The sequence below is a fragment of the Accipiter gentilis genome, chromosome 9 (genome assembly GCF_929443795.1).
Source record: "Accipiter gentilis chromosome 9, bAccGen1.1, whole genome shotgun sequence".
Classification (NCBI taxonomy): domain Eukaryota; kingdom Metazoa; phylum Chordata; class Aves; order Accipitriformes; family Accipitridae; genus Astur; species Astur gentilis.
The window spans coordinates 9,387,879-9,509,774 of NC_064888.1; the positions used below are offsets into that span (position 1 = coordinate 9,387,879).

At 39.9% G+C, this 121,896-nt stretch overlaps 1 protein-coding gene and 1 long non-coding RNA gene across 10 annotated transcripts; one reads left to right on the forward strand and one right to left on the reverse strand.

Moving 5' to 3' along the window:
* Positions 1-12,604: 12,604 nt before the first annotated feature.
* LOC126042732 (uncharacterized) lies at positions 12,605-52,761 on the reverse strand. Of its 7 annotated transcripts, none has more exons than XR_007507277.1 (7): positions 52,688-52,761; positions 31,989-32,045; positions 29,599-29,753; positions 29,444-29,500; positions 25,063-28,806; positions 22,381-22,444; positions 20,388-20,774 (listed from the first exon to the last, which is right to left on the reverse strand). It is a non-coding gene; the product is annotated as an uncharacterized LOC126042732 (long non-coding RNA). The 7 variants fall into 7 exon arrangements; XR_007507279.1 differs by having other exon boundaries at positions 25,063-26,046; positions 28,695-28,806; positions 29,444-29,753; XR_007507278.1 differs by having other exon boundaries at positions 25,063-27,629; positions 28,695-28,806; positions 29,444-29,753.
* Positions 52,762-55,128: 2,367 nt separating this feature from the next.
* Positions 55,129-110,331, forward strand: RHOBTB1 (Rho related BTB domain containing 1). Of its 3 annotated transcripts, none has more exons than XM_049810885.1 (11): positions 55,129-55,269; positions 59,907-60,001; positions 84,507-84,708; positions 85,070-85,173; positions 98,072-98,257; positions 100,001-100,968; positions 101,390-101,508; positions 103,896-104,046; positions 105,804-105,892; positions 107,399-107,504; positions 108,026-110,331. In XM_049810885.1, exons 3-11 carry the CDS (start codon positions 84,517-84,519, stop codon positions 108,193-108,195), a joined length of 2,085 nt encoding a protein of 694 aa, XP_049666842.1. In that variant the 5' UTR covers positions 55,129-55,269; positions 59,907-60,001; positions 84,507-84,516; the 3' UTR covers positions 108,196-110,331. The 3 variants fall into 3 exon arrangements, with proteins under 3 accessions (XP_049666842.1, XP_049666843.1, XP_049666844.1); XM_049810886.1 differs by lacking the exon at positions 55,129-55,269 and adding an exon at positions 55,681-55,709; XM_049810887.1 differs by lacking the exons at positions 55,129-55,269; positions 59,907-60,001 and adding an exon at positions 73,237-73,436.
* Positions 110,332-121,896: the final 11,565 nt, after the last annotated feature.

A 121,896-nucleotide genomic window follows, 5' to 3' on the forward strand; every position in this document is an offset into this window, starting at 1 on the left:
ACAACAAACAGCAGCGATAGGGTCCAGCAGCAAACCTGTAACTCAGCAGAGGCAATGATAGGCTGACAGAAGCAACCAGGAAAAAATGGGAGTCTGAAACTCATGTTTCTCTGCTTCCCAGTTCCTCTGAGTACACCCATGAATCATCTTGGCCACTGTTTTTCTTCATAGTTCCCATGATTAGCAGTGTCAGGACTCAGTTCAAACTGATGGCCTGATGCAGCTCGGATGTAGACAGCAGAAGACAGTGACAAAAGTAGAAAAGTTGGCATAGTTTGTTGTTTTTTTTAAAAAAACCTGTCCCCTTTTTTTTGTCTGGTTCTTGTTTCAGCTTTGACTAATAAGGAACCATATCAGTTCCCCAGTAGAGGGATCACTGAACTCTCTTAGTGGGCCAGCACCCTGTATAGTCAAGATTGTTGAGTGCTCCTGGTACAAACTGAGCAGGAATGATAGATATTTGCTTAGTACAGGTACAAATAGAGAGAAATGCTGCTGGACCAGTGCTCTTAGCACCTCAGATTCCAGGTTTAAGCAGTACTTTATTCCACTACCTCTTCCTTGCCCTGCTCCCACCAAATAAAATGGAAATTCAACCTTTATTCTCACTGTATGCAAAATCAGTCTTTCCATTTAACTGTGAATGTTATTCAACAAACTCTCTACCTACAGCCCCATTAACTTCAGTGGGGATCACACAGAGAATTCTTGCAATATAGGGTCTGTTACCAATCAGCAGTGCTGGCCAACATGGAGCAATTGCCCTCATTAAGACTGCAGCTCACAAAAGGAAAGTAACATCCTAAATTTCAAGAAGGTGAGGTATCACAGTGACGAGTGCAGAATAAGAGCAGAGAGAAGAAATCTCTTTGAACGGAGCCCTGCTGCAGCAATTACCCACCTGACAGGAATGTTACTTCATTAAGCAGGAAATACATCAAGGCTATTATCCTCTGAGTTCTACATCATAATTGAAATAGCTGCAGAGGTATTTCTCTCGCTATCTGATATATCTGCTTTTATATCCTGACAGGAATTCAGCTGGAATTAATAGCTGTAAATGTAGAATGTATAAAAGAAGCGTAGCTCCACACAGTGCGCTAATTTCTTCATTAGTCTTTGAGCACCTTAAGGATAAATGACATTGAACACTCAGATTCTGAAATGTGTTAAACATCCCTGTAACTCTTACAGGCATCACTGATTTCACTAATAACAAGTTATGCTAATTGGCCTGTGCACAATAAGGGCCAGATGTCTCAGTGCTGAAGGTTACAAACATTCAGTGGTACTAAGGCACCTCACTCACTCTGGACATACTGCTTCTCAAAATCTGGTTTTAGCCCATGGACTGCACCTCTCCAGGATGCCAGAGCCAAAAGTCATTATGAAGGCTGGATTTCATTTTGTTTTTATTAAAGCCATGTCAAAATAAGAACGAGCATTTATGTATATTTGTATATACTCAGAAAAGATTAGTGAAGATTTATCATATATAGCCAAAAAATCACTGCAAATTACATAAAAACCTTCTGCTTCTGCAGACAGATTATTTCTTTCTTCTCTTGATGTTAGTTGCTCACATGTTAAACCTCTCTGTTTTCTTCTTTCCTTCCCCCCAACTCTCCCTTTCCTCCCACAAATCATACTTTTGTTGCTCTTAAACATTTTTCTCTGCTGTCCTACATCTCAACGTATTGTTTGTTCCAGTCCACCAAAAGCTTAACCAGTATCTCAAGCTGGCCAAAACACACTGAAAAAAAAAATAATGAAAAATTATCTATGTTAAATAAAACATCCAGATCTATTGCATGTGTGTGCCTGTAAACAAGCAACTAAAATACATTCCATGAAATATGAACTATCATACAGTTAACTCTGAAATACTTGGAAATACAAATGTTTTCTAGGAACATAGCTGACTGTGAGAATATAAAAACATAGTAACCTCAAAGATTTTCAGCATCCACAAAAGACTTCCGTATGGCTTTTCTTCCTAATACAAAACATAGTACTTATTACGGTCCTCTATCAAAGAAAGTCTTGCATTCTGTAAAAGAGACTAGTTGTGCTCAGCGTCCATGAATCCTGCTACTCTCATAAGACCTGTAACCAGATTAAGATAATTATATGGAAAAATGAGTAGTTTTGATGAATTAGAAGTTGTCAGTGGTCACTATGGCTTTGGTATAAACGAGGGTCTGTCTGGAACAGAAGCACAGTCATTAAAGGGTCTCCTTGAAGAGCAGCTCTTCTTGGTGCATCATTGAGGAGAAAGTTCATATTCAAATGTGGGAATCCCATGTTTTATTTAAGAATTTGCATACATCAAACTATGGTTTCTCAGATCATTTCTAACAGATGATAAATGTTTAGAAAGGAAAATATGCTTGTAAGCACTCTGAGAAACAATATTGCAAGGCATAGCAGCACTTGAATGAATTGGGTTCTCACATGTACAATCCTCTGGGCTGAATTTTAATACCCTTACACAACACTTTAACTTCAATGATACCATTCATACATTCCAGTGATTTTAAGGATTGTCTTCCTCTGTGATGCACAGAATGAAGCATCTGTTCAGCTTCATCCTTGCAAAGCCTTATTCGCTGTATGTATTGTATAAATTCCAGTTACTGATACAAAAGGACAGACGAACCCTTTTTTAAAGACTTTTTCCCCCCTCCACTGAGAAAAGACAAGGTCTTCAGCCCAAGTTCCAGTGAGAACAATGAGAGATTTATTGTTCAACTTCCTTCTGGATAGGTGCCTATTAAAATGGGACTTTTTCCTTTAATTTCCTCTTTTTACTTCACTTCAGGAACTGCAAGTTCCATGAAACCTACATTTAGAAATAAAATAATTGTCTGTCAGCCCACCACGATTTTTAAAGAATTACTTTGTCCTATTCTTCTAAAAAGATTCATATTCTTAATGAGCAGAACATCTGGAACAATTTGCCTAAAACAGTGATGTAATCCCTAATGGCAACAACTCTCATCCCGAACAGTCTGATAAAGATCACTGTAATATTCTCACTAAGCTTGATTCTGCTCTCATTTAAAATTGTAAAAAGCAGCAGATACTGCAATGAAATGGTATTGTGGCACAGGCCACAAAATGGTTTTTTTTCTCAGGATAGTTTATAAATACTGTGAAAATGATTCAAATACAAATGTTTCCCAGATGAGTCAAGCAGGCAGAACAGCTGCCGCTTAACCTAGTGGGCAGTAGAGAAGACTTGGCTAATTCCTACACTACTCCACAAGTTTTTGGTTTTTTTTCAAAACTGTTACTGAAGTTTAGTTTGTTCTTCTCCTTTCATTCCTCTTTCACCTCCACCTTGGAACAGCTGTATGTAACAAATTAGTCCCTGAAAGACAGTAACACTGAAAATATGATGTAAAATAATTTCCCCTGGGAGTGTAAAGTATTTGTGTTAAATGAAATGAAAAATCAACTTAAGCATTCATATGAACGCCCAAGGAGAAATATTTAGCCACTCTGATAGTTTCTACCTTTTCCCTCCTGACCAAGGAACAGAATAACAGATTTCCATTAAAATAATGTTATGTATGAATTACATTTTGCCCATGGGGAACAGGGGAAATTACAGCTTTTATACTCTGTAATTTACAGGGACTTGACACTTGTTTTGGGATGCACTAGGCTTACTACAACAGTGCTGAGAACTAAGTGTTTCCAGAGTATAAAATATGCCATCTAGAGAAGGAGACCTGGACTGAACTCACAGGCACCATTCCAACTATTTCAAGGATTCTGCTCCTCAGCAATGTGCAGAAAATGCTGAGGCGTCTGTTTGCAGTGCAAGCACAAGTTCACAGGACTGGAGTCATTCCCATACCCTAAGATCTTCCTGAGCATTTGATAATACTTGGCTTCTGCAAGTCTGTTTAATGGTTCTTATCCAACAGTCAGAAATCCCATTAAAACCAATTCACATGGAAGCCACCTGGCCCAAAAGATTGACCACGAATCATGGAGTGGACAAAGAAATAAACCCTTCACATCTTGTACTCCATCACAAGGTACAGTCCTCAACTCCAGACGCAATAGCAGCCTCACATGGGCACATTGTCAGCTGTATTTAACTATTCCAAGGTATGGTCCCAAGTAGCCTTTATCAAGCCATGTTTCTTGGGCTGTTTAGCAAGTGAGACATCTCTGGACACTGTGGCTCCACAAAGCCAGCTGCAACAAGACTGGGAGCAAACTACTTGGGGTGTAGCATCAAAGGGAAAATTCACATTTCAGCATATTTAATTTTCTGGCTATTGTAATATGCACTGCACCTACTCAAAGTTCTTACAAAAGGCAGGGTTGTGATGGCATTGAGGTATCTTAAGCACAGAGAGACTAGGTGAGGTGGTATCAGATCTGTTACGCAGAGATACTCATAAACTCATTGGACCATATTTTGCCTGAAAGTTAGAGCAGTTTTCCAGCACAGAACTGCCCAGAGCTATATTAGTGTTTAAAAAGATTAGAAATTAGGTTTCACCAACTTTTATCAATATACTAATAAAACAATCTATATACTAACAAAATGAATTACTGATGAGATGCTATTTCTTGGGGTATCTTTGACGAAGGATTCTTACACTTTCTTTCGCTTATTAACAGTCCAGCAATTGCTGTATGAGGTGACTCTTTTTTATTATTTGCACAAGGTCCCTTCTCATGAAAAGAGACATTTTGGGCATTATTCTGGACCCTCTCAAAGACTGGTAGAGTACTGAATGCAAACTCTGTTCTATCCAAGTGAGACATAACATGGGAGCCTTTGGATAATATGCACATGTGTAACATGAAACACTTTCTGACATCTTACATATAACCTCCACCTGTCTTTGCAGTCCTACCTGTCCCAGGAAGGTCAGGGAACTTTTAGTCAAGACCGCTGAAGAAGCTGGTAAAAGCTTTAAGTTGCTCTTAAACCAAATCATTGTGCGTAATGCATTCAAAATGCATTTGTAAGTTCACCCAGTGTTTGCACAGAGCTCTCTTCATCACTATAGCTTTCAGGCAGTAGAAAGAATAAACAGTAATTATCATGCTTTGTAATGTTTAATGATGCCTCTGTGATTTTACTTCCAACTTTGTATGAAAGCACTGCAAAATGCTGCCTCAGTTTCCCCATCTCAAATGGTAATGACCTCACTTGTTATGTGGTCTGAAGGCTGCTTCTGGAAAGAGTTATTGAAGGGCTGGACATTTATCATTAAATGAGATTCAGTTTTTGTTATACCACATTTTTCCACATGGCTTCTGCCTCCTTGCATACACAAAATGAGGTGCCCTATCAATGAATCAGGGTTGTGTAGTGCTGAGGGTATCTGGAGACATGCAGGCTAGAGAGGAAAGACAGCTTCTCAACCCCAGAAACTCCTGTCCTGTCAGCAGGTCAGTGACTGGGAAAATTGCAAATTTCCTCTACCCCAAGCCTTCTGATGGACAGAATAAAGCTGTCTTGAAAGTTCATCTTGGCTGGAATTCACAAGGATGAAGAGAGATAATGGAATTTTTCCTGTATTTTCTCAGTATTGGTTCATAGCTGAGTTTTGTCTGCCTCCTATCTGGGCTTTCTTTTTTATCTTGAAAGTGCCTGTGGCCCACTTTTTAGCCTTCCTAGGGCAAGTGAGGTCTGTCCAGGTACTTTTCCATTAGTAAACAGAAACATTTGCTGTCTCCTAGGTGCTTAGCTTTGACAGCAAGAGGGGAGGGTAGAGCAGATGTGTACTTCTTCAATTCTATTAATAGCAATGTAGCCTGATTGTCATTCAATGGGGAAATCACCTTTCAGTAAAAGACTGCTGGGTTGATGCAAAGAAGTTAGAAATACAGATAAGCAAAATGTCTTTTATATGCCTCCAGCCGTGTCCAGTGTTAAATCAATTGTGGGTGGTTCTTGTTCAAGGTTAGAAACAATATCACACAGTCTGGGTTGTGTAAATCCCATTTTCAGGACTGTCCTCTGAACACAGCTTTCCTTCTTTCGGTCACGGTCCTCCAAACATAGTTTACCCAGTGATGCATAGGAATGCATATCTTCTTTTGGACGTGTGCCTTTTATAGTCCTGAGTAATCAACAGGGCTGTGAGCGTTGCGTCCTTGAGACTCACACTAGGTCAGGCTTTAGAACTGGTAGCAATTGGGGACCTTCAGGGGCAAAACTGGATGTTGAGACCTCTATTACTGAATTGGTGGGAACATCCAGCTAAAGTGATGTGGGCTTAAAGTGGGCTGCAGTATTCTTGTAGCACTGACCCACTTCAACTGCTTTTAGGCATCTTCTTGCCTCATACTTCTCCATGGATACAACTCTGTACCAAAGAACCCTGTTGTGGCCTGCTTCCTCAGTATAGCCACCACCCTAAAGAGCCCCTACTTGCATAAGAGCTATTCAGGATTAATGATTCTCTGTCATTCCTGATTTGGGAGCCATGGCTGGGAATACCTCACTCCTTACGCCTCTGTTTTCTCACACCTCCCTAGGGCTCACTCACTCTCCCCAAGGCTGGCAACTCTGCTCCAGATGATGGAATTTGCTCTGTGAGACATTTCACCTTTAACACTGGCATGAGACACTATTTGGGGAATGGGTACACTAGGTAATTATACAGGTTTACTTTATCAGCTGAGGATTATTTTGGATTTAGTCTTTTGTTGTGTTCAGGCTATTTCTATGTGAGGGGTTTGCTGGGTTTTGCAACCCTAAACATGCCAGAGAGACTCTGAATATGCTCCAGAGCCTTTTCTTACTTCTCATAGATGCTTATTTTCTACACAATTTTGCCAGCTGACTTGGTGTTATTGAAATGAAAAGCACATAAATGCTTCCTGAGAAATACTCATGATTTGTTTACTTCTCTTTAAAATTCTAATCCAAAAAGTTAACACTGACGTTATGCAAAATGCCACATTTACATTTAATAACAGCATCCTGAATAAATATTTAGAAAAACTGCAGTTTTTTTAATTAAACCTGTTGTGAATGAAAGAGCAGATAAATAACACATACAATAATAAACTTTCCTTAGTCAATCCACCCTTTTGGCAGCATATTTAGTATGTGATTTTATAAATATTTTTAAATAGGTAACATCTGAGCATGATCCTTCCTATTTTTCTGATTATTTGTTGACTGCATATATGTACACACAGGGTTCATCAGATCAGTTGATTCCCCCATCTGTTCATTTCTGCCTAGAAAGAGAGACTTAATATTTTATTAATCATGAGCAAACGATAACATAAACAGCACAAACCCAGATTCAGAGAGACCCAGCCTAGCAACAGAGCAGCATTCTAATTTCAGAGGACCTAGCAAAAGGACTCTGCCATTCTAACTCAGTGATCAAAATTTAATACTCCAGATGGGTGACATTTCTGATTTGATACCCCCCCCAAAAAAATATACCTAAACTCTTCTCTGTAACAACTCTAGTATAAACAATTCTTCTGTCTCACTGGCCAAATGAACTAAAACATTTACGCTCTTTTTCACACAGAAGAGTAGTTTAGACTGCTATTGGAGGCCCATTTTTATTTTTCTTCACTTGCTGACTGAAAGGTTGTGCTCTCATATCATCTGATCCAGACCTGGCTATACATAAGGGGCATTCCTGTCCACAAAGCATCCACTGAAGTTCTTCCTTCTACCCAGGAATAGGATCACCTGTCCTGGGGCTACAGTGTGAACTAGTATGGAACACAACAATTTCCTTCTTAAGCCACAGAGTATACTGCTACTTCGTCACTGATCTGATTTTCAGACTCGTGCCTCACGGATTAGAGAGCCATATTACTGAACTCTGCATACTTACAAGCCCTCTATGGCCCTGGCCTGCCATTCAGTGCACAAGTACAATGTCCAGCATCAGCTGTGTCCTGCCTGAACAAATAAACTGGAAAAGAGCAAGAGCCAGAAAGCAAGGAGAAAGAAGTGCTCAACATTCCCCTAAGAGGCAGCAAATATGTCAAGATCACACTGGCTGTGGCTGCATTGAGCTGTACAACTGTAGGGAACACCGAGCTGCAGGGGTGGCAACCGTAGGGAGCTTGAAGATAGAAGATATTCTGGGCATTGCAGTGACTCCCTAGCTCTGGCTATAGTAACTGAACACAAAACTCAGAACAATATTCACTCCAGAACCAGAGATACAAATGAGCAGTACTCCCATCCTGATTCCAACACAGTGCAAACCCAACTTCTCTGATCCACCTTTCCCTGCTTAATTTTCTACAGATTGCATAAACAAGAAGAAATGACTGACAATGTTTCAACTTGGGTAAAAATTATGCAGGCCCATGGCAATTGTGGTGAAATACCTTATATGATGAGTAAGTATATTTCCAGCAGAACTAGAGGTCCCAGTTTATGCACACACATGCACACACGCATACACGTACACAACTCCCTACACCCAGGAACAGACAAAAGAAAATCCCACTGAATGGGTTAACATTCATGAAATAGTCATAGTCTTTCACTGTCAGTTGTAATAGGAATACATTGTATTTTGCATTACTTTATTGCACAATGAAAAATTATGTGGCCCATAAGGAAATGATTTATAATATAAAATTCCTAGTACATAAAATTGGTGCAATGTTATCATTAAGCACCCTTAAAAAATAAAGGTCCAGTCCCAAGATTTCAGGACATTCTATTTCCTGAAGATTAATTTTTCTCCAGTAATTTTTTGAACTTGCTTTATCAAATCTCCACAAGAAAGTGCATACTTTTTGTAGAAGATGATCACTAGCTTTTTTCCCACCACCTAAAACTGGCTTTGGTACTTGTAAATTACACACATACTGGGAAAAGTTTTCCTTCTAGGTGGTCAGGGAATAGCCATTGTTCTGCTTGATGTGTGTCACCATACAGTGAACCATGATTGCACCAGCTCTACAGCTGTATACATTAGGTTTGTTGTTATAGATCAACCTCTATGCATTGGAGTTGTTTGAATCAGGTTATATTCCTGTGGAAACATAATTTCTTCTTTTTAGCAATTTTAGCATCTTTTTATAATTTCAAGGTAACAATCTAAATTTGTTTTCACCTTTTTCCTCTCCTCCTCATTCTTTTTTTCTGCTTTCTTCATTGCTTTTTTCCACTGAAGGCAGAGGAAGTTGTAGGGCAGAGGAGAAGAGTGTAAAGTGTAGAAAAGAGAAGTGAAGAATAAAATAAAAATGAAAATTTCTTGGAGTAGTGATTTTTCCCCCCTCTTTCTTTGGTGAAAATAAGATGCCAACAGCCTTAGTCAGGATTTCAATTCCTGTCATTGCCTTCAGCCTGACTCCCATTCATGAAGTGTTATACTAACTTCTCATGTTCTCTTAATTCTCTGGAGCTGGCATTACGTTATGAGGGCTTCAGCCTAATATAGTGATAGTTTGGTCCTGAGGGGGACCTCCTAGATGCTACAGTAAAAAAAAATAACAAATTATAACCACTGAGAATGTGTTTCAACATGAAGAACCTTATTAAGAGCAATTTCACTGCTTTTTGTTTTGTTTTGTTTTTATTGCAATACCTAAAGGATTGAGGTGGGGTATTAAGAAATCAAAAAAATAATTCTTCACACTTCAAATGCAATCCTCTAAAATTAAAGTCCTTAATGGCATATTTTCAGTGATGGAGGCACAAACCCAAAGAACCTCTCCCAAAGCTTCATTCTGACATATTTAAATCATGGTACAGCTGAAATCAGCTGCAAAACTTCCATTTACTTCAATGGGACTAAAAGTTCCCTCTGAGCATCTAATCAGTTTTCTTTATACTGTCATTTTTCCTGTTCCTATTATGAATACTACAGCAATTCATCTGCACAGCCTTCTCCACAGCTTTTCAGCTCCAAGAGCATTTCCTGATTCAATTTAGCTCATAAACAACTGTATTTTTTGTTCTTCAAATATATTTCAAAAATGGTACAATTTTCACAAATGGACCCCATCTCAGTTAAATTTGTTCCACCTAACATTAGTAAAAGCACACAGATTTTCCTCAGGATACAGTGTATAATACTTTTGTTTCATAGTTGATTATAGCTAGTGTTTTTCTGCATATAATTATAAAGATTGAAGGAGCGTCTTCAATACAGCTCACAAAATGAATTCAAATACTGAACCTACTCCTTTTTCTCCTAAAAATACTAATGCTCTTTTAAAAGTGTGGAGCTTTTTCACTCCCAGTTAATGTTGAAATTCACTCATTAATTCTGCCAAGAATAAGAAAGTATTAATAATAAAAAATAGTAGAATTACGTGGTAAATCTCAGATGCTTTGTTTATTATATGTCACAATGGGTTTAGCACATAGTATTTACTCATTATGCTGCAGAATGCTACATACAATCTCATCTAAAAACTGAACTTGCCTTTTGCAAGTTGTAACTTGTTTTGCAGTGTCTAGAATGACAGCACACCACGGACTTATTTGCTCATCAAGTCACTGGAGGGAGCTAAATAAACACTTACATCAATTATGGTGAAACAGAATTAGTAACAAGAGCACACAATAACAGATGCCAAAATATTTGTTCCAAACTACAGTCTAGAAAGACTACAAAGCCTTGAAATGTTTGATGAGTATGAAATAATACATAGTTAGTTTAAATATTTAGAAAGAAGAATACAGACAGTGCTGCTCACTGGTGGGACACTCCTTAGGTGAATCAACAGCTTGGAACAAATTCAACATGGTAGATGTTCAGCTGAGGAAAATCTGCTCACATTCATGCAATGACATTGTAAATCAGCTGGTTTCTCTGATGCGCATGTGTAACTGGTGTCTGCAACATAACCCCTGAAATTGCTGCCTGTTCATCTGACTTATAGATGAACTCTGTATTTATACTACTTGAAATTTTCTTTTTTCTTTTTTTTTTAAACCAACAAAATAACAGGAAAATCCATTAGCAATCTGAGCACTGCTTCAGCAGCATGTGAGAGGTTACTCCCAAGGGATCACATTACCATGGAAGAGAGGAAGCTAATGATGCCCCCTGTAGCAAGGGTGTTCATATTGACAAAGAGTAAGATCATCACTGCCTGACACAGGTTAATGCAATACAGTAAAGTGAGAGAATGCTGGACCACAAGGTGGTGAGTAGAGACAAAGAAATCTGAACTAGGAAAGACATTCTTAGGAGAAAACATATTTAACAGTTTGAAATAACATAGCTAAGTATGAACACACGTTATACCCTGTACACATAGTGTGCCATGCTGGTTTATACACTGTAAGAAATTGAGATTGTCCTGTGTGTTTTTATTGCATGTGAGAAGACAGCACTGATTACAAATGTCCACATCTTTTCTCCCATGAACAACACATAGATTAGCTTTTCCAGAAAAAGTCTCCCAGTTTCGACTTGATGCCCCCATGTCATGGTATTAGAGAAATATACAATCAGATGAACTGCTGGCATAAAAGAGTATAGTATGACTTTGATTTACACTAATTAAAAATCTGGCCCACTGCTACACTGGATAAAACTGTTACTGTTGAAAACACAGAATGTAAAACATCCTAGCAGAAGAGGCAATGTGCTATGCAAATTCAAAGGACCCAGGGCCAGTATGAACCTAAAGCAGTCGTCAATTGGCAAAAACTTTCTGCCACTGCTGATTTGACCTAAGTGAAAGCCTCTCCTAATCATTACTAATTTCCTGAGTCAGCAAGTTCCTTTAATGTCTGTCACTAATCACACAGATTTACAAATCATTACAATATTTGTGAACCAAAGGAAAACCCTCTGAGTTTTAAAGATTATTAAAGATTATTATCCCCAAACTGGAAAATAAGGAAAAAAACCCCAACAAATGAAAAACCCAACCCTATAAAGACAACAGTAAGCAATGGCAAGATTTTGACACTTGACTTTATCGCAAGATAAGAAGCATCTGATCTAAGGGAGGAAAACAATTACTTAGGGCTAGCTACGTGTATGGCAACATGTCCATTACCACTCCGCTAAATATCAAAGCTCCTGCAGTCTTTCCTCACTATCCCTGTAAGTTGGAAATCAGCTTTGCCATTTATAACACATGGCATTTCACCAAGGCACCCAATTGGGAGATATTTTTAGACTACAGAGGAGAGATTTGTTGGTTAATAACCTTGCAGCATTCCTGCATTATGTTGGTGGAAGAGTCACTGACAAAGTAACAGTTCGAACACTGGTTCTCTGTCATACCCTTGTTCTTTGTTGAATTCATCACCTTCAACCAATAGCTTCTAAACAGCTGAAAGCTCAGAAGTCTGTAAAAGTAAAATGTCTGTGTGCAATGTCTTGGATAAAATTCAGTCAAAGATCACAAGGTTAGGAACTGATGAAGCAAAAATTTCAACTGTGGGAACAGACAGTACCTAATTAGACATACAGATTTGACCTGTTATGTGTGTATACATTTAAAATCATTCTATTGTCTGCTGGTGCCCACTTTTATCTTGCTTCATTGACATTTTTGTAGTAAGAGGTTACTTACTATAATTAGTGGACTTTTTTTTTTAATAACATACACAAGGCATTAGCTCACATTACACTGTCACATAAGAACTACTCACATAACGAAATTCTTGTGGATAGGTTGGCAGGAGAGGGCCCACAGCTTTTGGAACATAAATTTACTTTGTTTTGTTCATTAATGTCTCCATGCTGCTGACCTAGAGAAGAGATAATTATTAGGTGTTTTCAACACCATTTCCCATTGAAATTAACTTGCCATACAAGGAGCAGGAAACAAGCACTGCAAACCAGGTACAGTCCCCATATCTTTCCACTGAAGCAGAGTGAGTACTACAGATTCAGCACATTTCTAATACTGGTTATATTGTTCATGCAATTTAGCTTTCACATTGTGTAGATATCTCATACCTCTTTCATTAGCTGAAGCAATTAAAGTACAGTCAGACATAAGATTTATATTTTCATATTCCCTCTTTGTGCGATTCATTTTGAGATAATTAAAATAATTTTTCAGTGAAGCTGTCACAGCATAATGAAAAATGTTATGGGAATATAAACAAGACTTGTAAACATTTTATGAGGTTTTTTTTTAAAGGGGGAGGGATCCACAACAGCTTTAAAAGATCAAAAAGGATTCCCAAGGTGAAGAAAGAACTATAACAGGATTTTTAGAAGTCAGCTTACAATTACTTGAAAATAATTACTTCCCCAGAAAACAAGTATATGACTAAAACATCAGCTGATTAAAATAATTCAGCATTTTTTCCTCTTATTTTCTCTGTACAGTTATTACTGTACCTGTCTAGATAAAAACAGAGCAGACAATGTGAAACAGTACACATCATTTCCTGCATTAGCTGCTTTAATCTGCTGTGATTGAGAATGTATTTCTGGACACAGTCCAGACAGGCTTCTGGCAATCAGAACAGTGAAGAGACCTGATGTACCTTGTTAATTCTCTTAAGGCTAAATCCCACAGCCCTTGCCCAGGCAAAACTCTCATTGAGAGTTTTATTTAGGTTAGATTTTGACCTATTAACCTTAACATCTTGAATTCATGGTTCTTTCATCCATACTTTTCCCTCTTTAAATAAAGTATCAGGTTTACTTAATATACTGATACAAAAAGATATTACTTGGTACATCTAATGTCATGTGTCGTCATGCCACTGGGGAACAGCACTGGAGAAAACCTTTCTGTGAGTTATGGTGTAGTTAAACTGATGTGAACATACTGAAATAGAAGATGGGCATTAGATCATTCACATCCCCATTTTGCAAGCTGATATGTACAGGAAAACCACTGAATTCACATACAGAACCAATTACATGACTAACTTCAGGGCTGAAGGAGTTCACTCCAGCACAATTTTTTTGAGTTTTGTCCCACTTCATTTACTGCCTATTCCTCTGGAGACTGATCTACATTTTAGTAGTTTTCCTTAAGTCATCCTTGTGTTCTTCAGCAGTCTGGAATTTTTTAACTCTTTGTGAGTACTCACAAGCCAATGTGAGTACTTTGGGGGTGACAGTCATTTAAAGAATATACCTCAATGGAAATCTTTCTTGTTCCTTCAAAATTTGGTTTTGGAACTTCTCCACTGCCATGCCAGTCTGCTTTGTCAACATCCCTAATACTTTTATTTACCTTTTTGATTTAAAATGGTAAAAAACCCTACCCAAATCAATTCTACAACAAAATCTATGTTTCTGCTCTTCTGGTGTCATTAACATCAAATCCACCATTCAAAATCATTCAAGGCTTATTTTCTCTTCAGTACATTCTCTCCCTTGACATTTGTAAAGTTCCCCCCTGTATCTCTGCCTGCAAGTTGTTACACGACCTGAATCACTACAATCTCCATATTCCTTATTTTTTATGGCTAGCATTAACACCTCTGTTTGTTTGCTGGACTTTTTGCCACAGCCCTGCTTCAGTCTTCACTATGTACTTTGCTAAGACCTGCAGGCCTTAAAAACATTCTATAGGATAATGCAACTGAGAGATACCTAAATGCCACCAGTTGGCTGCAACAAAGGCTGGATTTATTCCAGGGTTCACCATGTCCATTCTCTGTCTTCTTTGCTTTTATAGTTCCACTTACTTATGTGCCTTTACTTCTATTACTGCAGAGAAATATGCTTTCTGCTTGGAAATGCCTGCCATCAAAGACACAACGCAGATAAAGTTATCTGCATTAGCTTTGAGCTAGATGGTCCAAAGAGCAATGGTATTAGTGACCAAATAGCAGAAATTTCTACACATTAACAGCAAATCCATTGTACCCTACAGACATACCCTGAACAGTCACTTTTCATGGCAGACACTCCTGGACTCCAAGCCCTCCTTCCTTACGCATGACACTAGAAGAGTCCAAGAGATCACTAGTAAGCTAATGATTCACTTCACAGCAGCAAGTTCTCTAAAATCAGTTATTCTTAATTGTATGAAATTTCCATTACTTTCTTTATCATCTGTAACCAATACAAATTCCCCTGTTGAATATTGCTTACCTGGAACTAGCTACCAAAAGCACTTTGGTAACTATTCTAACAGGGTTTGATGCTGTGCAATTTTCTCTTTAAAAAACATCTTAAATCATCTACTGGTTTTCTGTTTTCATACTAATACCAAAGCTACCTGTGCAAGCAATGGTGTGAAGTTAAAAGTTGAAGGAAAAAATCCACACTTTGTACGTCTAACAGTTTTGCAGTAGGCAAGCACTTAAAAGGAACCAGACCACCCAGTTCACAGCACTGTTCTATTTGAAGTCCTTCTGATGTTGAAACTAATTATGCATCTGGCTAGGCAGGCTAGCATCAGAGCTAGAGAAACAGCTTGAAAACAAAATCAACAATTTCAGGTTTAAAGGATTAGATTCACACTCTAATGAGAAGCCACAAATAATCATGAACTCTCACTTTGTTTTATGAGCATTCATTGCTGTTCTGTTGGATAAGATATGGGCTATTTTTAGATAATAGTTCATAAAGAAAATGTCCTGTGTAGTAAATAATACAAAATGTTTCCTTTTCTTAAGAGTAGAACTAAAGTTCCAAGTTACAGCCATTGGTATTACTGTATGCAATAACAAAAAGCGTGACCCTCCTTTCCAAACTAACAAAAATTTTAAAGGAAGAAACTAAGCTGAGGGTGGAAGTGCTCAGAATATAAGTTAGCAGAGACACACCTTCTGCTGGAACGAGTGTTTTGGCCAGCATACTTTCCATCTGTTCCCTAAACAAAGTGAAAAACTGTATCACTAAAAGGAGCTTTCTACTGGTACAATCAAGTTCAGAGCTGGTATGTGCCAGCAGGAAAAATAAAGGCCATTCAGGGGATAAGAAGCTCTGTTCCCTCTCAGAAAAGAATGAGAGAAAAGAACAGAAAAGAACAGAAAAGGATAGAGAAAATAAAACCTGTGACAAGCAACTTTATCTCCTTTTTTCACTATCTTTCTAGCAAGAGCACTCTCACCTTACCTGTAGGTTCTCATTCATGCAGAGCTTCACTTTGAACCTCTCCCTTTCACACAAACATAATTGTTGCTCATATAGTTATAGGTCTTGCTTTCAAATGAAGAACAAGGTTGTGCAGAGTATCTACAGCCTCCAAGTGCCCACAGGGTAACTACTCTTCTCCTAACCACAACCCCTTGGCAACCCAGCCAAGCTACGATTTGAAAGACATGCATTATGAGTTAGGGTGTCATCCACCCTACCTCTCACTCACCCTTTAATCATCCACCACTGCACAGACACATATGTCCTAACAATTTCTTTTCTGTCATTTCCCCCCTTCTCATTTAGAGCTCTCACAGAACCTCATTTCTGCCAGGCATCTGCAAGGGCAAGCTAACCAAGGGCAAGCTCTCAGTAGAGCCATGGCACTTTAGCAAGAGATGCAGCAGAGCTGGGGAGCTAATAATGTAAGTGCTAGCAAGGACATTGATTTACATACATGGCATCAGGGTACATCAGTATAATTGGAACTGCAGAAGCAACACAAATATTAAATACATTTGAGAAACCAAAGTCCTTTGGTGAGATAATTCACATTTGTAGCATACTTTTTACTGTAAAAGGACGTTAAAGTTGTCCTTTGAAACTTCTTTAGAAGTGGGAAAAAATTAAGTATGGAAACCCAGATTTTTTAAAAATGTCCTCCTTTTTGTCCTAAAAATGCCATCTTTTATTTTAGGACACAACACCGCTTAAGAGTAAAAGACACTTAAAATTTCTGTTCCTATCAATTTTCTGTTAAGTGTCTGCTGTCCCAAACAATACTTCAGATATGTTATTTAACCTGGGAAAGCTAAAGCAACATTTGGATTTCTAAGCAAATATAAAATGTAATTTTAATGAAAATAATCCATCACCAATTCCCACTTTCTGTTTTCTGCCTATAGTTTAGACATGTAGGTATTTTTTGTATTTCTTTTTCTCCTGAGTCTAATCTGACATTTTCTTCCAACACACACAATTTAAGTCCTAAAGAAGGCCAGAAGCAAAATTTCTGGCTGGTAGAACTCCACTGAAGTCAAGGGGAATTTATCCCATGTGTATAAAGATCTGGGGGCATAGCAGCTGTAGCTTAAAAATAAAGCAGAAAAGTTGAAGCACTCTAGACACAAAAATGAGGTGTAGAAGCTTGCTTATATGGGTAAATTAATGAGCTTCAGTAAGTGATCCTGATTTACCACTCTGCAGCTGTCACCTGCCATATAGAATACCCTTACAGCCTTGTTCCTTTTATAGTTACAAAGGAGCTAACGTTAGTATAGCAGGATTTTAGCAAAAGAGAATTGAATCTACAAAACCCAAATATATTTATTTGAAAAATAAAAACCATCGTGTATCAAAAGATAAAAGCATATGCCTTCTGCACAAAAGACTTATGTGAACCTGACTACTGAGTCATTTCCTTCATGTAAAATTAGTTGTTGCATGAGTAGCATAACTAATGAAATGGTTTTCTTATAGATTTGTCCCCTACTGTCATGACCCAGTTCCTGCAGCAATATTTCCAGCTGCATCCTGCAAGAGACTGCTAGAAAGCAGAGTTATAACTAATCTGACAGTGCACAAATGCTAATTGGATGGTCAGGTACATTTTGACTGATTAGCTACAGCCAAATGTTACATATAATGTGTGAGTTCTCTAAGGAGGATCTTCATTTGTACAGTTCTCTTCTAGTCACAGGACAGTTCTCCCAAATTTTGTACCCAATTAGAGACATCTGTAAGTCCTACCTATTCCTCTCTCAGATTTCACTGAAATTAACCCCTGGGCTCAAAAGTAAATGGAGCTAGGGGCTGAACTGACAAAAGACACACCCATTACACGATGGAAGTGTTTTCCTTGGGTACCGGACTTACAAATAATAATAAAAAAATAACATCTGCAAATACCTGAGAATCCCTGTCACTATAACAAAACACTTCATTTAAACATCATAGAATTTCTTTCCTTAATCATACTTATACATAATGAGAGACAGCAAACATGTAACTAAAAAGCAGATGCTTGTGCTGTTATTGTGACCGTATGTCCTTTGCCTGAGGGCAAGCTGAGGTAACAGGCTAGCCTTGTCACTTCAGGAGTCAACCAGTTCTAAGGTTTGAAGGTCTTCATAGATTTAGAAATGGGGACTGCAGCAGGCTCAACTACCTCTCAGAGCAGAGTTGGTGGGGAATACAGTGAATGGTTTGGGGGGGGGGGGTTCCAAAGGAAAAGCCTTAAAGGGATGAAGGATTAGAGAGCAAACGACAACTGGGGGAGCTGTGAAGCAGCTGGGTCTTGTTAGTCTGTCAGAGCATTTTATAACATTGAAGGCCAAAACTAGATATTCTTCATCAGCAAGGCAACCACATGGAGAGAACTGTTGTCATGAGTTCTAACTGACATTTCTCTGAGCAGGCAGGATTTGGAGGTCTAGATTTCTTCCTTGCCACTGGGAAGGATTTCATAAAAGACTGTGGATGGATCCACCTGAAGTGCAGGACAGTTTCCTTACCAATTCCACCCTGGGAAGTGTGAGGGTCTCAAGAATTTTTGAAAATACAGGTCATCAAGTAGTTCTCATGAAGGCAGTCAATACTTTTTGTTTTCTTTCCTGAAACTGAAGTGTTTTGTTTGTGGAAATCTTTAGTTGATCCTAAGTCCAATACATTAGATTTTGTTCAAAGTCCGATAACCACAGTTTGGAAGAAGGCGGGGGGTAGGGGGGGGAGGGGAGAGTGGTGGTTTAGTTTTTATCTTGGACTGAAGACAGTACAGTGGCACTTGCCTTCCAATTAGCTTAAGTCCCTATTTCATCTGGCTAGGCAATGTGATCAGAACTCAAGGCTGCAGCTGCCACCGCAAAATAATACTGCAAAATAATTCAACATATTCAAATACTGAATGATATCTTTGAAAAGGCAATGTAGGAGTTGTGCCACCCAGTGGAATAACTAAGAAGAAAATATTGTATACAGAAAGTTCTACAGTGTTCAAGCTGCAGAGTACTTTCCATGGTATCATTCAGACCATGGTTGTTAATTCAACTCTATTATTGATTGTTCTTCTGTAAACTCAGCAGGACCTGCCAATACCTCTTTGCCAAGGTAGAGAAAATAAGATTTTAAGCAGAAGGCTAGTTGATGGGAGGTGTGCTCCTTTAACTTATTCTGTATCTTTCATGGGTGTATATAGATTTGATTTCTGAAAGATTCCCTTGTAATAAATTAAAATGTTCTGCCTCAGCCATGTAACTTCTTTCTTGCTATTTGGCAGTATATTCATTTCGGCAGAGTATTTCCACAAGAGATTAATTGGGGCTGCCACTGAAAAGCCAATGAGTAAAGACTATAGCTCTGGTCTCAGCAAACAACTGTAATTTTACTATGCAAAGTGCAAGCAATCTCAGTCCCCATACCCAACTAGCACAGGGGGACTGTCTGACCAGGGAACACTCATTAAGGATGTCTAGCAAGATCAACCTAAGGCGGTGCTTTTCAAACAGTGTCTCTAACCTTAGGGCAAGAACTTAAGTGACTAAGATGTACTTAGTGCTTGTGGTGAAGTCTTTTCCTATACTACTATTTAGCAAGACATCCTCTGCCCCACTCATTTGAGAAAATGGTCTGAAAAAAAAATACCATTACAAATAGATATAAAAGACATTATAAATCTCTTACAGACATTTCCAGGTAAAAGCAAACTGTGGCTCCTTTTAAGCCTCCTTGCTGTAAACTGAAGGACTGGGAGAATCTAAGCAAAGCTGCAGCATGGGAAAAATGCCTTCTGTCTTGCATGGGGTATCAAAGTGGGAGCCAGTCAATGCCTTAGCAAGTGCCAAAGGTAACATTCAGAATCCTTCTGCTGTGGAGTCGATAAATAGCTAGAATCCCTCTCTCCAACAGCTATCACAGCCCAAACTCCAATATCTGCTGATGCGTGCTAATATGCTAATACTGTAATATATTTGCCAATGTACACATTTGGTATGAGGTAGAGCCTTCTACATAAACATTAAATGCTTGTTTGAGTCAATGTCAATTTCTGATGTAACCATCTAAGTGGTCTTAGTGGTGAACATCAGGATGGGGCAGTTTTGCTTAAATAATGCTAGGTCTTTGTGTGTTTTAAAAGGCCTCCAAATACAATGCCATAACACCAGGCACAGAGGAACACCAGGCCTTTTTTCAGAATCCTTGAGAAGCATGTTAAATTATCTTATTCTTGGTACATTAAACAAGTTGCCAATGCTGCCATGTGACCTTTCAGTTGCAAATCTCTTTTCAAAACTGCTTTTTCTTGCATTGGTTATTCAGCACCTTCTCAGAACGCAGACATTTGTCTTGATTCCCTTATCATTTGATAGTCATCATAAAACACAGGATAAAAAGGACCATGTTTATTAAGATGAAAGGCATGTGAATGTGTTCCTTTTCAGTATACGTCTAAATATTCACTGTCAAATATGAGACTACCATCTAGCTTCAAAAACTGTAAAGTTTGCATTTTGGGGGCTTTCCCTAAGTCCATTTAAGCTTTGCATGTATTTGTGTGCATGCATCCACTACACAGATAGCAAAAATACATCAAGAAAAACATCCAAACACATGCAAATATTTTTGGAATGAAAGCATCAGCCTGATTTAATGAGCACATTTGTAACAGCAGTAGTTTCTCCTCTTTCTGTGTAGATAAGGATCCTGTCATGATGAGGCGCCCAGGTACAGAGATGAAAAGAAATCACCAGCTGCTCTTCTCAGCCTTTTCATTGCCTATGCAAGACAAGAAATAGCAAAAGGATCCATGGTGATAAATCCACTGTCAGTGACCGGTGTTTTATTCTTACACTTTCACCAGTATGATGATTTCAAGGCTGCTGAGACCTCATGTAACTTGCAAATATACACATAGCTGTGATCACATAAGAGGTAGTAAATTTTCAGATTGTGTCCATGATTAAAAAAATCTGAAGATGTTTACATTTCAGAAGTATAGAGCATTTTTTATTTATTTTTACTTCACAATTATGAGTTTAAATGTAGTAAGTATATTCTTTCAGGACAGAGGTTTCCTTAAGCAGACTTACTGGAAATACTGAGGATTGAAAATGCAAGTGAACAAAGACACAGAGAGAATCTGGGTTTTAGACAGGTTTTGCATTTATGGACAAGTTAGAATTTTGTGTTTGCAAATAGGTAGAGATTCCTTTTCCTTCTGAAAAAAAGTCAAACAAACACTTGGCAACAATAATTTGTTACTAATCCATTCTTTAGACACATTACCTTCATGCCAGTGTCAGCTCTATAGCTTTCAATTTAAACCATGCATCTTTCAACTTCATATACAATATTTTAAATGTTTTGCCCTTTTTTTATTCAAAATATTACCAGGCTTTCAAAGCTGCATGTTACCAGCATGTTCAAGTGTCTGTGCACTGACTCTAATGAACCTTGGTTCATTAATATTGCAGCCAACAGAAATGGATTTTTCTGTTTACACAGTGTTAGCCAAGGGAAGTTGTTGGGTTGACTCAGCTGTTTTGTATTATTATCCTGTAAGAGAGTTATGAATCTCAATGCAAGGAGCTTGCATTCTAGCAAACTGCTAGCATAGATTCCAGGCTAAGGTCACACATACATGTAGACTGCTTGGAGGAAGAGCCAACAAGAAACAGTCAGGCAGCAGTGACCTCTAAGAAAGACAATGCAGGAGATAGTTAACCACAGAACTTTCTCTGGGAACATCCTCTTAAGTTGCTTCATTAAGAGTTACTTGGAGGGATACAACCAAATTTTGCTCTAATGTTTCACATTTGTGAGAAAGGGATATTGGGGTGACTACTCTAGAATCTTCCATTTCTATTCACCTAGCTCAAAATATCCTTGGTCTTACTGAATTATTAAGGTCATATTAAGTGGTTCTGACTAAGTGACTCAGAACTCAGCAGTTAGTCTGGCTTTCTGTGATCTGCCAGTCTCTTCCTCCAGTATCTGCCACTCACACTCCTCTTTATCTCAGCCCTTGAGGAGTGAAGAGACGGTTGGCTGAATTTAGCATCTTACAAGTGTGCTTATGCACTGGAGCATGCTTATGTGAATCTGACATGGTGAGCTGGTGGAAGAGTGCAGCTGGTTTAGCAATCACAGCAAAATAATCTTTCAAGCCAATCATGCTGTTTCTCTAGGCTCCTATTTCCAGAGGATCCCAACTAGAGGGTTTGCAGCAAAACCAAAGCAAATGTGCATTGCCAGGAAGCAAAGCAGAACACCTTAATGTGGGTCAGTACATCCACCACCTCATGACAGAGCTGGGGCTCTCACTGCTTGAAGGCATGTACCCTTTTGTCTACCAAACAGCTACTTTGATTAGATATTCTACCTTGTGCTGTGATCTTGATTTTCTTGTAGTCACCAGCTGCATTTTCACATTTTCCTTGGATAATCTGGGAGAAGGAAGGGGCAGAATAAGCACAGTTAAAAGCAAAGTTTGGAGTGAAACATTATGAAAATTTTTTATTTTTCAGGTGTGTCAGGTAAGACAAATAGCAGACTGTCACTCCTGTTAAAACCATATAGCATCCCATCACCAACTGTCAGCACAGATAATTAAGGAAATGCTCCTCCAACCACATAAATTGGGCTGGAATTATGTTCTGAGCTCATTTAACTACATTTCTACATGAAACTAAGCACATCTTTTAGTCAGTTTAGGGCTTGGGCTGAACTTCCAATCTTAGATTTTCCATTTGTTTTTGTCCTATTAACAATGGATAAGCCAGAAGGAACACAGACTTACAGATCTGAAATTCACATGGCAATACTGGCAGGTCAAGAGTAAACATGATTGTATTGGTTTTGTGTGGCAAGGTTTTGGTAGCAGGGAGGGGGGGAGGGTTACAGGGGTGGCTTCTGTAAGAAGCTGCTGGAAGCTTCCCCTGTGTTCGAGAGAGAGAGAGCCCATACCAGCCGGCTCTAAGACACACCCGCCGCCGGCCAAGGCCGAGCCAATCAGTGATAGTGGTAACGCCTCTGTGATAACGTTTTTAAGAAGGAAAAAAAGTTGGGACGGGGGAAACAGCCGCTGGAGTGAGGAGTGAGAACATGTAAGAGAAACAAGCCTGTGGACACCAAGGTCAGTGAAGAAGGAGGGGGAGGAGATGCTCCAGGCGCCAGAGCGAAGATTCCCCTGCAGCCCGTGGTGAAGACCCTGGTGAGGCAGGCTGTCCACCTGCAGTCCAGGGAGGTCCACGGTGGAGCAGATCTCCACCTGCAGCCCGGGGAGGACCCCACGCCGGAGCACATGGGTTCCCGAAGGAGGCTGTGACCCCGTGAGAACCCCGCGCTGGAGCAGGTTCGGAGCAGGTTTTCTGACAGGACTTGTGACCCCGTGGGGGACCCATGCTGGAGCAGTGTGCTCCCATTCCATGGGAATGGACCCATGCTGGAGCAGTTCATGAAGAACTGCAGCCCATGGGAATGGCCCACTTTGGAATTGTTCGTGAAGGACTGTCTCCCGTGGGTGGGACCCCACGCTGGAGCAGGGGAAGAGTGTGATCAGCCCTCGCCCTGAGGAGGTGAAGCGGCAGAAAATAACGTGTGATGACCATAAACCCCATCCCTGTCCCCCTGTGCCGCTGGGGGGGCTTGGTGTTGAAATCCGGGAGTGAAGTTGTGCCCGGGAAGAAGGGAGGGGTGGTGGGAAGGTGTTCTGAGATTTCGTTTTATTTCTCATTACCTTGCTCTGGTTGATTTGTAATAAATTGAGTTAATTTTCCCAAATTGAGTCTGTTTTGCCTGTGATGGTAATTAGTGAATGATCTCTCCTGTCCTTATCTCGACCTGCAAGTTTTTTGTTATATTTTTCTCTCCCCTGTCCAGCTGAGGATGGGGGAGTGATAGAATGGCCTTGGTGGGCACCTGGTGTTCAGCCAGGGTCAACCCATCTCAATGATTCTGCTTGAAAGCTGACTAGCTTTTACACTTCTTTACTCGGATTTGTGTAAGGTAGGAAAAGATCTCTGTCCCAAGACTCCTTATACACTAAGAATAAAAAGTGAGCAAAGCATCTGCCCTTTATCAGAGAAGGAGAAATAACTCCTTTATTCCAGCCAATGATTTACACAATAATCACGGATTCTCCTTTTTTTTCCACATTATATAGAATCTTCTTTTTTCATGTTATACAGAGGCTTAACTTACTCTGTACTTCTAAGAACTTTGAGGACCCTCTTGAAAAGACAGCTGGTATTTATTGTGAAATACTGATATATAGAAATAGAGGGGTGGGGAAGGCTGATCATAACTTAAAAGTAGCTTTCATTTTACCGTGGAAAGACATGGTTCCTCAACTGGAGGAGAATACCTCCACTTTCTGTTCTAGTCTAGGTATACTTCCTACCTATGTATGCTCCCCTGTGCTTTCAGCCCTCCAAGGTATATAGTGCTACTTTAAGCAGGAGGCTGGACTAGATGACCTGCAGGATCCCTTCCAATCACCATGTCTGTGATTCTGTCTCTCATTTCTATCATATTATTTCTTGCCCTTTCCACCCCACCCAGGCTTCTATGGCAGATACTTAAGTTTTAAATTGCCCTACAGTAATTACCTTTGCCTGCTTGCAACTATTGTCATCTGGCTGACAGGTCCAGCTGTGCCAATATGCCATAAACTGGCTGCTCAGCAAGAGCAGAAGCAGCTATCTGCACTAAGGTTCTGTTCATGAGAGAAGACCAGGAAGCACACATGGAAAAAAATTTAAGATCTCTACCACAAAGCCAAAAAGAGAGGTCTGCTTTAATTCATGAGAGGCCTTGTGCGGTCCACCTGCCCTTCCTAGCAAAAGCCTAAGGAATGATATGACAAAAGCCAGCCAACATTAAGACATCATGAAGTAACTAAGGTCAAGAGGCATCTATGGTCACATCTGTTATCATGATAAACTGTCTAACTAGAATAATCTCACTTAGATAAGTGTCTGTGCCATGAAAACTGATCTGACAGCAATCCCAGTTACTGTCAAGAACCTCACCATTAGCCTATGCAATAAAAAATGTAACTTACCAGTCACTGTCCTCCTTGCTCCAGAGGTGACCAGTGTAAATCAAGAGCTTGCTGTATCACAGATGAGCTGAGTGACTTTAATGAGAAATCACGTCCTTATGGATTACTGTTCCCTTGCCACATCTTGTCAGCAATTCTTCAGAAAATTATTCTACCATTCTCAATTGCAAGGAAACAGATGGCGCATGGAGGAAACCTCTCTGATGTATAGTCTCTTGGTAAAACAAGGATAAATAAATTAAAGAGAAGAGGCCAACACTAATATTGTCTTCTACCAAAATGCTGCTTAACGAGGTGTATTGGGTTTGCGTGGCTAGGTTTTGGTAGCGGGGGGGTTACAGGGGTGGCTTCTTTCAGAAGCTGCTAGAAGCTTCCCCTATGTCTGACAGAGCCAATGCCAGCCGGCTCCAGGATGGACCTGCCGCTGGTCAAGGCTGAGCCCATCAGCAACAGTGGTAGCACCTCTGGGATGACATATTTAAGAAGGGGAAAAAAACTCCTGCACAATTGCAGCCAGAGAGAGGAGTGAGATGTGAGAGAAACAACCCTGCAGACCCCCAGGTCAGTGAAGAAGGAGGGGGAGGAGGTGCTTCAGCTGCTGGAGCAGACATTCCCCAGCAGCCCATGGGGAAGACCATGGTGAGGCAGGCTGTCCCCTGCAGCCCAGGGAGGTCCACAGTGGAGCAGATATCCGTGGAGGACCCCACGCCAGAGCAGGAAGATGCCCAAAGGAGGCTGTGACCCCGTGGGAAGCCTGTGCTGGAGCAGGCTTCTGGCAGGACCTGTGGTCCCATGAAGAGAGGAGCCCATGCTGAAGCTGGTTTGCTGGCAGGACTTGCAAGCCCGCAGGGAATCCATGCTGGAGCAGTTTGTGAAGAACTGCAGCCCGCGGGAAGGACTCATGTTGGAGAAGTTCTTTGAGGACTGCCTCCTGTGGAAGGGACCCCACGCTGGAGCAGGGGAGGAGTGTGAGGTGTCCTGCCCCTGAGGAGGAAGGAGCGGCAGAGACAACATGTGATGAGCTGACTGTAACCCCCATTCCCCATGTGCCACTTGGAGGGGAGGAGGTAGAGAATTCAGGAATAGAGTTAAGCCCAGGAAGAAGGGATGGGTGGGGGGAAGGTGTTTTAAGATTTGGTTTTATTTCTCATCCTACTCTGATTTGATTAGTAATAAATTAAATTAATTTTCCCCAAGTCAAGTGTTTTGCCCATGACAGTAATTGGTGAGTGATCTTTCCCTGTTCTTATCTCAATCCATGAGCTTTTCATTCTATTTTCTCTCTCTGTCCAGCTGAGGAGGGGGGAGTGATAGAATGGAGTGGTTTTGGGGGCACCTGGCATCCAGACAGGGTCAACCCACCATGCTAGGCTACATATATTTTCTATTTAGCAGTTAGATAGGACAGTCATCATCTGATCCACATTTTGTTGATTCCTGCAATAGCTGCCTAAGCAATATACACTGTTTTCACAATGTGGAACACCAACAATGAAACAATCTACTGTAAGGCACAGACACAGATGAAGTGATATTAGTAGAAATACATTATTTTCCTTGGATTTCCAAGTAACTGAACAAATACCAGTGCATCTATACTTTAGTCATAATTTATACATAGGCATACTGCATATGCATCTATACATATGAAATCCATACAAGAGATAATAAATACTTAGTAAAGCACATTTATAACAACTCTTGCTAGTGCAATGAATCCCAACCCTTAGGAATTAAAGTGGCATGTTACAAAAATAAATATCTGTGTAGCAGGGAGTGGATACAAAATGTATTCTTCATTTGTTTCCATGTTTCTCAGCTATATAACAGAAAAAAGAGGGGAAAATTTTCCTAAAGGCAAGAGTTATACACAAACTTGCGAATAACATCTTTAGCAACTTACAGTTGGAGAATAAGCAGAGAAATAGTATTTTTACTTATGGAGGTAATATGGGAAAGTTTGGTTCAATTCTTGCATATAAATACAGAGATGGCTCCCTCAGAGAAAGTAATTCATTCAAACATACTTGGCATAGTGTTCAACAATCTTTATTTCTGCAAGCTGCAGCCAAGTAAAGCCACTGAGTAAAGCAGCTCTATAGGTATGTAACTCATGAACATACTACTAAAACCATCAAAAATTTGCTACTCCTAGTAAGCTCCTGGAACTGTTGCTATACTAGTATGCTATTCCTTTGGTCAAAAGCACAGTGCTGTGGAAGGAGACAAGATACTGTTTATAGGACAAGGAATAATTCAGAGGATGCCCTGAGAACCTGCACCATGGACTATTATGTGGCTGGTCTTCAGCTGTTCTTCTGAAAAGCTCTACACTCGTGTAGAAAATGAAAGCAAATCAAGTACTGGTTCAGTCTTCCAGACTTTCACTCCCTCTCCAAGGACTGCTGCTGGAGAGCATAAAGTTGGGATAAATATCTGGTCTTCCTGTTAGAGGAAATTCCCTTTAAAGTACTGAGGAGACTTTCACACAGTGTTGAGTTTCCAGCCCCACTACGCAAGCATCTCAGGCAGGTGCACCCACAAACCTTCAGCCAACATAGCTGTCACTGGAAAAGTTCAGGTTCCCAAGCAAGTGGCAAGGAAAACAAAACAGAGAATACATTAGAATTTAAGAAACAAAAGCCAAAAATGGGATACAAAGAGCTATCTGAAGTCTGCCTGAACAGTGTTTATCTCAGCAGCAATGCCACAAAGGCCAACAGCCACTAAACCGCCCATGCAACCATGAAAAAGAACTCTGGAAAAACTGGATCTGCACAAATCATACACAAATGAACAAGACATAGCTTTTGCTAGAACAAGGCCAGTAGCCTAGCAGTTGGCATTAAGCATATGAAAGTTTTGATGAAGGCAGACTGAGAACATGTTTGCTGTTTGTAGAAAATGAACAGCTTTGATGCTACCTTTCATATTTCATAAGTTTTAGATAAAGTATTACATACAGTCTTGCCTTCCATGTCACAGTCTATTACTTTTCACCTAAACACAGCATTGCTGATACCTCCAGCACGTCAAAAAAACCTATTATCCTGGTGGTGGTGAAGATGACCAATTTGTACCTTCTTTTATTTTGTGCTGGCTATATGGTAGCTACTATGATGCAAACAACCACTTATCTTGCAGACCTAAATGGAGAGGATGTGACTTACATGCTCTGATACAGGTTGTTTGTTAGTCATGACCACAACACCATGGTTTTGTGCTATGATAAGCCCTGACTCCTGCTGTTCCTATTATGCCCATGAGTTTTTGATGATGATATATGGGAACATTCAGCTGTGAACAAGAACAAGGTGCCCTGTACTGTGATATTATCTGCTGTACTACCATGCATTTTTACAGATGCTGGTGGATTTCCAGGAGCAACTGAGCAAACAAACCCAGCACTGTGATCAAATTTGCTGCTGCATATGCAGCTGCCCCAGTTCTAAGACATGCAGAATTGTCTGAATGTGGATTTCAGTACCTTTTTTAGGGCAAAAAGGATAGTTGGATGCTTTACAACTTTTTCATCCTACTTTCAGCCAGTGATTCTCCAGCCACAATTTTTAAGGCTGTCATTGCCACAGTTGATGACATTTTCAAGCAAGGATGTGGACCTCATGACTTACCAATGCCACTGTCAAATCCATCTTTTATCTTCTGTAGAATGCAAAGGAAAGTAGAGACAGCAAGCAATTATACAGCTTCCATGAACCTGGCATGGGACTGCTGCCCATCAGACTACAAAGAGTCAGATACGTAATGGTTTAAGACAAACATACCATAAACACAAATGGCTACTCTGAAAATGTAAGGCCTGAGAGTGGTTTGTAAATCCTAAGCTGTAAGATTTTATCACTGACAGTTCACCACTCCAGGTTCTCCAGAACCTACAGAATCTTCAAGTGTATAAGGCAGATCTGTATTTGGGGCATTAGTTCCAACTCACACCCATCCCTGAGCTTAAGCTCTTCTCCCACCCATGTTATTTCAGTGACTTCCAGGGCATGCTATGTCCTGTTCTACCCTGGACATGAGCCCAGATGCACACCTCTATACAGTGTGAATGAACAGACACACTGTGCCCAGTCCCATTTCTCATATCTACCCCTGCTGCATGGTCACTGGCAGGCACCTGAGTCTGCCACAGAACTCTTCACTGAAGAGGTGGTGGGGTTTTGAAGGCTTTGGTGCTTTTATAATTTTATGGCCTTGAATCACTAAGTCACAAGCATTTTAATGTAGCAATATAGATAAAAATAGCCACATGAATTTTAACTTGTTCTTTGACCTGATGCATATAATGTTCATGACTGCAGGAGTCAAAGATCATTTAATATGGTCTCTGAAATAAACATTATATATTTCCCCATCCTACCTCTATATTGCTGACAACACTGGTGGTTGTCCAAATATTTTCCAGAGGGCATCCAAACTGGATTAAATATACCAAAAGGTAGAGAATCCATTACTTTACTTAGTATTTTACTATAATTGGCTCACTTTAATTTTTAAAGTTTTTTTCCAGCTCACCAAGTCATTGATTCTTACGTCTTCGCTTATCAGACTTGGATGAAGATGGTGGATAACAATAGCTTCAGTGTCACTGTTGGGTTATCTTCTAATGTCAGCAGATCAGAGAAATACATTTGTTCTCATCTTCCAGGAGCAGAACCTTGTTGAAGACTCTTAGGTTTTAATTGATACATTTATTACCAAGAAAATACAATAAGAGATAAAGATCTTATCAGTGCCAATGGATATTTATGACATAAAAAGTGTTAGTCACCACTATAATTATATCAGTTATCATACATTTCAAGAATTCTAAAATGTAAAAGAACTTACGTGTGTGTGTGTATATATATGAGTGTAAATATATATATATATGAAAAACATATTAGTTGCATGATAAAGGCCTGATTCTACAGAAACTTCAACTTTCTGCTCAACTTTACCCTTTGTAAACAGGACCATGGATTAGAAAGAAAGTGCATTAGATCAAGTGCTCACGTAGTTCTTTAGGGGCTATGAGCAGATAATGTGCTAGGATCATTTGGCCATTGGTCTAATTTATTAACTTCTCCCAAAGACAGCAAATTAACATTACCTAAGCAATACACAACCCATGTCAATACAGATTTCACTGTATTGTCTGACTGAGGTCACTGGGCAATGAAAATCTGTTATTCCAGTTGTTGGTAACTTGCTTGAACTGCTAGTTTAACACATTCAGATACAAGTAACAGATTTTCCAGGGTTATGCTATATATATAGCCATATAATGCAAATGGTCCTACCATCCTTGGATCAAAACTTATTATCTATCTTTCACAAGATAAACTGTATGAGCACACTCACAACTTGGTTTGACCTCTTCCTGCCACAGCAAGTCTGCACTAGAGTTGTTCTCCAGGTATGCTACAGAGAGGCTATTCTGAAGTGGCCTTTTAGAGTGGCTGTATATAAATTCTCATGCCCTGATACAGTTTTTCCTGACATCTTGAAGCACTACAGCTACATGCTCAAGGAAAGACTTCACCAGAACGGCAACATTCTTTGAAAAATCAATGAGATCAGATGTCCTGACTTGAGAAAGCAAGGAAGTAATAACAAGACCAGAAAACTTAACATCATTATTTTATTATTCAAAATACTACATATTATTGAACCTAAACCATTTTTGTATGTTACTGTTTTTAATGAATTTTTAAGACTTTTCAGATGCACAGCACTGATACCACCTGAAAAGTTTACATGTTAAAGATATATAACTTTTATCAATTTTTTTCCACAGAGGGGATTATTCTCTAAGGGTTGTACTTGAGATATGGTGACAAGCTCTCTACTATGGAAACAGCAATATAAATAAACATAAATAGCCATGTTAACAGAACAGCCAGATAAAAAATAATAAACAATGTTTTATTTTATGGAGTATTTTAGGGAAGTAATATTTCTTTAACATGCCATATGTTGTCCTCTCAATTGCGTATCTCTACTGCCCTCAAAGATACAGTCCATAAGGCATACTCATACCTTCCATGTATTATTTAAAATGGAAATTATTATGGCTTTTATTCCTTTTTAAGCAATCTCTGAATTTCTCCATCTCACAGAACTAAACCAATTTTATAATTTATCTGTTATCTAAACAATTAACCTTTTAATACATACAAATATTAATCTGATCCTAGCCTTAACCCAATCAATCCATCAGGCCCAAATTTGCTTATGTGTGGAAAAGTCTTTCAGCTGCAGCATTTGAATATAGGAATTGACAGAAGAAATTCTTTAAATTATAATAATCTGAAAGAACTAGGATATGAAGATGGAGAATGAGATCATAAAACATTTGGTCTTATTCTAACCCAAGATTTCTCAAATGTGCAAACATGTTCTACTGAATCTCTCAGGACATAACAGTCCTCAAATAATCCATATCCACTTTTTTGTGAAGTTACAATTTTCTAAAACATAAGCCTTTCTTTAAGGGCGTAGCTGAATCAGACTAGGATAATTTTATTGACTGAAATTAAAAATTAAAGTCAGGTATTTGGGAGCTCTGAATAAAATAAATTTCAACTTTTTAATTTTAACTATTTGTTTCCAGAAGAAGTTACGTCAAATAGTTTATCATCCATTAATTTTTGCAAACCTAGCGTTCAAGGAATGTGGAATGTCATAAATAGCACATGCAGTATCAGATTATTCTAATGTTATGATTATCATCAAAAAATTAGCACATTGTGAAACAGAAACTAAGCAATTCATACCTAATGTACAAAATTACTTTGTGAGGACATGCCTCAACATTTCTATGTATTCATAGCTGACAAAACAAACATCTGTACTTTTTGAAAACATTGGTAGCTAAGGAAAAGTGAGTGATTAAAAGTGTTTATCAAGATGGCATCACATACCTTATCAGTAACATACATTGTTGGATCATGCATTATAGAAGTCCTTCAGATTGAGGTCTATAATGGAAACAAACGTTAATCAACAGTTACTTTGCTTAGTATGGCTAGGAACATTATGTTGCCTTGAAAATTAATTAATTCATTATCCCCAGGGGAACCTTTAAAATAAGGAAGTATGGCTAACCTTCTCTCTGTAATAGTCATTTAAGTACACAGAATCCTGGGATGCCAAACTGCCTATTGAAAGAGTGGTTCTGTGCAGTCACTGATGTCTCTCACACACTGGCTGCTATAGCCCAGCTCTGAAGTGAGTTCCAGGGGATTCTGCAGACCTTTCATTCCTATTTGTTCTGACCCTACAGTCTGTGCAATAGCAGATCTCTTATACAGAGAGGTATACAGATCTTATGCAGATCTCTCTGTACCTCAACAGAAGAATATGGCATGAAATCCTCAAAGAAGTCTTCACATGAGACATTTCCAGCAGACAGTATCCTTTCATCTCATCTGTTAATCACCTTACACACTTTGACACTTTATTAATAAATCCTAGTGTTAGTTGACTATGATTTTTCAACAGCAAATAATGTCATAAGTTCACTTTAACAAAACAAATTATGTTTTCCAGCTTTTCCAGGGCACATAGATTACTGTGTTCAAGGCTCAAAATGTTCTTCACCCTGTGGTCCAGACATCACTGGCAGATCATAACCCATCATAAAGTAGTCTGTGAAAATAATACAAAAGAAATCCAACAAAGAAACTACGCATACATATTCCCACATGTGCAAGGAAGCAAGCAAAGAAGTATAGGGAAGAAACAAACATAATAAATATTCAGAGTTCAGCAGGTTGCGGCCATTATACGCAAGATTTTCCAGTACAAAGGAAATAACATTATCATTGCATATATTTAAAATACCAAAGTCAAAATACCAATGTTAAAATGACCAAGGGGCAGGAAATCACTTTAGATTCCTAATGCAACAGACAGTTATTAAGCCACTTAGACACTGATTAAACCTCATTTTAATGTCTAATATCCTACAGATGGCTTTTTACAGGCTTTTTTCACTGTTGTAGGATGAGCCTCACCAGATAATACCTTCAGTCTCTTCAGTGGCAAATTCTTTATTGGCAGATCTAACCCAAAAGCTGGTCACTTATCTCCTACACATTTTATTTAAAATATGGGCCCCAAGTTTTTAAATTCAAAGCCAAGAAATATATTTGCTTCCACTCTCATTTTGTTTCAAAGTGCCAGAATACCCTAAAACTACCATGAAGGATTCTGTATCAGTAATGATACCTGAATATTTACAAGGGCAAACAAAGGTGATATAAAATTAAGCAAGGACTTATATTTGTAACATTGGGAAAGTTCCAGTTTGGGACTTTATTATGTTTTGCACTCCACAGGCCTCCACTTGCACCATAAGACAGTGTAGGGACTGTTCTCTGGGATGCGTGTGTTCACCCTGCATCCTGTGTGAACCTGTTGGGATATATGACAGTGACATAAATAGTCCTTTTGTCCCTCTTGGAGCTTTGTGCTAAATAATTTGGCCAAACCTCAGAATCATGCTGTTGGCATTCAAATGGCACTGGAAACTGTATCACACTAAACTGCACTGCTGTGTCTCCTGCGCTGCTTTAGAATGTCAAAGGAATCTTTTTATCATTTTGAGTCTAATTGAAGTGAGACAGGGACAACTCTAAAGGTTATATCTTGTGCTGTGTTCACAATCCTGACCTCCTTACCTCATTTCCACTATTAATAGATTTGCATTCCTTAAGACAGCAATAAATGAGGCTAGTCTTGTAAGAGGAGTAGTATCTTTTAATAGCTGCACTGAAATAATGGAAGAAAACAGAGAAGCTTGCAGAACCTAAGGGAGTGGTTTGTGTGCTGAATGCTATTCTGTTTTCTCCTGCTAGAGTAGCAGGTCTAATAAAAGATAATATCATATTACTTCTCACAAATAATGCTTCATTTGTACCCCCAGACCATCACAATTGCAACAAATCTACTTAGACAGGTGACAGTTAATAAGCCAGTTTAAAACTGAGAGGAATGGTTTAATATGAAAAGATATATGTATATCCTCCAGTAACGCTGTGGAGTGAAGTTCCCCTGGTTGATTAAACAAATAAAAGCCTTTCTGTATTTCTTTAAATACCAACTAATTCTAGGAAAAAAGTTATAATTCAGATTTCCATTTGCACCTTTAATTCATGTGAGTTTTAGCTAGTTTCATCATCAGGACTTCCCACAGTTCATCTGTAAGTGATAAATCTCAGCAACACTATTATATCAAACTCTTTATATTAAAAAGCATAATTTCCATATTTTTTTTTGTTGACAAAGGACAAGATTTACAATAACTAACTTCTGCCACAATTTAGAATCCTAAACTTACCTTGTCCCTCGGGATCCCCAGTAGAAGAAGAGACAAATACTTTGAGGGGATGGCTGACTTGTCTAAGACGTCTAAGACAGGCAGGCACACACAACCATCTTCTGAAAGAGACAGGCTCTCTCTTCTCTGACCACATGAGGAGCCAAGATAATTTGTTTAGGCTATGGACTAAATGCAAGTCCTATGTGAGATGCCCTAGCATAACCACTGCTGCTCCAGAAGAGCAAAGATTTGCCTTAAGTCCTCTGTCATACCTGCCAGCCCTATGTCAGTATCTTACAAAATGTAGGGCATCTCAAATGACACTGTAGGGCATCTGAAATGGCACTACATGTCTTTGTTTAGGCAACTGATTCCTGCTGTAGATGTCTAACTCGAAGCAGCTAAAATTAAGTGAGAGAAATTTCAGCCACTGGAAAAATAGTGAACTATGTAATGTTAAGAGATTTTCAGGTTAACGGTGTGAAGATGAGACAGAGAGAAGGACAGAAAGCAATGAAGGTAACCCCTTTTTTTCTGCTAAGGCAAAATGTGGCCTTTCTCCCCTACCACTTCTATGCTTAAACCAGCCTTTCTCCCCAGCATTCCCTACTTCAGATGCTAAGGAAAGAGCTTGCCCTGTTTCAATCTACTTTAACCAGGGTCAAAGCAAACATGTTAAAGCTGAGGAATGCATTTATTTTCACAGGGGTAGAACACAATTTGTGTTTGTGTCCTTCACCAGTCTCACTGTCACTAAAAGTGGTTTCAAACACTTTGCATTTGGAAATACAAAAGCCAGACAAAGCCTTCATGAGGCCTGGCTCTCCACCACAATCAAAAGCATGTTTATAATTACTCATAATCAGCTGACTTGATGTGCATGGATAGCACATGAGATGGCACGTTTGCCTCTGCACTTGCAATTGCTTTCAATGTTTACTTTTAAAGGAGGATTTTGAAAAACACAGCATTTGCATACTGTTAGAATCTTAAATATCTCACATTTTCTCTGCCCATTAAGAGGAAGAAGCCTAGGGTGTACATTGCTTTATTTGAGAGCTTCATGGACGCACAGTTCTTGAATGCAGGAATTTGGGTTCAGAATAGATTTCATTCCATACTTTGGACATACATCTTGATTAGATTATTCTGCATCTACCTCATTTTAAAAGAGGTGTTAAAAACCACTATCAGATTTCCAAATCTGGTTCACACCCTTTGGTATGCTAAGAATTTTAATATGTCTCACAGTCTACACTTTACTGTAAAAGTTATGAATTTCGCATTCACAATCTATGCTTGTTACTAAGTATGTGATTTAATAGTTCAAAAAGAGAACTGCTCTATATCATTTTATACAATATGAGCCATGTAACAACCATTTCTGCCCTGCAAAATGAATCAGGAAAGTCTGCTTTTATTCATTGCAACATGAGTGTTTGAAGGCTCTGGAATTATAATCCCATTTTAAAACCACATGTTTGTCTGAAGATATGTTTGTTTCCTAATACGTGATAAGAATGCAGTAAATCTAACAGACAGTAAATAAAGCAGATGTGAACTATGAACACTTGCTTAGAAAATGTGGGATGAAGTAGGATGAGATGATGTTTTTCAAGCTTCGTGGACACTTGCCCCAGCTCAAGAATAGATGTTTTAAAATGCAAGTATTTCTTCTAAATTAGTTGGTCCTCCTTGACCCTCAGACACACTCAGCTGCAGTACAAGCCTTTCATATGCCTCCATATGCTCATTTTAAGTCAGCTTTGCATCTGATTAATGGTACAAAACAGCTCCATTTGCATAGTTGGAACTCCTTAAATGTGAAGATCCACGTTCAAAAGTGACAGGACATGCAAGCTACCCATGAAAGATTATGTCCTTTTTGCCAAGAACAAGGGGAGTCTTATTTGAAATAACTCATATGATAGAAGTGTGACAGAAAGGCACACCACACCAGTTTAGCCAGGCCACATTTTCCTCCCAGAATCACATCTCTCAAGGTGAAATCAGAGCAGATTGGTCTAGACCATAACTGCGCTCTAGAAGCAATAACGAGTACAGACCAAATTAACATTGGCAACACACATATGGGTTGTTATCTTGTCAGCGAATGTATTCAAAGCTAGCGCCAATCCATCAAATACCTTTCAGGCTCCATTACCCTTTTCTTTCACCCAACTGCTGTTTACAGACAAAAGGAATTCATTGTGTTTTGCTGAGCAGATCAAAGTGTAACAGGCTATATATGGCCTGTAGTGCAGGAAAACAGTGTGGCATGCCATACTACTACAATGACGTAAGGCAATTACGGGCATCAACAGTGACACATGGACTTTTGCACCTACTGCAATATTTTAAGTCTCTTTCCACCATGTCATCAAGTACAGAGTACAGCCACCAGCAGCCACAGGCAAAATGTGCCAGTGCCAACCAAAGCGGGCTGGGACACAGAAGGCAACTCTAGATATGGACTTGCAAGCTAAGGTCTGACTCAGCACTGCCTAAACCTCCTGGGCAAGTGACTGACAGGTAAGGGTGTGCTAGCAAAGAAGACTCAATACCCAGCAGAAGACAGAAAGGAGAAATAGCAAGTTTCAACCATAGTTAACTGTTGATTGAAAACCTGTGGAAGCTGCTTCCCTTGCTAATGGATTCTTAAAACATTTTTATTGCACAAGAGTTTTTAAATACTCTCTAAAATCCTTGATTTCTGAATTTAGCTAGTTTGGGTACTGCCAGCATAAAGAGAGAACTGTGCTCAACTCTCTGCCAGGCTCTGAGAGCACAGAGGAGGAGGAGGTGGTTTATCCCACTCCCCATATCCTCATCCTGAAAGCAGAGACAAGAATTCCAGGCTCTCTATCAGGCCTTGCAAAGCACAGGAACAGACATGTGGTTCTTCATGAAGAATCTACTGCTCCATCAGCTATTGCTAGTCTCCTTCAAAGAAATACAGCCAGAGAGATTTTGTCCATGGACTACTTCAAACCAGTTCCTGTAGTCCTGTGGGATAAACAGCACAGCTTCGGAGGACCTGCTGTGGAAAGTGAAGTGACATTTTAGAAAATTCACAGTAGCAAAGAATTTTGACCTGCAACCTATCTGTCATCAAAGCATCATGAAGCATCTGGACTGGAGAACCTGGCCCCTACACAGTATAAACTCCATAGGGGTGGGTTCACATCTTTGCCTATTTTGTAACTCAAAGCTGGCGCAGTAATCACAAATGAAGAATCATTACATTGCAAAATGGAATTCTCCTCTTCCTTTCTTAAGGTGTTATGCCAATCACTGAGACATGTGACACTCATTCCCTTCAGTATAATTCTGTGCATGAATTATGGAAACAGTTTGGTCATAGTCATAAGTATCATTAAAATAAAAGTATAACTGTTCGGCACTTCATTTCCTTTTCACTGGCAAGCCCCAGTACCTGGGGTCTTCAGATTTAATGAAATGTTATTTTGTTCATCCAGTCCTTTTTTTTTCCTCCACATCCAACATGTCTTCTTGTCTTATAAGATGATAACAGAATATCATAATATGAAGCTTTCTTTAACAGTTGGAACTATTAGTCCTCCACTCAGCCTACTGTACAGGTTTAGCATGACGTACAATAGAAATCTTGCTCCTCATCTGACAATGGCAAAAAGTATGCACAGCCACTGTGCATAAAGAGAGTACACTGTACTATTCTTTTGCAATTACAGTTGGTCCCTTCCTGACCAGCCAAAGAAAAGTATTGCTGGCTCTGAAGAAGCCCAAATATGTATAAAGGGGTAGCACTATATCAATAAGGGTGAACCAGTATGAACAGATCTGCCTAGAATTGCCTGAAAGACTTTAAACCACTTCAAACTTACCTAAAAAATTTCTTGCGTAAGCACTGAATCCAAGAAGAAGAAAAGACTTTTGGTCATGATATTAGTAAATACAGAAACAACTACTATCTAATGAGGTTCACATCAGCACACACAGGTTGTTAGGAACTGATCCAGACCACTCCTATGTACTTCTCATAATTCCCTATATTGTAAGGCACAGTCCTATCGTGCTATAACATGCGTGGTAGTTTGTAACAGTACACAGTTTGTTCATTTGCCTTCCATAAATATGGTATAACAGTTACCTACAGTAGGACAAAAATGTCAAAAGAGCAGAAAAAAAGATGCAATAAAACAAAAGACGTGATGTGATAAACACACCTCTTGGAATTAAATAGGCATTACTTGAAGATTTGTATCACTGGAGGATCTAAGCTAGGCTAAAACCAGTGAAATTGCAAGCTAGTTAGCGTACCCCGTGCAGAGAAACAGCATTGTTTTATAGACTGGCTTATGATTAATAACATTATGGGAATGGTACAGTCCTCCAGCTGACATGCGCAACTTTGGTTTAAAAGATTACCTTTTTTTCCAGTCATTGTTACAGTAAAAGTTTGTGTTAGTCAAGTTAACAAAAAGGAAAGAGGATTTGTTTTAAGGGAAAAAACATCTCTCACAATGAATGTTTAAGAACATTTTAGCTTTCTGGTTTTGATCTACATGACTGGTTTATAAACAGCTTTTAAAACTAACATAGCAAACAAATCTTGTCAGAGAATAACAACACACCACTAAGCTGTAGCAAATGATTTCCCTTACAGTTAGATTTTGCCATGTGTCCAGAAAAGACCAAATAAAAACATGTCCTTGCTAAAATAAAGTAGTTTTTCAAAATTCAGCATCCTTCCCATACGCAAATCTTTCATTTTTGAAGCAAGGTTTTGCTCTCTTCTTGGTTTACGTGCAGAGTATGGCTTTAAACAAATGTCAGTAAGAACAGAGCAACTTCACCAGACTCCTCAGATGATGTTTCATCTGGCTGTATAACAGCTGTATATGCTATTTAAAGCTAAGAAGCCCTAGGTTTATGATTAACAATTTAATGTAAGTTACATCATGAGAGAGGCACCTTGTGTAATCTTCTTACATAATTTACTGTACATGGTATTCATTCCAGTGTGAGTTATAAGTTATCCATGAGTAAGTCCTGAAGAATTAGAGGAAGCTGTAAGCAATATGCAGGGAAGCCTGACAACAATGAGCATTTGTGATTTGTTAAAAACTTGGTATTAACCTTTAAGTTTGAGGTTTCCAACTGTTAAGTGTGATCATCAGAAACCTCCAGACTGATGTCATCTCTCACATTTCTAAGATGCAGAATGGGCCTTTCAGCCAAATTTTTTCCAAACTGCTGTCTGTCTTTGTTAGTGCTTGCTGCAGAAAATTACTATGGATGCATTCATAGTTTTTGATGGCAGAACAATGAACTTCTGACAAAGCTGGGGTTGTGCATGATCATGATCACGTTCACTTTATATGTATGAATGACATCACTAGACTCTTATCTTTTATGACTTCTTATTTTCACTCAACTGGGACCACTTTTATCTTGTATACATAAAGTTGCTAATGCATTTGAATGATTGAGGTTTTCATTGAAATGAGTAGTTTCCAGTAACATTCATAATACTGTAGTGACTTCCTAAGCATACCAGCAACAGTCTACACTCAGTGGAGTTAAGTGTTACGGAACAGTACAAATAGAGATAGAGAAAAGAAAAACAAAATTTTCCAAGTGCAGCAGTTGTGTCAGGCTTTCAGGGGCCCTTTTAAATGGAGGGTTGTTAATGAACTGAGGGAAAATGAAACATGCTTGGGGGCTACAGTAACAAGACACAAATATTTGTCATCAGAAATAAACCCAGAAAATGTACCATTCAATAAATATGTGCCTCACTAATACAAGTGCAAAGCTTTATCATTCACCTCATATGAAAAAAATGAAAAATTCTCAAATCCCATCCCATGTGTGAAGGACACACTCCTACAGCTACTTTCCACTCATGGGCCTGCAAATTTGTTTTTGCTCTTAGTTTTTGTACACTCTTTGAATTACAAGCCTGATGGGAATAGGAACTTCCTTTATTTAGCTCTGCATACAAAAAGTGATTTACACATAACAGTATCAGCAATGTATTGTATACCTACTATATGTTATGTATTAAATGTTACACTACAGCAGAGAGAGGGTATCCTTCCATTTAAAACCTGCAGGCAGACTACAAGTATCACCACAGTTTCTTAATGGAAGCAGGAATAGCAGAAGTTGTTTTGAATTGCTGTGCCCTCTACATCCATAAAGTGCATAATTCAAACATCTCCTTTCACACCAAATTTATCAGGCCCCAGGGATTCCCTTGGCATCAGGAATTCTGGCTCAATAAAGCAAGCAAATGGAATGGAAGTACTGGATCACTGATCAATTTGTTCACTGGGATGCTCAAAGCATTCTTACATCTGCTGAATTTGACTATGTGAGTGAACTTTGTTGCACAGAGGAAATTCTCAGAGGGCATGGAGCTGCCAGAGAAGCTTCCTTCACCGTCTCCTCCAATGGCCCTCTTTTATTGCAAGAGGCACAGATAGGAGAAGGCAATGTGCACTCTTTGCTGGTACAGATCCCAAGGGCCAAGGCCATTATCATATGTGCTAGAGACCAGCTGGACATTGGATGGCCGCAGCTCTGCAGCCCAAGAGTGGAGCTTTCTACCAGCCTCAACCAGACGGTGGACTACCCTGCTGCAACATTTGTGCAAGTTGCCAAATAACCAGTTCTCCTTTATACTCAGTTGATATTAATCATAGTAGGTGGGATTGTCAGGAATGATTTATGGCACACCTGCACAGCCAGAGTACAGTGATAGAAATCTGCACATGAAAAGTGTGGCATTGCTGGTGTTTTTTTCCAGGAAGCAATTGATTCTTTGTGTGTGGATATATTTTTCCTTTACATAATTACTTTAAATGTAGTTTTTTTGGCTGAAGTTGCCATCTGTAGCTACATGCTATATTTCACAAAACCCTAATTCTGATCTGATAATTTAGCTTAATTTTCCACTGCCTGTTCACTGACCTGTTTTCTTCCCTACTGTTTCCCTTAAAGGCTTAATGTAATTGTGATCTTATGGTATGTCTATTTCTACATAACAGTGTATGTAGTGGAACCACAAATGAATATAGCAGGATATTCCATACAGACATACATAGAACATGTATGTGCATACAGAAAGACTGACAGAGACAGACATAAAGGATAAACCCTAAGAATCACAGCCAGGAATTAGTGATTGTATCAGTATCAAGAGATCACACAGTCAGGCATTGTGGTGGAGCAAAATTATGATACCACATTCAGTGTTCTTCTTCCAAACGGCCCGTTCACTATGGCAGAGGTAGAAGATGGTAATCTTATGTCCTAACAGAATTAGATGCAAGACCTGCATCTTGAGGAAAGTATAAGCTGTCATCTTCTCAATCTGCCATTCCTGTTCCTAATGGATCCCAAAGACCATAGTTTATTGGAGTAGGACTGTATTTCACTCATTCTGCCCCTGAGCTCAAATTCATTCCCTATTTTGCATTAAAATGGTCTTTGTGAGTCTGAAGCATTATACTTTAGTATCAGTAATTAAGCAAGTGAGGAGCTATGTAAGCTTACTAAAGTACAAGTCATATGTGTGTTCTATATATCTCCAGTGCATCCAAGATATTTAATTAGCTTTATCCAGATTAATAATGCTGAGAAAAAATAAGGCTGATAAGAGATTCCCACAGCCACAAGTGTTTTCTGACCTATTACTGCAAGAGTTCCTTTCCTCATTATTCTGAAGTAGGTTCTTTCCAGGTAATGTTATTTCTGCCCGGGATCACAGAGTACAAAATGTGTAAGTAAGGAAATTACATGCTGTTTTATAGAGTACCGTTTGGGAAAAATTGGTTTTGGAATGTAATTTCAAGCTTATGGAGTCAACTTGCCATGTTCATTCTGGATTTGTGAGCTCTGCCTTAGGTTTGGCTAATGTGGTTTTGTATTTTAATATGGAAGAGAACAATAATAACAGCTCTGCCTGAGAGAGATTTAAGACTTAAACAGAAATTCATGATAAGGAAATTCCCCACGGTGCAATATAGGGTCACCTGAGCTGAGTAAAGATAATAGCCAGGATTCTGAAGAGTGCCTTAATTTTGGGATGTAAAATTTGAGACATCTTGAAAAGCCTGGGTTTTCAAAGGACAGGTGTTTCACAGTTTTCAGAAAGAAGGCAGCAGGAGTGCCACTAAAAGCAAAAACCAGTAAATCTTGGGAAAAGTGCTTTATTCCAAGAAGAAAGATTGTTTACATTAAGGGCAAATGTCCTTTTTCCATTTTCCATTAGGCATCTGAAAACCCTGCCAGCATCTGCAAAACATATGCGTTTTAATGATTGTAAGGGAAGAGGCAGCTGTAAGGAAATTGATGGCTATGAAATCCTAAATTAAATTCTACATAAGATACCTTTATTAGTGGCTGGACGCTTCTGTATTTATAGGAAACTCTTTCCCTTGCTTTGACCATTGGAGTAGACATAACTTTTAACAAAGCTTCCTTAGAATCACAATACAGCAACAACTAGCAGACGTCACTAGAGCTATACAGAAGAGGATAATGTTATTCCCCTAGTTTATATCTGCTTTCTGCTGTGCTGCACCCAGTTACTGTGTGCAACTAAATAAAAAATTTAATCAAAGACCTCCCTCTGTGATAGTACCTGGTGCTAAAAAGTTATGTGGTTTATTGGAGGGTGGGCAGGGGCAGGGCAGGTTGAGCGGTGCAAGCCACCTTTAATGTCTTTCTAAGACAAACTGTATTTACATTTCCCCAGAATCTGGTATGCAATGACCTTGGAGCCTGACTATTCTGTCTGTCTGTCAGGTGTGATGGCAAAAGTACTCAGGTAGCTGCAGTCCCTGCTGCAGCAAGCTAGAAACCAAAGGACAACACAGGCTATCCTTCACTTTTAGGAGGATAATGTACCAGATTATACATCCCTTTGCCTCTGTGCCTTTCTTTTTGTATCTCTTACTTCTTGTACAGAACTGCAGAACTACTTAGGAATGCATTGCCATCCACAGCTGCCTCTGTGTCCCACCTCTCCTCAGATTCTAAATCACTCTTGGAATCCCTCTAAAGGCCTCTGGAGACATGAAGTTCCAAGTCCCATGCCCCTTCTATTAACACCCTCCATTACCTCCTCACGCTCAGAAAGATTTTTTTTTTTTTTCCATTCAGGTATACATTTGTAAACATTAATTGTACAAAATTACTTGATCTGCTCCTTTCTACCACGTTGTTTTTAATGTGTAACTGCCAGGTTGCACAAATATCATATATCCCAGATGTCCAAAAGAAAGAATTTATACCTAGGTATCTTCTGTATAATGACACGACATGCAATTCCTGCCCCCTGATAACAGGCATTCCTTTATCATATGAAGTAGCCTAGACATTCAAGACTTTAAATATCACTAATATCACTCAGATAATAGAAATTGGCGTTCACCTATATACCTTGGATTTACAAGACTACAAAAAGGGATATTGCTTCCCAATTTTACATGAAGGGCAGACAGAACAGAAGTTGGGTGAAGCCCAGCCATTTCAGGAAAACCAATGTTCTAGCACCGCAACAAAACCTCGAGAGTGAGACAGCAAATGTGGATTGTGGATGAACCAGTAATTAGAAGTGCACGTGACTCAGTGCTTCTCAGGAGCATCATATACAAAATAAAAAAAATATTTCCAATCATAATGGCAAAAATATTAACTTTGTGCAAACCATTAAGTGGCTACCAATATGCTGAGAGTACTTCACTGAAACAGGAACTGGAAAAGAATGCAAAGAGATTGTCTGCCTCTCAGCTTAAGGTTTAAACTAATTTCTTTTAGCTACTGTACAATGATACCTGTGTGGATACCATTGCTAGAACTGGCCCGTTAAATCCTGAGCTCCATGCTAAAAGAATCTCTAAATCACCCTTATCATAATCTTTGGACTATCTAAACATTGGATATCTCATGTACTTATGAACATCAAAATCTTTGACACATTTCAGCATCTTACTGCAGAAAAAGGACCAGATTTTCTTTCTTGTTAAACTCTGTTGCAAAGCAAAAGAGTACAAAATGCATAAAGCAAATATATCTGGTATTTCTATGACCATGCAAGGAAACAGTCATTATTTTATAGGATACAGCCGAGGTCCTAGCTCTTCCCCTCTGCCTGCCACCTCAGGAAGAATGTGAACAGAGAGGTTCTGGGTTCCAGGCCTTTCCCTTGCGTTCCTGAACACTTGGGCGAGCACGCAGCACATCCTCATACCTGTTAAGGAACCAGCTGCAGCCAAGAATCAAAGCCCAGGTCTTCTTTATAATGCAGCATTGGAAGACATATTCAAGAGCCTCCCCTCCACCTTCCTCCTCCCTTTTCTTCTCCCCATAACTGTCAACTCTTTTGAGTAAGTATCATATCACTGGGATTGACTGCACAAGAGTCACCTGAACACCAGTCAAAATGTTTAACCTTCCATTCACCCACACACTCAAAGACACATGATCTTCTTCAAACAGTCACCCCATGATCTGCAGGTAGGGAAAAAGCGAACAGTGGGGCAGCAAAGTAAGTACAGGGCTTAAAATGAACTGAACTGAAATGTTTCATATATGCAGGCATTGCTAAACAGCAAAGTCCTTGTTTATGATACACCTTATTTTACCTTCAACCCACAGTGACTTTGTCACACCTCATTTGTGAAGTCTGGATATGAATTCTTACAAACCCAATGTATTTCATTTATTCATATAGGTAAATGTTTCCTTAAGGAAGCTGTCCTGCTAAATCTGTTAGGGCTGAGAAAATTGCCTGTAATTGTGCATCAGCATAACTAAAGGCCCTAAGAATGGGCCAGTTATTCCCACAGAACACGGACAGCAGATCAGCACCACACGTAACCAGGAAGCTTATGCTGCCCCAGAACCAAAAGCAATGTTACCATATTGGCCCAAGACAGCATTTGAGCTAATGGCAATTTGGTCCTATGGCAATGCCCTTATTGATACTTAAACTACTTGCCAGGCTGCTGCTGCTGCATTATACCAGGGGACAAAAGAAAAAAAAAAAAAAAGAAAAAAAAAAAAAGGACTTTAGCTCAGAAGCTCCAATCCATCACACAGCAGAGAAGTAAGACACAGCATATTTTACAGAAAACCAGGCTCGTAAGAAAAGAATCCCTTAAAAAACACTCACTCTTATGGCATGACACTTTATATGCACACACCCAGTCACATCCTAATATCTAGCCAATTTCAGCTAATGAATATCCCAGATGTGGGGAAAATTTTGGTCATTGTGCAGACACTATTAGATCCCCAGAAGATGCAAACGTGTAATTGGATCTTCCTCAGTTCTACCACTTGCAGAACTATTTCTAATTCAAGAGACATAAACTAGACAAGGTGCCCTGGCAGATCCACCAAAATGCTCACTTACTTTCTTCCCTGGTAGCCTCCTAGTTGCAATAACTACAGCTCTGTTCTCCAGGCATGTGATACAGCAACTACTGAAGACATTAAGTTTATCAAAGATGATACTCATTCCAGACAAAAAAATCTCCATGCTGCAGATTTTCTCAGATTTCCACCAATTTGTGCCATGGGATTTTTCACTTTCATTGCCTCATTCTGCCACTAAAAAGTAGATAGGAATCCATATTATTCTCACTATCCAGTTAGCAGTGCTCTTTGCTTTTAATTCCCAGCAGGATCAATTATCAATGAATAATTAACAAGATTGCTTGATAGCTCAGCCTAAGAACTAAAATGTTTTCAGATGAATGCATGTGCTTCATTAATCAATTTTACAGTGGCCAATCTCAAACTACTTCTTAGTTCTCTTTCTAATGGCCCAGATTAATACCAAAATACAAATGCCCTTGCCAAATAATTTAGAAAGCCAATCATGTCACTGAGGCTACACCTTTTTTTTACCTCAGAGACCAACTTCAGCCTAGGAAAAGAAAAAGTCATATATTTTCAAAAAAAACCCAAAAACCAAAAACAAACCCAAAATTTAAAACCCTGGCTTCTAACTATGGATTTTGTCAAGTTTTTCCACTGTATTTTCTGTTCTTGGGAGCCACGATATGTAACAGTACAAGTGATGTGATAGAACAGATGAAACAGATGACAGGACAGACTGCCATGTTACCTTTCAAAAAGCCAAAATAGATTTGGGGTGGAAAGGAAGAAAAATTTCTATAGCCTTTCTAAGGCTGAGAGAGTTGGGGTTGTTCAGCCCAGAGAAGAGAAGGCTCCGGGGAGACCTTATTGTGGCCTTTCAATACTTTCAGGGGGCTTATAAGAAAGATGGGGACAGTTTTTTTAATAGGGGCTGTAGTGATAGGAAGAGGGGTAATGGTTTTAAACTAAAAGAGGGTAGATTTAGACTAGATATAAGAAATAATTTTTTTAGGATGAGGGTGGTGAAACACTGGAACAGGTTGCCCAGAGAGGTGGTAGGTACCCCATCCCTAGAAACATTCAAGGTCAGGTTGGATGGAGCTCTGGGCAACCTGATCTGTTTGAAGATGCCCCTGCTCATTACAGGGGTGGGGGTTGGACTAGATGACCTTTAAAGGTCCCTTCCAACCCAAACTATTCTATGAGTCTATGATTATTTTGCTATTTCAGTATTTGTGGCTGGATTTAATTCTTCAGTTTCCCCTATATCTTCTGTGTATTGGCTAGCAGCTATGTATACAGTCCCAACTGAATAAAATGGTGCATACTTGTGTTGAGAAATGCAAGCATCCATTGACCCTTTTAGTGCTAGTGGACTGTGTTAACCCCAACCACTGACAAGTTCCAGGGTATAAATAGTAAGTCACATCATAAATGTTGTCCCACATTTTCAGAACATGGAAATACTGTCAAGAATTTTTTTCCAAAGTTGTCGAGAAGTTTTCAAAACTCAGGTTGGTGAGACATTAGGAAAAATTTCTAAACTGTGTATGTCAGTCAAATGGCAACCCATGTGCTTGGAGGTCTATGGGACAAGGAACAGAGAAATTAAAGGTGGTGTTCTTCATAATAGACTGTAATCGAAGGGGCAAAAATACTTCAGTAATTTATCACTAAATTTATAGAATCCTTAAAAGAAAACCAAAATAGTTCATAGTTTCTGAACTATATAGAAATACAAATATAATATTCAAAAGTTCTTTGAATGATTAGTATATGTTTTAAGCATGTAATGGACAAAAAGTATTATCAATAGTTGTAATTGTAATGCCTGAATCAAAATATTAAGTACTTACGATCATGTATATTAACTCTACGAACTGTTCAAAGTTCAGTGACCTGCTTAAGAGCTGGTAGTCAAATAACAAGTAACAACATTGCCTGCAGCAACTGGTCTGTATCTTTCTCAGATTTCAAAGCATCTGAATTTTCCTGGAATATTTCAAACTGATTCTTCAAACATTCATGTTTCCTGAGAGTTCTAACAGAGTAGTAATCAATCTCTAGAAACACTGATGGGGTTTTGACAGTGATTGATCTCATTACAGACATTGGAAAACTTTCTTGAGTTGAGTGGCATATGCACTCAGTCTGAAAAGAGTAAGTACTTGGTAACAAAATACAGGACTTTGCCACAATTTTCTATCTGTACTAAAAATGTCTTCATGCTTTTTTTTTTTTTTTTTTAATCTACGAGTACAGTATGCAATGTTTACAGAAGCTAGTTATGTATTCAGAAAACAACCTTTCTATGGCTATCAAAACCTATAGACCTCCAGCCCAAGTGAAGCGCTCTGCAGATGAAGTACTAGTTTGGCATTATTTACTTAATTATTTCCATTAAAATGTAAATCTGAAAATCTGAAATACTCAGTTTTCCTTTTATGTCTCTCCATGTTTTCAAATATTTTTAATGGGTTCATTTAAATATATCTGGCATCTTTTCAATGTCTCTCTTGTTGGAAAATGCAGAGAGAAAGTTTTCTCATGCAGTATACCACAATCTTCAAATGCAGAGGTAACACAAGAATCATAACTCTTTCTTGATCCTCCTTTGCTCTCCAGTTCCACAATCAATTAAAATCCAGACCATTTAGAGGCATTCATCTGATCCAACATCTTGCTAGAACAGTGAGGTCAAAATCTGAATCCAGACACAGAGACTGTTTACTGAAGCTGCCATTGTAGCAGACGCCTCTTATTTACAGTGAGAAAATTCTGGTCTCCACTGGTCATAGCCTGGTGAAACACTGCAAGGTGATTTCTCAACCAAAGGCTTCTGTTAGGGTCTCATAAGCTAATGGAAAATTAGGGATTCCAACTGCACAAGCAGCAAAGGAGAAAGCCTACCCAACACTCAGGTCCTCTGAGATGCCTTCTCAGAGATGGCTTTGTGCTGTGTTGGCTTTGGCTTCTGAGACAACACCAATGCTTACAGCCCATGGCAGAAAGTAGTACATAAACCTAAGGTTTTGTTTTGGGCCTTTTTAAAAGCAAAAAACTTTTGTTGAAAAATTTTATATAAACACATACATTTTATTTTAGCTGATAAATGGGAGACAGAACAAAGAAGTGAAAACAGACAGTAAGTAGATTAAACAGCATGAAAAAATACTATTTATAGTTAAATTTCCTTTTACGGATGGTAGCCTATTACAAGGTCTGGAAAAGGATGTTTACATGAGGTTCAAACATTCAACAACTAAACATAATTACAGCAACATATTGTACCAACTTGAGAACTATCAAAATTGCCAGTGTTGCCATTTAGATACGTGTGTATCCATTTTTGCATGCATACCGTAATCTGAGATATCAGAAGGCACTGTTTTTCCTGTAATTATACATACTGGCTTGTTTTGGCCAAAGTCCTTTGGTACTGTGAATGTTATTTGTGAGGACAGAAATGAAATCATCGTTCATATCCTTAACTGCTTGTTCTAGCTTACAGATAGGATAAATGGGGGGTGGGAGGGAGCAAGCATGGCAGCTCCAATATGTGCTCCAGAGTTCTTTTACAGCAACCAGCATTTGAACTGACGTATGCAGTCACTACAAAAATTATGCTTATGCGAGAGTAATGCTTACAAGTGACTCCCACACATACTACACAAGAGGAGTTTGGCCATAGATGATAAGGGTTCAAAGTAGTGTGCTCATTCTCATCTTCCTCACTGGTCCCACACTTCAAAATCAGAAGTGAAGGAAGGCACACAAAACAATTTGATATTTGAATTGTGCTAAACAAAGGAAGGGAGATAAGATTGTATCTTTTTCTTGGAAACTGATGGTCACCAAAAGAATTTGTGCTGGCAAACAAGTAATTTGATTAATCCAACGTACATGTTCAGCTAAACAGCATTTAAATCACAATGGTCCTGCTCTCTGTTACCTCCGATCACTTATGCTTTCCAAAGCAGAGTAAAAAACTGTGCTGCTCTACTTTGGTAGCATTCCACATTCACTGCGTGGTGAAAGGTTATGGTGCAAGGTTGCTGAGGACTAATTCTAGGTGGTATCACAGGCCTTCACTTGTTATAACAGAGGATTTGCTAGGAATGCAGCTACATTGGTGCAAATCCCCTGTACTGGCAGAGTAAACAACTGCACACACTATGCATTGTTGCAATCCACCTTGGTTTCAAGCGGGGATTAAATTCTGCAACTCAGGCTAGGCAGAAGAAGACTATATGGACACAATCCTTCTACCAAATGTTACAGGAGCACACAGCCCCACACAAATGGAGGGACTTAGTCCCTTCTCCTTCCCCATAGCAAATCCCTCCCTGAGCTCTGTAGTTACAATGTAGAAAAAGAATAGGATAGGAATTTTTGGTCAGTTCTTGCTCTGTCTCCATTTTACATCTGAACACAAGGATAGATAAGTTTCAGACAGTTTAACATTCTATATTACTTTAGGACCCCTTTTTGCCTGGATCAATTTTGTTTAATTATAAAGTCATATAAGCTTTCCTTGCTGAATTTTGTACTTTCCAAAAGACTAGTTGGGTGTGGCTAAATGTATTCCCTGACTATGTTTAATGAAACTGCAGAAATTAAAGAGGGAAAAGGTTTGTCTTTATCCTCCTTCCATAGCACTACTGTTCTTTGGAGTATATTCTTCATAGATTTGTCCAGCCTGGTTACAAGCTTTTTTATTTAAAAAGAAGGAGCTGTATGAGGACACCATTTTGAGTGATGCTGGATGAACAGAAACTGTCCATCAAAGCAGAGTTAACAAAAATGTATTTGTTAGAACCACTAGACCTCAGGAATTCTGCTGTCATTCCACTCCTGCTATTTCTGAGCCCCAAAGCGATGGGAGATTTATGCAGGTTTGCCAAAACTAGGAATGGATTCCCTCTACATGACTTTTGTATGTTATATATTTGGCATTGCCACAACCTAACTAGTGTTTCTGCCCAGGCTAAAATATTTCACTGTTAGAACAAACTACTGGTGAAATCCTTTCTCTCTCATGTAGTTTTCAAGCTAGTATCTTTACCCAGATAAACCTCAGCCAGTCTTATGTAGAAGATTTGTCTAGTATGAACACAAAGGGATTCACAGTGGTGATTCCTTCAGTGTTTAGAATATTATTTTTATAATCGCCTATAAAGACGATGTAAACCTTCAGCAAAGGGTTATAGCATGCCTTCTGAAGTTTTATTCAGCTGTTGCTCTGCTCACAACTCCCACTGAACTATGTATCATGTTTTAGGTGTTGGCTTGCCAAAACTTTGTAAGAAAGAACTAAAACCTTTCAGTACTCTGGAATGATTTGTTGTATTACAGCTTAAAGCCATAATAAGGCCTTCTAAGAAAGGCTCTGAAAGCCCTCAGCAGTTAAATCACTGTGATTCTGAAGTCTCCTGGGACAAAGAAGCTGCCGCAAGGCCAGTACAATCTTTGCCATGCAGAGATGTGGAGAACAGGAGTTCCACCTGCTCTAACACCAAATGACAGGGAATAAGAATGTAAGCCACAGCTGGCTACAGCCTGCTGGAGGCTAGGGGCGGAGTCAGAGTATATTCAGTGATGGAATGCCACTATCTGAAGCCTGTTCCTGTCTGACATGGCAGTAAAGGGCTAGAGTTACCATAGCCATAATCCTAAAACAATAGAGAGTGAAATATTAAAAGCATCTATTTGTGACTATAGAGGGTAAAATATTAAAAACATCTCAATAAATTGTAGCAAAATGAGCCATTGGCTTCCAGGCCTATCTGGAAAGGCCAGACACCTGCTCATTGCCACCTCCCATATGACCTCCCTTGTCACCACAGCTCAGTTAGCAGAACTGAGTGCACGAACACTCTCTATACCACCATGGCACAAAGGCCTATGCTCTACTAACTGTCAGTGAGACCTAATGTTTCGAGGCACTGTTTGAAAAAAGGTGTTAGGACTTCCAGAAAGTTCAGGCAGTCTAGCTCCATCCTGTATGCTTAGTGGGTGCTGAAGAGCACAAATGCACCAACCATCACAGAACAGATTTTGTATCACTTTTCTGCAGGACAAAAACCTCTCCCAAATCTATTGTCCTTTAAGAACTCAGACATATAATGGAAGACATGAGTCATCTGGAGCTACTATAGTCAGAATAATGTAACTGCAGCTCATCTACAATAGTGCAACAATGAAAAGACTCCCAACCATAAATATTTTTGTACCACGGTATCCTCTGTGAATAGGGAGCCATGTAATCACAATCTTGACATCATGACTGGTATCAGTCTGTCTTATGGCTGGGTTCAAGATATGTTGTCATAAAAGTTACACAACTGTCAGCCAACAATTATTCTTAACAGCAAATTTAGTAAAATGCTTTGGCATCCATTCCTGGAAGCCTAGAACTTACACAGCCTCTCCTTATCTATTCCATGTGCACTTTGAAGGATAATATCACACCCTCCATCTCTGCTTATAGCTTCAACACCTGCAATTTTGCACAAAAAGAAGCTGCATCTTAAAAACACAAATGAATTTGTTTGCAAAAAATCAATAAAGACAATAAATGACAGTTGGTGAAAAGAGGGCAAGTGTGCTGTAAAGACCATTAGCTTTCCATACTGCTACCCAACTTTTTTCCTTCTTAAAAATGTTATCACAGAGGCGTTACCACTATCACTGATTGGCTTGGCCTTGGCCGGCGGCGGGTCCGTCTCAGAGCTGGCTAATATGGGCTCACTCTCTCTCGAACACAGGGGAAGCTTCCAGCAGTTTCTTACAGAAGCCACCCCTGTAACCCCCCCCCCCCCCCCCCCCCCGCTACCAAAACCTTGCCAAACAAAACCAATACACTAATTTAAGGCTGAAACAGAATAATCATACTTTAAAAAGCAGATGACTTACTAAATACTTGCTGTTTTCTGAATTAAACACGCAGCCTTCATATCCAAGGCATAGTTCTAATGTAACAAAAATATCCTAGACCCAGTAACTACAGGGCAGTGAAGAAACAGGAAATCCTGCCTTTGCTGGCATGAGAAAGCAAGTGAATGGGACTATCTTGAGCCTAGCAAAGTTTCCTCCCTGGTAGCATTAAGAAGATTCCTTGTGCTGGACCCAGTCTGGGATTAAACATGGGTTTAATCCCAGTTACCAAAACTGTTAGTCAAGAACCTTTCACACAACCTAAATTCAATTTGAAGTGCTAAAGCAAATATATGAAATAGAAGCAACTCATTCAGTGATCACAAAACACAGCTGATTTAAAGCAAACTATATAACCTGTTGCATGGGTTGACTTTTATCTCATGTGGGTTTAGTTAGCAGGGCTAACACAAGGTTTGAGGCCATCTTCTGAACAGATGCAGATGATAACCTTGGGAGATCAGCTGCCTGCTCCAATCGCCTTGCAAATGATATTTGTTTCCAAAAGTGTGTTTCCAGCACAGGTTACAGGAATTTAGACTGTTTGTACCAATTGAAATTGCACAACTATATGCTTCTGCATGCAAATGCTGTGGAAGCACTGTGGAGGCTTCCTCACTGGGACTCTAAATACAAGCTACCAGAACTTTGAATAAACTCTTCCCAAACAAAATAATCCCTCCATTCCTAGGGAGTAACTATGGCCCAGCAATCTTTCTTTGCCCTTGGTACCACACATGCAACAAAGGTCATTCTTTTTCAGGATTTATTCAAAATCCTAAAATTTAGCCAAGTTGTTAACACTTTTTTCTTTTTGTTCCCTTAATAAGGGGCTTACAATACCAAGTGTCATTTACTTTAAAGGCACAGCTCCTGGAATCCTGTGATTATCCTCCCACACTTCTATTACAAAGTTAAAGCACAGGGTATGCTGGTGCTTGACATCACTCTAAAGCGATGATTTATGTGCTGAAGGCAGTCTATCCACAACAGCATTGAGTTCCACACAGGCTAATTCACTCTGCTGCACAGTTCAGCATATTGATACAACACTGTATTGATACAGTATGCATGTATACAGCAGTACTGATGCAGTATACAGCAGGTAAATTTCAGGTCTTCGTGAATCTGCAGGAAACCACATGAAAAAATCATCAAAAGAAGAAAGCAAATTCAAGGACCCCCTCTTTTGTTCTGGTTTTCGTGACCTGGGGGCTAGATTCATTAGTTCTAAACAGGATGCTTGATCTCTGCTGTTCAAATAGGAGAGCATTTTGACAGCAAGCCTAGCCTGTCTCTACCTGCCATACTGCCAGCTCCTGCTGTCTTTAGGCCCTGTATCACTTTTTCGTTAGCCTAGAAAAGCTATGTTGTCAGAAACCCTCCATAACCAACATTAAATGTCACTGCTGAGTGACATGAAGCACTGACAACCACGCAAAGGCTGAGTACCTGGTCTCCACAGTCCTCCAAACTCCTGAACCCACAAACAGAAAGACCTAGGGCAGAAAATCAAGTCCAAAACATGGGAGTAAGAAGGGACTTCCTTTAATACCAGGCTACTGAGCCATTCCCCAAAGTTTGCCTAAGCATTTCAGCAATATGCTCTACAACTCTTTTAAATACCATACGGCGCTGGCTTACTTACGACTTCCCACCGTTGTTCTCTTTAAAGAGTCCTTTTAGTCTTTCATTGATACAGAGGTCAGACACCCTGAGGACAGTGTAAATGGGAAGCATCCTGGCAGGAAAACGGACTTAATGCTGCTTTTTAGCTACGATTCGGCATGAATATTCTTTATGGGGAAACTGAGGTGAACAGTGCAGTGTAGTTTACTCAGCAGACAAAAATGTTAAACGCAGAAGCACACCCACTCCAAAGAAATGCACAGACCCCGGTCCCGCAATCCGATTCAACTTTTCATTACGCGTGCGCTTACACAGAGCGCGGGTGTCCTCGCTCGTCCTGCCGAAGCGGGGGACAGGGGACCTCCCCACGGCGGGGACGTCCGAGCCCGGCCCCGCCAGCACGGCCGCTCCCCCCGCAGGATTTCCTGCCTCGGCAGCCCCTCAATCCCTGGAAACGATTTCTCCCGAGGAGCAGGAAGGGCGGCGGGCGAGGAGGCGAAGAGCCCCGCGGGGGCCACGGCAACACCCGCGCCGGGGCCGCCGGGGCCGCCGGAGCCGTCGCACCTCACCTGAGCGGCAGCGCGCGGCACCACAGAAAGCAGCCCCGCCCCGCCCCTTCCCTCCCCCCCCCCCCGCCTTTCCCGCCACGCGCGGCTGTAACGGCTGCAACGGCCGTAACGGCACCGCGTGCTCGAGCGCGCTCACGTGACGGCCCGGCGCAGCCCGCCCCGGGGCGGGCTGGTTGGTTGGCTTGGGCGTGCCGGCCGCTCCGCTCCCCGCTGGCCGGGCCGGGCAGGGCGGGCCGGGCCGCACCGCACCGCACCGCACCGCTGAGGAGGCGGGCCGCGCCGGGCAGAGCGCTGCGGGCGGCGCCGGCCGCTGGCAGTTCTACCCTGTCTGTCCCCCCGCAGCGGGTCCTGCTCCGCGCTCAGGTGAGACGCGCGGCCCCGGTCGCGCTCCCGCGGGGTGGGCGGGCGGGCGGGCGGATGTCAGGCGGGGAGGGAGGCAGGGAGGCAGGCGCCGCTGTCAGGCGCTGCCCGAGTCTCTCCAGGGCGCTCGCCGGGCCGGGCGCGTCGGGACGCGGGTGACCCAGCGGGGCCGGAGCCGGACGCCGTGGCAAGCTCCGCTGGACCCGAAGGGAGAGGGAAGCTGCGGCGGAGGAAGGAGCGGCGGGCGGCTGAGGCACCGCGGGGCTCGGGGCGGTGTTGTTGCCGGGGGGGCGCCGGCCGCCGCCGCCCTTCTTCGAGGGCAGATCCTGACAGGAGCTCCCGGCTCCTCCGGGCTGCTGAGCGCGGCCGCGGCGTCTGGCTTCCGCCCCTGGGGGAGACCCGGCACCTGCCTGGCCCGACCTGGTGTCCCGTTCCCTTCCCCGGTAAGGCTAAAAATGCTTACAGCTCCCTTGGGTGTGCGGGCGGTCCCGCTGCAACGCTATTGGGCTGTTAGATACCGTTAGACGTATTTATTATTTCTGTGGTTGAACACGGTGTAAATAGTGTGCTGGGAGCACCACACCTGATACGACTTTTCCTTGTTTGTGCAGGGGGCGGCTTTATACGATTTATTCTGGCTGCCCCCTCTCTTTGAAAATTCGATGGACAAAACTAAAATCTGCCCGTATTTCTCTTTCTGGATATTGATCTAGCACGTTCACCATAAAAATTAAACTTTCCTCTCATACACATTCTCCAGGCACTTTCTGAATGCACTGTGTTTGAAAAGCAATTTACTGAATTAACGTAGCATGCACAAAGATAACTTGAGTTGACGTACTAGCAAAGTAACATCTATTGCATGAGCAAAAATGGAATATTCCTGCCCTTGGGTTCCTTTTTAATCTTAAATTATTAATGGGTCTCTGCATTACATGAATGAAATTTGCAATCGGTACTGAGTGCAAATGCATGTAGAAAACCGGATACAAGAGGAGCTGGTTACGAAGAAGGACGTGCCTCCAAAAAGACTAGCAGGAGGATGAAGTTAGAGAGCCCCTTCTGTTCCTTACAGTTGTTGAGGACCTCTGGGGCAGAAGCAGCAGGCTGTACCCAGCCCAGCTCTTTTGCAGCTCTCAGAAAAGAGGAATGAAAAAAGAGCAAAACTTTTCCCTACTTGGTGAGCGTAGGAAATTAGAGCTTTAATACATACGCTTTTGTTTAACCGACTTGTCGTGGATGTTCCTAAGGCAGGGTTAGTGGTAATCATAGTATCCTGTCTTCTTTTAGAACCTGATTGCCAGCTTTCACCAAATGCCATCATTTGTACGTAGTTAAGTAAAGGTATTTACATCACATGTCATTGGTTGCTTTTGTCTATATAATCAATAGAGGAAAAAAATTGCTTTATCTCTAAGGGAGACCCCAGAAAAAAACACACTTGTCTAAACTGAAGTAGGAAGGGCAAAACGCTTGGATTTACTATGGATTCTGGAACATTAAAGGTTTGAAAATATGTTGAGGGGAAATGTTAGTTGAGGTATCAATGGGAAGTAAAATTTCTACTGTCTGTTCAACCATGTAATGTACAGTAAGTGAGGTGTGTCATAGTAAAGATTACAACGGTGAACTAAGGTTCTGCCCTTTCTTTTACTTGAACTTCTTCCAGTATTTGAACTTTTATAGGCAAAAGTTTGAAGTAAAACCATATTAAACAAAGCAGAATCATCATACTTATAAGCAGTTACTTTTCCTCTACATAATCACTCAAAGTTTGTTCAGAGATTTTGGGCAGATGTACTGAAAATGTGTGATGTTACAGAAATATTGAAAGCGATATATAGAGATGATAGGCTGGTAAATGGAAGCTCTTAAGTAGGTTGAGAGGATAAAATTCTGCAATATTGTTAGTTTGGTAATAATCTAAAACCTAAACAAACAACAAAAAAAGGCCGACAAAAAAAATGGGGGAGAAAAAAAGACTGGATCAACTTATGCTACTGAACAACCCAAAGGTGGACCTGGGGTGGATTTGAGGAGAAAATTGGGCTGAGTTTTCCTTGAGGTTTCTCTAGTGTCATTGTGTTAGAGGAGTGACTCGTCCATAGCAGAAGAGGCTCCTAGGCCAGATCACCCATGACTGGTTATGCGTTGGCCCCAAGGAGCCATCCAGGGAGCCCAGCGTTCCACATGGTCTCGTCTGCATTCCTTCTGGGCCTGGTTTGCACTGCAATTGTATCACCTGCCAACCTGTGGCAACAACCACCTGCTCGTCCCCTTCCTGCCTGTTCAAAGGAAGTTCCCCACCTTGGAGAATTAGACCATATAAGTACATCCCTCACTGAATTACTCCTTGTTCCAGCTGGCTTTAGTTTCCCTCAGCTTATCGTGACCTTACTGCATGTCCTGCAGACAGCACCATAGTGCGGTTGCAGTTGTGGGTGAGCACTAGTTCAGGTAATGCCTGCCCGGGTGAGGAGTGGATAGGAGAGAGAAGGAATTGCACTGCCACGGCCAAAACTGATGCTCTCTGGTGCAGGCACACAGGATAAGAGTCACATAAAGCCAGCTGTCTTTTCAGCTGTGAGTTCCTGAAGACTCAGGTGAGGAAGTTGCACATAAGGTTTAGCTGCTCTATTCTTCTGAGCAGATTGCCATCACAGAAATGGAAGATCTGCCTCTGACACCATGGTAGGGAAGATGTTTACAATTTGGAGTTGTAATCGGGCAGCACAATGCTAATTAGGATTAGAACCTTTCTTTTGTGGTCCCAGCTATCTTCAAAACCAGAAAGCCGAAGTGAGGTTGAGGGGCGGGGGATAGAGGCCAGAAACTTTATTTCTGTGAAGTGGAACTTCTAGGCTTATGCTTTAGTAATGATGAAAATCAGGTTTAACTACATTTCTATCTTTTTACACTCTTCAAACAACTGGTCTGACTTTAAAGCGTAACAATTACAAAAATCTCTCAGCAAGCAGGAGAGTCTCAATGTGGCCTTTAATAGGACATAGATGTAAATAATTAATGATTTCTGAAAAAGAATTATGAATGAGCTGGTGGAAGGGCTTTGCATGTCTGTTTGAGAGTGAGAAGGATCTTGATGTATCTGTGGAGGCCATGTCTGTGGATTTTAATGAGGGCAAAGCAGAGAAAGGCTGGTTGAAATGTTTGAGATCTTGGTGAAATAAAACCAGGGAAACCTCTGAGTTTATGATCAGTTAAACCAGATCCCTTTTTTTCTGAAAAGGGATATTCTGAAAGAAGCTGCAAATAACTTCCGATCTTCCATCAGTACTGAGGAAACAAATGAACAGTTATGAATGGTACAGTATCACATAAATAGGTATTTAAATAGTTTGAAAGCCCTGAGTGTGCTAATGCCACTACTTAATTTATTATTTGGAGTTTTGTTTCATTGTGGAATAAGGCTGTTATTTGTAGGGCTCACAAAGGGAGCTATGTGTGGAGGCTCTAAGGGCCTGCCTTGGAGAAAGTCAGGGTGAAGACAATAGAAAAGATGGTAAGATTCTCAGCAGTCGTAGCTGCATAAAACATGGTAGCTAAGGAAGACTGATATGGTCTTTGCTACTAAAATGCTTATGGATATGTAACAAAGGTGCTTCTATGGAAGGGAAGGACTTCTAGAAGGATATAAATATCATACCTCTAGCTCTAGTGTCAATTCCAGTGGCTTGTCTATTCCACAAAGGTGCAATGAGGTATTACTTCAGTTTCTGTGTTCACCCTCACTGTTGTCTTGTGCATGGTATCTACAGAAGGTGGGAATTTCTGTGAAAAACTAACTTCAGTCCTAAATTCAACTCTGAAATGTTGCTGATAAGGAGGAAGAAATACCTAGAAAAGCTAAGCAGGCCGCTAGTCCCTTCAGCTGAAGAATCTGCATTTCACTTCTGCTTTTCAAGCTAGCATGAAACCTCTGAAAACTACTTGTATCATTGAGCATTGCTTTTAGGGTAGGATCTGAGGTGAAACCAATGTTGCTCCCACCTTAGGTTCTTGGAAAACCTCAGCCTTTCTCCTGGATGGGACCCAAGTGACAATAATGCAGACATTTACCAAACCCAATGAAGCACTTCTATAATTAATTTCATTTGGGACCAAAGGTGGAAGCAACACGGAAGTCCCAGTTCACCTGTCATCAGGCTGTCAGCTCATATTTTAGAGTCTTGTCATCTTCTTGAAGGTGGGCAAAATCCCCATCCTCAGACACTGTTAACTAACCTATGAAGAGCTGGTTAACTATGATACAATGGTGTTTGATTCTGACACATAAGCTGGTTTTTTGGGTTTTTTTTTAATCTAAATCCAGAGGGAAATTGTTCAAGAACAAGCTTTATTTGACAGAGCTGTGTCAATCTCCAGTTATGCTCAAAAGCTCATCTATCTACCCATGATTTCTTCAGTGCATTGGAGTGAACAGTTAATACTTTACTGCAGATATTCAATTTACCTGTTTGAAGCTTTGAAAGACTGTTTTGTTGACCAAGCAGTCCTGTTTTACAATATAAAATAGATCATAAGAGATGTCTTTGGTATTGCATGTGTTACAATTTTAGATTGAAAATAGTAAGGTTTATTCTCTCTCTTTTTTTTTTTTTTCTTTCTTTTTTCTTCTTCAGGAGTGCCACAGTAAGAGAAATGAAATCTCTTTAATGGAATTCTGCTTTGGATCAAGCTGTTAAAAATGGATATGAACGTTATTTTCTCCTGTGAGGTAAGTATTCCCAAGGAGAAATAAAACAAACCCAAACAAAACAAAAAACCCTGACTCTTTTCACTTAGTGTTGCCTGTCACTGCTGCTGTTCTGTCCAGCAGCTTTTGGTCAGGTATTTTAAAGTTATAACATCTGTGACTTGGAGAACTTTGTACTGAAAGTCTTATCTGAAAGGTTCTAGAATTAATGTTTTCACTTACAGGATTAGTCAGCTTTGTTCTGATATTCCAGTAGACAAAACAAATGTATAAAGGATCCGCATTGTTGGGGAGTTAGTGTAATGGGTGGCTTCTGCACATAGTAGCTTTTGACCAAATGTCAAGCTTTTCTTCAAAGCATAAAAGAAACGGAAGCTGCTAAATCTAATTTTCAAGAGTGAATACTTACACAGACTAACTCCAGATGCAGGAAATGAGTGAGATCCTGGGATGAAGAAAGAGTTTGTACCATAAATACGCAGGCACTCTTTCATGCAACCAGGCAGCTTGCTTTTTGCCTGCTCTGTGCGGTCTAGGGAAAAGGTGGGGCTGTTGCCAGCCTGAATTACAGGTACATATTAATAATGCTTTTGCCAAGTTCCCCACCCAGATCTTCACAGGTTCATACAGTAAGCATGTAAGTTAGAAAAAAAAATACATCTCCTTAATTTAGGATCACAGGAAAATTAAGGTTGTGAGGAACCTTGGGAAGTCATACAGTCCAGCCCCCTGCTCAAATTTTGGAGTAGTCAGTGAAATTAGGTTGTTATCACCCATTGGCCTTCCCAGTCTGTTATATGTTCAGAAGCATTAACAAAAGGTGGTTTTATGTCTTGCTATATGTGTTAAATGTACTTTATAGTAGTGCAGCTAGGAACATAACATGCATAAATTTGTCAGAAGGGAAAATATTTTAATTAAGACAGGATTGTACAAGAACAGTCTGTTTCTCTGAACAAATGAAACGATAAATCTCTGATGTATTTATTTCTTGCAATTACAAATGAAACCTCTACAGGTCATCTAACACAGTGACATGCTGCCAATATTTTCAAGACAGGTTCCCTGCAAGAATGACTCCTTCCCAGGCATCTCTAGAGAATCTATTTATTTACTTTCTCATGTAAGCAAAATAGCTTTCTCATAATAAAGGGAAGGGAAGTGAACATGTTTCTTATCCTGCCTGTTACATGTTACTGAAACATTTCCTCTGAAGTATAAATATTTGTTCATGGGAAAACATAGTGACAATGTGAATAAAAATAAGCATCTTGTCAGGAAGCTTAAGGAGCAATCTCTCCCCCGGGCTCTCAAAGCAAACACAGACCAAGCGTTCCACCCCCCCATCATTATGTACTACCAAACAGAATGTTTTGTGACCCCTAGGAATAACTACTTCAGTGTTTTGGCCAGGGAGGGTCATACAAAGAACAGGTTAATGCTGTCAGGAGAAAGAGATTTCAGCATTCAGAGCCTCACAGGAGTGTCACTGAAGTGAAGAGACACTTGGTTTACTTTGGATTTATGCCTATCTCAATGTGCTTTGAATTGATCCCTCAAAACTGGTAATTTAATAGCTTTAATAGTTACATTAGTAACTTAATGAGCCCCCTTGAGCACATCATCAGACAAACATATACTTTGTGAACAAAAATAGAAGTCATTTTATAGGTAATGCAGTTCCTGAAAGCCAGTATATAATATTACATGTATGCAAGTTGTGATGCTATGAATTATTTAATATACGCTGAGTGATCTCAGCATCACAAAGTACTTATTAAGGCAAATGGCACACCTAAGAACTGCAATATCTCTCTTCACCTCTGCTCCCAGTGTCAAGTCTCACTTCCCAGCCTGATTTTCTGTCTCTAAATGAATTTCTGAGTGACACGTGTAGCTTATGTAATTAAGTTACAGAATAATGTTCTTGGAAACTTGGTGTTTCCACACCAGTTTATGTTGCTTTTGTGATTGGGTCTCACTTCTTGAAGAGAATATATCAGCAGGTCTGGACACAAGTTAACTTATGTATTGTCATGTGCTTGAGTCAGAAAAATGCTACATCTGTGGAAGGCATGTCTTTGTAGAGGTGTTATTTGCTGCTCTAACGTCCCAGTCACAGCTTATTTGCTTATGGGCTTGTCACTTGAGGCATTATAAGACGAGTCGTAGTAAATTTAGCTCTTGGGTTAAAGAATCTACTGCCCTCTCAGAGATTACTTTCTCCACAGTCAGTGGAATAAAATAGGTACATGTGTGTTAGCCACTACAGCAGAGAATCTGGTAATTTAATTTAGCTGACAATTCAGACAGGTAAAAACAAAGTTCTGGACTGTGCAAAACCAGCTGAGGTGTGTGTGAAAGAGTAAACTTCAGTAGAATAAAATGTAGCAGAGCAAATTTTAAATGTTAAAACTGCTTGAGCTAGTTCTTCACAAGCTTATGATTGTTTGTGACTAGAGATTAGAAAATTGGGGAACTGTTGTGTGTCTGTGGTTGGGATGTCGGGGAAGTGGCAGTGTTGCTGTTTGTTGCTTTTAATCTTTGTAATTAAATTTATGTTCTCTATAACTGTCTATCACACACTGTTGAAATCCTGTACTAAGCACATTTCTAACTTCATCATGGGATTTCCTGTGCTTTTAAAAAAGGAGAACGAATGATTCTCACAACATCTATGCAGAATTGGGAAACAATTCTTTGTTATTGTTAGGTGGGAAATGAAGAAAGAAATGATGCAGTTCTGAAAAGTCCATTTATTCAGGGAGCTTAAGCGACAAGGTATCTAACACCAGAAGTCCAAGTTGTGATATAAAAGTAGACCTGTCACCCCAGAGTATCCTCTTGCCAACTGGAATTACCTATGTCTCACACTTTTGGAAGCAAGGGCCTAGCACTCAAGATGAGGATTTGCAACAATAAAAACATACTTAGTATGGTAATGTTACCTGAGCTTTAGATACTTGCTTGTTTTCACCACTTTGTCAGTGGTGAAATGTGCTTCTACACAGGCTCCTAAGTGGGCAGAAGTTCCAATAATTGTCCTGAGCAACAGGTACCGTTTACACTTGAGACAGATATATATGTTGTGGCTCTTATGACTATCCACATTTCAGTTCTTGATTTATGGCTATTGCTTAACACTTGAACTCCTTAAATTTGGCTCTTCTATTTCAGATACATGTTTTCAACTGTTGTAGGTGCTTAGGCATATATGTAGATTATTGGTTACTAAATAAAGAGGAACATTTCAAAAAAATGCTTCCCAGTCTTCTAAGGAAAATACCTGTAGGTCAGGCTCTTCTTGAGGCGATGCAACTGCCTCCATTGGAATTTCTCCAGGGGTGAATTTGGTTCTTTTAATCCTCCTTTCTTTGTGTGTTTGCAACAGTGGTTCTCACTGGTAACACTATAATTAAGGAACTCTCATCATTTCTCTTGCAATAATAGTACAATAACATTTTAGCTATAGTTCTGAATTTCAGCTAGAAGCCTAATGTAAAAAATAAGTGCTGTTCATCTATTTTAAATTGGAATGGTGGAGAAATATTTATCTTCTGTAACAGATATAGTTTCACAAAATTTTATAGGCAGTTGTCTCTGTCAATAATTCATATCTTTTCCTGCAAAAATATTTTGGAGGTGAGGTGGGGGAGGCATTCAGTTCACTTGAGGCTTCTATAATGCTACAAAATGCGCCCTGCTCTAGCACTTTTGCCAATATGTATGGTAGCAAGTAAGAGTAATATCTTTGTAGTTATTCTCTTCTACCCTTACCCAGGAAAAGGACTCTTGCCTGACTCAGGAAAGACTGTAAAGGGTTCTTTAAAAAGCCATGTGCCTTCCTACTTTATTGAAAAAGAAAAAAACTGTTAGTAGAATTCCTGATGCTTTCACAATGTGACTTCCAAGCAATGAGTGCATGAGAAATTTCAAGGCACTGGAATACTTCTGATTTTGTTAAAGCTCCTGGAGTGACTGATTAAGTTCCAAACCACTGCTGGTAGTTCTAGTTTGGTTTTAATTTTACAAACGTAAATTCTGCTCCTGACATATTTAAATGCTGCAGTTATCTGTTTGTATATGTATAATTGGAAAGTAATGTTTTTTTCTCCACACTTTGTAAATCACACAGTATACATAGTAGCTTGAATCCTTTAAGCTCTCTGTCTTTTGCCTAATCTGTACTTCAAGCCTGTAACAATACTTTGACAGCTCTTGAAGGTACTATGTTCTGCACCCTCAGTAAAAACTGCAAATATGTGCAAGAAAGATGTGCTTTCATGGTTGATGGCTTTTGAATGGTAGCATTAAAAAAGAACAGAATCCTTTTGCGTAACTATTGCTATAAAACATAATTTGGGAAAGTCTTATCAAACAGCCTGCAGTGAAACATACAAACTGTCTTCATTCCCTGCTTCTTAGACGTGGAATCACTTGTGTACATTCACTTGGATGGATCACTTGTGTGCATTCCTCTGCAATTTCTGCAGTTACCATTATCCTTCAGCTACACAGCTTTGCTAGAATTTACAGAAAGTGTTTCAGGGGGAGAAAGATGTCCATCAGAACCAACCCTGTTAATTTTCTTTCTGCATATGATCTAAGGCCTTGACTCAATGGCGAAACAAAAATCTGGTAACTAGATTTGCTTAGACATATTGAAGTAAACCGCTAAAATAGCTAAGCAGTGTTTGGACAGTGGAAACCTTGTGCTGATATAATCCAGTCTAACCCAGTGAATTTAAGTTTGCGTTGCAAAAGTTCAGTCTTTGAAGGCAATCTGTGCTAGTGTAACTAAATCATGTCATTAAACTGGGATAAATGGTTGCAAGAGGCACAAGGTCTTACCTTCCTGGAAAATCTTTCTCTTTCAAAAAATATATGGTTCAAAAGTAGAAAATGTACAGAATATAACAGGTATTTGAGACTTTGAATTTGGATCTTGAATGGTTAAAGCCACAGTGTTGCTACTATGCAGAATCACACTATTCAAAATAAATGTAGACTTCTACTGTAAATTTGGGGGGGGGGGGGGGGAGAAGGAATTGTAACCCAAACCAGTACATTCTTTGAACAACCTAGTGGAAAAAATATTAAAGTGATAGGTGTTTCGTTTGGTGTTGTTTTGCTTCAGCTACTTTAAGTTATATGTCTTCATCTTCCTAAGACAGGCATGTTGCAACTAATTTGATGGATTTTTTCTTCTTGATTACCACCTGAATTGAAGCCCAGAGGACTCAGTGGAAGCTTTTCCACATCAGTTTTGGTAGGATTTATATCAGGTTCTTAAACCATAATTGGGGTCTTTTATTTTCGTGTCTAGCTAACTATGGGACAGAGGTGCAGAAGAGTGAGTTGTAGGTAATAAGGCTGTTTCTCAAAGATTAATGGTGGTTAGATTAAGTTGCCCTTGATTTTAGTATTTAATGCTGCTCTGTTAGTTTGACACCCTGTAAAGATCAGTATATGGCTGGTGTTCTTGTATATAAGCAGTGATTCAGAGACCAATAATACTAGTCTTTGGCAACTGTGAAAAAACAGAGAAAATCCACTCTGTTTCTCTTCCTCTCATCACCCCTACCCTACACCTTCCCATTCCTGTAATTAGAGATCTGTGTTCAAGACTTCTCCTTGTGATCTCTTTATAGCACCAGTATAAGCAAATCAGAGCAGTAACAGCATGCCGTTGCAGAGATCTCTATTTATGTATTGCTCCTGTAGAATTTATGCAATCTCTGACCAATATTTCAGCTTCTAAAATTTGGTCTACCTTTTGTATCCTTCTGCATATAAAGCTACTAGGCTTTTAATACATTAGGTGATTTTCACAAGCCTCAAAAGGCAGGGAGAGCATTTATAATGCTTTAAAGAATGAAAGCTGATCCATTTATATACGGCTTTTAAAGCTCAATACCTCGGATCAAAAGTGAGAAGCAAAGACTGTGTTTGCCATTGAAAACCTCCTCTTGTAGTATACATGGCTTCCAAGATACCACTGTCTTTGAAAGTCAGTATTCAGACAGAAGTGCATTTTGACTGATCTACATAGAGGAGGGACAGAGACCGACAGCTAGCCAGAAGGTCAGACAGACATAAAATCTTCCCCAGCTGACTGTTTGCTATGACTCTCATTTCATTCCACAAAGAAGTTCTTTCCATTCCATTAACATCTGATTAGATGGCAGAAACATTTTAAGAAACTCTGAACAGTTATACAGATGCTAGCACTACAGCTGAGATAGTTGGATAACATAGTACAGACATGAAATCAGTTCTTCAAGGTGAGGATTTGCTCCTGGGATTAGCATTTCATATGTGTGTGTGAATGTTGTCCTGTGAAGTGGAAATAAAGAGTTATTCTGGTATGTCACAGTCTGCGAAAAGAGGAAGTAGCTAGGGACAGAATTGTCAAGAAATTAGAATAAGTCTTCTCATATTAGTCAAATTTTCACTGCTGCATTAAGCATAGCATTACCCTTAATTTTGGTTAGTGAGCTTTATAAAATATAACACTCCAATAGAATGCCATAAAGGGCAAACCATTGATTTTGAAGGTGAATCTCCTGTACCTTGGAAAACACTGGAAAATAAATACTGGAAATAGCTGATGAAACAGGCATGTTTGAATAATTGGGAAAAAGTCTTATGAAATTTTGATTCATTCACTTCCAGTTTCATTCCCTTGCCAAACAGCGAAATGACACACATTCAAGAAGAAATCCTCCTACTAGTCAGTTCCTCCCATTTAGCTTCTGTTTGGAACTGTTTTTATAAGCTAATTAAATCTTTCTTACACATGTTGTAGTTCTGAGGATCTAGAAGCATGGAATATAGCAAATACAAGCTGTTGCAAACTTGTTGCCACTAAAAAAATTACACATCTAATACAAAACTGTGCTCTACAACAGATACTTAATACAGCCTTGTCCTCTCTGGGCTGTGAATGCAACGAGCCATAACTCTGCCACTTCTTCCCTTGGGAGGATCTTACATAACCACTCAGCTGTTTCTCTTGCTGTTCTTCATATTAAGCCAAAATTTTATTTTGCTTAATTGTATCCTGGTACACCTAACTTTGCAAACCGGTATTATTCAAATGAATCCACTCCCTTTTAAAACCAAACTATGCAGCCCGTAGGAAGAGAAGTGCAGCAGCAAAGGCAGTAATAGAGTTTTGTAAGGTTTCATGAGAAAGACTGACAGCGCAAGTGAACAGGCTGAGATGTACCTGAGTCAGTAGAGTGCCCTTCCAGCAACAAAGGCTAACCACATACTGGGCTGCATTAGGATGAGTGTAGCAAGGAGGTCAATGGCAGTGATTATTCCCCTCTACTTGACACTTGTGAGGCTGCATCTGAAGCACTGTGTCCAGTTTCAGGCTTCACAGCACTGAAGAGAGATTGACCAGCTGAAGAGAGTGCAATGAACGGCCACTAATATGGTTAGGGGACTGAAACATAAGATACAGACAGAGAGACTGAGGGAGCTGTTTATCTGGCCTGGAGAAGAGAAGGCTGAGAGGGCATCTAATTAATATCTCGGGGACCTAACAAGGTGTTGTAGGGGAAACTAGACTCTTCTCACAGTTGCACAACAAAAGGACAACAGGCAGCAGTCACAAGTAGCAGCAAGGTAAATTCTGACTGGATGTAAAGAAAAACATTTTCATAGCGAGTGGCTAAGCAATGGAACAGGCAGGGTGGAGACTGTGGACTTACCATCCTTGACATGATCAGGCTTTGAAGTTAACTGTGCATTGAGGAGGAGGTTGGACTAGATGACCTGCAGAGGCCCCTTCCCACCTAAACTGTGATTCTGTTGTGGTGTGAGGTGAGGAGAGCAGGGTTAAATATGGGAGCAGGAGAAGGCAAAAGCCGACATCCTACACGAGATTAGACTAAAAACTAAAGCATTGTTGAAATACAACCCTCTGAAAAAGTAGTAGGAATCTAATTTTTATTTCCGATTATAAGTATTGGCATTTTCCTTCCCTAGACAGTCCCTTTCTTGTTTACCCAGCTGTTTAAAATGTAGACATATATTAAGGGTTTTATATCCCTCTGCTAGTGAAAAAGAACATGGAAATACAATTCATAAGGCAAACAACTGGTGCTATATGTCATTCATAGAATGCTCTAACAAAATCTGGTGCACTGCAGGCTTCTTAACTGATGATGGTCTTGCACTATATTTAGCATTCAGTGAGTAACTGAAAAAAAAACCCCTAACAAATAAATGCATAGTGGTCTATGTTGGTGTCTAATGCACACAGTGAAGATATCACTGTATACATTACATGTCTCCATCTCTGAGAATCGAGACAGTTGTGTGGGATAGTATCAAAAGGGATGGAACTGGCCTAAGCAATTTGCACAGTTGGCTGAGAATAGATGTTGACATCACTAAATAGAAGCACCTTACGTCAAATGCTAAACTCTGTCCTTATTACACCAAAGAGAATAAAGGACTGCATACAATAGATAATAGTTTTGAAAAGAAAGCTAATTTTGAATGCAAAAGCATTTGGCATGGGTACATTACAGTTCTGAATGCAAACACATTAATACAAAAATTGCATTGTCAGGAAATGACTTGAATTTTATTTCAATGTGTATAGAATATGCATTAACATAGATTTTTCAAGGCACTTATTCTCTTTATGATTTTTTTTTTATAAAATCTAATGAAATATATCCTAATCCATTACAGAATTAGTTAGAAATTATTTTGATCTACCCACATAATTAAAGCCTCTAAAACTAGTTGTGGGGGAAAAGTAGATTTCAATAACAGGAACTGGGTAATTCTGATATTTTCATTCACGTGCTGCCAGTTGGCTGGGATTATGTATATAACATACAATGGGTCAATGGTGAAGTCCACAACTGAAGTACCACGTCTCCTTATTTTGGTTGTACAACATTCATTCCTGTTCTTTTGAATTGTTGAAAGCAGGTTTCACGGACTGTACAGAGTACCTTCTGTCCCTGTGAGATTGCCATATGCAACATGGAGCCCATATGGGATAATTTAACTTGCTTTGTTTTACTTAATTCCTTGTGCATTTACGCTTGTTTCCACCAACAGATCTTTTAATCTTAACATCCTCTTAAGGTCTTCTAATATGAAGGGCCCTTGCATTCAGGGATAAGGGATAGAGAGGAACATTAGTTTGACCTGTACTATTGAGTTTCATTTTTGGACTGTCCTAGGCTGCCTCTGCAATGTCAGATCCGTGTTCTCTCAGTGCATACTCAAGACCAGTCCTGTAACTTCCATGCTGACTGTTATCAGTGTGTATAACTTGTCTTAGGAAACTGTGTTCATGCTTGGGTGTTACTACATAAAATAATCTCAGTTGTCCTGTATTAAATGTTTCAGTGGGTCCTCAGATGTAGCAAGGGGCCACATGACTTGATTTTTATTATTTTTTTTTTTAAGCAGGCATCCATGATAGACCCTACCTAGACCTCTTAATACAGGGAAGAATCCCTTGCTTCCACATGGCCTTGAGTCTAGGATGTAGACTTTTTCAGAAGGCTGGTAAACAATATAAAAACTAAACTTCAGACTTACTTACCATGCTTAGACTATCATTCTTCTGCAGATACAGCAGACTTAGATTATGATGGGGTGGTAAGAAGCATAGACTAGTCCATTTCCTCCTCTTCCAGAAGAGTTTTGACAATGAAACTGAAGTAAATGCTTGCAGTCCCTCTTCCTGCACCTCCTCTTATCCTTGACTGGTATTTTTTCAACCCATCTACTCCTGAGCCTTTCTCTGATGTCTGAGGGGTGCAGAGGATGAAAGGGCCTGAGGGTACTGAGCTTCAGCATTTCTGAGCTGGTAGAAAGCTCCTTGAGGAGTTCTGCTAACACTGCATGTTGGAGCAGCCTCTGAACTTAAACTAACTCTCCAGATTCAGGAGTAGAAAGGTTATTTGTAAATTCAGTTACAGTTTGATGTTCTCTCCTGATGTTTTTTAATCATCTGAGAAATATATTCTCAAAAACAAAAGGTTAATTTAGCCCCAGAGTAACAAATAATATGTTGGAGCATATGGGAATATCCCTTTACATTTGTACTTCCAAATGCATTTTGTGATTTAGCAAAACTAAAATAATTCTAAGTAAGTAGAATTCTCCATGGGTGTGAATGCATGTTTTTATTTATTTATTTATTTATTTATTTTTATCCAGTTGTTCTCTAAGTTGTGTGATAGTGTTAAAAGTACATAATGGAGGTGTAACAATGGGCACACTTGGCAGCCCATAATCATGTTTTGGAAAGTTGTACATACTTGGCAAAACCAGACTCTGTAGTTAAATGCTAGTCATCATCCAATGCCATGTCCTTTAGGATTGCTTGCAAAGATGGAACTTATTTCCTTCTCCCTTTCCCTCTAGCTGTCATTCTCCCCTGAGAACAAATTAAAAGAAGAAAAATCCAAGCTGGCTATCTGGAATACTTAAACATCTAATTGAGTAAAGCTTTACCATTACTACTCATATATTTTTAATGCTTATGCAAAGTCAGTGGGAATGCTTGTGGTTTATTACTGTGCTTTCTTGTATCAAAGCCTCGAACTTGTTGGTTGATTTACACCCTATTAGAGATGCATTTCAGCCACTTCTCAAGGTGTGTCACTCAAGTTTATGGTCAAAACTCAACTGTTTAAAAATTTGGAAAAACATAAATATGGTTCAATAGGATTAAGTGTCAGAGAACAGAGTGCTTCTAGCTCTCCTGGAGTTTTATTTCATACTTTGCTGGAAAAGCTGCAATCTGAATTATGTAAGAAGTTACATGTTTGTGGTGGGGAAGGACTGAATGGTAAAAGTTGCTGTAGATGGTCATTAAAGTGGAAACTATATAGTAGCACGTAGCTGTTTCCCCAGCTGCAGAAGCTTTTAGGCTCTGGGTACCCTTTGATGAAACAGAAAAAAAGAGAGAAACTTGAGACCTTTTCTTTATCCCCATCAAAAGCAAAGCCCTGTTTCTCTTTTTCCCATTTTAACCACCTGACTAATCTTTGTCATTGCTGTATTCTGCTAAATTTACTGTTGTGCACTAAAAAACCATTCTCTCTTTCCTGCCCTCTTCCTTTATTCCTGTAGAAAAGCTCTGTAACAAGCTTGCAAGCAGATCTAAAGCGGGGAGGGGGTGGGGGGTGGGGTTTATTGCAGTCCAGTACTTCTTGAGTCAGTATCAGAGCAAGTCTGGTTGCTTTGTATCAATTTTCTCCCACATGCTGCTAACTTACCTGTTCTGGCAATAACATTTACTCTCTTTGCAGCAGTGACAGTCTAGGTGTGTTTAACAGAGACATGGGGTTCTAGTTCTGTGATTTGTCTTCAGAAAGTGATCATTTAGACTGTAAAACAAAAGTACCAATAAGGAATTAAGATTTGCCATATGGAAACGGTCCAGTAAAAGGAATTGCCTTTTTATCACCCTGCCAATTTTTATCAGCTTTCTTTGCTCAGCCCCCTGAATTAAGTGGGATGAACCTGGGTCTTATTGTTTTCTGAAAAGTTGCATGTCCTAGAAACAAGTGAATACACACGGATTGTTGTTCTTGCATAGAATGAAAATTTTTAGCCCTCATTTGTGGAGAAAAAATAGTTCATGTAGAGTTTGAAACTTATCTGTTGACTTTTTTTACTTTTTGTTGCCTTCATTATCAATTTGATATTTCTTTGATTGCAAGCAGGTGTCTGAGTGAGGGCTGGTTTAGTTTCTGATGCATTTGTCTTGTCCATCCAAACACTGTGCAAAGCTAGGAAAGTAACACTTAATATTTGCAATGATGCACGTTGCTCTTCTGCACCTAAAAGCCTTCTCTGATACGAAGTTGCAAACTGTAATTTTTCCTGAAGTAGATGTACTCAATTGAAAATTGTTGCAGTCTGACCTGGTTAATGTAAGTTTGGCTTCTGGGAATTTGAAATGTGTAAGTAATGGACTATAACCACATGCAGTTGGATGCTGTTAACCTATTATTGCTACTGTTAACTGTTATTGGAAGCGGTGTTTTTAAAACAACTTTATAACATGTTTTCCAAAAAAAGGACTGTATTATTGCTACAAGACTGTGCGATGCATGAGTCTGGGTTTCTGTAAGAGAATATTTTGTTTCCGATAGTCACAACTGTGTCGAAAAAGTTCCCTTAGCTGCAGCAGTTGTGCCCACGCCCCTTACTGGTTAGTTACATTTTTGTCGATGTCAAGGAGAGCCCGAGAGCAGTGTCTTAGCAGGGAGGCTGGTCTGAACTGTGGGTGCTTTTCCCAGTTACGGACAGGGACTCGGGCCATTTTCAGTGGTTAGAAAACTTCAAGTCTAGAATGTCAGCTTAAGAGAAGGGGGGGTTGTGGTTTAATTGTGCGTGTCTGTTCTACATGAAGGGTTCAAATATTAGTGAAAGTGGAGAGAAGTAATTTCAAAACCCAACAGCAGCCCCTGCGCTAAGAAACTGCGCACCCAATTTAGGGGATTATCCAGGGAGGCCTTCAGGACCTTTGCATTGTTTGGATACACGGTATTTACAGGGTGTGTACGCATACGGGGCGGGGGCGGTATTCATTTACTTTTGGCCAGTTTCGTGTCCGACCTTTTCCCGTGCGGGGCCGTGGCAGAAAGCCCCCGCATTGTGCTGGTGCCGGGATGGAGGAGGAGGAGGAGGCGGCTGCCCCCCCGGGCTGCCCCCGGCTCGCGGTTGCGCGCTTTCCGCGCTGCCGGCAGGCGCCGTGAGACGGGCCGGGCCGGGCGGAGGCGGCGGCCGGCGCGGCTCCAGCCGCCGCCCCTTTACGCGCGGCCCCGGTTTCATGAATGAAATCCAATCGCCGCGCTAAAAATAGGACGCGGGGCTGCAGACGTCACGGTGCGCGCGGCTCCCGCCGGCCCTGCCGCCGCCCGACTCAGCGCCGCGGGCCGGGCCGGGCCGGGCCGGGCGGGGAGCCGGCGGCATGCTGCCTCCCTGCCGAGTCGGGCTGGCTGCTGGCACTGCCCCGCCGCTGTAAGGAGCAGCGGGAAGGGGGAGCGGCGGCGGCGGCGGCGGCCGCCTCCCGTCCCGCCGGGGCCGGGGGGCCAGCCCCGCTGCGTGCACCCCGGCTGCCGGGCATCCCGCCCTCCCGGGTAGGTCCCGCGTCGCCCGGGCGCGATCGTGCTCCAACCTGCCGGCGGCTGCGTGTGCGGGGGCCGGGTCGGGCTGGCAGCCAGCAGCTCCGCAGGGCGCGGGTGGCGGTGCCCTGCGCGTCCCGTCTGGCCGCAGGTGCGCTCCCGCCTCGTCGGGAGAGAGAGGAAGAGGCGTCGTCCCCTTCCCCCAGGACGGGGAGGGCCGAGTCCTTGAAGAAGCAGATCTGCCTGGCTTCCTCTGCCAGCGAGGCCACAAGGCGCAAGGCAAAAACGGAGGGGTGCGATGTGTGCGGGAAGCAGAAACCTCCCGGCGCTTGGTATTTCTGAGTGTCATTTACTAAAAACCTGAAGGATTTCTCTTTCTCCCTCTTCCCCCCCGCCCTTCTTTCCCCCTGCTGCGTCTGTGGAGTCTGTTGTGGGTTGCTGTGACAACAGCCAGAGGCTGCTGGGGGGTCTTGCAGCACACGTTATCGGGTGTCTGTGTCGGGACCTGTTTGGGGGCCTTAGAAAGGGGCTGTAGAGACAAACCGTAGTAGGCTTTAATTTGTTAAGTCAACCTTTAGTGGGTGTTGCGGCATCCAACATCTAGAGCAAAGAGAAATCAGTCACTGTACAGACTGAGGCACTAGTTGGAGAGCTCCAAGTTGCCTTCTATTGGTCAAGGCACTACTCAGGTTTCTGAAGGCAGCAATATACTTGTTTAAAAAAATTATAATAATAAAAGAAAGCCCTTGAAGCTCTGCATATGGTCACAGTGAGAGCAAGGAAGTGATGCCAGAATATTCTCAATGACTTTGTTCATCCTCGGTTTGTGTACTATTTCAGGACACACAGCTGACTCGAAGCCAAATGTTCAGCTTGAGCTGTAATAGAAGCTGAGGTGGAAATTAGTTTGTTCAGTGTGCTCGAGGGGAGTTCTTAAGCTACTGGTCTTTCTAGGCAAAAATAAAGCATGAGGGGAGAAAACCACCATTGTTAGGACTACATTAAAGAGTTGCGATATGACTGCTCAGTGTAAGTAGCAGTTGAATGGCACACATCTCTGTACAGGCTGTATTTCAGGATTGAGAGTCACAGTACATGGAAACAGAACAGCTTAATTTCTTTTCAATAGTTTTCTGAGGTCCTTTCTCATTAGGTTATGCTTTTCTTCTATACGCACATTGGACTTGTATGCCTGATTCTATGTCTCGGGTATACAATGTATCTACACACTATTAACGGGAGAAAAAAAACAAACAAGAAAAAAAAAAAACCAAAATAAAACCCAAGCTTGGTGAGTTCAGTATTTGTACTAGGGTTCTGTATCTAAGTGACATAATACTTAAGGAACATAAGATCTGGGGCAGGCTGATATGCGTAGAAGTATTTTTATACAAGAAGAAATAAACATCAATTTTAGCTCTGGGGAGCTTGCTTAAACTCCTGCAGTTTCAAAACTACCAGCCTCACAAATACTGTAGAGCATTAGGCTGAGAGGAAGAGCTGATCACTTGACCAGTAAATCCTGATGTTTGATTCTTTGTTAATACATTTTATTCGCTGGAAAAAAATGCTTAAGTCCTGCATCCAGATGTTGCCCTGTGCTGAAGGAGATGAAAGGACAGAGAAGCCTAGAAGTAGGAGAAGCAAAGGAGCAACAGGTGTTTGACATGCTCCTCTCTTGCTCCCATCTATCCTGCCAGAAGACTACCCAAATGTTGTAGAATGAAGTATGTGCTTGGGAGGGAGGGAAAGGAAAGGCTGAGCAGTCCTTGCTGCATGCAGCAGACTTGCAGAGCAGCTCATAGTAAGGCTAGTCCAACTGGTGTGAATGTACCCTTGGATCATTGATTGGGTTTCCATAAAAGAGCTCAAGACCTTGTGCTGAAAGAGTGAATGGTGGCAAGGTGCATGACCTAGAATTGGTGCAGCCTGCAGTACATGTGGTGATAGTTGGGCCCTTTGTTGCTAGAGGTAGGTTCATGAAATAAAGGTATGGATTGCCTTTGGTTCCCATCCAGCACTATCCTACTTTTCTGTTTTCTTCTCCTTTCCGTCTGACATGAAAGATGCAAGATGGCAATTTCTCTCTTCTTTTTAAATTTTTTTTTCTTTGCAAATGAGTATCTGTGTGGCGCTAGGCTTTACAAGTAAACTCCACATCTACTCATATCCTGCACAATTCAGTTAATGTCGCTGGATTTGCATTTGGGACATAAATGCAGAACTTGACCCAAGATCTGAAAGTAGCATTTTTCTGAAGTCTGCCACCCTGAAGTATTTACTATTCTAGTCAGTGTTTAGGTCTTTGGGGGTTTTTTGCCTGCTGTCATTATGAGATCTCACTTTCCTTGTGTAATTTCCTTGTAGCAATCACATGTGGGAGTGAATAAAATCACATATAATATCTTTCTAAAATCACTGATTAACAGAGGAGAATGCATGGGAAATATCACATAAAGTTCAAGAAACAAGAGCCTGATTCTGTCTTTTGGAAGGAAAACAGCACAGAAAGTGAATGCAACAGCGCTCTGTGCTAGAAGGTCACCAGTGTCTCTGGAATATTTTTCTTTGTAGCTCTAGCAAAACTTGCTAAGTATTTTCCCCACAGAAATGCGCAAAAGTTGGGAGAATGCCTTGTTTGGTGGTTATTGTTGTATTTTTCCTTCTGTACTGTTGGGAACACTGCTCAGAATAACGTCTTTGCCAAACAGAGCATACAATGCCAACACCTGTCTTTATAAATGGGTAAAATCAGTAACAACCTATGCAACAGTTTCAGTAGTTTAATGCTGTACCAGCTTCTGATGCTCTTAACTACATAAGAGTAAAAACAGGGATTTCATGGAGTTTATTACCATGAAACCCAGTAGTGTTGAATCAGGCTTTTCCAGTGATCCTTCTCCCTTTAATCTTGAGTTTTACATATTATCTCAGATACTCTTGAGCATCACAGCTACTAAGGATTCAGCTGCAGCTTTTTCCCAGTTATGTTGATCCAAATAACAAACCAGGAGCCAGAGCATCTCATGCGCTATCTGCATTTGCAGGTCATGTGATGTGGTAGCAGGGGACCTGGGGATGAAAAAGTTGGTGCTGAGAACCCAGTGTCCGCACTGCACACATTTCAGGGGCAAAGGGTGTTACTTCAGATTACCTTTAATCTGGCCCTATGGACTGAACGCTCACTCATTAGTGGTGGGTGACGCATCTTTTACTTCAGATTCATCTGAGAGGAATTTGGTTTGTGCACTCTGCAGCTGCACCATGTGAACCAAAGCATGGTAAGTGGTGATGACTGGGATATTGCTTCAAAAATGTATTCTTGATCTGAACTAAAATGCTAGTAGAGGTGCACCCTTAATCCACTCCTGCAGTGTAACCTTTTGTTGCAGAAGGAGGACTAATCTGAGGACTCAGTGTACAATGACATTTTATGGGTGGCTGCTTTCTAAAGTACCAGCTGTTTGGTGATGGTTATCACCATCAATGGGTATTGTCCGTTCTTCAGTTACTTGGTTCTCAGCCACTTTTATTAATGTCAGCCACAGTTAATTTCCGTTTGTGATGATATGACAGATTATGACCCACAGCAATGCGAGATCTTGATCACTGCCTTGTCCCCTGTGTCTGCTGTGGTCATCTCTGGTAAATGGAAAGAGCAGTCAGTTGTAGCCAGGTGTATCCGGAATCCTAACAAAATGTATCTACAAATCCAAAGTGCGAGCCTTAAATCAGTCATGTACCAGCTATGGATTATTTCCCTTTTTCTAGGTATGGGTCCAGTGTGGTCACCCTTCCTCACATCTCTCTGCACAGCAAGAAGAAACAAAAGGATGCACAAGGGACTGCCCTGTGTTGTGGCCTGTTCTTGAGGTAGACTCTGAAGAATTAGTGAAGGGAGGGGTGGCAGTGTTGCAGGCCGCCTGACCACGTAGAAAACACTTAACCCAGATTCTCACATACAAGGTTCTGAAATGGTTAAATGTCCTTCGCCTGCTGTATGGATTAATTTCTAGAGAGGTGATCTCATCACAAAGGATATCGCAACATATGTCACAGGTCAAAATAATACCTAAGCAGCTCAGTGTAATCAGCTTCTTGATTTCTGCCCTTCAGATCTTCCAGAACTTGTCAGAAAATTGACATAGTTCAAGTCTAATGCTGAGCTTTGCATTTGGATCTCTCTTTGGTCTGGTAGACTGTGAGTGTGTACAGCACAGACAGGTCCTTGTGGACTGCACATTTGCAGGAGGTCCAAGAGAATCAGTTATTGTACCTAAAACTGGATGTTTTCATGCTCAGCTATTGAGCTTCAGGGCAGTCTGTTTTATACAGTAATGTGGGAAGAATTTGTATTTTGCTTGTATCTCTGATTTTTGGTCATCTAAGGAAGTGCTCCTTCTTACTGATCAAAAGGTGTTGTGTCATCACAGAGGTAGGTTGGGCTTGACAAAGGGTCCTAATAACTAGCCTTTAGAAACAAACAAACCTGGAGTCAAGCAGGCTCAGAAAGAGCAGACTGACAGGCTTCTGATACTACAAGCCATGAATTATTATCCCTGTCTACAGTTTCTACAAAGGTTGTGGCGATGATATGGCTGAGAATTTTTCTAGGTAAACATAGAGATGTCTGTTCTGTCTTCAACTTTACATCTTCCTTAGAGGCTGCTGCTTTCATTTCTGTGTGTGGCCATGGTCAATTTTTTGCTTCCTTTTAAACTTGATGAATAGAGCAGGGATTACAGCAGCTGAATGGAGGCTTTTGAGAACTTCTTTCTTCCAGCAGGTAATACAAAGTAAGGTGTAGCATCCAGGATTAAATCTCATGCTTGTTGGCCAAAAGCTGTCATGAAACAAGCTGGTTCAGGCAAGCCAAGTAGAGTCAGTCTTGATGACAACCTCAGTACCTACCTTTTCCAGCTATATCAAATTTTAGCAGCATTCTGTGGGATTTATTTCTTTGTTGATACTGGCTCTAAGCTGAAACACCCCAACTATCCCAGAACAGCTGAGAAAGGGTAGAACCAGGTTCTGCCATTGTGGAAGATAAAGGCATCCCTGCTGACCTGTGCTCTCCTTTTGTGTGCAGCAACAGCCAGGGTTATCTCGTTTATCACCTCATGCAGTGAAGCAACATTTCAGTCAGCCACCCTTCTCTTTCTACCCGTGGTAGATCCAAGTATCTCATGTTTAAGATCGCGTTAACTTCCGAATATAAGGGCTTTTCTCCCATTCCCAGTCATTGGCTGTATCTGTTGTTGTGTTCTGTTGATGGGCCAGGTAGTTGATAAATTCCAGGCTTGATCTTGAATTTCTTCTTCCTGTGTCAGTCTCTTCCTTTTCAGTCTTTCCGTGTAAACGGCCAGAACTTTAAATAATGGCAATAGGGCAATGCTTCTTCATCCTGGGATAAGAATCCAGCCTGATATCCATCATGCCCATCTTTGTCCCCTGGTGACCTAGTGATTGATCTGATCCCACCTTGCATCTTATTACCCTTTGTCACCAGCTCGTTCTTTGATGCTGACAAGGAATAGTTTTTCTTCTTAAAGCAATCTCCCCATCAGCCCTCCTGCAATTTAATAAAACACTAATATTAGTTTAAACCTTGTGAAAAATGTTTTGCGATGATCTTTCAGTAGCTGATTATAGTTTATCTGTTACTTGATACCATGTTGTGATCTATTTCAAACATGCTTGGTGGGGCCCTAAATTCGTTGATTAAATTGAGCCAAACCACAAAACAGCCTTTTGTTCCTTAACCTTTTCCCAAATCAGAGCTGTCTGTGAATTATATGCTCTTGCACAAATGAACACTAAGTCCCCTTGCTTTTTCCCCTGGCATATATGTGTTAATCCATTAGGATTCTGCAACAACACATGGCAGGTTATATATTGAGAACGAACATTTCACAAGCTTGTTCTGGCTCATGTGCTCTTTGGTCCTTGCCAGCATGCTGGTGCCTTGGGATTCTGCAGTATAAGGTAGTGACTTCAGTGCCTGAAGAACTTGGCATTTTGCATCTCCTTTTCCAGTTTCCATAGTTGCAAGCAGTAATTTTGCAACTTGGGGATGGAGGCAAGAGCATTGCATAGTCTTGTAAGTTTTCTTATACTGCTTTTGATATGTTGTTGCATAATGGCTCTCTGAAGGAGTAACTCCAAAACTATGCTCAAAAATACATCTCCAGAATAGATTGAAATGTGGAATACCTACAAATGGTCTTTCATATAGTTTCAAAAAAGTGTGTTTTTCAGGGATAAATGTAAATGGTCTTACCACCTTACTGGCAGCCTGAGTGTTAAAAATAATTCCCACTTACACCACTCATATTAAATAATGGTAGATTTTGGTGTCTCTTTCCATTCGATTCCTTTAATAAAATTGTGACATTGTAATTGTAGTTGGCAATCTGTTTGTTTTAAGGACTTCCAGGTTTGCATGTTTGGTCAGATTACTTGAGACAGGTTGGAATTATTAATTTTTTTTTCCATGGAATAACTTAAAGAAAAACTTTACTAAGCTGGCAAGGTTCTTAACATGCTGTCAGGCTGAACCCTCAGCTGAAGAGTTTGCTCTTAACACAAGAACTAAGTGACATCCTTGTTTGTTTTCATGCTAAGAGGTGCTATGTCAGTCTTACAGGGTGTGTTTAAGTACTGAGCTAAGAAGTAAATGCCTGCAGGATCACTCCATAATCACTGATTAATGTAGACACTGTTAGTGATTTGTTTGTAGTGTTTTGCTGAAGAGAAAAGGGTTGAATAATTAGCTACTGCTCTTTGAAAAAAATCTTGGTTATGTTTGTATATGCTAAGTGATGATTTAAAATATCTGGAAATTTCAAAATGGGCAGTTAGCTGCATAGGCAGTGAGATGCATAGGGGTGGATTCCTGATCCTGCACAGGGAACTTGCTGTAGGGTTTGGATCTTCATCCACTTTCTTTCCAGCAGAGAAAAATGCAATTATAGCTTTACATATATTAAATTGCATTCTTAAAACAAGACAAGTTCATGGTTAGGATCTGGTTATCTTTTCTTTATGAATACACCTACATTAATACAGAGAGAGAGAGAGAGAGAGATTGTGTGTGTCTATTGTGTTTAATCTGTGTAGCAGTGGACTAGATAATCAAGTGGTATGCTTCAGCTACAGATCTTCTGGAAAATTTAGAAAGGCAGTGTTTCATTACTGAGGCTGACTAGCCAGAAGGATCTGCATGCTATGGCAACCACAACTGTTTTTTAGTGATAATAATAACAACTCATTCATCAATGAGGAAAAACTAAACAAATAACCAAGCTCTCTACAGCAATTTGAGGTGAAGCAACAGAGAAAGAAATCAGTGACCGTAACAATCTGCAAGCCATGGTTCAGAACAGTAACTTTATACTTCTTTGGAAATAAATCAGCTTTATTTGGAATAGTTCTTTTCTGCTAATCAAGTAAATTAATTAAATGGCTTTATCTTAGATCTTGAGTCTACTCACATCTGATTTTTGGCTGCCTCATTCTCCTCTTCATCTGCAAACAATCACAGGTGACAATGTAAAAATAGAAACATCCTAAGAGATTTTTGAGATCCTGTGTTATTCTTGTGGGTATCTTTTTTCATTTCCATCCATCTGCTCATCTTTCTTTAGAACTGGATTAAGCAGCTGAATCTTTTGCTGCTTTCTTTTGGGAACAACCATATTTGACCAGGTCTTTCCCCTAGCAGGTTTCTCGCTGCTCCTCACTTGATGGTCTTTCAGTCTTTTTCTGGCTTTTGTGGCAGTGTCCTCTCTGACACTGATCACACTTCCAGTAACTTTCCTCTTACTTTACCCTATTTTGTTTTGTTGGTAGACTAAACTATTGCAGGTTTTAGGTTGGTTTTAGCAAGTTTTTCATTGGTCTTGGAATTTTATACTGTTGTTTTTTTTCATTAAGCTTTACATACACTGGTTTGCTCTTGTCTAACCAGTTTTGTTTCAGTTTCAGTTGGTCTTCCCAGATGTTACCAGACTTTCAGAGCTCAAATCTAGTTGTTTTGGTTTTTTTTTTAATTTAAGTTTTGTAAACACATGTTTAGCATTTTTAATCAGTGTGATTATATAATAGGTTTAGCACAAGCTTAACCTACAGACTACCTTATAAAAAAACTGTGGCTGTATTTTTAAGATCTTGTACATATTCCTGGCTTTAATCATTCCAGTAGCCAGAAGGTTTCTGGCTACATTTGTAAGCATTTAATCCACACATTTTGATAATTGTTTATACCGCAATTTGTTGTTAGCATCTGGTTTTATTTGAGGTGTCTAAATATCTGTCCAGGCTTCTGTCTGTCAGTCTCTTCAGGAGCTATTTCTGTTTTAATCCCTTTCTGAAAACTAGTGAACAATATTATAATGATCTGCACTTTTAATACATAGATACTCTATATATACCTGGAGTGGATTTAAGAACTTTCCTTAACATAGCCAAAAAGCTCTAGTTTTGTTTTTATTCCCAATTTATTTTAATCTCTGTCCTGTGCAGTATTGAGTCACGCTAAAAATATCTTCATTAGACTGCCATTGATCTACAACAGGGCATTTGGGCATGCTGTGTCTGAGTTCTGTGATAACTTTGCTTTAATTAAGTTAGTAAGTATATCAGAAATTTTATTTTTTTTTTTAATTTTATTTTCATGTGTTCCTTTTCTAGGATTCTCACATAATTGCATTGATTTTCCTTACCACTTGTATTTAGATTTGCCTATTAATTTTAAACTCTGTTATCCTCTTGGAAATTTTTTTAAGATTCCAGACTCTGTGCTTAATACATATTTTGTGACTGACTGAAGTGCATTTTTGCAGAACTAACATTTAAGAACTTTTGAAGACTTTTAAAATCAGTTTTTTATATAAAACCTTATCTAATCTGTGTAACAGCTTTTTAATGGAATATTGGGTTAGAAGAAAAATTGGTTTGGCATCTCTCTGCTTGGTAGTTTAAAACCAACCAGACACACTGGCTAGCCACGCTCCTTCATTTTGTTTTCCAGCCTTGTAAACATTTCCACATTCCATCTGTGATGTCTAGTCCATGCATGAATAAAATATGAAGTAATTTAATACCACATATTATGTCAGGGGGTTGCTGTTTATTCTCAGACTTGAAATGAAACTTTTTTAGATCACATACTGAAACCTCTTGGGTTTTTGCCACTCATTCAAGGCCCTGCCTTTGAGACCATGGTGTACAAATATGTCTCATTCTCTGTAATGTGGAAAAAAAATATTGGTACTCTTATTTATATAATGACTGTATTCTTGGAAAGGATGCGGAGGAGGAAAGAGGAGTTAGCTCTCATTTCTCTTCTTGTATTTGGACACATGAAGATGGTATAGAGCCCATGGGCCATCCCAGGTATCAGCCTTGTGGGAGCTCGCATCCAACAAGCAGCTGTGGTTGGATCGCAGCCAGGTAACTGGAAGTCTCTGTAGTCCTTTACCTCAATACTAGTAACATTTCAGCATGCCAGTTACAACTCAGGTGAAGGGATAAAGGCAATATCTTAATAGCTTTGTTTCCTTAACAGCTAAAACCTCTGTGCCGACATAGCAGGTTAGTATCACAAGGCCATTAGGCTTTACAAGCAGTATATACTATGCATGTACGTTTGAAGCTATGCTGTTTGCTCTACTTTTGGCAGATTGCAAATCTCGACTTGTGCAACCATGTACTTGTGCCAGGATGAAGAGTTTCTGGGCCCATGTCTCAGTCTAGTGTAGGACAACTCTCTAAAATGTATTCTTTCATCCTAGGCCGTGCTGTAGCATTTCCAGAATCATTCAATGTCTGTGAAAAGATATCGGTGTTACACAGTAGTGCTATAAACTCACCCTTGCACCTTGCTGGCTATGTGGTCCCTAACTCCTCCCGTCCACACATGAAAAAAGATTATAACTGCACCTGAGCCATTATAGCTATTAGCATGCATTCCATGTGCAAAATTTTAAATAAATGGGTAGCATTTAGTTCTAACACTGACTTTTGTTTCTTGGTTTACATCACTTTAAATAATGAAAGAATGCAGTTAAAATTAGTGTTTGGCTAGTAATTACTAAACATGCCTTTTCTTAAATCAGAAAATAGTGCCTCTGACAGTGAAAAATGGACACCAAAACAGCTTGTATCTATTATTTTAAACAGCCTGACAGTTAATATATATTCTATGTTTATGTGTGAATGAGATGTGAATATTAAAAAAGATATTAAAACAAATAATTTTGTTTCTTTATCTTAAGTGCTTTCTTCTCAGGAAAAGTATACCATCACTCCAGATGATGACTTGTGTTTTGTCAATTAAATTGCTGCAGGTTTTCTTGCCGAAATAACTATTAGGCAAGCCTTCCTGAACATGTTTGTGCCTTGCATTTTCCCTTTTCTCCCTCCTTGATTGCAATTCCCTGGCAGAGACCAGATTGCTCAGCAGACTACTAGACATTAGAAAACCAAAATCAGATATATCAAACTATGATTCCATATTCCTTCATAGGAAAATCCCACATTTCTTTATATGAAAATGACAGCTGTAGTAAACATGCAGGAGTTGGTTTTAGTTTTTCAAATATCCATTTTTTCCCAGCTTTCATTCATATCCAGGCAGTTGTTCAATATGTTGCCAAAGAATATGTAAGTAAATAGTTTCAATAATAACTTTCCATGAGGACAGTATCTTCAAAAATCTCCTTCTCTTCACTTTCCATTGTCATGTCAAAAAGAATTTGTAGGTATAGGTAAGTATATTTGCAAGTTCCTGCTGGACTGTTTGGTTTCATTTTAGTCAATGATCTGTACAAACTTCTTGGAAAATTAAGGGTGTGTGATACATGCAGGATACAATGGGAGTTGTGGTTTGTAGAGAACAGAGTCTCTGGAGTCATCTTACAAGTCAGTTTTATTGTGTGCATATAACGAAAACCATCTGTGTGACTTGCTGTTAGCAATATTGTTTGGACAGCCCTAAATCAAATCCTGAATAGGCGAGATTACAGAAGGCAGGTTTATACTGGTATCCTTCAGGTTAAACCCAATGATGTCCAGTCTTTTTTCCTTCTTGGCATAAAAAGTATTAGCAAGAGGTAAGTTTGTGCTAGCTGTCCTTGTTTCACCAAGATCTATCTTCTGCAAACAGGCCTGTGTTTATAGAAACCAAAGTGAAAATAGCATGTGAACAACCTAAACCCACTGTGGTCAAAAGAGTTGTGCATTTGCATAACTGTATGGTATTTAAAGGAACAGCTAGCTTATTTTGGTACAGTTTACTACAAGCTTTTCCTTATGAGTTTGTCCTCTTCAGGTATCTCTCAAGAAGTGGAAGTAGAAGGCTGTGATTCTAGTAGAAAACAAGTTTAACTGTCTTGTTACAGTTTTTGATAAATGGACACTGACATGGACTACGAAAGACCCAACGTTGAAACTATCAAGTGTGTGGTGGTTGGAGATAATGCAGTGGGAAAGACTCGTCTAATTTGTGCAAGAGCATGCAATACAACCTTGACTCAGTATCAGCTGCTGGCAACTCACGTACCAACTGTCTGGGCCATTGATCAGTACCGTGTCTGCCAAGAGGTAAGGACTGCAGGTGTACAAAATATGAGGCACATGCTGTGAGGTTGTACTATTATTTATGGGCAAGCCTTTCTTTGTCAGGATGCAGCAATGAGCTCACAAGTATTTTATGCATGGTCTCTACTGCAGCCGTGGTCTGATACGCATCTGCCTGAGTCTCTCATTCCAAAGTATTTTTTTTTTTAATCAAACCTACTCTTAGGAAGATGGATATTCTGCCTGTTTTATAAAATACAACATTTTCTGAAAACTGTATGTGAGAGACTCTTGATCTAGTACGCTTTGGACCTCCTTAGGGGGCAAAATAGAAATGTACTTGTTTAATAGAGGGAAAGAGAATGTCTTGTGTGTTCTGTTCTAGGTCCTTGAACGCTCAAGAGATGTTGTGGATGAAGTGAGTGTGTCTCTCAGGCTATGGGATACTTTTGGGGACCACCACAAAGACAGGCGCTTTGCTTATGGAAGGTAAATTGATCCAAGCAAAATTTTAAGTAATACTTGCAGTAAAATTTTAGGGCAGAAAAAATTTGCAAATCTTAATTTTGAAAAGCAAGGTCTTAACAACAATAAAGGGTATTCATTTTCCTGCCTGCTGCAAAGAGGATTATCTGCTGCAAGGATTAAAAAGATATAAATATTTTAAAAGCAGCATAGTTTTACTATGCTACATTTCCTTGAACAGTCTGCAAAGCTCTGTCAACAACTGCTGTCCTATTTTGAATTGTAAAGAACATTCCCCAAAATCAGATTGTATTTTTACAAAATTGAACATCAGCATTCCCTGCCTGTATAAGCAGAGTATGATATTATTGCCTAACAAGCAACTAACAAGGAGAGATGTTGGGAAACATCACTCAATTAAATATTTATTTTATTAAAGCGTGTGATGTTGAATGGGCAGCTAACCTTTTGAGAGCAGAGCTGATTTCATGAAAGGTGAGGTTCTTCTGTATTTTCTTAATTAAAGCTGAGGAAAGGAAAGGTTTCTCTTCTATAAATGTCAAGTATCTGCTAGTGAATTGATTAACCCTGGAAATTCTAAAAAAGAAAAAAAAAAAATTTAAAATTAATGTAATCTAGATTTTTCCAGCATGTATAATATAACTTCAGCATAGTCTCAACAAGGACTGAAGCCAGTGATAGTCTTTCTGTTTTCTTTAATGGTAATTAGAGCTGGCCTTGTGGCAGTACAGGCAGCAGAACAACTGAGTAACAGGCATTTGAATACACATATAATGAGAACAGATTACCTGTACTGGGCAAATACGGAGCTGAAGATGGATTTTGAACAGATATTTTCATAACTGACATTTGAGCAAGATCTCGGTCCTCACTGTATTACTGTTTTCCTTCTCTCTGTGCTACCTGTTGAAACAAGTGACTTTGAAGGATGACAGTCTTTTCTAGTGTCTACCTCTCAGAACCGCTGGAGAGGGTTCTGTTGGTGGAATCCACCGGTTAATTTTTCACACTGTAAAACTCCATATGCAGTTTGTAAAAACCTTCCTTTGTATACAGCACTGTGTTAGTTGTGTTTTCAGAGTCATGAATTACCTTGAATTTTGTGTCAGGACTTAAAGCAGCAACACATGTGGGCTACACAACCTGTACCATTTGTAAAAAAGCTTTGTGAGTGAGGGTACTGACTTTAAGGTAATATTGACCTTAATATTTAGTGCTACTTGAGTATGTGAACAGATACTGTTTTACCTTTTGGCAGCATGTGGAGCCTACTTTGATAAATATGGATGTAACTTAACGTTTCCACAAACTGTTCCACTTTGATATGGCTGCCTGATATTCTGCAGCAGATCCTGTGTCACTGAGAAGATTACTAGAGATTAGGAGAACAAAATCGGGCATGTTCTGAACTCTGATCCCACATTTACTGACAGGACAGGAGAGGGGGGAAGCAACATACTTAGATTCTAATCCTGCAAACACCAAGGAGGACATGAATAACTTGACATCTCGTGGGATTAAGCATATGAACACAGTAATTCGTTTGTGATGCTAGCAGAACTGAACCTGTGTAGAATCAGGCTTGCTACGTGCTGATTAACTTAAAAAGGCTGTTCTGGAAACCTGCTGTTCTGTTAGTGGTTATTCTGTAAGTCTGTTAATGCAGAAAGGAACTGGAAACTCAGAAGAAACTACTTTATACACAGAATTTCAGTTGTAAAATTTCCTAATTGTAAGCACGGATTAGGTACTTAATTGTTTTGAAAGGTATTAAAGTTTCATTTAAAACAAACTGGTTAGTATTTTATCTATTTTAGCATTTTAAAAAGAGATTTCCAATATTGAATGTTCACATCTATAGGAATTGATTTTAAATCACCTCTGTACATTGAACTATACTCTATAGCTGAGTCAAATCTTGCAGTACAGCAAAAGGCATAGTTTATGCCAAACTGCTCAAGGCTACACCTACAAGTGCCCCATGTTTCTGATTGTCTGAAGGATCATATAATAATATAACCCTCTAATTCCCTTCAAAATTTTTTATGCGTATGCCTCTTGTGCAAGGGAAGGCTTATTTCAGCCAAACACTCAGCCAAGACCTCTAATTGTCCTAAATGTGGTGTAACAATAACTAGCAGGTCATTATTTCACCTGCTGCTCATTGGAAAAGATTGTTCCATACAGTTGTACAAAATGTTACACAAATAGATTATGCTATAGGTGACAGGGTGAACAGTTAATAGGACTTGCAGTAGAGATAAATCCTTCTTCATTCTTTATTTTTCACAGATAGAAACATGAAAGGAGAAGGACAAAAGGAATGTGTTTTGCAATATTTTTGTGTGACAAAGAGAGAAACATACTTGAATGCCACTGAGGATGGAATAGTTAATGTTTCTACTGCCATCCTTTAAAATGGGAGTATGGAGAATGAGATCCAGCTTGCATTCTATTGTGTGGTGTTTAGTTTAATAAACACAGTCCTCTGGGAGCTTTGGGAAACAGTTCCTGACAGCTTAAGGGAGGGAGAGGGATGTGGCTGGAGGGACTTATGGAAATATTTGTTGCAGTTTTATAGCATTACATGTTGGGGTTTTTTTTCCTTAAACTAGCACGTGTGCTTTAGTTTTGGAAGTATCCCGTTCAGTTCAGCTTAGGCACTATGTGATGCCAAACAGTCATTTGTTGATATTGTCCCACAGGGTTTCATTTGATGTAAAATCACTCCAAAATGTTGTAAAATGACAATGTCTTTGTTATGATTAGCGCATTGATTTCCAGCTCCTAGTCACCTCTTTGTTTAATAACAATCTAGTCCCAGTGCTATTCTATTCTCTAAGTCTGCAAATAAGGTGGGGACTTCATATAAAAGTTGTTGTTATGTACCAGTTTCCCTGGAAGGCACTAAATTGCATGTGTAAAGACATGAAAACATCTTAATTTACATTTCAACTTGTCAGGATTCACTATCCTCTATCCTCCTGTCCAATCTGGTTTTGAATGAGAGTGTCAATATATGATTGTGTTCAAACTAATTCTAAAAGCAAAATGGGGAAAAGACTGGCTTGCTTTATTTTTTGCATACTTTTCTTTTTATTTTTTTCAGGTAAACATGTTTGACTACAGTTTGATTAATATCCTACGTATCCTGGTTTTTTATACATGCAGCTCTAGTATGTGCAAACATGAGCACAAATCTGCAAAGAGTTAATTCAGTCCCAATCAAATATTTATTCTCAATACCATGGATGTGGTTTGTCAGCTAATTCAGCCAGGATAATTTATTTGCTTGCAACTTAAATATGAGCTGTAGACCAAACAAAATCTGTTCATACAGCATGGACAGAAAACAGCTTTTTCCTTGTGACTTACGAATGTGAATGAGTCTTGCTGTGAGACTGCTGACAGAGCCTCTTAAAATGTTTAGAATATTTCCTCTGTTGTGAATGGATTTCATAAGCCTTGTGGGTATTTCATGTACACAGAGGAACACAAGCATTTCCCTTTTTCTGTGTGATTACAATTCCCTTAACCAGTTACTTCAATGTAATTGAATCCATAGAAATATACCTTCTGAACACTGCTGACGAGTCCATGAGAAAAGGGGTTTATCACTGATATTTGAAGAATTCCACCGATCTTTTTAGGGTTGTTTTGTTTTCAGTTTCTTTTTCGTAAAGGACAGTGATGATGATATTTCTATAAAAACAAAACCCAGGTAGCTTTGATGTAAAATGGTATTTGCATTCAGCAAATTCAGTGAGATTAGGGCAAGGTGGGTGTCTTCACAGTTACTCAGTTTGCCTTTAGTTAGGTTGGTGCCCTCTGTCACTCACCACCTGTGCCTAAGCTGAGAGTGGGCCAGCAGCTCCTCTTTCTTCAGAGAAGGTCCAAGGTTTCAGAAGTGCTTTGAATGAAAGCCCACACTTTCCCCTGAAGTCTTGCTATCCTTGTTTTTATGTCACGATAATTCTCCACCTTCCACGTGCCTTACGACCCATCTACTGGTGTGGGTTGGAGAGCAACATCAGAGATGTGTCTTCACAGCAGTAGCACTTAACAGACACAAGAAAGTCTTTTGCTTTGTTAGCAAAGGGTCAGCTGATGGGGAATCCAGTTGTTTTCAGTTGTCTCTCACCTTGGTTGCTTCCTTTTGCTATGTTTTGCTGCCACAAAAAGTGATATGCAGTATCTTCAAATCATCTTCAAACACCAAAATTTGTGAGCCTCCCCATCTACTTTACAGTGGTTTATAAGTTATTCAGGTTCTTCATCAAGCAATCCTGAAGAACTCCTGTAAAATGTCATTTTTTAATGTATTTATTATGATTTTTTTCCTCTTTTGTGTTTGGCTGGGATCAGCCCCAGGAAAGACTAGAATAAGCAGAGAGGTTCACAGAGAGATAGCTTTATCATGTAATTTTATTCTGATACGGTGTGTGTATGCACTGTAGTGTTTTCTTATTTCGTTATCAACATTAATATTTGAGGCTTTTTAGTCAATGAGAAAGTATATGCTTTATATACTTAAACCTGTGAAATTAATGTGGATCTACTGCTTTTCATCTCTACATCCCACCATAGCTCCATATTGTGAGTAGAAAGAGGTTGCTATGGAATTGCTATTGGGAATCCTTCTTTCTCTAAAAAGGCAAGTGCCAAATGACTGTTGGTGGGATCTGAGGCTCAACTTGATGTATGTGTAATCTATCCATAATAGAGAGACACCTGTAATGCTCTAAGCCTTCCTGGACTGGAGTGAAAAATTATTTATCAAATGTTATCTGTGGTATTACATAATTTTTCATTTTTCCTTGCTCTCCTAAGTCAGTGACTGAGTGCCTGGGTGGGAAGAGGGCATTTGGGCTCTATCCTAAAAGGTTGCAAGACAACATCAAAATCTTTTGGAAATACTAAACCTGGGAAGTGACTTTCCATGAAAATCTTGATCTTAGTGAATTATTTCTTTGTGAATAGGTGCTAGGTGGATTTCTCGAGCTGTTTTCTACTCCAAGGGTCTCAGAATCTCAGTCTGGACTCCCTCATGCATATGTCAGAATATGGAAACCACTCTGCATGACCAGATATAACTGTTTTAAACTGAGTTTTTATCAATAACTTTGTGACATCAACTTGTCAGTTAAAATTTCTTGACAGTTTTTTTTAAATAAAATAGAGGAGGAGGCTGGTTTTGGTGATAGCCCACAGAAAGCAAAGAATATGAAAGTCCATATTTTCTCCCCAGAGAAAGAGATGCATCTAGCATCTGTTAGTGTTCAGTTTTCATGTCTTCTGTGACTTCAGAAGTCACTGTCATACTGGATGCAAACCAAACCCTATCATTCTTCCATCTTCTCTGGATTTTTACCTCCCTCCTCTCTCTGGCTTCCTATCTATGTTCTTCAACAGTACTTACAAGAAATCATGCTTTTACTGAATTTTGGAACCTAGCTTTGGATCTTCCTTTTTCTTTTTTTTTTCCTTTTTTTTCCATACTTACATCCCTCCCCTACCCTGAAATAATTTTTTTCTTCTAAACATGTTGCTTCAAATTATGTTTTAACTACATCTCTTCTTAGTCCTTTTAAACTCAATATGTTTTTCTGCTTGATCATTGGTTCCTGAATTTTTTTAGAGGATAGGGCCAGGAGCAAAGAAAGAGTTCATTTCTTATTTTGTTTATTCTTCTGCAGTATCTTTGATGAAAGTTAGTTGGTTCTCTGTAGAGAGATAGCATATAGTTCTCATCTGTAAGCTGCCTCCTTACAATAACAGAAAATAAGCTCAAAATTACCTTTCCCTACGTTTCTGGCTTCTCCATTGTTTTGTGAATTTATTTCTCATTATTTTATTTTCTGACTGCTGTCTAGAGACAGCTGATATGTCTTACAAAAGCATTTTTAGCTATGTTCTTATCAGTCCCTTTGTATGATATTGCGAGTTTTGGTGTTTGCCCCGGGTTGATTAAATGTGTTCCAGCTAGCCCTGTACCTTCTCTTGCTCTTTCATTTTCTTTAATCCTTCTCCATTGTTTGGTGTTCAGGCTTTGTGTTTTACTTTTATAAACCCCAACTTTGCACATGATACACAGAATATTTCAGTATTTCAGCCTCAATTAACTGTCACTAGAATTCTATTTATCATAGAATTTTTGTTCCTGCGTTAGAAATGCAGTAATCAAGCTCTCTGCTTCAGCAAAGGGGAAAAGGCACGTATTGGTATGTCACAGTGGATGTGTATACTGCAAACATACCTCACTCCAAAGAGAGTTTTACTGAGTCTACTGGCAAAATTTGGCCCAGAATCATGCTAGGGTAACTTGCAGGCAGCCTATTTTAACTGCAAAGTTCTATTTAGCACTAAGATGGAATTTTTCACATGTAAATGCTGAACCGGAATTATGGGTGAATTTACTTCTTAGAGCCAGCAATAAAATGAACCAAATTCCAAGACTGTAAGCAGTCCTTTAAATTAAAAAGAAAATTGTTTTCTTCTTGTTACATTGTTCCACACAACACTGCCATTCTCTTTAGCACTATTGCTGGTCAGGCATTTGTAGAGTAAGAGTAGCTCTTACATGTTTCTGCAATGGAAAATTAGATATTTTATTCATTCTTTGTGATATCAAAACATTTTTTGCCATTCTCTGTAAATGCACCACTGTTTTCCCATAAGTACCTCAAAGGAAATAGAAGACATTTTAAAACGCCTAGCTTTTAATAATGATGTATTGTTTGTAAGGAACATATGGGAAAATTCTTTGCACTTTGAAGCACAGTCTTGAAATATGCAATTTTCTTAAAGGTAGCTTTATCTTTTTTTAATTACTGTTATTTTCTACTAAAAATGACATTACAGAAATTTTAGAAATAGATCTGCATGTTACTCACCACAAAATCTGAATATATTTCAGGGCATTTTGACAGTTTCGCACATTACACCAGTACTTAAGAAGCTTCACTGCTGTCGGTAAAGTATAGAACTAATTGATTCTCCTGCTCACATCCAGGGCACTGCATGGTCTTGCCCTGCCTTACCTGGATATCTTCAGTTCTTCACATGCCAGGCACCCCCTGCATTTTAGTTTTCCTAGCCTCATCTGTTTTGAGTGTGTGCACGTAAGTCCTGTGTCTTCAGGTCATTTTGTTATGCTCACCAGTCACTTAATGAATTTCTTCTCATTTCATGTGATGGCTGCAACTGCGTTTACTAAAAACTGAGTCCACTTAAAACATTATCAGCCTTGCTTATCTGCACAGTTTTTTTTTCAGCTCAGTGAGATGCATGCATGAAAAATGTTGTATAACTGAGTGAATTTCTCTCTTCAAAATGTATCTGGATTGACATTGAGATGTAGCAGGGTTTTGTTCAGCCATAAATGAGATTCTCAACTGAATTCTTAGATTGCCTTCTACTGCCTGAACCTACTGTGTTTGGGAACTTGGGAGCTGGTATTTGGACTCAGGCTGCTGCCCTGCACAGTCTTTCCTTTCAGATGGTTGAAGGACTATGCAGGTGGACACTAGAGATAGCTCTTGTCAGATTCTGGTCTCAAGTGGGGATAAGTTCAGCTGTGATGCAGATCTCTGAGGAATCTTGGGAAAATTATGGGAAGTGTGTAGGGAAAAATATGAGGGCAGAAGGAGTAAAAGCAAAACAACTTTTTACTGGTAAATAAATGTCTAAGGATTAGCTGCTCAGGTAAAGTCAAGATAGTCTAACAATTTGGATGAATTTCTACTAAATTGTTTGCTCTGTAAAATTCTAATAGACTCCCTTACTTCAACCTTGCTTCTCAGAGAAAGCTGATGTCTAAAACCAGGGAAAAATAAAGACTATAATAGAAGAAATCCTCTGGGGTTCCCCCCTGCCCCCCCAAGTCTATTCTTAATGTTTGATTTGATTAAATATGTGCAACAGACTTCTTGTCAACCAAACTATAATTTTTCTATCCTTAAACTGATTCTGTCAGATTTAACTCTTGGGTCTCATTGAAGCTCTCTGAAACAAAATATGCACCTTTCACTTAGCCTCTAGAAAGATGAGAAGATAGCATGGCAATACAGTCCAGTCTTCCTCCTTTTCCTCTTTCCCACTCCCTGCATTTATTTCCAGGTCAGAGACATCTCCTTTTCATGTTCTGTATTCCTCACAGCTTTATTTCTCCCCCTTTCCAAACCCAACAATATTATTCCATGACTGTATGGCAAATGATATCCCTTACACTTGACCAGCAATTCTTGCGTGCAGCAGTTTTTCCCAGTAACTTGTAAATTATAAACTAGAGGGAACAACTTCTTAGGTAATGCAGTGTGTACATTTCAGAAGGCAGCCTGTTTCTTTAATGAGATATAAACCCATGTTAGCGTATCTGCAGCCAGCACTACAGTTTATAACTCTAGATTCAGACTATGAAACATTAAACTTTTAAACACCCTTGCCATGGAATATATGAGAAATCATTTAATAATCCTGTCTCCTTGAAGTTGTCTAAAGTATGAGTATTAGGGAAGATGGAAAATATGTAGCAGTTTCGCACTGAGAGATGGATCAGCAGTGTGGTGTGTAGGTACATCTGCAGTACAGCTCATTACACCAGTTCTGGAACACACACAGCATGTAAGCAGATGAGTCAAAATCTCAGTCTCAAACCAATGCAGTGCTCTGTTACACAAAACAGCTCTATTTATTAGAAAACTTTAACTTCTCTGCTGTTTCTAAGAGCTCCTCCATCAGAAAGGCTTGTTACATAGCTAGTATACTGCTTTTTCTCCCACACCTCACAAGTTTCTTATTGCAGCAACTGCAGAGTAACTTCCAGATGGCTACAGTGGTTACCTGTAGCTTGACTACAACTGAAGCCTGAGGTTGATAATTTAAAGTTGTCTTGTCTTTGGCAGTGCTATACTGCTTGCTTTTCAGCAGCAACTTGGACTACTCTCTGTACATCTGATACAGTTCATAACTCACACGCTAGGAGCTCACAGGGTGGCAGCATACCATGTGCTGATTCCTGCCAGAGATTTGGTTGTCTGGAGGGTTTCCTTTCATTCTCTGAAGACAAAAAAGGGTTAGTTGCTTCCATCAAAAGTTCTTCTTATCCAAGTTTGGGAAAATATCACTGAATGCATTGAGGTAATACCTACATTAGGTAGATGGGTTGCTTCTCAAAATGGTGGTAAGTTTCCTTCTTTGCCCACAAGACCCTCCTATAGGAAGTCCATAGCTGTGTTTAGACCAAGCTGGGCTGACTTCAGATACGTATGTTTTGCATTAAGAATTACTTCTGTGACTCCAAGGGGAGCATTTGAAGTGCTCTTAGGCTGCTCTTATGCTTTAATGTGAGACTCCAGTGCAGGAGTCTGGTCAGCCAGGAGGTGACAAACATATGAGTGGTGGTTGACTTGCTTACAGGTGAGACAATCTGTTCCCCTTTGCCACCTGCCAAGTCCCACACATCTACCTTGTGTTCTCCCCTGGTTGGAGCCCCAGCGAGTAGAAAGAAACGTGTTTTCTTACAGTGGTGATGCAGAGTGTTTCACTGGTGGTTGATCAAACGCTAGGGCAAGTCACAGAATTTATGAGTTTTGATGATACTTGAGGATGTTCAGATGTTTCAAATAAGAGTAGATGATTCACAATTTCTTCTGATAAACCTATGAAAAGCAGAATGTAAGAATAAATCAGTTCTGCATTTCCAGCATGTACCACTGAATCTATAAGACAATGTGTTGGATATCCAAGCTACCATTTCTCTTTGCTGAGTTATTTGTAATACTCACCTTTGTTTCTTGTGATACTTCAATATCAAACATCAGTATATGCAGTAAGTGTAATCATACACTTTAGTTGTATTTAACAAAGGTGGATGCACAGTGCTTTATCTATTGTCCATCTCAATTGGGTGGTGCTCTAGCAGGAATGTGATTGAGAAATTCAAGTCTATGGAAATGTTTCTTGAATCATTCCTGAATTTTACCAGGAAATGATTATGAAATTTCTTTTTAGAAAAAAGCTGCTTGTATTTGTGAATATATTGCTGCAGAGAGAAAGAAGAAAGCAGGAGTAAACCTGATTCATCCTTTTTTGTTCTCCAAGTAACCAAATTGCACAAAAATGGCAATAGATTAGATTTTTTTTTTTAATCCTATCCTTTTATGTTCCCTGAGGATATTAAAATAACATTGGTAAATTTTTAATGTTTGGGAAATATTAATGCATTATTTTAACCTGACGGGTTCTGGCTTTTATGAACAAATGTCAAACCAAACTTTATATTGAGGCGTTAGCAAGTTGTAAATGTGCCTTTGACATTAAAAGGAATTGTAGGTATTTTAATTAAAGTTTCCAAAGGACAGTTTTCCCCAAACGTTCACAGTCTTATTAATGTAGACAGTTAATCTTCCTCGTATATTCCTGTGTCCAGCTTGTACTAATAGTGCAAATCATGCTTATGACTTGAATGAAAACTTAATTTATTATGATGACGTGGATGTATTCCGTGAGCTAGCAGACCCAGATGTGGTGCTGGTTTGGTGTGTGAACTCTGTCACTACCCAGTGATTTCTCATCCATCCTGTTTATGGCACAGAGCCATTTATTTCTCCCTGTTCAGTACAGAACTCTCAGCATATTCATTTTATGGGGAAGTCCAGGTTTTAAGACAGGATAAATAATATGCAAATCATGTTTTTTTACCTCTTTATTCTGTTTTTCACTTCATTCAGAAGCCAGTAAGATGGAAATGTCCTGTTAGTGCAATGCTATGTGTGTTGTGAGTTATGGGTAAAGAAACCAGCCTTCCCCAGCTCAGTTTTGTGGTTGCCCAGGGAAGGTCAGAGGTGATGAGTTGCTCAAGAACCAAATGCAGCTCTGTGGCAAAAATGTGAGACTCCCTTGGCAAGGGCTGTAAAACATGCAGGGCTGTGCTGAGGCCAGTCTGCTGGATAGTCTGGGCCTGTGCTGTCCAAGGAAACAGATCATCACTGGCTCTTCTCAGGAGCCCAGATCTGTGGCCAGCCCAGCAGCAGTCAGCTGCAGCACCACAGGGGAGCTGTTGTCATCTCCTGCCTATGAACTCCTGCTGGAGCTCTGTTTCATTTGGTTTTCTGAGAGATGTGATGAGTGTCTTGTGGTTTGTAGAGTCAGGGGGGTTGGATACTCCTGAGTGCAATTACCTGGCTTAGGTATTAATTTCTGAAGGACGCAAGAGAGTCTGTCTCACTAAGATGCTTAGCTGTAGTTAGGACCAGCCAGCCGAGGCTTGCTGCTCTGGCAGTCCTGATGATCTTGAATTAAACAATTGACCAGATTAGAATAAGTGTAACACAGATTTACTTTTTTTTATCTTAGCTGTACATTAAGTTCTCCTTTTTGGGAGCTAAGCAAATGTCTGCTGGGGCTTAGGTTTTACTCTTATGTGACCTTGAAAAGAGCAAGTTTGAGTTTAAAGGGTGTTTGCCTCAGTTATGTAGAAGACCAGTGTATTAGCTGCTTACCACTTCACTACTTAGTAGGTAACTTTTCAGTTTGAAAAGGCCTTGTTTCTGTATATGACAGATGTGTTGCAGTTTATATAAGATACAAACTTGGAGCAGGAGCATTTCTCTTGCATTAAATTTATGCTCACAGCAGTACCTGTATTGTATGCAGCTATCTTTAGAAACAGTCTTGCTGGATATATCTGTGCCTTCAGTGAAATGTAGAACGCAGCAGTACTGAGGAGGTATTTCATTATTTAAAAGGTGAATGTTAAGATTCACTGCTGCTGCTCTATACACTACACGAACTGCAGACACCACACATTTGTGCTAAATTAAAGAATAATAGAAGTGAGACAGACATGGTATTGCTGAGCTTATCCTGCTGACAATTCTGTAGCAATAAGTTGCCTTCTCAAAATGTCCCTTCCCCTCAATTTTTCTTAAGAGGTTTTTTTTGTCTTTTCTTTTTTCCCATGAGAGACCCAAGAGCTTGAGAACTGCTTTGTAACATCCCATCCCAGTTTATAAATAATGAAATTGCCCCAAGTGAGGAATGCCCCGAGACAAGTATTCAAGCATTTCTCTGCCTTAGGGTGCTAGCACTGACAAGGGTTGGGTGGTGGTTTAGTGGATGAAGTGTCAACCTTAATCCTCATATTTGGAATTTATAAAGCAAGTTTATTTAGTGAAGTACTTTTTGTATTCTTAAAACCTTTAAAAGCCTGCAAATATTGTCATGCTTACTCTGATTTCAGCCACTGTTCTATTTTACACTTTACTGACCTTATTTTCATGGTAATGTTTATTTTTGCTTATGTCATTCTGCAGTAATTTACCCTTCTAACGGGTTAACTATTAAAGATGTTAGAGAATTGCTGTGCCAAGTGCATTGCAAAGGAAACCACCTCAGTATCTAAAACGGTGTAGTAAAGGTATTTCTCCATGACAAGTTCAGAAGTCATCTGGGTCTGCCTGTGTAGCTGTTCTGAAGTTTTGCATAACTCCTCTCTAATTCCTAAGCGCCAATGATCTTTGAATTGCAATTTAGGTGTCCAGTCAGCAGAATTATTTCTTGAGCAATGACAGCCTGTGAATAACTGTAGTGTAAAAGTAGAGAATGGCAAGCCCTACCTCTCTTCTTAGCGCTCTGTTCATATATGCAGGAATAATCTCTCAACATAGAGGGGCAGTGCTTCCTAGGTACGTGGCTTTGTGCTCCCATGCTTTTGTGGTGAAATGTGTAGCTTCTATCAAACCTCTTGCACGAACAACATATATTCTGACTTCTGGGCGTCAGCACGTTTTTCAAAGCGTAGAGTGGAGTAGCTTTAAGCTGGAGTGATGAGAATAGGTGAAGCTGCAGCGGAAAGCATGTTTGTTGGGTTTAATTGGATATTTTCTTCTTGCCTTTCTAGGTCTGATGTAGTTGTTCTGTGCTTTTCAATTGCTAATCCTAATTCCCTGAATCATGTGAAAACAATGTGGTATCAAGAAATCAAGCACTTCTGTCCTCGCACGCCTGTCATTCTGGTGGGTTGCCAGCTAGATCTCCGCTATGCTGATCTTGAGGCTGTTAACAGAGCCAGGCGGCCTTTGGCAAGGTAAAGTTTAAGCAAAAATAAGAATTAAAAAAAATCACCTTCGTAATCAAGTACAGTACTTCTAAAAGAGAAGTTATAGAGCCTAGTTTCTTTTTTTTGTAAAATGAGAATATATGTGCTTTCTTTTTAATTCCGTTGTCTGAGTTTGTTAGTTCTTTAACACATGCAGTTATTATGTGTTTCCCACAATATTTTTGCACATTGGACACCTAAATTTGTTTGGGTGCCTGAACACTATGATAATAAAGAGGTAATAATGATTACTGGAGGTTTTCATATATGTCTTTCTTCATCTGAACATGTGTATCATGTCCTACCCTGTCACTACTGTCTGGTACTGTTTTAAACTGACAGATTCTACTCAAGTTTTCTTAATTCTCAATTATTATTTTTATGTAAATGTAATCCTATATCATGGCAGAAAATAAAGTGGTTGCAAATTAAATTTTTTAAAGTTCTGAGGTACAAGAGAGTTTGGGCTCATTCTGGAGAAGCTTTCTTTTTCCCAGATTCAAAAGATAAGCATTCACATGTTTGGGCAAAACACTCCCACAATTACCTGTTCACTTCTAATTTCCTCCTTTTATGTGAATTTGAATGAGACCAGATTCATGGAAATAGTATCCATGGTCGTGTAATTAAAGACTCTGTTGTAAAAAAATTCCATGAAGGGATTGAATTAATATACCATGGGCTCTTAGAAAACTTTGCATTGCATTGCATTCAAATTCTTAACTCAGCAATATGATTTTCATAGGTTGGTTTGTTTATTAAATATTTCTTTACTGTGTGGGTGGGGTTGGCTTTTTGATTGACTCCTTAAAAGGAAATGTTTTTTCAAAACTCAGAATTCTTCTGCCCTAATCCTCCTTTCTGATTTCACCATTAATAAAGTTTAAATCAGTACTCTGCATGTCTAGCACAGACTTCTGCCACCTGAACTGATTATTAGCTGGTGACTAAACCAAGCTGTTGTCTGGAGTGTGTTAAGTCTGTGCCAGCTTGTGTCTGCCCAATATGATATGCTCAGAGAATGCACTGTTGGGTCATGTCTTCTGGTGACATGATTTTTTGTTGGGAAAATGGATCCTAGCCCAGACTTTTTTCTGGTTTGTTTACCCTATGTCATGTACAAGAGCTGCTCTGGAAATTCATGAGTTCCCACATAATGCTTCTACAGCCAAAACAGGCCTAACTCTTGAAGTCTGTGTTCAGTTACACTTTTGTCATAGGCTACTCTGATTTTCTTGAAAAAGCATAAGCTTAAGAAATATCTCTCATTTCATACTTAGCTATATTTGTGTCATTTCTATGTCATGAGAATTTCCATTTGAGTTTAAATGATGATACTGACAGAATACCTGAGAAGAAAGAGATGTTAGTAGGTTTTTTTTAAATAATGAATATTTTCAAGCATCCTATCAACTTTTTTTACTGTAAATTTCCCTTTAAGAGAGAGAAGGCTTGCTCCATTTTGTGCAAATGATCTCTACATATTTTTAATAAAATTGCAAAGACACCACCAAACTTAAACAAAATTACAAGTATGTCCTATTCTAAAACTCTCTGGAGTCATGTTTATAGATTTCCAAAGGTCTTTGTGGGCTTAATTTTATATTTTGTTTCATTTGAAAGTTAGTTATCTCAGAATTGGTGGTGAGATTTTTTTTAATTCCATGCTTTCTGGAGTAACTTTGTGATGATCGTTGTGTGTGAGAAGGTTTATTTTTTGTTTAACCCTAGGCCGATAAAAAGAGGAGACATTTTGCCACCAGAAAGAGGCAGAGAGGTTGCCAAGGAACTTGGGATACCATACTATGAAACCAGTGTATTTGACCAGTTCGGGATTAAAGATGTCTTTGACAATGCAATTAGAGCTGCTCTGATCTCCAGAAGACACCTGCAGTTCTGGAAATCTCATTTGAAGAAGGTCCAAAAACCTTTGCTTCAGGCTCCATTCCTACCTCCAAAAGCCCCTCCTCCGGTTATCAAAATTCCTGAGTGTCCGGTACCGAGTATGAATGAAGCTGGATATTTATTGGACAGCCCACTGTGTGCAGATGTTATGTTTGTTCTCCAGGAGCAGGACTACATTTTTGCTCACAAGATTTACCTAGCTACCTCCTCTTCAAAGTTTTATGACCTTTTCTTAATGGAATGTGAGGAAAGTCCAGACTTGGATGAAACACAGTATAATAAAGAAAATACAAATAAGGATGTTCTGACAAGTCGCCTTGAGACAAATGGTGACAGTGATGAGACATCCTTGAAATCTGATGGTGTTAAAATTCCCCCACCAGAAAGTACTGGCTCTTTAAACATGCTAGAACCCAAACCTGGTGAAACAAATTCTACAGCAAGATCTCTGTTGTCCTGGGGTAAGGGTTTTGTTAGTGTGCATAAGGAAATGCAAGTGAATCCTGTCTCAAATAGGACATGTCCTGTAACTGTGGTAAAAATGGATTCATCTGTGCAGGCCGGACCTTTTAAAACTGTTTTGCAGTTTTTATACACAGGGCAACTGGATGAAAATGAAAAAGATCTCACAAGACTGGCTCAGATTGCTGAAATCTTGGAAGTATTTGATTTGCGAATGATGGTGGAAAATATTATGAATAAAGAAGCCTTCATGAATCAAGAGATTACTAAAGCATTTCATGTCAGAAAAGCTAATCGGATAAAAGAGTGCCTTTGCAAAGGGACATTTTCTGGTAAGTAAATACAGCAGGAAAAGCACTAATTCTTTTCTCATTCATGTTACTGTCACTTCACAGACTTCAAAAACTGTGATAGCTTGCATTGTTCTGAGAGGAGGGATGAGCCCAAAATTATAGTGTTACTCAGGCCAACTGTTCCAACCTAGGATTCTGCAGTTTAATTTCTCAAAATCTAGACACAAGCTTTTAAATAAATGACCCAATTTTCCAGTGTTGAACATCCAATATCCCCCTTCTGAGTGAGGCTTTTTCATTTAACTATATAAAATGCTAGAATTATCTTCAGGGTGGGGGTCATGGGAAAGTGAAAGAAGTCCTTGGTTAACAATGTGCAGGTGAAACATACATTCTTGAGAACATAGTTTCACTTTAAACACAGACTTGCAGTATGCCTGTTTCTTTGTTCCCATGGCAGATGTGACATTTAAATTGGATGACGGAACCATAAATGCCCACAAGCCGCTGTTGATCTGTAGCTGTGAATGGATGTCTGCTATGTTTGGAGGATCATTTATCGAAAGCTCGAACAGTGAGGTATTTGTCCATTTTGCTTACAATGTCTGATGAGAGTGATGGAAGCATCATTCTGTATCTATTTGAAAGGTTGCAATAATCCCTGGAATGATTCTTTATTTTTCCCTGGCAGACTTGGGATGCTTTTCTTCTCAAGGCATTAAATTAGGATGCCTAAGAGGATAACATATTTTCTGCCAGACATGAGACTTCCTGCAATGTTGGAGCATGTGTTTAAACCTGAAATCCTTTAAAAAATTAAATGGGGGGGGATTACGTATGAGTTTGTGAATTTCTTTAAAATAAGTTTTAAAGTTGTGTGATTATATATCAGAAGCATTACAAAGAACACTTGGGGCAGGGGCATTGATGAAGGATTTAAAGGGAAAAAAGGGTTAAAGAACATGGAGTGTTAAACTAGAAAAGGAGTGTTAAACTAAGTTCAGAATCTCTAGTGCATCAGCTTGTCCTCTTGAGTAAAGCAGGCATGAAGTACAGTATAAAAGATCTCAATACTTTGAATTAAGATTTTGCAGCAGAAGCTTTGTATTTTCAGGTGCCTTCATGGTCTGTTTTTCAAATTCTAAACACTCTGCTAATATTTTTTTCTTCTGTCTTATCCATACCCAGGTTTTGACTTTTGTTTTGATTTTTTTTTGTTCCTTTCCATATTTACAGGTCTTGCTCATATGAAGAGTTCAAGTTTTTTGTGTTTAATATTCTGAAAGACTGTGTTCTACTTAGATTTTTCTTGCTGCTTCCAATATAGCTGTAAACATAATTCCTTTCCCAGAGGCATGCTCAACAAGTGGTTCATTAAAAATACATAGTTTGATTCTAGTAAGCAACATTTGGCAATGAAGAATACACATTTATTTTCTACCAGCCTGTTTTTAATGATTAACTTAACAGTCTTAGCTTATCTTTCCAATTTAAAATGTTTAGCTTCCATTTTGTAGAGTTTAAAGCATTCAGTAATGCTTTTGGAAGTTTTAAAATATAAGTAGATATGAATTTAATGGTTTCCTTTGACTGGTTTACAAAAAAATAAAACCATCTACTTTTTACATACTACTTTTTCTGTATTTGGGGCAGATTTTATAAACTTATTCACTGAATTTACTGTTCTCTGCACTAACAAAAATATATTAATAATGAATGAGTTTCACAACTAGCTCCTCTTACTTGGAGAACTGAGCCTCTTCCCAGAGTGGCTGATATGCATAAGAGGATCATGCTTTAGCAATAACAAATCTGAGTTTGAATCCCACCCATCCAGGAATAGCTGAAAGAAAAATTCACAAGCCCCCGAAGGTTAACAACCAGCTCTGTGACAATGATTAACCCCCTTCTAGTGGGAAGTACATGCTGACTGCTTCCAAGCAGATTATGTTGCACATACATTTAATTCCTCGTCATAATTTTATTATTATTTTTCTGCTCTGCCATTTTTTTTACTGCAAGTTCTTCAGAATATCACAGTGCATTCTTCAGTGCCAGCATCTCTTTCTTGAGTTATGAAGACGTACGTTACAAACTGCTGATTAATGGGATCGACTAGCTTGCATATTGGAAGCAGACTTACCTGCCGCAACCCAGAGCCCCGCAAGAATCAGTTTTACCCTGTTCTTTGGAGGAATGGTCGTGTGTGCAAACTGTAATTGAGATGCTACAATGATAGGTTACAGTGAGGCTTTCTAACTCTCCTTCCTCTTCTTTTAGGCTTCCCTGCAGTGAAATGGAGTTAGAGTGGTTCTGACAAGAAATTAGATAGCTTTTGTCCTAGATAGCTTTTGTCCTAGTCTTGGTAGTTTCATTACATGGTGGTTACACTAATTACACGTGTGTGGCAGAAATGGGTTACATTTTCTTTGCCTCCTTTCATCAGTTCTCAGTTTCTTCCCAACCATCATGTATTTGGATAGTTTGGTTATTTATAAACAGGCTGAGAGGGGTGGGGTTTCTGTTATCCTTTGGTTTCTGTTATTCTCAGAATCCCCAGAATATCCCTTGTCAGGAGCAGATAGATGACATTTCTCAAGAAGTCTGCCAAGGGAGATTTGTCATGGGAAGTGCTCAGTGGCTTTTCTGTATCCCACATAGCTGTCCATTTGCAGGCTAGAAACATTGAACAGATTCACTGTTTGATGTGGATCCAATTCTAGCAATTTGGTACCAAGTTGCTTGTATGAAAGCTGGCAAAGGACCTGACTCTTGAGGTATGCTTACCTGTTGGCAGCTTCTTGAACTTCAATGGGAAATTTCTTTTTTGAAAAATATTTTCCCTGCATTTCTAAAATGACTTGAAGAGAAAAAGAGACAGTCCAGCAAAGTGAAAGCAGTGAAATATGGGCTCTATGTGAAAATTCCATGATTATTAGAGATTTTTTCTTAAATATCTTTTCCAGGTAGTTCTTCCCAATATAAACAAGACTTCCATGCAAGCAGTTTTAGATTACTTGTATACCAAGCAACTGTCCTCTGGTCAGGAACTGGACACACTTGAGTTAATTGCATTGGCAAATAGGTTTTGCCTTCCTCACCTGGTTGCACTAGCAGGTAAGAATTTGTGGCCTTGTCCAATGCAGTGTCTTCTGCAATGGCTGAAACGTGTTTTAGTAGTTTTGGAATACACAGGATTTTCTCAAGTGTCAGGGAAAAGAATTTTATTTTTTTTTCTGAAAAGGATATTATAATACAAATTTATATTTTCACTTAGAAAAATGTATTTGCCTTTCTCTTGCCTTTCTTAGTTTGTGCTAAACCAGCTCAGAACAGTAAAGTATTCTGTGCTTTAAAAACAGAAAGACTAAACCTTCTCTTTAGCATTGATAATAATGTCTGTGGTTTGTAATATCCATTCTGTTCCTGTTCAATTTACCTGAAAACAGGATGGACCCCAGGCTTTCCATTACATAATGAATGAAGTGCTCCATTATACATTTCCATTCAAAGACAGTAACTGAGCCATTTCAAAACTGATCTAGGTGATCATCTTTTTAGAAATGCTGTCTGGATCCCTTTTCACTGCCTAGATGGGAATTGGATATTTTGGTATGTACATGGGGATTCAACCCTCGTTTCAGGAAGAGAAACTTTTCAATCACGTATTTAGAGAAAAAATACAGGAAAGGATACTACTTAGTTCTAAAATGGAATCCATACACACCCCAGACCTCCAGGATATTTGGGGGTTTTTTTGTTCATTTGTTTCTCTCTATGTATGTAACTTGGCATTGTGCTGAAGACACAGCCAAGGCCAAAACTCAGAGACAGATGAAGCAAAGCTACGTGTATTTACAGGACAACTTTTAGGCGAAACTTAATCACATACCAAATCCTAGCTGCCCTTCATTTGTGCATCACGACTGTGTACCTTGTCTTCACTGGTTCTGACTGACCAAATCTCTATTGCTTGATATTATACGTGCATTTTAACTGAAGTCTTTGTTATTTTTTTAAGTAGTTGCAGCATAAACATACATATAGTATTAAGAATATTTCATTCCATTTAATTCTTGATGAAATAATTTTGAGTCCAAAGGCTACTGCCGACAACTGAACCTAGTAGAGTCAAATCAGTAGACAACATTTCACAAAAAACATTCAAACCTCTAAGGTTCTAGGAAATGGTTCTAGGAATGGGTTAAGGAGACTTTTGAACTGAAGTGGCTTTTGGGGGAGCTGGACAGCCTTCATCTGGATCCCTAGGAATGACCAATCTGAGAATCTGAAGAGGGCCTGAAGTAAACTTTTTTGTATCAGTGCTGTGGGTATACTCATTAATAAATCCACAATGCAATGGCAAGTGCACTGTTGCCTAAAAACTTGGCTATTGTTTTTGTATTATCCAAAAGAGACAGCTGATCCATATTTCTAATTTACATTGAATATTGCAGCAATCTGTTCCACCAGAAAAACACTAGTGGCTGCTAAACTTTGTCCTTCTATAAGTGGTTATTAACTGCAGGCTTGCTTTCTGTAAAAAAGAGATAAGAATTGTGTGTGAAACCAGAAATAGATAGTTTGGGTTAAGGCAAAGGGGCAAATCCTCATGGGGACTGTGCTTCACTGGAGCAAGACAGTTTATACCTGTGATACAGAATCTCCAGCCACAACTCTAAAGGCCTGAATTTGATTTCACCCAAATCTGAAGTTGCTCAGGATATCTGGGTGAATGTGCCACCTGCATAATGCTAGAGTTAACACTAGGGGGAGGAAAAACGTGCCTTCTTGATTCTTTGTTACTAGTGCATGACCTGATCTTGAAATGTGACCCATTTCCCATGTGAGTGATGAGTTTTCTCCTCTAACAGAACAGCATGCAGTACAAGAGCTGACAAAAGCCTCCATGAGCGGCATTGCAATAGATGGAGAAGTACTATCCTATTTGGAATTGGCTCAGGTCAGTGTGCACTGTTTTTTAAAGATATTCTGGCCAACTGCAGAGCTTGTTTTAACACCTTACTGGTTCTGAGCATTGCTTCTTAGTGGCTTAAAGTCTCAGTTCTGGGAGCGACTGACAATAAAACTTAGTTTTATCTTCTATTTCAAAGAAGGTTTTTCTATTAGTTCACAGATGAAACATCTATTTAAGTAATCTCGGAGGAGTTGTCTTTCAGATATATATTTTATTTTTTGTTGATTGTGGAGCTTCCAAGCTCCACGTTCTCATGGCCATGCTTCAGTAACATGAAATGCAATGTAATGAAGCTGTTCAGCTTTGTACCAGTGACTGATTCTTGGGTTCCTTTCAATTCAGTTCTTGTAGATATATTTAGACCTGTATTGCAAAGGCAACATTTTTTGTATTCTTTGACTTGACACTTAGACTGGCTACTCAGAGCCAGTCATCTGATAGTTCGGAGTGAGTGCAAATCCTACTACTTTATGTTCAAACACATTTCAATGTTTCTTGAGTCCCAGAAACCATGAAAAGAGAGAACTGCAGCTCACGGTTAAACTGCACACCTCTGTTTTCCAAAAGGAGTGATACAGCAGTCTACTAGATGCATTAGTACAAGCTAAAATATTTTTTTAAATTCTATTATTCTTGATTTTACACTAATGATGAGTCTGGCTGCAGCTTGGCTTGAAGTCCGGGCTTTAAGTAGCAATGAAATACAGCACAAGCTGGTTACCATGCAAGATTTCCTGCAACTGCTTTCAAGTGCCTCTCTTGCAATACCTATAATGCTGTTGCAAAACCAGGACTGAACCCCTTCCAAGAAAAGGCAGCTCATTTCACTTAATTTCGATTTTATGAAGGGTGCTTTTTCTTTTTTTTCCTCCAGGTTGAAGACAGAAGTAATATGTTTAACTACTGTTAGGATATCCTCTGCTCCCAGTACATACATCAATATGATGTGTTTATAACCTGGGAAGTTCATAGCAGACAGTCAGAATGCCAGAATTGATACACATGCTATACAATTTGACTTGCATTATAGCTGTGATTCCTTACGACCATAGAAAGCTTGTACAAGATTTTGTATTAAGCTTTCAGTAATACTTGATTTTTGTCAACAAGCATAGTTATCCAGGGAGTTACTTCAGAGTAGGGTTTGCAATAACTGGTAGGGATATATGACTGATACAATCATACCAGAAAATTCAGGTCCAGCGTGCCTTGGGTTCAGATCCTGTGTGGGACTCAATGCAGTTTGCCAGTTGCTCTGCATGCTAAGCACCTATTCATGAGACTTTTGGGCCACTGGTTGTTCCAGCAGAATCGTGCAACAAGGTCTAGGGCAGCTAGAGGCTACTTCAGCCTCAAAAGCCCCCTATATGCTTGGGAGAGTGCTGCCAGATAAAACCCGCTGGGGACTATTCTACCTTTAGTTGTTAATTGGGGCTGCAAAAAGAATTATAACCTCAGGAAATAGAATAAGCTCTTTGGTTTTCTTTACAGTTTCACAATGCTAACCAGCTGGCAGCTTGGTGCTTGCACTACATCTGCACCAATTACAACAGCGTTTGCTCCAAATTCCGCAAGGAAATCAAAGCTAAATCTTCAGGTATGGGCAACATTCTTTCCCAGTGATTTTCATAAGGTTTCCCCTTCTTTCTCCTCACCCAGTTGATTAAACATGAAGACAAAGATGTTCTCAGATAGCTAAGCCATGAGACTGAACCTCTGTGCTATCTTGAGTATCATTCATTAATTCTTATCTGTAAAGTAAGGTCATAATCGTTAGCCAGATTCCTGGGCAAGCATTATGTTCTTTACCTATTTCAGTGATGCTAAAAGGAACAGAGCTATTTTCAGGCTCCACAATGAAAAATACACTCTGTAAAGGGCTTGCTTTTTTACACTCTGTGGTGGACTAAGGCCTCTTGAGCGTAAACACTTTCAAAGTCTTTACACACTTTAAGTAAGGCATATGAGGAAGCTGGGGGAATCCCTGATAAGCCAGCTAACATAGAGACTGGATAAAAGATTAGCTGCATAGCTTTTTGCAGACACTCAAGACATTTCTGGGATTTGTGTATCTTATTGGCTTGTTTGGGGGCTTTTTGATTTTTTCTTTTTAATCAGAAAATCAAGAATATTTTGAGAGGCATCGGTGGCCGCCTGTGTGGTATTTAAAGGAAGAAGATCACTACCAGCGAGTTAAAAAAGAAAGAGAAAAGGAAGACGTTGCACTGAATAAACACCATTCGAAGCGGAAGTGGTGCTTCTGGAATTCCTCTGCTGTAGTTGCCTGAACAAATCAAATAAGTGGAAATTGATAGCCAGCGTCAGAAATTAGTCTTATTGCTAGAAATAAGATGTAGTTCAGGTTTTCAGGAAACTTTGTTCCATGTGTGCATTTATTATTACTAGGGACAAAAGCACAAGCTCACTGAAAGTGAGCCTGGAACAGGTCCTCAAAGTCATATGTATATTTTTGGCTAGTAAGCAGATAAATGTCTACCATTATTACACTTCTTTTTATACTACAACAACAACAACAAAAAATCCAGCATTAATGTTTCAATCTCCAGTTGGGAAATATTTTTATACTGTCTGGTGTATTTTGTTCAGATAAAATTCTGGATACCATTTTATTTTACAGACCACAAAATGACCATGTAGCAGCTTTGTAATTAGATTTTAACAATTTTTACTATGCGAGTACAGTGAAATAGACAATCTTCAGTCATAAGAGACCGCTTTTAGAGTATCTCATAAAAAGTCATCTTAGGAAAAAATCTAGTTGCCTACTATAGGTTGTCTTTTTTAAACTAAGTACTGTGCACTGGTAATACAATTAGATGGTTATTTCCCCTTTCTAAAGTAAAAGGTTAGAATAGGATCCAATAACTGCAAGATATAGAGTGCTTGATCTTTGCTTAGCTGAATAATAGGCAGTATAATTACCTGTTCAACTGCAGGCAAATGTATTTCTAATATTTGCCATGTAAGTGCAAATAATTATGACTATGTGGGCCATGTGAAATCTAGTGATTCTAAGTATTCAGAGGTTTTATATGTCTAGATCAAAGAGGATATTTCTAAAATCATTTAGAAGGGCTTATTAATTTATATCCTTATACAAGTATGGATCTGAATGCAAAAAGCAGTTACACTGCTTGCATTTGAATTACTGCGTGGCAGTTACTTTGTTCTGTTGGATCTTAACCATGCAGCCACTCCTCATGCTGAATTCCTTTTTGCTTCAGTGCAAGCAAATGAAAGGGCTGCAAAAACAAGTAGGAGTTATCTAGTGTTACCGCATTTTGTAAACAAAGAAGGGTCTTCACACACAAGATCACTTCAGTTTGATTCAAATTCTTTTATAGCTTTTCCCAGGTAGATCTCAAAATGTTAGATTATTTTTAAGTAGACTATATATTTCCCCGGACATAGGTATTCGCAGAAAGCTGGGGGAAAAATGATAGCAGAAAGGCAGGAATCCTGCACAAGTGGTGCAAGAAAAGAAAAGGCCTCCAGTGTTTTCAAAATAGCCTGTCTATGACTTTTTATCAGCCATTACTCCAAAGCTGCAGTGTTACACTAGATTACATAAGGATGAGAGCATTTTTTAAAAGACCAAAACTAAAATACATAGACTGTAGAACATACACATGCAATCCTGTACAGTGTCTCAGGCACAATTCAGTAACTAAGGTAGTATTGTATATTAGGTTCGTTAACATTGTTTTGTGCTGGCAGCTCAGCATATCAATGTGAAAAGCTGTTTGTTTGTTTGTGGTATTTTCTGTGTTCAAAGGCAAGGCAGTACAGCCAAACCCCAGTACTGTAGGTCAGGAAAGGCTTTGGACTGAAGCCATATACACCTCTACATATCTGTGTTCTGAATGGACTAATTCCTGGCAGATGCTACCACAGGATGGTAGAAGCCACCCAGCATGGAAAGTGATGCTGCTTTACAACTTTTATAAGGAAAGCAAGTGACAGATTCCTATCCCTGTAAGATTCATCACCATATGGTGATAAAGAAGGGCTATAAACGATGGTTGCAATTATGTCTCCTTAATTCTTGGTCAGTGATAATGTATAGCATGGAGAAGAATGAATGAGAGAAGATGTGTCAAGACTAAGATAAGATAAATATCTGTTGTCACAAAATGTTAACCAGTCACATTTTAAATAAGTATTGCTACTAGGTTTTACACAACCAAAGCTACTGTATGATTGTAATCTTGCCAAACTGTAATGAATACATAAATGAACCTGAGGTATATGCAATAATATCCAGTTGTTCTAGTTATCAGCTACTATAACCAAGTGGCTGGTTCATTTGGTTAATGCTGTCTATGGCCTTTAATCCTGGTGGTTATTTTGTGTTTTTTATTTTGGAAAAAAAAACCCCAAACCCTCAATAAAACTGTTTAGTTACAAACTGTCTCCCAGTACTTTGAAGAAGCTTCTTAAATTTTGCATTAGGTGCTGCCCTTTTTAGTGCTGCTTGTAAGCATCCAGTTGTGGTATCATTCATGGAATTTTACTGAACTGATATATGCATGGCATATTAGGATTTATGCTTGGGGTGTCACAAGGAAATCCAACAGTGTTTGTATATGATGGTGGAAGGTTGGTGCTTGTCACTTACTGTTAAACTGCATAGCAAAAAAATCTCATGCCACTTTTCCCCATGGTTTCTGATATTTAATTAGCATGATATTACCCAAGGGACATGAAACTAATTAGTCATGACAGACACAGGGAGGAAAAATGCAGGTAAACAGCAAGAAGTCTGTAAGGTTTTCAGTATGCTCTAAACTTTGTACAAACACTGTTTTCCCTGCTTTCTCACTGCCTTAGTTGTCAACCATTATACAGAATCCCTCATTATCTGTTAGTACTCAGCAACTACCTCCCTGAATATAGGTTCTTTAATTGATAGAGGTAGAAAGCCGGCGATTTTCTAGAGGATTTTTGCAAGATGTCATGCAAAGAATGTCATGTTTGTGATTTTTTAAAGCTCTTAAGCAATGCCAAGGATGTTGAAAGTAAGCATATTCAGCACACAGTGTACTTTTTTTTTGAAGTGCTAATTTATGAGAATGTTACATATCTCAGTGACTTATTTTTAGAAGCAAAATTTTATTTCTTTGAACTTACCATTAGAAAATGTAATGGGCTCAACAGAAAGAGTGGTGACATTAGATGTAAAAATATTTCTCTTGATAATGATAAAACCAGTAGCATGGAAGGAAGGAGCAAATCAGAAGTGTTGCCCTTCAGGGCATTCTTTTTTAAATATTATGACCATTTAGGAGAAGTTGCATGTCCTTTATTTCTGGGGAGTCTCATTCAGCCTATTTCTTAGAAACAGTATTTTTCTATTTGTTCTTTAAGACAGAATTTCTGCGAGCAAGTTCCTCTGCATCACAACACAAACCAGTTTCTGTGGCTTCCCACCCACAGTTTTGCGAGTAAGATGGGATTGGCCAGACTACAGCCACAACTCACTAATTTCATTCACTGAAGACCTACTCATCACTTTCTTTTAGTCAGATCAGGCCTCAAAGTATGCAAAGGTAAGCTAGATAGTACTAAATATGTGCATACATTAAGAAGGGTTGCCTAGTAGGAGAGACTTATCTGGACATCCCTTCTGAGCACTAAAAGCAGGATTGTACCAAAGGGAATAAAGGAAAAGCAGCACAGTGCTTTATTGCCCTAATTCTTCAGCAACTTACCCACAGATATGCCTCAAGAATAACTTATGCCTAGAAGTGTTTGATTTGTAAAATCAGGGGTTTATTTTCCATGTTCCAGTAACAACAGTGCTGGGAAACCAGCTGAAGGCATCTTGGAAATCCTTCTCTGAGGTCCAGGTCTTCCATCTTCTGTACAAAGTGGTTTAGGTAAAGATCTAATGTACTAGATGATAGGATTAGTGTTGGTACCTAAACTCCAGGATGGTGAAATATTTCAGTTCTTCCAGACTTTTTAAGATTATAGTCTGGTGAAGAAAATTTGCTTTGTCAGATGAAACTACGGTTTTGTCCCTATTCTGTCCCTTTTTTTCTAGATCGCAGTCTTTATACTCTTGTCACTGGATAGGCCAACATTTATTTACTCTGGTTTGGTGTCCAAAGTATGTACTGTGCAGTGAGGTGTCTTTAAGGTAGCTGCTTGCCACTCCTGAATCGCCTTAGATTTTTGGTCTATTAAAATGATCTAACAGCATTTGCACAAGTCTACTTCTGCAGGTAAAATTCTTATTGAAATGGATGAGATACCACACACACACACTTTGGGCTTTGAGGTGCCACCTATTGAATTTACACATCATCGCTTGCCTGTGTTCCAAATCTGCTAACAGAAGTTTGCTCTGTGTACTGCATGCAGGATAAGGCAGTGTGTTAGCAGCAATAATCCCCATCCTATAGGCTCCACAATAGGATAATTCTTTGTCAGTTAAATTATGCCTTTGCTTTTAGCTAAGAGAATATAACCCATGTCATGGATTCACTTTGCACTAACAGCCAGAGTAGTGAGACTATTGTATATTTATACATGCAAACTAAATCCCTCACTGCTGCTTACATAAAAATCTTGATTTCTGGTAGAAATATGAAAAGCTTTTGGATCAAGGCTGCAGGAGGCTAAGAAGAAAATTTGAACACCAGAAGTTGCAAGAATAATGGTGCTAATATATCCCAGCTCTAGAGAAAATCAAACTAAGAAGATAAATATGTGATTCAGAGAAAGCAGTTAGCATGGGACAACAGATGATGGCTCCATTATAATTGTTCAGCCTTACTATTTCATTTGTAAGCAGGCCATATAGCTACAACATCCCGCTGGGCTCTTCTGCAGCAGCAAATGTTCCCAGATGCAGGTCCTGCATCCCATCCCCACAGCATGCGGGAGCGGGCACAAGTTACAGTGAAAATGTTATATTATATTGCTGGTTTATCTCAAGTCCTTTGCCATTCAGCAGTGGTACCCCACAACCTGTCCTTTGGCCTGCAGAGGAGCCCAGTACCACCTGCTGGACATGTTACATCTATTTTTGTCTCATGTTGAAGGATATTCCAGAACAGCAAGGACCTTACCCCAGCGTATGAAGTATCTCCAGCCAGTCTCCTTCACTGGGACAGCACATAGTGGAAGAACAAAGCTCTGTGGCAGCCAGGTATTGGCCTGTTTAGGGATTTCAAAATAAAAAAATATAAAATAAACAACTTTAAAAAAACACGCAGAAAATCAGAGACCGAGTCACAGAACACACAGGGACCAGCCGTGTGACAGCCTGGACAGCAGTATTTCAGGTACCAATTAAAAATGCTAAACTGGGGAGGGGTAGATTCCCTGTAGATAGCAGCTCTGGTTTTCAGCTTTAAAGAAAAGCAGCCTTCACCATTAGATAAAATTAGCAAGCTGGGTGACATCCCTCTGTGTTGCACAGGTCTGAGCAGCAACACTGGAGGACTGTCTCTTCCCCCCACCCCATTCTGGCTTCTCTGAAGTTTTAGATAAGCAGCCAGGTGATGACACTTCACGGGGAGGATTTTCATAAGAAATTTTCTTGCCATTAACATTTTTAAAAAAGGATTCTTTATTCCCCATGGAGATTAATACTTTTTTTAAGTTATAGCTGTATAATAAGGATTACATGGCATTCCAGGTATTAGTGCTGAGTAAGTCAAATTATCCTCACAGGTTAAAAAAAACAACCCTGCAATTATCAGAAGTTTAAGAGTTTGCATCTTAGTCATTAAATGTAAGCTGGTCATTGTGACTGGATGATCAGATGTGATTGCTGCCTGCTATTATAAATATTAGTTGTGCATTACATATTACAAAGAAATTTGAAGATTTCTCTCCTGGGTCCTCAATTAGACTTACAGGCTGCCTGCAAAGTTTTGTGGATCCCTGTGCTGATTATATCACCTCTACATTTTCAATTGTAAAGTGACTGGCGTTAATTTTTAAATAATTAACAGATCTCATCATGTGATGGAAGTTTGTTAGATGATGATGCCTTTTCCCAGAAGCAGTATAAAGAAAAGCTGTTTCTAAGGAATGCCTAGGGACTCTCCAAGGCCAGGGAAGCTCTGTGAATCCTCCCCGTTCCTGCACAGCAGAGTCCATAGGAAGAGTTGCATTGGCTTGCAGGGGATGTGATAGAGTATCACTACTCCTGTGGTCTGTAAGACATCTGACAGCACTCTGTAAAACCACCTCAACCAAGTGTAAGTACTCACACACTTACTACTCATCTTCTGAGATTAAGACTTGCCTCTACTTTGTAGCTGTCCAAGGGGTACACGGAGCGTTTCCTCCTGCCCTCAGGCTGGTCTGCTGAGGCAGGTCCTCCCCAGCTTTGTTCTCCCTTCGTTTTGGCTGGCCAAGCGCAGTAAAGTTTGAGTACGCCGAGTGATTTCTGGCCAGTGGGAGAGTACATCTGTCTGGCAGGTGCTGCAGTCAGTAGAAGACCACAGGTTGCACAGCCTTTCCTTTTCTCAGGTTTCCAAGGCTAGAAAAGGAACAGTGCTGTAGAGACATGTCTGCGCGCTTAATGTGTTTTTTATTTGCTATGGGGAGGTCTGTTTGTTTGTTTGCTGTAGTCACAGCAAGGTTTGTTTTGTGGAAGTTAATTTCTTAAGAAGATAGGAGGAATAAGAAATAAAAGTGACTGCATCAAAAGATAATTGGGTGATTATCAAAAGATAATTGGATTATTAAGTTAAAGACTTGCTTTCCTTTCTTCTTAGGCCTTTCCAGTATGTCTGAAGGTGAGGAGGGGACTGAAGGTCAGTGCAGGAGTTGCTGGGCAGAATTTTCCTGTTAATAGAACTGATTGCTCTTCCATAGCTGAACAGAGGGGCAAGGAGGCTGCTGCCTCAGTTTGTTAGAAGCCATAAAATGATTCACCTTCAATCTTTTCTGCTACCTCTTGGGTAGACACTACAATAGGTGGTGTTGGTCTGAGCTTGCTGTAGGGCTCCAGGAAGGGTTCTGTGGCCTGCACTGAGTAGTGGTACGTGGAGCACGTGCCACGCACCTGTACAAGGCAGCACTTGCTGCATAAGCTGCAACTACAGGGACAGCATTTGATGACCTTGCTGTTCTCTCCTACCTCCACGGCTTTTGTTTTTCTCTAGGAAAAGATACCAGGGAGACATTCCTCACTCTCCCAGCCCATTAACACAGGGTGAGACTTGGGCCAGGGAGGTAAATTCTTAGTTAGAACTACATTCTCCCTTCAGGCTTCAGAAGCTTGTTTCCTTAAACCCGGGTACACAGACACCAAAGAGAAAGCCAGCCATTCTGCCCTTTGCACTTCCATTTCTTCTAAGCTGTTTTTCAGTCCTTGTCAGCCAGGCTGCCCACAGAGAGCAACAGAGCTGCAGAACTTGCCACGTGACACTGGGAATGTGAGGAGTTTGCATGAGTTCCCAGGTAAACTGGAAAGGTTCATGGATGAGAAGTTTACTGGGAGTTAATAAATACATAGAAAGTGTGCCTGACTGAGCAACCCAAGTCAAACAAATAGCTGGGAATTTTCAGGAGAGGTATCCCTAACTGTCCTTTGTTTCTCTGAGCATCAGGTTTTGGCCACTGTCAGAGACAGCCCAAGGGACAGGTGACTCCTTGGTCTGACCCAGCACTGCTGACCTCTATGCTCCAAAAATGTTGTGACGAAGGATTCAGTGCAGGGGGGAGTTTTTCCCACCTATCCATGTGCAACTTTGCAGTGAGCTATCTAATAGGGTTTTTTCCGTGCCATTTTGCTGATCACCTTCCACTGGTTATTGGAAGTTCTCATGATGCTCTAACACTGCTGCTTTAATGCTAATAGTAAATCCAGGTGAAATTGATGGTAGCATGCATTAAAGAAAAATCAGTGACCTGCTTTTTGCAGGTTAACATGCAGCACTGCAGTGTGCCTTTACTGCACCACCTGCTCTTAATGGGATTATTGCCCATTCACTAAGCCACATCTTGACAGGCTGTCCACCACCCACAAGAGTCCATAACCAGTCTAGCACTCTTTACATCTCCTGGATGTTTATCCAAAAGCTATACCATACTGGCTCTGGATTGTTATCTTTATGTTGCAGCAGAGTCAAAACAGAAGTGGTTTTGCCAGGATCATGCAAGTGATCAAGACCTGCCCCTGGTCTCTCTCCTTTAGGTGAGCAGCTAATCAAAATCAATTCTTGAATGGACTGTCAGGTGTAAAGCTACAGGTTCAACTAATTTTCTCTTTCACTGTTTCATCCACTGCTGTTTTCTTTCAGGGACCCATCAGTGTAAGACAGCTTCTCTTTGAATGCTCTTTTGGTCTTAATTGCAATACCTAGGGAGAAAAATGCAGCCACAACATTTTCCCCTTGTTCCTTCAGCAGTCAACTACATTGTCATCTTCTGATATAGTAGCATTTGCGTGAAGCGCTAATCAAGTCAAAGCCATTTGATATGGGCACTTGACATTTCATGAGCATCCTCATTCTTTGATACAGGCTATAATTGGGCATAGGGAGGTCAGGCTGGCGCAATCACTGTATTTGTGCTGAGTTGCCTGTACACTTGTAGGGAGTAGCATACCCTAGGAAACCAGAAGGCTTTTCAGGAAGAGTTCGTCCTTCTAGCCTGCCAAGAAAGCAGGCATTTGTATTACATTAAGGGCTGTGTTCAGCCTGGGGCAGTGGAATTGGATAAGCCCGAATTCATGGAAGGTGGAAAGGCTATCAGGGAGTAACTAAGCATTTCCATAGTGCAAGAGTTGAATGGCATCAAATGAAACCAGCACATAACAGGTTCACAACTAAGAGCATCTCTCCACACCAGCGTTAGCTGAGCTGCAAAGTTTCTTGCCAGAAAACACTGGCTGGAAGCTCACACAGCTCCTGAAAGAAAATTTTGGGGAGGAAAGCTGTCCCATACAAGATCATCACCTCTGCTTCAGGGACTTAAGCCCAAGGCACCGAAAGTTGGGAGTATGCCACCAAATACCATTTCATACTTAACTTTGCTTTATGTTTCCCAAAGCATCTGCTGTTGGCCACTGTCAGAGGCAGGATTTGGGAATAAGCAGAACTTTGGTGATCTGCTTGTGGCTGTTCCTGTGACCCTCATTAAAGACACTCCTACTTCACTGCAGAAATACCCAAGTCTGGTCTTTCTCTCCCTGTGCTGCAGGCAGACTCCCTTGTATTTGAACAGGTTGGTCTTTTATCTGGTGTGAGTTCAAGAGCTCATCCCTTACCTGTTGGCAAGGACAGACTCAGCCCATGAAGGGGGATGAGGGAAAGCAGAGGAATTCATCCTTCATCCATTCCTGGAAGATTATAGTGTTCCTGCAACGTTGTGTGCAAAGGATTAGTCTTTTAGAAGAGGTCACATTCATGAAGTGATTGTGTCTACAGGCAGAAAGACTGCAAAACAGAAGCCCCTTTGAGCAGAGGAGTCAGACCCAGGTAACAGCTCCTTGGAATAAGATAGACTAGTCCTGCCCAGTACACTTAATGAAGAAATCTGGCCCCATGGTCTACAGCAAACTCTGGTTGTTGGTCTGGATTAGGCTAAATCAGATGAGAATACACAGCATGAATACAGTGTCTGTCAGGGATTTTAAAGTATCTGGAATCATTTCACCCTAACCAAGTACCTAAGTAACATGTTAGATTCAGCTCTTTGTGTTGCGATCCCCAGAGTCACCTATGCTGCCCTGCTCTTTAGGAGGACCTTTTGCCTGTCGGGAGTTAATCAGTTTCCAGTTCTGGAGTTGCACAGTAACATATTTAAAAAAAACAAAACACTGATGTGAGCGGTTATAGTAGGGAGATATGGAGATATGTCTTACCTTAAGCATAGCCATCAGCCTGTTGCAGACTGTAGAGAGCCAAGGTAAATACCTTGTCCAGCCACCACTTCTGCCTAACCCTCTTTGTCTTGCTTCTTACTCACTTTGCTTACTTTCACACACAAGGCTGACAAAGTACTGTCACTTAGTGTGATACACATTTCTTCTATTGCACTGGGAATAATCTTTCATTATTATAAGCTTTTTCAATTTTCTTAAGGCATTTTACCACTTTGCCAGTGTAGCATTATTTTGTTGAGTGGTTTACACATTAAAGTGTGTGAAGGTGTATTTATATGTCTCTGATGAGTTCTTTGCTGGTTAGTGGATCAGTGTTGTGCCTTTTTTTTTTTTATTGTAGCTCTCTGCTTTTGCAGTGCAGTTTTTCACCTAAAAATGAGGCTTCAAACCTGCTGACTCCTGACACCTCACACCAGTTCCATGACCTGCTCAATTCTCAACTCCAGATAGACAGGGTAGGGTCTGGCACCTTCCCTGCAGCAGGAGCTTCTCAGTTCTGTCCAGAGCAGCTGAGGACCCTTCAAACAACAAGCTGCAACTGTCCCCCTGAGTTGCTGTCCTTTGGTTTTCTGGCTCCATGGCCTTAGTTTAAGTTACATATTTTTATCCATATATTTTATATAGAATTTAAAAAAGTTTAGCCTCTGTCTATCATTGCCTTTAAAATTGAAATGGTCCTTTCCTCCCCTTACATCCTCCTCCCTCTTGTAGTGTAAGATTTTCTTAAGCTATGTAACAAAGTGTGGGCATTAAGCGCGATTAAAGATGTCTGGGTGTACTCACATCAGAGTACAGGGAAAATTTAACTCAGTTTTGCGCAAGTGCCATTACTGATGGAGATCTTGTGCAGCACTTCAAGTAGGACAGAACAAGGCACAGAGCCATCAGACAGAGCAGTCCTCAATATCTCTTGTGAAAGAAAAAAAAAGGGCACAACACGCTCCCAGAGAGGCTGATACCAGAGTGCAGTTACAGCACGTTACTTAATCTACCATAAATGCCTTTTGAGAACTGCCCAGGTTCAGCCACGAAGTATGTTTATGTAAGGTTATGCGCCAGGTTTTTTTTACTGGAGACCCAAACCTTAGGCTGAACACTTAAACACTTACACTGGTCAGTAGAGTAAACATTGAGCCTATTGGTACTAAGGTGGTTAACAAAAAACCCCAGCTTTTCCGGGGGGTGGGGAGTTTAAAGTTCAGAGAGAATAGTGCCTTTTGTCCCTGCTCTGCATCCGTGGCATTCTGTTTTGCAGACTGGGCCCAAAGGCTGAAGAGTAGGTGGTAGGCAACCCCAGGAGAAAGTGGGGCTTGTTAGCACCTGCAGAATCATCACCACGAGTGGCTTCACCTGCACTCACCTTAGCTGAGAAGGGTGTTTGCAAGCCTGCATTCACACAGCTCCTAATCCTTCCCCTTGCACCACCACCCTCTGACCTCCAGCTGCAGGAAGGCACTGGCGGACCTCATTAGGCAGTACCACAGGTAAGGCCTGAGGACAAGCTTGACATCATTCCCCTTGGACCTGTGCCACCTGCCCAGAGGGCTTCTTTTTGGCTCTGCTTTCTGCCGAGTTGTACATATTAAAGCCTGCCTCAGATCAAATCTGCCTTTGCATAGCTAGCTAGAACATAGCTGTGCGCCTAGTTGTGGAAGAGCATCACGTTTCCTCATAAATATGAGGCTTAGTTCCCCTGTTTGGGGATATTTTACCCACCTGCTGAGGGTTTTGAAGGTTGCCAGGAGCAGAGGAAAACGTGTCAAACAAAAAAATGCATTGCAACATCTAACAAGGGTAAATTAAAAGCTGAGCGGGCTGTTGAAAGCCTGATTCAAGCAATAGGAGTGGCTGATCATTAACTTTTCTGTAGTAGAAGAGGCAGTGCTATAAAAGCATATTACTTAGATTAATTAATTTAGCACCATAACACCACTTTTAAGTAGGTGGATTACCCCACTGAATAGGGATAAAGTAGTAGATAAAAATAGTCTGTGGAAGCTAATTGTAAGTGCATCAGCTACGCAGAGAGCCCCATGCCGATTTGTCCTCAATCATTGTACAAAGCTCCAGCAGCAATAGCATCTAACTTTGAGCAAGGCATTTTCCCTGCTATTAGTGATCATCTAGGATTCACAGCCAAGATATCCCACATGACAACTCATCCCTACAGTTGTTAGATGTTTTACTACTCGTTCCTTAATTAAACACCTCTTTCTTTAGCACAGTAATGTAGCATAGTGGCAGGGAGCAGAGACTGAAGTCTAGAGACAACAGGAGCTTACAACTGCGTCTTTCCAACGGGCATCCTACAGCATTACAAACTAGCACAAGGCCAACCCCAATGAAACCAGGAAGAGAAGGTTTCTGGCAGACCAAAGCCTTGGATGCCAAAACAGGACAGAGAAAGCTGTAAGGAACCCTTAGCTCAGTCTATGAGCAAGCATACAGGTTAAACAAACATGGACCTAACCCGCTAACAGCATGCAACTACTGGCTTGTCATAGCATGGAAGATTTCATGTAAATGGAGAAAGGTTCCAATAAACCATGGAAACTATAGATCTCATTTTCTAGCTTACACAACAGAAGAAAAATGTCACTTTAAGCTAGGTAAGTGTGAAGCAGTTTACCTTTTGCTTCCCTTAGCTCTGAGTACTACTTCTCCCCTCCATCACAAGCTCTGAACTGGCTAGTTCTGCTGCTACTTCAGGTTTTATAGCACTCCTGTCCCCCAGAAGCCTTTGCAGCCTCTCCTCCTCCTCTTCCTCCTCCCCAGGCTGTATTTCAGTGGTCTTTAACCTACTAGGAGAGTAGGTTTGTTTCAGGTACAGCATAGCTTTTAATTCTTGTTTCTTTCCATCTTTTTCTGCTGAAATCGTGTTCTATTAAATGGAGTAATGTCTTCTTGCTTGCATTGTGCAAGATAAAATAGTTTGCATGAAAAAAAAAGTTTTAAGCTTGTTTTTTTAGTGGAGATCTGTTCATAAGCTTTCACAAGTTTTTCTGTAAGGAGACGTCTACTACGGCCCTACATAAAATTTGGAGCTTGGATCTCAAAGAGGACCTCAAACAGGATCTTGAGGAAAAAAGGTAAAATAATTCTGCTGACCAGAAAAGAAAGCAATAGTGGTGTTTACTCCATTTCTGTGTGCTGCTGCTTCTCCGTCAGTCTCCAGCTGAAGTTTTCCTCAAATTGTTAAAGTATAACCTTTTTTTCTTGGTTACATTGGGCAGCAAAGTGTGAGGGAAAAGTGCGTTTCAGTGTTATTGTCCTTTGCACAATAAAAAGAAAACAATCCTTCCTAGTTGTTCTGTGACCTGCTGTACTGGTGGCAGGTTCACCACTTCCTTGGTGAAGCATTTCCTTTGATGCTCTATCTACCCATATCATACTTGCTGCATTTGTTAACAGCCTACAGTTTTGTAGGGAATATATACGTGTGACTAAATATATGAAGAAAATATTACGGACATTCACACGTTTTAGATCTGAGACTCTCCGGAGCTACATGTTTTCTTCAGCACAACGAAGCTCTCAGGGTCGCTCTGTCAATCCGGAATGTGTGCTAAGTGAATGCTCCTTATGCTGTAATTTTACCTGCTGGAGGGAAGATGCCTCCTGCCGTGAAAGTGATTGTTTGGTGGTTTATAACACAGGTCCGTATGGGTTCGTCTGGGCCTCTTTGCCTGCTCCTGCCGGCTCCTTTCTTGCCACAAGCGGGGTTTGCAGTGGGGCAGCTACCTCCAGAACACACCGCTGCCGTTGGACACGAGACAGTCCTGGGCGGCAGTGGGACCGAGCTGCTCATGAACCTCAGAGCCGGAGCACCAGGGAAGCCAGTCCCTGCCTGTGGATGAGGCAGCTGAGCCAAGCCCCACGTCCTCCTGCCCGGGCCTTTGCAGAGGGCTGGTGTGCGGCCGGCGGTTCGCGTGTCACTGTGGTACCGGAGAGGCTTTGCACAAGGCAGTGGCCGCGTCCTGCCAGCCGATCCAGGCTGACGAGCCAGAATCCAGTACAGTTGGTTACTATAATGGTGAGGCCTAGAGACTTTAAAATGAAACAAGAAGCCTTTTAAATGAGAGCAGAGACGCTGATAATCCCCTGTAGGCATAGG

Bases quoted from the DNA above. Each gene is read 5' to 3' on its own strand.
- RHOBTB1 (XM_049810885.1), top strand. From the start codon at position 84,517: ATGGACACTGACATGGACTACGAAAGACCCAACGTTGAAACTATCAAG. The intron at 84,709-85,069 runs GTAAGGACTGCA...GTTCTGTTCTAG, and splicing joins AGTACCGTGTCTGCCAAGAG to GTCCTTGAACGCTCAAGAGA. The intron at 98,258-100,000 runs GTAAAGTTTAAG...GTTTAACCCTAG, and splicing joins GCCAGGCGGCCTTTGGCAAG to GCCGATAAAAAGAGGAGACA.